This window comes from Ostrea edulis, chromosome 9, assembly GCF_947568905.1.
Source record: "Ostrea edulis chromosome 9, xbOstEdul1.1, whole genome shotgun sequence".
Lineage (NCBI taxonomy): Eukaryota > Metazoa > Mollusca > Bivalvia > Ostreida > Ostreidae > Ostrea > Ostrea edulis.
In genome coordinates, this window is record NC_079172.1 from 43,390,263 (window position 1) to 43,530,970 (window position 140,708).

The window sequence follows — 140,708 nt, forward strand, 5'->3', positions numbered from 1 at the left end:
GTAGTGACATGTTTGAGGTCTTACATGAATGTGGGTCACTAGGAGAAAACAATATACTAATCTTCAGACAAATTCATATATTTATTTGAAACAATTGTTGGTTCTGGATAAAGCTGTGACATTATCCTGTGATAAGGTCATTCGAACCTTTTAGTATAAATGAAATCTCCTTGGATCTTTTGGGGTAAGAGGAATGTCATTAGACTTTGACACATTATTGAATGATTTCCCCATTACACCTTTCAGAGTATGATGGTGGCGGATTTAGGGATGTAGTGGGAGGGGCAGCGACCCTATTTCAGAGTATGATGGTGGCGGATTTAGGTATGTAGAGGGAGGGGGCAGCGACCCTATTTCAGAGTATGACGGTGGTGGATTTAGGGATGTAGAGGAAGGGGGTAGCTCCCTCCCCCCTTTTCACCACAAATTTAGAAATAATGCGAGTAAAATTTCAGATTTAGCACCCAAAAGATTGAATATTTTGGCCAGTACTTGACTTTTACTTGTGCCCCCCCCACCCCCCCCCTCTTTTTCGGAAAATCACTGTATGATACTGATTATTAAAGGGAATGCTTGTTAATCAGACTGTGTCATATTGTATAACATCATTATACAGAACAAGAGGTACTGTGAGCAATGCTCACTAAGAATAACCCCCTCTTACCCCAATCTCCCCAAGGATGTTGTTAATATGTATAAATTACCTCTTTCCTGAGTGTAAAAAAGAAAGGGCATGACAAACCTTGGGTAGTCTCTTCGCTAGGAGTGTGCTTAACCTTTCACCTTTTGACCCCAAATTCAACAGGGAACATCTTCGTCCCATGGATAGTCCATATGTACGATATGGTGACTGTAGGTGGAAAGGATAATGCCTTAGAGCCCGGAAACCATATTGCTACTTCGATGTCCAGTGTGCTTGACCTTTTGATCCCAAAAGTGATAGGGAACTGTCTCCCTGATTTTACTGAGGGAGATCCGAGGGTCGATCGACCAGATGAAGAATAGCAAGCTACCTTCAAGAAGCCCTTCCCCTGACTATACTGTGGGGATCCGTGGGCGATCGACTCTAGGAAGAGGAGATGGACCCATCCACCGCCTTCTGGAGGACCTAACCATCCCCGGATCTTCAAGAAGACCCATCCCCGTTTCTAGGGGATCCGAAGGTTGACCACCATCGCCGCCTCGCCGCAAAAAACCAAGTGTAGCAGGGCCCCTACTGGGCAGTCTGCACTATAAATCTTCACCATCGTCGATAGGGAACATCTTCCTCCCATGGGTAGTCCATATGTATGATATGGTGACTGTAGGTGTAAATGATATCGCTTTAGAGCCCGGAAACCATATTGCTACTTCGATATCCAGTGCACTTGATCTTTGACCTTTTGACCCCAAAATCGATAGGGAATATCTTCGTCCCATGGGTAGTCCATATATGTTTGATATGGTGACTGTAGGTGGAAAGGATAATGCTTTAGAGCCCGGAAACCATTGCGTCTACAGACGGACGGACAACCCGAATCTAGTCTAGAATAAACAATTTCTGTGAAGTTCTCAATCTGAATAAAAACACTGCAGATAGTAAATACATTTTAATTACAATGACAACAATCATACAGAAATCAGACGATAATAATTACATAGCTTGTAACATTTATATCACTGATATCACAACCATTTAAATCTTCTGCATCTTAATTTCTTATAATTGGTTTCTACGTGTTTGTATGCGTGCGAGATGGTGACTTATGATGTGAATCATCATCCACACTTTCTACAAAAGTAAATACTGAGAATGTACAATTAGGGTCCTGGACCACACTTTACAAAAGAACTTAATTACGACTAAGACCAAAATCTTCTGCAATTTACTTTCTTCTTTATGTTGATTTTAAAATTGTGATTTTAATGTGTGAATAAGAATTTAGTCATGTAATTTTATATAAGTATAATCTCACAAAATTCATCAAGTTGACGAGTTTTTAGAATTATATAATATTTTTAGTCTTTTAAATCGTAAGTTCTTTTGTCAAACAGGGTCCTAGGTTAATCAGAGGTAGCTGCAATTATTCAGTTCAACTCTATACAGCTATTTATACCGGTAAATCATCTCACAACCCATGGACACCTACACTGAACGAATCTGCATTTTAGAAATTCACAATCTAATGTCGTACTGTAGAGAAAAATGAAAAATCTAAGCATTTGATTGAAAGACAAGCTGGGAATATATGGCAATGTACCCTGCCGAGAATAGATAGGATACAAAATGGCTTTGATGGATCTATCTATATATATATATATATATACATATACATATATATATATATATATATACACACAGTATAATTTGTCCAAACCGGCCTCTGAGTACTCGGCGATGATGTAGACGAAATTGACAATTTACCAACAGAAAATTGCGCGAATAATTCCCAGATTTTAAATTGTTTAATATAAATTGAAACTTTTTCAAATGAACACGACAATGAAACACTGACATTTATATTTTTACATTTTGAATTCTTTTGTGATATAATAAAACGTTAGCAATCATTACACACGTATGCATAGATAGTGAATACAAGGGAAGCAACTCTCATTCTTGTCAACATTCTGCACTCCGGACTCTGTGAAAACCGTCCAATTTCTTTGGAACCACACATAGCCGGTTTAGACAGATTATACTGTATATATATATAATTATGTATATGTATATATATATATATATATATAAAACCGCTTCATAAATTAAACACTACTTTTTTGCTCTGCAGTAGGACACATTCGTGATATGGATTCTTGGCAGGGTACACATGGACTCTCATTCCCTATTGAAATATATTTTTTCCCTTGCCTAATGGTTGAGGAGAATATATATAAACTCTAACAGGGAATACCCTGCCAAGAATCCATATAACTAAGAATATCATTTAGAAACTTGAAGTAAAAAGAATGGAATGTATTATGGAGGTAAAATTTTTTATCAACCTTTAAAACAGCTTTCCCCAGGTAAAGCAAGTCATGGGGCACAACCTTAACCCTAACCCACCTTCCTAACCCACATCCCTAACTTTAATCCACATCCTTACCCCTAACCCACACCCACAACCTTAACCCTAACCCACATCCCTAACCCTAACCCACATCCTTACCCCTAACCCACACCCACATCCCTAACCCTAACCCAATTCCTTACCACAACCCACATCCTTACCCCTAACCCACACCCACAACCTTAACCCTAACCCACATCCCTAACCACTAACCCACATCCTTACCCTTAACTCATACCCTTTACAGTTACATGGTAATTCGACCAAAATTTTTTTCTAACGGAAAGACTCATCTTTTAACAAGAAGTGGTTAAAGTTTCCCACAATGAAACTTCAGTAACTAGCTGGTCTTTATAAGATACTGCGAAATTCTTTATTGATTAGGTATAAAATTCTACATATATAGCTAAAATCGTAAAAACATGAATCCAAGCTTTCCTTTCAGCGTAAGAACACATACATGTAGATCTGGACTTTGTACAATGGATGTCAGAAGTTCACAATCTGTCCTGTTTTATAAGACTCGACTGCTTTGTCAATGATTTCAGAAACCAATAAGCACTCCTCTTTCCTAATGAGAGGCTCAACTTCACCTATAAAAACACAAGGTCGCCTTCATTATTTACAAAACAAACAGGTGTACACAGAAATTTTATAACTTCCATTCTTATTAGTGCTAAAGGGTTGGGGGGGGGGGGGGTTGGGGGGGCACTACAGCATGACAAGCTCCCGATAGTGATTATTTACTCATATGATCTTGTCTTTTCATCAGAGTCCAGGGCTCAGCTGTACAGAACCTTGTCAAATTGATCTAACAGTTAACTTGACTGAAGTTTGATGTTAGATCTCTGCACATACTTGTCACACTTACCAGTAAAACTAAGTTGAACTTCAGTTCATGTATCTCGAACATCAATATTTTGAATACCATGGATATGTCGAAGAGACTTGGAAATCCCACTTGTTCTCTAAGTATTTTACCCTCGATATCTCAAATCCTTGGGTATCTCCAAGTTTCTTCTTGGTCCCATCAAGTTTGAGATAACGATCGAGGTTTAACTGTACTTGAATGGATCAAAGGACCTACCAGGTCATTTTAATCAGATTGGTTCCAGCTAATGGTATGTAGTGAATGGCAACTGTGATAGTGCCAAATTAAGGAGGTATACTACATCATCATAATGGCCGACTTTAAATCATAAGTGAAAATATAAATGTCAGGGAATATTCCTTTCTAAAAAAAAAAAAAAATTGGCAGTGCCTAGCTGAGTTGCTCAGTAAGTTAATGTGTCAACTGCTGATTTGTCGATCATGGGTTCTAGTCCAGCAGGGGTTAAGATTTTCAGATCACTTTCAACTAAATCTGCATTTTTTAACTAAATAAAGTAAATTTGAAAGTTTTAAATTCTAAAATATCACTATACATATCCTCCACTTTCCATCCTCATCAAATTTCTCCGGTGTAGCATACCCCCTTAACTGTCAGTTAAATCTAATTAAAAATGGTGCTACTAGGTCTTGGTGTAGATAGCATCCCTGAAAGTGCCATTGTAATGATATCCAAAATAGTCTGTTTGTAATACAATACGAGACTCACCTGTGAGACAACTATAGAAATGTCTATTTGTAATACAATATGAGACTTACCTGTGAGACAGATATAGAAATGTCTATTTGTAATACAATACGAGACTCATCTGTGAGACAGCTATAGAAATGTCTATTTGTAATACAATATGAGACTCATCTGTGAGACAGCTATAGAAATGTCTATTTGTAATACAATATGAGACTCATCTGTGAGACAGCTATAGAAATGTCTATTTGTAATACAATATGAGACTCATCTGTGAGACAGCTATAGAAATGTCTATTTGTAATACAATATGAGACTTACCTGTGAGACAGATATAGAAATGTCTATTTGTAATACAATATGAGACTTACCTGTGAGACAGATATAGAAATGTCTATTTGTAATACAATATGAGACTCATCTGTGAGACAGCTATAGAAATGTCTATTTGTAATACAATATGAGACTTACCTGTGAGACAGATATAGAAATGTCTATTTGTAATACAATATGAGACTTACCTGTGAGACAGATATAGAAATGTCTATTTGTAATACAATATGAGACTTACCTGTGAGACAGATATAGAAATGTCTATTTGTAATACAATACGAGACTCATCTGTGAGACAGCTATAGAAATGTCTATTTGTAATACAATATGAGACTCATCTGTGAGACAGCTATAGAAATGTCTGTTTGTAATACAATATGAGACTCATCTGTGAGACAGATATAGAAATGTCTATTTGTAATACAATATGAGACTCATCTGTGAGACAGCTATAGAAATGTCTATTTGTAATACAATATGAGACTCATCTGTGAGACAGATATAGAAATGTCTATTTGTAATATAATATGAGACTTACCTGTGAGACAACTATAGAAATGGGAAACAGCAGTCGCAAAAGCTTTCTCGAACCTCTGAGGAAAAGAGTAGTGCAATGGGGGCATATTTGACCCTTGTAGGTAATCTACACAGAAAGAGGATCTCCTAGGGTTGTCAGCCACTGCCATACCTTTTGTCCCAAACAACTACAAAATAACATCAAAGTACTGAGAAGTGCTGCACTCATAGTCACATCACTTAACTGCATGTCCCAAACAACTACAAAAAAACATCAAAGTACTGAAAGTACTGAGAAGTGCTGCACTCATAGTCACATCACTTAGCTGCATGTCCCAAACAACTACAAAATAACATCAGAGTACTGAAAGTACTGAGAAGTGCTGCACTCATAGTCACATCACTTAGCTATGGAGCGCCAAATTAACATAAACTCAAATAATTGAAGATATCTTCAATTATTTGAAGATATCATCAATTCAATTATTGCTCTCTTTAATTGAATTAATGCGCGCATTAAATCAATTATTGCTCTCATCAAATGAATTAATGCGCGCTTCAATTCAATTATTGCTCTCATCAATTGAGTTAATACGCGCATCAATTGAATTAATGAGAGCAATAATTGATTTAATGCGCGCATTAATTCAATTATTGCTCTCTTCAATTCAATTGATGCGCGCATTAATTCAATTAATGAGAGCAATAATAGATTTGATGCGCGCATTAATTCAATTATTGCTCTCTTCAATTCATTTGATGAGAGCATCAATTTAGTAGAAATATTGCTCACAATAATTAATTTAGAGCTCGGTATAAATAATTTGATGATCTCTTTAATTCAATTGAAGATATCTTTAAATCATTTACAATGCTTTTGTATAAGGAATTAATGCGCGCATCAATTCTTTTAAAGAGAGCAACAATTCAATTAAAGATATCATTAATTCAATTGTGGATATGTTGAATTGAAGATATCTTTAATTATATAGTTGCTCTCTCTAAAAGAATTATTGCTCTCTTCAAATAAATTAAAGATATCATTAATTCAATTGAAGAGAGCAATAATTGAATTAATGCGCGCATTAAATCAATTATTGCTCTCATCAAATGAATTAATGCACGCATCAATTCAATTATTGCTCTCATCAATTGATTTAATGCGTGCATTATATCAATTATTGCTCTCTTCAATTGAATTGTAGCGCGCATCAATTCAATTGTTGATATCATTAATTCATTTGAAGAGATCATTAATTCAATTAAAGTGCGCTTCAAATCAGCTGAAGAATTAATGCTCTCATCAATTCAATTAATGCGCGCAATAATTCAAAATTGAAGATATCATTAATTATTTGAAGTGATCTTTAATTCAATTGTTGCGCGCATCAAATGAATTGATGATATCTTCAAATAATTGAAGATATCTTCAATTATTTGAGTTTATGTTAATTTGGCGCTCCATACTTAGCTGCATGTCCAAAACGACTACAAAATAACACAAGAGTAAGCCACATCACTTAGCTGAATTTTACAGAGTGCACTCTTGTGGTTTCTAAGATTTGAATATAATTTTCAAAACTGTGTGTTTGTGAGCTTGTGTGAATGCATATGTGTGTGTGTGTGTACATGTGTGGGTCCTAGTTTTAACTTGCTTCTTGACTATATGAGGATTTGACAAATTGTTCCCTAATGGGTTTTGAGAGGGAGATTTTACAACATTTTTTCTATAGATTTCCATGTTAAACGTTAAACATCATTTGTTGCCCTATCATGGTCCCAGGGATCATGGGAGCTTTCACGTCAGTTTTACTTTCCTGGTCTAGTACTTCTTGAGAAGAAATTTATAGCCCTGTATGGAAATATTGAAAAGGATCAACTTTAAATTTAGAATGTCTATAATATAAATAATATTAAAAAATTAGGTTTACCTATTTGGTATTTGTCATGCAAAAGGTTCACTAAATACTGAGAGACAATATCATCCTATTTCCAGAGTAGTTTGACCCTTGACCTTGTGACTTCAAAAGCAATAGGGGTCATCTACTCCTTAGGCAGAACCTGGGTACCAAGTTTGATGTTTATCATACAAAGGGTTCTCAAGATATTGAGCAGACAAGATCTTACTTTATATAATATGTATGTTCAGTCTGACCTTTCACCTTGTTGCCTCAAAATCCGGCCTAAAGACCATAAACTTTAAGTCTAAATTTCAAATCCAGCTAACTTTTGAAATAATTTTCATAAACAAATCAAATTTTCAGTAAATGTTTGCACTTGAATATTTTTATAAACCTGCAGTTTTTTTTAAAATAACTGTGCTAGATAAATCTTAAAATATAAGTACATATAATCAAAATTTTGACATAAGTCCATTCTAAGTCTATGGTCTTGGGGCCAGTTAGGGACCTCTACTTTTAGGGGGAGGGGAAATTAGTGACCTTTGACCTCAAAAACTAACTGGATATGTATCTACTCTTTAGGGGAAACTGGTATAGTCTTTCAAGCAAAGAATTCGTAAGAAATTGAGCACACAACACTTGGTTAAGCAACTGACCAACAGGTGTAAACCAATATGCCCCCTTTTTCGGGGGAGGGTGGGGGGCATAAAGAGTTTTCAAACATTCCACCCTATTTCTGATTATCTCCCTTTGGAAGATACATCTCAAACTTAAATCCCATTTCCCTGTGTATACTTTGTATAATATATTAGAATTGGCCTAGTAGTTCTGCAGAAGTTGAAAATATGAAAAGTGAAAAGAGCGATCACAAAAGATGAAATTTTTTTAAACAGAAACCTCAACAGATGGGATAAAATTGCATCTAAGGTTATTAGTTCCTTGTTCTAAATTCTAAAAAAGACTTCTTCAGTTCAATTTTTTAATGAAAATCCAACATATTGATATGAGGGCTTGTTAGAAAAATAAAAGAACGCTGGCCTTGCCTCTGCCCTGATGTCATAGCCATACACCGATTCCCGGAATACATCTATGGTTGCAATCATTCCATTCTTGAACTTAATGGAGATGACGCCAGCGTCTGGTTCCCGTATCTTCTGCAGCGTCTCGTCCCGGATATGAGTCATGACGTACACTGACTCTGGTTCAGAACAGGACGTTAACCAAACCATCATGTCGATATCATGAACCGCCATGTCAGATATCAAGTTACAGCCAGTGATATCTGAAAAACCATCATGTTGATATCATGAACTGCCATGTCAGAATCAGATTACAGCCAGTGATATCTGAAAAACTATCATGTCGATATCATGAACCGCCATATCAGATATCAAGTCACAGCAAGTGATATTTGAACAACAAAACACTAATTACCATCTTCATTCAAAATATGTTTTATATATTTATATTTACAAATATGTTTTTACCTGTGATATGTTTTATAAATGTAACTTTAGAATTGCTGTCATAAGGCAGTAATACCCACACGCAAGTGTTTGTCTATAAATAAAACTCTCAGTCATACTTGTGTTACTATAGGAAAGAAGCTGTTACTATAGGAAAGAAGCCGTTACTATAGGAAAGAAGCCACAATAGTTACCACATAACACATACTCTATATCATATATTATTGCATATGTCAAGGTGCATTGAGTATTCTGTTGGGCAAGTGCCCTGAGGTCAACCCATTTCATAATTGTTAAAATATATCTAAAATCAAAGGCCTGAAGATCCTAAGAGTCGACACACTATCATTGTCAACATTGGACTAGGTAATATTCAAGGAGGAAGATTGTAATCAAGAATGAAGAATGTTGTGTGTGTTCTTCTTTTGGCGGGATTTATAATTAAGTGCATTATGTCTGTTCTTCTTTTGGCGGGATTTACAATTAAGTGCATTATGTCTGTGTAATTAAGTGACTAAAGTCATAACCACTGCCAAAATATAAACTACTGATACAACATGGATGTAAACAGACATTGCTAATTCATGATTGTGCTAAACAGAGGTGCCAATGTAATTCATTTCAGTAAAAATAGCAAACAAAACATAAAATCAGAATTTGTGTGAAACTATAAAAAACCAAAATCACAAACATGTCATCAAAGACATTTAAGAAAGAATTTTGTGATGGGGCAAAACTCATGGGTGGCATAATCTGCAAGATATGTTTTTGTAAATCTTACAAAAGCAATTATAAGTTTATCCATCCCCCTCTTAATTTCATATTATAGAAATAAAAGTAAATGTGTACAATTGATAATATTTTATGCTGAATAGCAAGATATCTTAAAAGTTAAACAGATACTGTTGATTCCTAAATATATGCAAAAAATTTATTATTGCATAATTTCGGGAGAGGCATCACTCACAAAATAAAATTACTTACTTTTAATTTTCTGTTGCTAAAATACATGTAAGAACTCTTGATTATCAGACGACACGCAAATTCATGTTTACAGGATTTGATGTTTGTTTGTTTGTTTTTTGCTGTTTTCCGCCACACTCAACAATTTTTCAGTTATATGGTGGCGCCCAGTTTTTATTGGTGGAAGAGAAAACCCAAGTACAATGTATCTGGGAAGAGACCACCGACCTTTCGAAAGTAAACTGGGAATCTCTCTCACTTACTGGCATGAGCGGGATTAGAACCCGTGCCGACAGAGGTGAGAGGCCGTGTGATTTTGAGCGCGATGCTCTAACCACTCGGCCACGGAGGGTTAAATTTAGTATGTTGAAGGATTTGACGTATACGAGTCATTTCGCCATATTAAGTACTCGCGTAAAATAAGGAATCTACAGTCATTACAAAAACAAAAGCACAGCTGAAGATTTATGTCAATATGATTAAATTTTGATGTAAGGTTGATTTTGATTGTTTGTGACTACCCCCTTCCCCAAAAATTGATTTGGCAAAAGGGACTGCAATAGAAATCAATTATTATAACAAGATATATCTTAATCATATAGCTGTGCAAATCCCCTTAAATTAACCTTGTTCCACTGTAAGTTTTAGCAAATTTTGAATTATATTGGCACCTTTGCATTTTATTGTACATGAAATCTATCAATCATTTGGACAACAATAACAACATTATATTGCAACTGTTTTGTAATCTGCATTTTGATTGGCTAATGCACTGATGTTTGAAGCTATCAAACGAGCATTAACAAGACGAAAAGCTGTTCATTGTGACGTCATAACAGAATGACACGAAAACAGAATGTCAAACATAAAAAACTTTTTGCCGTATTTCATATAACAAAATGCAAACCTCAACAAAATAAGATGTAAACATCAAACAAAATAGGAATAACTATCTTTTCATTATTTGCAATTGTTAATGCTGATTTAAATTGGTAATGAATATCTGTTTTATCAGCTCCACTAAAGTGTCACCAGTAAAACTCAAGTTTTCAATCGTAAAGTCCGCATTAATGGTTGTAAATAACATGTGAGAATTTAAGATAGTTATATTCCCTAATTCATGGGTAAAAGATTTTGCTTCCTTTCATAGACAAACTAACAATTGAGGAAGAAAAAAACAAATAAATGAATTTCAAATTTCTTCATTAGACCTTCGCAAAGACTGACTGACCATAGTTTGATGATTTGAAACTGCTCACTGGTATCAGACAGGAATTCATAGGAAGGTTTAGGGTTGTCTGGTGATGCGAGTCTCAGTAGCTGTAAACTCCCCCCGATAATTACAGGTCATTGATAATTACTTTGTACATTGCAAATGATGATGAAAAATTAAGTGCTCACCGGTATTAGACAGAAATTCGTAGGACGGTTTAGGGTTGTCTCGGGACGTGAGTCTCAGTAACTGTAGCTCCCCCAGACTCCTGCTGAGCACCGTCTTCTTCAGTTCATCAAAAGCTGAATCAAATCTCCTGGAAAGTTGACAGTTACAATGAATGAATGATTGTAATCATACATTACTATAACAGACGAGATATTCATACCATTGCTGAATGAATGATTGTAATTATATGTTACTAATTAACTGGTGAGATATTCAATCCATTGAGCTGAATGAATGATTGTAATTAATATGTTCTTACAACAGGCAAGATATTCAATCCATTGCTAAATGAATGATTGTAATTATATGTTACTAATTAACAGACGAGATATTCAATCCATTGCTGAATGATTGATTGTAATTATATGTTACTAATTAACTGGTGAGATATTCGACCCATTGCTGAATGAATGATTGTAATTATACATTACTATAACAGGTGAGATATTCGACCCATTGCTTTTAGGAACCACAGGTACATGTAGCAATAATTGACAGTATGTGTATGCCAAAAGCTTTTTTTCCCTAACAAATAAAATAAAATGCTTCAATGCCTTATAAACTTACAGAAGTCAGTCACACAGGATAAGGGGAGCTCCACTTTTCACGAATGTGTTTTTTGGGGGGTAAATCTGGAAAATCTAGGAAGATTTGTCCAAAAGCATAGCTGCATCCCCCCTTTAATATAAGCAGTTAATTTTCTTTCTTTAATCGGAGTTTAGCAATTTTGTTGATAATCATTACCATTGTGACACTTCGTTGAAACAACTTTGGACATTGCAGTGTAGATCTTTATTAATATCATGTTAAAGAATATACCTAAAATTGAGAGTCTTGTTTAAACTTTTCATCAAATTAAGGTGGAAACAATCAATTTAGCTTTTTTTTTTTATATATATAACCGACCATAGATATTTACATTCCATTACAATTTTTTCCCCCGAGAAATTAAAAAATCTGGAGGCAATCATGTAGTGTGAACACGACACCATCGTGGTAAATCATAAACTGAATCTGTTCATATAAAAGCACCTTAAGTGGCCTTTACTTCATGTTGACAAAAAAATCTAGAAATTCTGTCGTTACAAGGGCAGGTACAGTAATTAATGTGCAAAATGTATTTGTATTGTTATTATTTCTCTATCACAGTGACATACCTGTCCGACAGGACAAGTGATTTAAATTCGCATCTAATTATACGAAATGATGTTTGTATGACAACACATGTCACTATAATATTAGTTATTTACTTCATATTTACCTACAAGGACATTTTCTTTCACATATTGCATGTAAACAGAAATGTACGTTAAATAGATCGAAGCATTGACTCTGAACTCTGACTTATATCGTGATATCACCAACTTATACATGTATAGATATAATAATTGCCATTAAAACTTCTAACCTAGCTAATCTAAGTGTTCTGTGCCATTTAGCAGTAATGTATGAGGTGCAGTTTTAATATTTTTGAGGTATTTTCTGATATCAAAAAAAGAATTATTGATATCAATAATTCCAATTCCTGATATCAAAAAATAATTCTTGATATCAAAAAATCATTTTCTGATATCAAGAATTCGAATTCCTGATATCAAAAATGATTTTCTGATATCAAAAAATCGAATTCTTGATATCAGAATATAAGGTTGATTTTCTGATATCATAAAATCGAATTCTTGATATCAAAAAAATCATTTTCTGATATCAAGAAATTGATTTTTGATATCAAAAATTGAATTTTTGATATCAAAAAAGAATTTGTATTTTTTGATATCAAAAAATCACAAAATCACATTTTTGATATCAAAAATTCAATTTCTTGATATCAATAAATAACTTGAACAGGCTTGCATTACCATGACAATTAAGGGACTTTGGTTTGTAAGTATAAACTATGTAAAGGATGAAGTCCGAAAACTGTTAATACATTCTGTGAGAGAAAGAACTGTTCCAGGCCTGAAGGGCCAAGGATAGTTTTTTCTCTCACAGAATGGACAATTTGAGGACTTTTATCTTACTTACAACATTTTGTCTATTGTTAACTTAATAAACCGTCCCACGGGTGATGTTTATGTGTTTTCTATTATCATGTGACATACGTGATTGTCTGGAGACTGAGTGGCATTTCCAAACACATCAACAAGAGGGTAATGACAGCTCACTTAATTTCTGACTACTTCCCAAGTAAACTTTCATCAGTGAAAATGTCCTAATTAATGGAGAAAGTTTATTTCTAACTCAATCACAATATAGATCCTGAGGAAAGCGTCAAGATATATGACATTTTGAGTGACATACTAGATATGGGGGGGGGGGGGGGGGGGGGGTAGCAGACCACAGCCAAAATTTGATCTAAATCTGGATGTGTACTCCGATATTTCTATATAATGGATGAATTAATTAGTGCCACTCTGAAGCTAGACAATTAGGATTCAGACAATGGCAAGTGTATGAAAAAGATGAAAAGTTGTGGTTCCTGTTCTAAAAATGATTCCGCTTGTAGTGAATCTAGTGAGATTAACAGCAGGAGATATGTCTTTCTCATTTAAATTTTGATCCAAAAAGTATGTTGTTGGATATATTTTCAAGCATTTCATGGATTGCATCTACCATGGCCTGAATTCATGTACAAATTGTGTGAAATTAAGGATGAAATGTTTTGTTTATTTTTAAAGAAAGCTTCTTGATGTGCATGTTGTGAAATTATCATGCATCAGGATATGTGTCATTTCGCATTGGATATGTCTCATCTCCAAAGATGATATTATATTTTTGAAAATTTCATGTACAAATGTTTGATATTTAAACATAAATGTGTATTAAATTGAAAATTTGCCGCATCATTACTGTTGACTTCCAGAAAAAATTGCGTTTTATGTACATATATTTTTCTTGCTTTCTTGCTTTCAACATTTAAAACCTGTACATTAAGTTACCTGTAATAGTACATTAATTTTCAACTGTCCGTTAGTTAAAAATCGACTTGTCAACTTCAATGTACGATTACAGGTGACTTAATGTACAGCTGTTTTTAAATATCCAATTTAGAACTATATAATGTACAAAAAACACAAAAGATTACATAACAAAATTGTTTTACATACAATGCTTTCGTATTTACTCACCCTCTACCATAACTTGTTAGTAATATTTTGTAACCTTTGAAAAGATGTCAGAAGAATGGCTCCGTTATTTTCCGCCGTGTCGTAGCAGGTCTTGATGTCTGTATAAGATTCCGCCGTTGGTTTTTCCACCATAACTGATTTCCCTGTAATCAAGCAGATAATCTTTGCAGAAAAATTCACTGATGGTTCGTAAAATATTGAGTGGATGAAATTTTCTCAAACCTTCCTTCAGGCTATCGCAAATAAGTTCAGCGTGTGTTGAAGTTGGGCTGAATATGAAAACAGCATCTAGTCTGAAAAGGACAGAACAAATACATATAGTAATTGGTTTGTCAGTTCACAAGTAATTTGTACTGATACATATTATTATACCCGGTAGTGCCATTTTAGTAAAAAAAAAAAGTTTTCTTGCATGCTGCAGTAGTATTTTTTTTTTTTATTATTATTTCCACCCTTACATTGATACATTTGGGAATATGAATTAAGAAACCAAACTGTAGTTTTCCAGAAATATCTTATTTTCAAAGGAAAAAAAGAAAGCTGAACAGTCTAGATTGTAAAAAAGAAATTTAAGTCAATCAGTCACTAAAGAATAAACCAAACCAAGGTTAGGGTCATATAGCTGCCAAACATGCATGTGACAAGATTAGGGTTAGAATGTGTCGGCTAGGGATAGTCGGCTGTGGTGTCACGTCCTTTAGTCGGCTGTGGTGTTGTCTCTTAGTCGGCTGTGGTGTTGTCTTTTAGTCGGCTGTGGTGTCACATCCTTTAGTCGGCTGTGGTGTCACGTCCTTTAGTCGACTGTGGTGTCACGTCTTTTAGTCGGCTGTGGTGTCACGCCCTTTAGTCGGCTGTGGTGTCACGTCCTTTAGTCGACTGTGGTGTCACGTCCTTTAGTCGGCTGTGGTGTCACGTCCTTTAGTCGACTGTGGTGTCACGTCCTTTAGTCGGTTGTGGTGTCACGCCCTTTAGTCGGCTGTGGTGTCACATCCTTTAGTCGACTGTGGTGTCACGTCCTTTAGTCGGCTGTGGTGTCACGTCCTTTAGTCGACTGTGGTGTCACGTCCTTTAGTCGGTTGTGGTGTCACGTCCTTTAGTCGACTGTGGTGTCACATCCTTTAGTCGGCTGTGGTGTTGTCTCTTAGTCGTCTGTGGTGTCACGTCCTTTAGTCGACTGTGGTGTCACGTCCTTTAGTCAACTGTGGTGTCACATCCTTTAGTCGACTGTGGTGTCACGTCTTCTAGTCGACTGTTGTGTCACATCCTTTAGTCGGCTGTGGTGTCACGTCCTTTAGTCACCTCAATTTTACTATGATAATTTTAATGCAGTCAGTGCATCAATAGCTTTTTCAAATTCACATATCTTCCTTTTTTATAACAACTAACAGTAATCATCTCCATTTTGCTTACATCATACTTTTTCATAATCTGTTAATTTCCAAAAACCTAATAGAACTATATATCATTAGATAACAACCTGCATGAATGGAAAAAATAGCATAATATTAACACAATTTTTATAGATTGGGAGTAGTAATTAACCTCTCTATCAACAATTTGTCACAAATTTCACTCCATGTTATGCCTTCAACTCGGATAAAGAACACGGTACCTTATAATACAGAAGATTTTGGTGAGAGCATGTTTTGTCCATTATTTCCTGACACATGATACGTGTCTATATATATCAAAGTTAATTGTTTCAAATTATACAATATGTACAATATGTTTCAATTTGATAGTAATATTCAAAAAACGTTTAGAAATTTACTGATTTAATTAACCATCTCCCACATTTAACAAAGTACATTGTATCATTATCATAACAGTCTGGATCAATTTTATACATCCTGACCTTATTCCTATAAAGTTGGACATGGAGTTAGTCTTTTGTTGAATGATCAAGGGCAGGCAACTCCGTACACGGAAGTCTAACATACAAACTCATGTCCATTGTGCCTTAATGTTTAACAGTGTAATACATGTAATAACCCCTTATCGGCTAATAGTCGTTTTCTGTCCATGGACTTGAAGAATGGTATATCCTGGAGGAAGAGGTCCTCTTGAACTTTCACAGTTTGCTGGTTGCTATCTTCAATGATCCAACTTATGTTGTATCTTCTGTCTCTTAGAACATTGGGAATGTGGACGGAGCTGGCAATCCGTCCCGCTCCGATGACACCGACATTGAGGCGATGTTTCTTGTTGTTGTTCTCCACTACAGTTGACAGTGAAAACTTTTGGCATTTCTGCTGGGGAAAAGTCAACATAAGTGAAATAAGAACTGGTGTATGTATTGAGGACATTGCACGTCAACATAAGTCACACATTACAAATATGTCATACCTGTGGATTTCTATGATAAAATACAGTCAAACCGAGTTATCTCAAACACAATGGTGCTGAGAACATTACCTCCAAGGGTTTGAAATGTTGAAGCAGAAATACACAACGAAAATGTAGTTGGGTCTTTCAACTCATTTCGAATTCGAATTTATATATCCATGGCATTCTAGATATCGATGTTCAACTGTAGTTTCTGTTTGAAATAGCATCGTATTTTAAGGGGAATCCCCCATTTGACAGTTTCCTTGACATAAAGAATAGCAGGTAATATTAGCACTCATTATTCAATCATTGTTGAAGATCCATTGTCTCTATCAGCTAGGTTCTAGAGTTCTACCAGTTTATTTGATCCCACCAGCTCTGCCAAACTCTCAATTTTGTATTCTTCGTGGTATTTCTGAAATTGATAATCATCTTCACTTCTTCATGAGAGTGTTCAGAGGTCAAGGTCAATGAAGTTAGATTGTAGACTTTGATGGAGTTCTTTGCTAGACCCCACCCCCATATGGTCCCTCCCAAAATGTACCTTAACCCCTTCAACCAGAAAACAAGTACATTTTTGACACATCAGGGAAGTTCTAGTACTAGCCTGAGTGACTAAGACTTTGACCTTGGAAACATGACCTTGATTAAACAACAAGATCAACACATACACTTTTTTCCATTGGGTCTTGGGTTGTCACTCCCCTCAAGAGAAGCAAAATCATAGCTCTAATACATTTTTTTTCAACAATTCTTCTGTGACCTTTAACTTTGTGACATGACCTTGATTTAAGATAAATAGGCCAACACAGCAGTAGCCTTATCGTTATGGCACTTGATTCAAAGCTGGGACTCCGGACATAACCTTGAATCAAGATTATGACATGGGCTACAAGCCTATAGGACAATTATGGCTACCAGATGCTAATGTTAAAATCAATCCAAAAGAGACTGTGACCCACACATCAATTCCATCGAAACATGCAGAGAAGGGCTGCAATATTTGTGGCCAACAGCTACCATGACTTACTCCCCTGAGACAATCTAACACTTAAAATGGAAGACCCTCTGGACTAGAGGAATAGCTACCTTGTCATGCTCCTGGACTATGAATTGTGTTCTAAGAATAGCTCAGCTCAGTGTAGAGGAGAAGACGATATTTAGAGGGCTACATATTATAATATTCATATACATTTCTTTAACCACATATTTCTCTTCAAAATCACAGGTGCAAGTGTAAAAGACTGGTTACCAGGTGGGTGTGCTGTAACCGTTCCTAAATCTAACGAAGTAAGTCAACGAAATTATAGAACGGTCACTTCTACTTCTAGGAAATATGCAGTGGAGTTATCTTTAATTAATTAAGTTGTGTCCTTTGTAACAAGTGGTGGATGTAGTGCTGGCGCATCAGACATGTCACCCACCCACCCTTTTTAAAAATAAAAATGTGAAGTAAATCAATTAATATTAAATATTTTCATCACAAATAAATTTATGTAGATTTGTCCAAAACAGTAAAGCTTAACAGATATCTCTTGTTTTGTCAGAACCTAGTAGCTTCAAAGGGCTATGCCTCCTCTGTGTCAGCTGTTTGTCGTGGACCCACTGCGAGATTCAACATAGCCTCCAGACTCCCAGCCCCCATCCACCGCTAGTAATCCAGTTACAGCTGTCTCAGACTGGAACTTGTCATAAATGTTTATATACTGTACGTTTAGATATGATAAAAAGGCCACACTAATATGTTTGGTCGTTACATGCGTACTGAGTAACCGTACCCTCGATAATCTAAAGTCGTTCAATCTTATCTTGCACTGTCCCGCTCTCAAGACGTCTTGTCCTAATCTATTTCGCATGTAGGTCACTTAAAACGAACCCACCTGATGAACACACTTGCACCCTGTATATTCCACAGATATAAATAAAAGGTGTAGGTTGGTTTTTTTTTCACCCGAGTGTAATAATAGCCCCTACATACCGGAGATTTAACACCGTCTCGGCGCTTGCATCACTTACCGGTGTGGTATTGCACGACAAACCCGACCTTCTGCACAGCTTTGATAATCGTCTTGATAGCATTTTTCGGTGTTGCAACCCCACGACCTGACAGCTTTCTTCTGGCACAGAGCGGTTTTGTGTTTACTTTACAACTGCGTACTATTTTTAACATATGACGTCAAAACTTCAGCTAGACATTCCCAGTCAATGGGATGGATGAATATTCATGATTTACCATACCTATACTGGTTTACCTAAATTCACAAAAACCCATTATAAAGAATTGCTGGATCGAGTAAATGTTCTACCAAACCCTTATCTCTTTACGGAAATATTCAGCTGTGAAGAAGAAACTTCAGACGTAAAATTTTGTGCCACTTTATGCCAGAAGTTTAGTAAATTTGAAAATTTCTCTGATGTCTTTTCACCTTGGTAACGCTACATCGTCCATTTTTTCATCCTGCGTTATTTTCATATCTTTAATTATATAATTGCTCTCTCTCTCTCTCTCTCTAAAATAAGACTAATAAGACTAGACCTATTATGAACCCAATTTAATTAGATCTAGTAAGAATTTAAACTGAATGTCTTTTTATATTCTTGTGACATATTATCATGGTTCTTTCTTATGGAGCGCCAAATTAACATAAACTCAATTATACGCGCATTAATTCAATTATTGCTCTCTTCGATTCAATGTGATGTGCGCATCAATTTATTTAATGAGAGTAATAATAGATTTGATACGCGTATTAATTCAATTATTGCTCTTCAATTCGACTGATGAAAGCATTAATTTCGTAGAAATATTGCTCGCAATAATTAATTTAGAGCTCGGTATAAATAATTTGATGATCTATTTAATTCATTTACGATGCCTTTGTATAAGGAATTAATGCGCGCATCAATTCTTTCAAAGAGAGCAACAATTCAATTAAAGAGATCATTAATTCAATTGTGGATATGTGGAATTGGAGATATCTTTAATTATATAATTGCTCTCTCTCTAAAAAGAATTATATTGCTCTCTTCATATGAATTAAAGATATCATTAATTCAATTGAAGAGAGCAATAATTGAATTAATGTGCGCATTACATTAATTATTGCTCCCATCAAATGAATTAATGCGCGCATCAATTCAATTATTGCTCTCTTCAATTGAATTGTAGCGCGCATCAATTCAATTGTTGATATCATTAATTCATTTGAAGAGATCATTAATTTAATTCTAAAAGCGTGTTTAATTAAAGCATGCATCAATTCAGCTGATCATTAATTATTTGAAGAGATCTTTAATTAAATTGTTGCGCGCATCAAATGAATTGATGATATCTTCAAATAATTGCAGATATCTGAACAATTATTTGAGTTTATGTTAATTTGGCGCTCCATATCCACATTCACTTACAACTTCCACTCTTCGCAGTATTTTTTAAAACAATTCGCCTATGCAAATCGGCTTGGCTGTGATATTTTTACTGGAAATGACATTCATGCCGGATTTTGCCGAGATTACCCATTCCCCCTCCATCAGCGCCCCCTTCATAGGTCATTTTTATTTGTACTGCACAAGAAAAATATTTATACTATAGGATATTCCAAAGAGAGCATAACCGAAAAATCCAATAAACAAAAATTCCGAATGAAGCATTTAGTCTTAATCTTCAAACATGATACATAGCCTCTAAAATACCCGGGTTCAGTAAATGTAACGAAGTCACGGGATCATCATGTACGTGTACCATTACAAAATTATACGTTCTAATTCTTGAACATTCGCCAACACGTCGGTCATACGGAATCTTGTACAAAATGTAGCTTGATCTAGTTATTTGTTCTGGTATTTCTTTCATCAGACGGTGAATCGTCCATATTAGGTTAAGTTATTTAAAGCGAAGTTGAAGGCACTCGACGTTTAAATATATATATATATATATATATATATATAACACTAATACAGAAAAGTGTCTTCCTATAAACAAAATATTCATAGTTTGTTTTTATAGGAGGATATTTTTTTTTTTTAAATTATAGATCTACATATTCAAATCGTCGACTGTCTGAGTCTTAGTGTACTCTTATCACGACTGCTACTAATTACTAGCTTCTGATTATTAGAGATTAGTAATTTGTAATTTCATTAGTGAGATATAATTGAATTATAAATTGGACAAGCACTTTCGTGAAGTAACGTCCTAGGGATTGTAGTTACCAGTTACATATATTTGTAAATGTCAGTAATTCCAAAGTAATTATTGCAAAACAAGGTTCATAGCCAAGATAATGACAACAATATATAGTCAAATCAAATGAAATAAATGCACTTGTTTTATTAGAAAAATTCTGTCATATAAAGATTTCCAATACCTTATTTGATAGTTGGTATAATTTTTGTAGGCCCTAAGCTTATTTTCTGATTGCGGGGTCATATGCACCAAACCTGTTATGGGTCATTACTGATAATAGATTGCACAAACCAAGAAACCAACATCGAATTTGGTTTGCTCATTATTATTATTATCAGACATAATTATGATTATTATTAGAACAAATTGTGAATATTATTATATGTAATCATGATAAGATATCATTATGATTGCAGACATGATTATTGTCAAACAGGATTATTGTCAAACAGGATTATGATTATTATTAGACATGATTATAATCATTATCAGTTATAAGTATTATCAGTCATGATTATTATTAGGCATTATTATGATAACTATTAGATATGATCATGATTATTATCAGACATAATTATAATTTGATATGATTATTATCAGATAGGATCATTTAAAAATATTCACAAAATTATGCTAATTTACATCTCCTTTTGGGACATTTTTGTTGTGATTTCAAATTTGCATGTTTTTTCCCCTGTAGTCTTGAACTTAAATTATCATCCAGATTATTTTAACAGTTAAACCTGGTACTACAGGAAGCACAGGCATCAATCTCACTTATAAAACGCTGAGTCCTTATATCATATAGGGGTAAAAAAAAAAAAAAAAAAATTAAAAAAAAAATTAAAAAAATTAAAAAAAATTCAAGCGAGGTTGGTGTCTTTGACGGGAAGAAGGAGAAATTCACTAGTTTCATCACATCCTATCACATGATGTCATCATCTATATTCGTTTAAGCTGTTAGCAACACATACCACGTTTGCTTGTCGTGGTGGTTAAGCATCCTATATAAGGGCTTCTTAGGAAGGGAATATAACGCGCGGTCGTTCTACGTTTTGAACTTGTGGCAGACGTACCCTTATTCAGAATTATTTTCAAGTAATAGCAGGTGGGCCGTATTGCAAACGTGCATGGTAATTTTCCACGCAAATGGTTCAAAATAACGTTATATTAAAAAAAAATTAATCAAAGAGGAGACTGCAACCCCATATTTACCATACTTTCTATTCATATGTTCCGTGTTAATTTTTCATTTCCGGGAAAATATTTCCGTATCTGATGATTTTAATCTTTAGCGACGTATAGGTATTTTCCGTATAGGAGAGACAGCAGGCTGAATAAGGTCGGTACGTTTCTGTTTCGGTTTGCTCTTATACTTGAATAACTTCACTGAATAATTTTGTAAGTGAGCCAAGGAATAGACACATCTAATCATCTAAGGTCGGACGATTATGTAAACGAAGAAAAAAGAAACGGGCACTGTGCTCTATCTGAAATTATGTAATGTCAGCCTAGTCAGGCTAGTGTTGTGAAATCGGTTGAATATAAAAATCGATTAATCGGCAGCATCGATTGACTCTAATTAACTGATGATCGGTCAATAACCGATTCAGTAACCATTTGTCTTGAATGGGTACCAAATCATATGTGTAGGCCTAGTATAATTTAAAAATGTGAAATGATAAGTCATGATCGTGTTTGAGGGCAGAGCAAAAAGTATTGGCATCCGTATCTATATCCATAACAAGTCAAAAGATATCCCAACATTGACACCTAACATGTGAGGACAGAGCTCTATCAAAGCAAATTTTCATAAGTTTTCTATATTTTCCTTTTAAACACACACACATACATATATATATATATATACATACGGTACATAGAATCACCGAAATTACCGCTAATCACCGAAATTACCAAAGAAATGACCGAAATTACCAATAAAGGGGCCGAAATTACCTCTATGTATGTTTATCTATATACTATCTATTCACACATCAAATTTCATGAAGATCGGTAACAATTTAAAGGAGTTATGGTCATTAAACCGATTAATGTGAAGCGTAAATTTATACGAGTTATTTCTCATGTTATATAAATCGTATTCATGGTATTGATTTATACAATGTGTGATAAATAGATAAAATAAAATATTTGTCCTGAATTTTATATTGCCATTTGGAACTTACTGGCTATTCATAGTTCGCTTACTGAGTACCTATCGGTAAAGGGAATTAACTCAGATTCACACGTCACAATAATCGGTTTTATGGAAACAATTCCTTCAAATCATTACTAATCTTCATGAAATTTGATGTGTGACTAGATGGTATATAGATGAACATATACTGAGGTAATTTCGGCCCCTTCATTGGTAATTTCGGTCATTTCTTTGGTAATTTCGGTGATTAGTGGTAATTTCGGTGATTCTATGCACCCATATATATATATTAAAAGAAATAGAATAAACAGTACACAAAGTTAAAAATTTAACGCAAGCGCTTTCATTTTATAATCCTCAGGCGTTACATTTTAAAATAGTTTTGAAATGGTTTGACGTCATAAAGGCGTCCTAACATTTCACGTACATAACGACGTCATAAACGAATGAAGGGAAAAGGATTTTACGTTAAGCATATTATGACGTCATAGATAATAACAGTAAACATATTTTACAGTAAGCTATTGAGAGCCGGTTTTAAAGTCTTAATAAAATGATGAAAATTTAAAAAGATTAAAGTAGGGGTCTAGTAGCGTGACGTCATGTCCGGATCGAACTCCAGTATTGGTTCACATACTATTATTATTGGGTGGATTTATACTGTTTTTACATTTACCTGGATGTTTTTTAATTTAGTAAAATGAATACAATAACACTCCATCACTTATATTTAAGTAGACTATGGATCCAATCTTCTTTCCATTTTTTGTCATCTAATTCACACATAAAACCAGAGGTACATATTTGTTTAATTGATATACAGGCCGGGGTATTACATGTTAAAATTATCTGTAAATTAAAAAAAATTCATGATATGCAATCATGCACTTGTGGAATTAAATAAAACAATTCTGCATTTGTTATATATTTGTTATCTTGTTATATATTTGTTATCTTCTGTTATGTGAAAATCATCTTCAAAATGGTTATTTTGGCCCAAAAATGTAAATATAAATTGAGATGCTGTGAAAATATTATGCTGAGAAAGGGCAGATTTTTTAAATGTATTTTAACAAGCATTCATATATGAACATAATATGTGAGTTTGAATGAAAAATCACAAGTCAAATTTTTAAAATATTCATATTAGTGGTGTTGCAGTGCCGTATTTTTGACTGCCGAGGGCCTGTATTGAGTTAAATTTTGTATCACCATTATTAAAAAACATGAAACTATGTTAAAATTTCACTTTTAATTATTTAGTTAAACATATTTATTTCATATTTGAGGAAAAAAATTGCAGCATCATACCTCAAACAAAATTTTATGGACATATTCTAGGACTTCTTCAATGAATTCTGATATTGCCGTTTGACAAATGGGGGTACACGTAATAAAAATACCATAATTTACTCATTATACTGACAACCCCCCATTTTTTTGTTTTTATCATACCCTGAAATGAACAATCTAAGTATCTAAACTCAAATTTTTGAGAAATCACAAGTAGGTCCAGGACTAGGGACCTACCTTAAGTTAAATTCATCTACATAACATGAAATATAAAAATTATTCATTTATGCCCCGTTTTCATTTGCAGTAACATCCCATTTTCATTTGCAGTAACTTTTGATAGATAAGGGAATTCAACAATATGCTGGTAGGCTTCACACTTAGATATATGTGAATGAATTCGTAGAGTACTGATTTCATGTTGTCCATTTGAACTCCATGCTAACTATATCACTGCCTTATTGTTAATAGTAAGCTTGTTAAAGTCCTAAACTAATGGATTTTATTCAAACCAAAATGCAAGTTTTTCTGAACCTGGAAAGAAAGTATAGTTTAGATGAAATTTGCGAAAAATTCTAGATATTTTGTTCTATGTTATTGTTTGGACATTAAAATTTGCACGAATTCAGATGAAAATATTCAAATTGTTTTTAAAATTTGTATTGAATTAGGAACAGAATAAATAATTGAATCGGTAACCATGATAACCATTTGTCGTGAATGGGTCTCAAATTTTATGTTCAGTAGCTTAGTTTTAAAATAGTGAAATAAGATTATCAGCATTACTATTGTAATAAATACTAAGTCTTATATTCAGTATTCATTGCATTAACGTTCAATTCTAAAAGGAAAATGCATGGATAACATTTACTAAATCTGGAAATGAGATCATTGACAAAATCAGTTCAACATTAGACTCTTTATTTGTCTTGTCAGTTAGACTAAATGGAAACATCAATAAGAAATGGTCTTCAAACTAAAATGTTTCCAAATGACTGATTTTGCTTTTTTGTTATGACCTTTGAACAATTGCTAACTTTCAGTTTCACTGTGGTTTTCCATTCCAACAGTCTTCAAACTAAAGTTTTTCTTAATCAAATCATGTATGCCAATTTTCAGAGTCATTTGTTGTCTATGAACAGTCATATATATTTAATGTTTGAATACAAAGGTATGTGTTTGTACAGTAGCTTTTTCTTTGGGAAGGGTCAAAGAGTTGTCTTTCTGTGACTTGTCATGCCAACAAACAGCTTTAAGATAGGATTTGCTGAGTTTTGTCTGTCGATGAAATAGATGCCTGTTATGTAGTGGTCAAAGTCCCAGCAGAGTTTTTGAAATCTGAATCTTAGACCTGAACATTTTGATGATTTCACTGTACAATGAAATGTGCCATCACTGTCCCCTCATCTGAACGTCACCTTACTTTTAAACATTCTGTTCTAGGATAGATAAAAGCCATGATAGATTAAAATAGAACATAAATTTGAAATGTAGGGATAAGGAATTAGTTTGTGGAAGTACATTTAGGTATCTTTGATGACCCAATTTCATAGCATTTCATCAGAACAAGATTAAAGTTAATCTATTATTTCTAATCCCTAATTCATAGCATTTCATCAGAACAAGACTAAATTTAATCTATTATTTTTTAATCTCAAATTTTCATCATAAAGAGACTAAGGTTAATCTATTATTTTCTAATTCTTAATTCATAGCATCTAATCAGAACAACACTAATGTTAATCTATTATTATTTATAATCCCAAATTTGAATTATTAATGGGTTAAGTTATTGGCCAATGAAGAGGGTTTATTTTTTTACGATCATAGTAAGGCTGATACAGAATAAACCTATCAGAGGTGGAAAATTAGAACTTCAGTTGACTGACACTTTAAGTAGGCTTTTATCTTAATATTCTAGAAGATGGTCTGATAAGAGTGGTGATAACCCCCCTGTAACAAAAGTAAACACAATCGTTATCTAATCCAGTGACCCAGCACTATTTTCAGTTCTTTGAGTTGGTAACTAACTGCATGTATATGAAACTGAAAATAACTGTGGATTGCAAAAAGGACGAAAAGCCTTATAAATGATGCAATAACAGTAAAACCATGCGTGTGTAACAATAGTTATTTCTGTATAGAAGTTATGCAACATTTGTTTCCTTACATGGTAAATAATGTATTGTTTTATCTCTGATAACAACACCCTCCCTTGTGAAATTGTGGTTATATGTATCAATTATAATTTGTAAAGCCAAAGGTGATGTGAAGGAATATGCGTTTATCTCATTCATAAACTAGCTGCTAATGTCACGATAACTTTATAATTTGTTTGTGAGTTGTAATGAGGTATTGGATCTTTGGAGAGCTTTAATTTTACATATTTACAGGACTACTTCAAAAAGGATTGGTTTTAATTTTAAAAATATAATTTTAGGAGAATTACCACTTACTAAAGACAACATGAAAATTAACTTTATTATTTTGTATACTAAACAGTATATTTTCAATACCTCATTACAAGGTAAAACACTAAACATTTTAGGTCTTTTGAACCATTTGAAAATAGAATACAGTATTGAAAGATGTATATCTATTTACAATTCCAATCAATTATCTTTTGAAAAATAATGGAATTTTTGAACCCACTGAATATTATATTTTTTATTGCATTTTTTGTATAAATTTATATTTTTTGATACTATTATAGCAACCTCAATAATTATTTTTTTGGTATAATTTCAGTTGATTTTGAAATGCATGAGTGGGGTATGAATGGTTGGTATGAGTGATTATATATCCATTGTTCATCTTACCTATAAAAGTATATAATATGATGCACTTAATTTCTATTTGTACAATGGACAATGCTAATTAAAAAAAATAATAAAATAAAAAAAAGTATGACAATGAGAAAAGTACATGCTTTCCTCTGTTAGAAAGATTTGTAATAAAAAAAGGTCCAAAGATATGTGGTTAAATGTGTGAAAGAAGAACACAACTCATAATTTTAGTTTTAACATTTCTGAAACAGCATAAAATCAGAATCAAATATTTGATTATTCAGCATTCTACCTTGATTTCTGTATAAATGCTAATCAATCTGAAATCTTATTCTTTGATCTGCTCATGTAGCAATTGAAGTATGTAAGCAGATGAAAGGATCTGATTTCAATCAGACTGAATGCTACATTGTAATAAAACAGTTGTCTACTCTGAATCACATTGAATTATATAGTTCTAAGTTATTTTTCTTTCTGCACTTCTATAGTCCCCTTGTGACACAAGTTTATTAAGAATTGTATTATTGACATAAGCATTGTGCATTTAGTCTCTAGATGCAAATTAAAGCAATTTTTCTGCAAGGATGCTAATTTTGATTTCAATCCTGATGCGACATGGCTTGAGAAAGTATGGATTAATTATTAAAGAACCACCTGACCAATTTCAACCAAACTTGGCACAAATCATCCTTAGGTAAAGGAGATTCAAGATTATTCAAATGAGGGGCAACACCTTTCTCTGAGGGGAAATAATAGCAAAATAGTAAAAATACACTGACAAAATTTAGAACCAAACTTGGCACAAATCATCCTTAGAGAAGGGGATTCAAGTTTGTTCAATTGAAGGGCCATGCCCTCTTCAAAGGGGAGATAATCACAAACATAGGGTGGAGTCATTGAAAATCTTCTTCTGAAGAACCACTGGGCCAGAAAAGTTTAAATTTATATGGCAGCTTTCTGACATAGTACAGATTCAAGTTTGATAAAATCATGGCCCCTGGGGTAGGTTTGGGCCACAATAAGGATTAAAGTTTTACATACAAATATATAGGGAAAATCTTTAAATATATGGGCCAAGGTGACTCAGGTGAGCAATATGGCCCATGGCCTCTTGTGTTTTGATTGTCACGTGAAGGTCTGAAGAATTCTGTTTGGGGTCATATGTGGATGAACTAATGATTTGTGACAATCAAAATAGAAAAGACCTAGTGAAGATTTTATTTTAATCGGACCGTTGCAGCTATTGACACAGGTGGAGACATGACACAGATTAATTCAGAGAGAGATAGAAGAAGGGATCAGAAATTTCTCACTCTGTACCTGAACCAGAGTAATGTGAAACATAGAAGAGGGGATCAGAAATTTCTCACTCTGTACCTGAACCAGAGTAATGTGAAACATATTTAAAGAATGACATTTTTTATCTTAGTAGACATCTGAATGTAACATGACAATGATGGAGGATAAGCCGGAATGACCCACACCAAGAACTACCACTAATAAAAACCCCAGAATGGTAACAGGATTTTCTCTGTGAGTGATGTGAGTACTATTGAATTATCATGAACATGATCAGAGAAAACTCTTAATTCGTAAAAATTGATTACACAATATCTGACTGGATTACTTACACATATGTATCATATTATAATTATATTATAGCGAAAATATTTTGTGGGGATGAATTGTTTTACTTCTGACTCTTCACGGAATGCATTGTACTGTAGATAAAAAAAAGAATATGTCAAAACCAAATGATCCACTGATCTCAGAGGAGGATCTAACGGGAAATCAACAGGTGGAGGAGGAAGATGAAGAAATCGAAGAGTATGTGAATTACATGATATACATGTATAGTTTCAGTTTTATGAATTTTTGTGGATCTGTCAAAATATTTAGTTTAGCTGATAGATTTTTATGGACTTTATGTTTTTCCATTATAAGCAAAATTTATGTTGATCATTTGATTTTATGGTCTTGAACAAACACACACACACAAAAATATTGGTTTAAAAATGATGAAACCACAGGAATTTACAATAGGCATGGTATATTAGTATTATACTTGTATGTATTTATGAGACCTTTCCTTTACATCGTCAATACATGTACTCATTTATTTATTGTCAGAGATATTCTGCATGATTGTGAAGTCCCTTTTTAAAATCAAGTATTACTCATTTTAATTCAAGAGAATTTGGAAAAGGAGATTAATTTAATTTGTAGTTTACATGGTTTTTGATGCATTAAATATATATCAATATGATACTAGCATAGTAAATATTTAAAAATATATATATAAATCTTGCTGGGCCAAGAGACAAGTCTGATCAGTTTTTGATGTGCACCTAGTATCTCAAGGTATTAAAATAAAAAGATTCTGTGATGGTGGACAAAGTGATGTTTTTTTAATTTCAGACTCATCGACGTGGAGTGCCAGGCCACATCCGGTCTGGATATCCATTATCCCAAGAGAAGGGCTAAATACAAATCGGCTATGAAGTCTTTGATTCCTATCAGACTCAAGAAATCGTAAGAATCATTCCTGTTTTTAATGGGGGCTTATACTTGAAATTTTATAATATAATAATAATAAGGCCTTTATTTATCATGCAGGATTACATATTTAGCAATAACACTAGTTTTCAATATGGTCCTGCATGCATATAACATACATACAGACAGATATTAGTAAAATAAACACAGATTAAGAAGTAGAGTACATATAAACGTAAGAAATAATCATGAATGTATATAAGTACAAAATGAAGCTTTAAAAGTATGGTGATGATCTCTAAGATAATTTCCTGAAACACACTACACTTGTTGAGTGTCTAATATATCTTCACTCGAGTCATTCCACATAGTGCTCCCTGAAATGCTGAAACATCTTCTATAATATTCAGTTTTTGCCCTGGGTACATGACTTTTCTATAGACAAAGTAATCTGATAGAGGCAACCAGTTGTGTAAACATGACACTAGATGGTGTTTAAAAATTTCTGATGTTAAGAATTGCCCTTGCATCTCATTTTTGCAATATAAAAAGCTTATTTACATTTTCAGCTTTTCTTGGATTGCTCCATATAGTGCAACAATATGTAAAATGTGAAAAATCATAGTATTAAAAATCTTCTACGGTGCATCATTTGACATAAGATATTTTATTCTTCTTAAAATGCCAATTCTCTTCGAAATCTTGTTCATAAGTGATTCTGTCTGACTTTTCCAGGACGAAGTTTCATCAATAATAACACCAAGTAATTTTGACTCCTGAACACATTTTATACTCTTAAAAGAAATATGCAAAAAAATGTAAGCAAATATCTCTGTAAATTCAGAACCTTTGCCCCCTGAATCTCCAGTAGGGCTTTGCCATAGACCTGAACACTTAGAGCCCTCCCTTTCAGATACGTGTATTAGATATTACCTCAACCTCCTCCAACTCAGAATCTTGGATCTGCTCATGCATAAATATGAAATGTATACAGCTTTATTAGGTAGAAATCAGGAAATGAAAATAACACGGATATACACTTTACATAATACAGTGAAACACGTTTATGATGAATAGGCTTAGAATAAATTTACGCTTATTGCAATGTGATATTTATTCTCCCATGAGAGAAAATAATGAAAATTATATTGGATATTATAACATATTTGGTTATAATGAACTGTTTTTTGCTGACCCTGGAGGTTTGCTATAACCATGTTTTACTGTATAATGAAGTTTGGTAATAACAAACTGTTTTTCACTGGCCCTGGAGGTTCGCAGTAACTGTGTTTTACTGTATAATGAAGTTCGTTTATAACGGATTGTTATTTGCAGGCCCTGGATGTTTGCTATAACCGTGTATTACTGTATTATAATGAAGTTTGGTTATAATGGACTATTATTTGCAGGCCTTGGAGGTTTGCTATAAGGCCAATTCAACTTAATTAGTAGATTATCATCCAGGGTCACCAAAAAGTGTGGGGCGGGTGGGAGGATTTTATTTTTATGCACCCCCCCCCCCCCCCTTTGAAAAAGAGGAGGCATATTGTTTTGCAACTGTCAGTCGGTCGGTCTGTAGACCATGTGTTGTCCGCTCAATATCTTGAGAACCATTCACTTGATGATAATGATATTTCATATGTGGGTTGGTTATGAGTAGAAGAGGACCCCTAGTGGTTTTCAGGTCAAAGGTCAAGGGTCAGTCTACTCTGGACATAGGAATATAATGTCCGCTCAATATCTTGAGAACCCTTTGCTTGAAAAACATCAAACTTAGCACACTGGTACATCCTAAGGAGTAGATGACCCCTATTGATTTTGAGGTCATATGGCCAAAGGTCAAGGGTCAAACTGGGCATAGGAATATACTGACCATTCAATGTCTAGAGAACCCTTTGCTTGACAGACATCAAACTTGGCACACCAGTTCATCTTCAGAAGAAAATGACCCCTATTGATTTTGAGGTCACATGGTCAAAGGTCAGGGGTCAAACTGGACATAGGAATATACTGTCCATTCAATATCTTGAGAACCCTCTGCTTGACAGACATCAAACTTGGTACACTGGTACAACTTCAGGAGAAGATGACTCCTATTGATTTTGAGGTCACATGGTCAAAGGTCAAGAGTCAAACAGGACATAACCCTTTTCAATTTTGCACCATGGGGGACATATGTGTTTTACAAACATCTCTTGTTTAATTTTGATTTTCTGGGGAAAATATTAAAGACAAACGAGTTTTTTTTTTCAACAGATGCGCATCATTTAACAGTTTAATGCCAGATGGATATCAATATATGCTATTTTCACATACGAATTCCAGGTTAAGTTTTAATTTCAAACAGAAATATACCTAACTTCTTCAACATTTACGCCTGTAAGAACGTGAGAAATTAAGAAAACCATATAGATCTATTAGACTATTTTCTTCACGTGGCTTTTTTCGTTGCTATACCGGAAATGTAAACAAGAAGTGTAAATACCGGAGTCGTACATGAAAATTTTCCAGGAATTGCAAGTTTCGCAAAATAAAAAAATTCGGGGCAGGTAAATTTTTGAGGGGCGGGCGGGGATGATAATCTATCAATTAAGTTGAATTGACTTAACCGTGTTTTACTGTATATGTTATCATTTCAATCTTGCAGCCCTAAGGATGAACTTCCCGAGGCAGCTGCTGGATTCTTCTCTCTTTTGACCTACGCATGGCTGACTCCAATCATGTGGAAAATCAACAGAAAAGGCACTGAATTTTTACAACACATGAGGTGTCCCGATGTCAACCGAGCAGAGGTTAATGCAGAAAGGTGGGGGGTTTGTGAATTATGGAAGAATACTGATATCAAATTTGTTCAAGTGTAGTAATGTTCTTATATGTAGGTAAATCTGGAACTTATTAGGCCCGGCCCGCATGAAATGTGGGAGTCCTATAGGAATCACTCTGTCTGTCAATCTATCTGTTCATCTGTCTGTCATCATTTTTGTAATGACTTTTCATCGTAACGTTTTAAAAGTTTTTGCATCAATAAGAGTAAGACACGTATAAAAGTTTGTACAGCAATTTTTGCCAACAAGAGAAATACGTCTATAAATTCTGAGGTCATATCGCTTTATCTCTATCTCTATATGGGTGTCCGCATCTATATTTATCATGACACAATTGCATATACTTTCAATTTGAGAGTAGTTTTCATCGTAACAATTAATTTAAATTTATGCAGAAGAAATTTAGCTTAAGAGAAAGACGTGTAATACTGTAGATTCCTAGATATAGGTGAGGAATTTATTATGCGTAATTTCGTGTCATAAAATTATATACAGTGAAACTTCTCCAAACCGGCCCCTCAGAAAACCGGTTCTCCTTGAATATCGGCCGATTTTCAAAGTCCTGGCAGAAATCTTAACATTTCCTTACAAAGAAAGTCTTACAAAACCGGCCACCCCTGAAAACCAGACATCGGCCACTTTTTAAAGTACATTTGTTAACAAACATGTAATTTACCCTTATAATACAGGCCACTTTTTGAAGACTGGAAAATTTTGGCCACAATGTGATCAAAATCGACCAGGTGTGCAAATTGACTGACCAACAGGCCAGGTGGGAAATTATCTACTGGAGGTGTAAAAAACACCAGTGGCCTCCCTAATTTCTATTGTTTACCTGTGCTATCATGGGTATTAAGTGACACTTGGCTAATCCAATCCACCCTTACAAATTCTGTACTAAGTGTAAAAAACAGTTAGGAACATATATTGAAGGAATGAGTATCAAACGCCATATTGTTGCACCATACTATCACATGGATATAAACTGTAGTTGATAAAGAACAAACCTATGACTGTTAATGATAATTATTAAATAATAAATTAATTTTCTTGGTTTCCATAGACTTAAAATTCCTAAGAAATATTCAAATGACAATTTTATATTTATTACTGTACTTTTTAAAAATGTCAAAACAAATTTGTTAATGATATAAACAATGAATGTAAACAGAGTGTTTATAGGTAAGAGGAATTCCAATAATAGGCTTCTGTGTTTTCTTTAAGTATCCTGTTATAGATATTCAGTTTAAAATTAGATGATTTCAGCAAGAATTTATAATTACATGTACCTACAGGTACAAACAGACTAATTTGATCTCTACCGATAATTTATCATAGATCACCAGAACAAAGTGAACAGTACCTACTTTAACAATATTGAGATAAAATGTCTCTAAATGCTAAATTCTCGGTAAACCGGCCATCCCTATAAACCGGCCATTTTTATCGGTCCGAGAGTTGGCCAGTTTAGAGAAGTTTCACTGTACTTTTATTTTTAGCTCACCTGAACCGAAGGTTCAAGTGAGCTATTCTGATCACATTTTGTCCGGCGTCCGTCTGTCTGTCCGTCCGTCTGTCTGTCTGTCTGTAAACTTTTCACATTTTTGACTTCTTCTCCAGAACCACTGGGCCAATTTCAACCTAACTTGGCCAAAAGCATCCTTGGGTGAAGGGCTTTCAAGTTTGTTCAAATGAAGGGCCATGTCCCTTTCAAAGGGGAGATAATCACAAAAATGCAAAAATAGGGTGGGATCATTTAAAAATCTTCTTCTCAAGAACCACTGGGCCAGAAGAGCTGAAATTTACCTGAAAGCTTCCTGACATATTGCAGATTCAAGTTTGTTCAAATCATGGGCCCCGGTGGTAGGATGGGGCCACAAGGGGGGATCAAAGTTTTACATACAAATATATAGGGAAAATCTTTAAAAATCTTCTTCTCAAGAACCACTGAGCCAGAAAAGCTGATTTTTACATGAAAACTTTCTGACATAGTGCAGATTCAAGTTTGTTCAAATCATGGCCCCCGGGGATAAGATGGGGCCCCAAGGGGGGGGGATCAAAGTTTTACACACAAATGTATAGGGAAAAACTTTAAAAATCTTCTTCTCAAGAACCACTAAGCCAGAAAAGCTGAGATTTACATGAAAGCTTCCTGACATAATGCAGATTCAAGTTTGTTCAAATCATGGGCCCCGGGTTGGATGGGGCCACAATAGGGGATCAAAGTTTTACATACAAATATATAGGAAAAATCTTTAAAAATCTTCTTCTCAAGAACCACTGAGTCAGAAAAGCTGATTTTTACATGAAAACTTCCTGACATAGTACAGATTCAAGTTTGTTCAAATCATGGCCCACCTGGGATAGGATGGGGCCCCAAGGGGGGATCAAAGTTTTACACACAAATATATAGGTAAAAACTTTAAAAATCTTCTTCTCAAGAACCACTAAGCCAGAAAAGCTGAGATTTACATGAAAGCTTCCTGACATAATGCAGATTCAAGTTTGTTCAAATCATGGGCTCCGGGGATTGAATGGGGCCACAATAGGGGATCAAAGTTTTACATACAAATATATAGGTAAAATCTTTTTCTCAATAACCACTGAGTCAGAAAAGCTGATATTTACAAGAAAACTTTCTGACATAGTGCAGATTCAAGTTTGTTCAAATCATGGTCCCCAGGGGGTAGGATGGGGCCACAAGTGGGGGGGGGGTCAAAGTTTTACATACAAATATAGAAAAAAGCTTTAAAAGAACCATTGGGCCAAAGAAGTTGACATTTACATGAAAGCTTTCTGACATAGTGTAGATTCAAGTTTGCAAAGGGTAGTTTGGGCCATAATAGGGACCAAGGTTTTACATGCAAATATATATGGAAAGTCTTCAGATATGGGCCAAGGTGACTAAGGTGAGCGATGTGGCCCATGGGCCTCTTGTTTGTTGTTAATATACATGTAAGAACTTTTGATTAACAGACCACACACGAATTCTTGTTCACACGATTTGACGTATACGAGTCATTTCGCCATATTAAGTACTTGCGTAAAATAAGGAATCTACAGTAATTAGGACCCCACATTAAAAATGTAGAAGTTTATAGGAAGTAAATTGTCTGTCAGGACTCTATCCGTGTCACAGTATCTTGAATACGCTACACACGGGTAATTATATCGCTGGGGTTCGAATTTACTACTGAAAAATACACTTCTTTTTAATGTGTCACATTTTCTTATCTATTTATATCGAAATGATAGTGAAGTAATATTTTACTTTAAAAAATGCTGTTATTTTATTTCTTATATATATGTACAGTATACATGTACAGTGTATGTACAGTTTTTATTTTATTTTTTTATATGTACAGTGCTTTAAAGTAATGTTTTATTATATTTAGCACTTTATAAATTGAAATTTTATTGATATTGGAAAATTTCTTAAGAGTGTACTAGACACTTAAAGCAAATAGATTTGATAATTCTACGTGACAATTTGAGCTGCATTGTAATGAAATGTTTACAGGTTGGAGCGTATATGGAGAGCAGAGTTGAAGGCCAAAGGCCCAGAGAAGGCATCTTTTGCCCGGGTGTTGTTGAGGGCAGGAAGGACCAGGATCATTCTTGGGGGGATGACCTTCATCATTTCAATGTCCTTCAGTTTTGCTGCTCCGGTACGATTTGTTTAAACATTAAATGTTCTATGGATATAATTACTAGACAATATAGACATTCAAATGATTTAGCTCTACACACTCAAAAAGACAGAACACGACAAAATGTGCAAACAAAGCAAAAGAAAAACACCGACAGCAAAACACAATAACTATTTCACATGAATCATCCAGTAGTCATTTATGTACTTGGTTCCATTTTACATATTGACTTTGATTTCGCATATTAGTTATTCACATGCGGTAGTGAATTCACATACCAGTTATTCACATGCAATAGTAATTTCACATACCAGTTATTCACATGCAGTAGTGATTTCACATATTAGTTGTTCATACACTAAAGATCTCGCATACAGGTGACTCTCAATAACTCCAAGTTCAAGGATCAAGATAAATCTGGAAATAAATGGTCTTACCATAATGGTTCAGATTTTACAGTAACCGGATTGTATATTGCATAGACTTGTCTATGTGTATTTACAACATCCTGGGATTGTTTTGACATGTCCTTCTTATTTTTTCAGTTATTGACTTGATTTTAACAACACAGCTTTATTTTGCATAATTAACGTTTTCTTTTTAAGAGTTTGAGATGTATTTATTTATTCATTTTTCATACATGTACATGTTCATGTTTACAAGATAAATTTCTCATAAATAGCAAAAAAGAAGAAAGTTTCACAGTCACTAACTTCATGAATCACAATTTCCAGTCACTTTACATAAAGCACAACTTTTTATAAATTTATACCAATATCTGAATTATTTTCCAATTTACTGTCTCATTGTCAAGTCAAAACAAATCGAAAATTTTATTTATAGTCAGATTATATAACAAAGACAAAGCACAGGTGTAAGGTTAAAACTCTCCACCCCAACAAGAAGCTCCTGCAATGTGTCACCTATGTAAACATCTAATTAACAGTCATACTAGCCCCACCCATTAACCTATATCCAGGTAAGGTGTCCAAGCGGAAATAATTATACACATGAGTGATGGTGTGCATACGCTACCACCACTTCGAGAGATAGAGAGTGAAAATCTGTTTTACGGGACTCAAATTTTACTTCAAGAGATCGAAAACTTCGAGAGATCAATAGTAAATCTGCTTAGTTATAAAGAAAAAAATATCAGGATCGTGATTTCACTTAGGGAAATCAAGAACTTGGAGAGGTTGAAGTTAGGTTTGTTAAGTTACCTTTATTTGATCAATAAAAAGGGTAAGTGCAAGAAATAGTGCTGCAATCTCTAAAATTGTTAATTCAGCTCGGTAGTTTGTTCCTGACAGGTCTTTGTACTGTGTAATTAGTAAAAATGTAACTAAGATTGTCATCTCAGTACAGTATTTTATTCCTGACAGGCCTTTGAACTGTGTAATTAGTAAAAATGTAACTAAGATTGTCATCTCAGTACAGTATTTTATTCCTGACAGGCCTTTGAACTGTGTAATTAGTAAAAATGTAACTAAGATTGTCATCTCAGTACAGTATTTTATTCCTGACAGGCCTTTGTACTGTGTAATTAGTAACTAAGATTGTCATCTCAGTACAGTATTTTATTCCTGACAGGCCTTTGAACTGTGTAATTAGTAAAAATGTAACTAAGATTGTCATCTCAGTACAGTATTTTATTCCTGACAGGCCTTTGTACTGTGTAATTAGTAAAAATGTAACTAAGATTGTCATCTCAATACAGTATTTTATTCCTGACAGGTCTTTGTACTGTGTAATTAGTAACTAAGATTGTCATCTCAGTGCAGTATTTTGTTCCTGACAGGCCTTTGTACTAAGGAGAATTCTGGATGACCTTTTGTCTGGTAACAGGGACCTGGGCTTTGGGATTGGCTTGGTAGTTCTCATGGCTGCCATGGAGTTTAGTCGATCCATGTTTTTTGCTCTTGGCTGGGTGACTAATTACACTACAGGTTGGTATCTTTTTTCTGCAACATTTTTCGTTACTTTTTTGAACAGGTTAGAAGATTGATTGAATGGTGTAGAGAGTTTCTTTAGTTGAGTAAACTCAAGGGGGACATGAAGTGTAAATTTCAGGGCTCCTGCACCCCTTGGGTTGGGGCAAAAATTTACTAATTTTCAAAGATCTTCTCCTCTACAAAAAACTAAATGCACAGTGATGTAGAGCAGGAAAGCCTCTACCAAAATTGTAAATTTCATGATCTTTGAGTAAGAGGCTCAAGTGAGCTTTTCTGATCAAAATTTGTCCATTGTCTGTCATCATTGGTGTAAACTTTTCACATTTTCATCTTCTTCTCCAGAACCACTGGGCCAATTTCAATCAAACTTGGCACAAAGCATCCTTGGGTGAAGGACTTTCAAATTGTACAAATGAAGGGCCATGCCCCCTTCAAAGGGGAGGTAATCACAAAAATGCAGAAATGGGTGGGTCATTTAAAAATCTTCTTAAGAACCATTATGTCAAAGGAGCTGAAATTTACATGAAAGCTTGCTGACATAGTGCAGATTCAAATTTGTTAAAATCATGACCCCTGGGGGTAGGATGGGATCACTATAGGGGATCAAAGTTTTACATACAAATATATAGGGAAAATCTTTAAGAATCTTCTTCTCAAGGAACACTGGCCCAAAAAAAAGCTGAAATTTACATTAAAGCTTTTTGACATAGTGCAAATTCAAGTTTGTAAAAATCATGGCCCCTGGGGGTAGAATGAGGCCACAATAGGGAATAAAAATTATACATACACTGTACAAATATATAGGGAGAAAATCTTTAAAAATCTTCTCAAGAATCATTGGGCTAGGAAAGTACAAATTTACAGAAAAACTGATATTTACATGAAAGCTTCCTAACATAGTTCAGATTCAAGTTTTTTAAAATCACGCCCCCGGTCTAGGATGGGACCAGAGTAGGGGATCAAAGTTTTACATTCAAATATATAGGAAAAACCTTTAAAAATCTTCTTCTGAAGAATCACTGGGCCAGAAAAGTCTACATTTACATGAAAGCTTCCTGACATAGTTCAGATTCAAGTTTGTTAAATTATGGCCCACAGGGGGGGGGGGGGGGGGGGGGGGGGGGTAGGTTGGGGCCACAATAGGGATCAAAGATTTACATGCGAATATATAGAGAAAATCTTTAGATATAGGCCAATTTAACTCAGGTGAGCGATGTGGCCCATGGGCCTCTTGTTCTCGGTCCCATCGAGTTCAATGTAACGAGATTTTACTGTTCATCAAAATTGCATGTATTAGTATGGTATCATGACCAAAAACATTTGATACAGATCAGTATTCTATAAATATGTATATTTATAAATGTTTAAATTCTTAAGATTTTAAGGAGGATTAATTGCTATACCAGAGAACTTTGATATGGATGAAAAATTGAGGATATATACAGCAATATTTTGAAGTTGAAAATTTTCAATTTGCTTTATTTATTTAAAAAAATGCAGTTTTAGTAGAAAGCAATCTGAAAAAATTTAAAACTCCTGCTGGACCACGATTTACAGTTTAGCAGTCAATGTGCTAACCCACTGAGCTACTTATCTAGGCAATTAAATCTGAAAGGACTAGACTACTATTGCTGAAATTGATATTTTCAAATATGAGTAAAAAGGAAGTCAGCCATTGTGACGATGTAGATTACTTCATTAAAGAAAAGATTTTATGAAGTAAAATCCATTATCTATATACTACAGTCAAACCTTGTTATCTCAAACTTGATGAGACTGAGAAAAAACTTAAGATATCCAAGGATTCGTGACATCAAGGGTAAGATACTTAAAGGACACATCTCATGTTTTCAAAGTATACAAAATTACATACATTTTGTCTTCTTTATGCTTATAGTAATTATTTCTAATAGTTCGTTCACCGAAATTTTGCGATAATTAACCACAATACAGACTTAAATCTAAGCCCTGATTTTAAAAAAGTCTAGTTAATAGGTAGGTAGTCACGTGGTACAGTGACATCACATGCGCCCTTCGGATTGTGAAAGTACTGTGAGATATTATTAAAATCTCAGCTTTTAGGGGCCTAATTTATTCACCATGGGCAACATTTAAATCGATGTTGACAAATTTCTTGAGTTTTATATGTTTTCACCACCAATGCATACAAATAGTGATGTAAATACCCAAATATAGCAAGGAAAGCCAGTATGAAATCGGCAATATTGCGAGTAAATAATGTTTATATTGGTCACTGTCTACAAACTGTTTGGTAATGTTATTCCTTTATACATCTGTAATTGGTGCTGTTTTTCTAAAATAAACAGTGCAATCATTATTTATTTTTGGATTAGACAAATTATAATACGTTACATTGTTGACAACTAGGCCCTAAGCCAAGCTACTGTCACAGGTGCATTTCGGAAAGAAAGAAAAAGAAAAAAACTCACACAAATCAATAAAAATAATCAAATTTAAAGTGGAAATCACAATATTTTATTTTGATAAAGCAATCTTATTATTATTTTTGAATTTTGATCAGCACATCATTAGGAAGTGGGAGCACAGCGTTATACTGACGCACTCTTGAAAGATTTTACGAGTTCAATGAGGAAATAATTTTATAATTCAATTCAAAGTTGGGAAATACAATATTCTATTACTTGTATAATTAAAAGTTCAGTTATTTTGTATCATTAAAATTTTTGTAAATCTACCAGTTGGTAGAAACTAAGAGCACAAGTTACATTGTATATGTTGTTACAAGGTGAGGGTCAGTTGATCCAAGTGTGTATTGGATTTGAAGACCAAAACAGAATGTATGCTGTAGGCCTACCAGTGCTTATAGCTTCGATATATCCATTTTCTCGCAGTTTATCAGGGTCTCTGTCCAAGCGGTTTTTGAAAAGGTGACTGGGTGTTTGTTTTTAAAATAAAGTTCTTGCTCCAACAAAAAAATTATCCACATCTTCTCGTACCTTCCTTCGAAAAATTGAAAAATACTTGGTCTAAATCCTTTCTATCGACAACTAGTACACCCGAGCACGGCACAAAACGTCTTAATGCAATATTATTTACAAGCCGTTAACGTGATAATTGGTTTTTTGTTGATTAAATCTAATCTGTTTATAAAATGGCTAATAGATGTTTTCAAACCCGAGGGCACATATGACGTCTCTCATAATGGCACATAAAATAGCGAATGTAAATATGCATATCGCAAGATTTGAATTTCATTGCTTTCAAATTAAAAAACTACGCAAAATTTTTCATTTAAAACACATTTAAAGTAATTTTAGACATAAAAAGATTTAATTTTGCTGAAAAAATGAAAAAGTTTAGAAACATGCGTTGTGTCCTTTAAAGAATAAGTTATTAGGACTTCCAATCACCTCGACATATCCATGGTATTCAGCATGTCAGTGTTTGAGATACTGAAGTTCAACTGTATATGTCTGCATGGTTTGATTTCTTACCAGACTGACATTGTGTTCACTACTGATCGAGACTGTTGTCTTCCAGCCAGATTGTGACATTATGTTCACTTCTGAACCAGTTGTTATCTTCCAGCCAGACTGTGACATTATGTTCACTTCTGAACCAGACTGTTGTCTTCCAGCCAGACTGTAATATTATGTTCACTTCTGAATCAGACTGTTGTCTTTGGGCCAGACTGACATTATGTTCACTACTGAACCAGTTGTTGTCTTCCAGCCAGACTGTGACATTATGTTCACTTCTGAACCAGACTGTTGTATTCCAGCCAGACTGTAATATTATGTTCACTTCTGAATCAGACTGTTGTCTTCGGGCCAGACTGTGACATTATGTTCACTACTGAACCAGACTGTTGTCTTCCAGCCAGACTGTGACATTATGTTCACTTCTGAACCAGACTGTTGTCTTCCAGCCAGACTGTAATATTATATTCACTTCTGAATCAGACTGTTGTCTTCGGGCCAGATTGTGACATTATGTTCACTACTGAACCAGACTGTTGTCTTCCAGCCAGACTGTGACATTAGGTTCACTACTGAACCAGTTGTTGTCTTCCAGCCAGACTGTGACATTATGTTCACTACTGAACCAGACTGTTGTCTTCCGGCCAGACTGTGAGGTTATGTTCACTACTGAACCAGTTGTTGTCTTCCAGCCAGACTGTGACATTATGTTCACTACTGAACCAGTTGTTGTCTTCCAGCCAGACTGTGACATTATGTTCACTTCTGAACCAGACTGTTGTCTTCCAGCCAGACTGTGACATTATGTTCACTACTGAACCAGACTGTTGTCTTCCAGCCAGACTGTGAGGTTATGTTCACTACTGAACCAGACTGTTGTCTTCCAACCAGACTGTGACATTGTGTACACTATTGAACCAGACTGTTGTCTTCCAACCAGACTGTGACAATGTGTTTACTACTGAACCAGAGTGTTGTCTTCCAGTCAGACTGACATTGTGTTCACTTCTGAACCAGACTGTTGTCTTCCAGCGAGATTGTGACATTGTGTTCACTACTAAACCAGCTGTTGTCTTCTGGTCAGACTGTGTGCAGTTTTAGTGTAAAAATTAGACCATGCATTGCTTTTGACCTACATTTTGTTAAATGTGATTTTTATTATCATATTTCACTTTTGGCTTGTTTGAAAATTATTTTTGCTTTCTGTGTCATTTTGTCCAGGTTTACGCATGAGGGGAGCTGTATTGAGCATGCTTTATGGCAAAATATTGCGGCTTCGTGGCTTAAAAGACAAAACTGTTGGTGAGGTATGTTGCCACTAATCATATCTTTTTCTGTAAATTTTTATGCACACATGCATGTATTCGTTTTGTTTCAGTTTACAAAGGGTTTGGTAGGAGTTAAAGGAGAATTAAATTTTGCATAAAATATGGGATTTCTTCTTAACTGTGCCCAAATTTTACGGTTGACATACAGACGGTGAAATGAGTGAGATACTGATAAAGCACGGATATTATTTTCTTTCTGCAGTGTTTTTTTTAACGTATTGTGTGTAGGATTTTTGTAAAATTTTATCAATCCTGGATACATGTATGTAAAAGATTTGATATATGAAAATATTCTGATAGCGAAATAAAAAAATGGTTCAATATGGTTGTGTTTATACAGCTTAACAAAATTCAACTTCTTATACATGTATTCTAATTGTCAAATATAATATTAATATTCGTGATGCTTATATTCCTGTATTTTTACTGTGAAATCATACAAGGTTTGGAAAATCTTATAGAGGCATATTATCTGTCAAGTAAGGACTACAAACTTTTTAATTCTGCTCCATAATGAGAATACTATAATATCTTTATGAAGTATACCTTCGGGTCGAAAAAAAATTGCAGCCTATATGAATTTAAAAAAATTACAGCCTATATGAATTATTTACTTCCATACAATAACATTTTGACCATTGTTCCTATATAAATAATAGAAATTATGTCAAAATGTCAACAAAAGTGTGTAGGGTGTATGAAGTTTTAATACGTCAGTGGTGATTTTTATGTAATGTTTAATCATTTTGGTAATAATTGACAGACATGAGTTTGGCAGTTAATAAGCCTTTAAGCATATTTGACTAGCTGTTCTAAAACTACAGGTGTGATAATATATCTATTATGCTTTCATGTAAAATATTCGAATCTGATTTAGTCAAGAAGTATCTGAAAAAACATTTAACCTCTGAGAATTGAGAGCACACGTTCCAGGGTGATAGTATCTAGCAATGGGTAACATTACTTGACAACAGGTGATATTATAAAAATTATCACATGCGTCAAATTTATGCGCGCACAGTTTGCTGTAGATTGATAGACGACGTCGTTTGAGTGTTTGTAATAAATGCAAATACCCGCATTGATATTTGAAATATCGCATGACAGTGATTAATAGAATGTCAACAGATGTAAGTCTTTCTGCTTTGCTGTTTATATATTAACATTCAGTATGATAAAACAAATATTGCATGTAGTTGAGGTAACATCGAAAATTTTCACCCCTCGAGAAACCATTGTCAACCTTGGCTACACCTCAGTTGACAATGGTTTTCACGGGGTGAAAATGTTACCCTCAACTACATGCATTATTTATATGATTTTCCATGCATTATTTGACATACAAAAATTATTGTGCAGTATTTGTACTTGTTTACACCTAAATATTGCATACTGGTTATTTACGTGTTGGAGAAATTTACACTAATTATGTGGTCACATATAAAGCATGTAAATTTCCCCCATGCTATAGCTATAAACATTTTATATGATATATATATATATTCAGTTACCGCATATTTTTCCCCATGTGTAATGTTGGACGTGGAAAAATGTGTACTTGACCACCGATATAAATAACCCCTTTTACAGTATGTTATATGGTAGATAGTGACTTGTGATACTGTTTCTCAGACTGTTTGTTCTGTTTCAGCTGGTGAACATCTGCAGCAATGACGGACAGAGACTTTATGAGGCCTTTGCCATCGGCCCACTCCTGATTGGTGGACCTGTTATTTTATTGTATGGAATAATATATACAGTATTCCTGATTGGACCGTGGGCTTTAGTGGGCAGTGCTACTTACCTTATGTTTTATCCTTTTATGGTAATTAGACTCCTTTTATGGTAATTAGAATGCTCTATTTTAGAAACAGTTATAGAATCCATTTCAAAATATGATAACTCTTGTTATGTAATGCTCTTTTTAAGAGAGTCATTTGATTTTAGGATTCATGTTGAAAAGGGAAATTCATTGCTTATCAGATTTTTGGAATCCATTAATAGGAACAGCTACATGATATTTTGATAGGTTTCACTTCCAATCTGTTGATTGATGTGCAAGATTACTTGTTTTTTACCATTTCAGAATTTTACCTTCAGTTGATTGTAATACTATGCATTTTTCAGGCATTTATTAGCAAACTGACAGCTCTTTTCAGAAGAAAAGGCATCGTCATCACTGATAAACGAGTGAGTGTTAACTGCATATATCTCATCAGTTTCTACAATCTATAACTTCTTCATATGAGTAAAATATTCTCGATTAGAATGTTAAACAGCATACAACCAATACACATGTAAACAACAACAAAAATTCATATTGGTACATATTTTTTTATTTTTTGTGTTTTATATGATATCCATGTATGCACATAATGTTAAGAAAAATGTTTTTTGCACATACTGTGTTATCCACACCCACTTCATTTAATGGGAATACAACTGTTCGTTCATTAATTAATAACTTTTAATAACTAAAGGGTGTCATGAATTGATTTTGTATTTTAAAGACATCTTTATTGGAATTGGTAATACTGTTCACAGCACATGATACATGATGTGTATATCGTTTGATTTCCATTTCCAGGTGAGGATGATGACAGAGTTATTGAATTGTATAAAGCTGATCAAGATGTATGCTTGGGAGAAATCATTTGCCAAAACTATAGCAGGTATGTCTGAATCGTAAAGATTCTTTATTTAGCGTATGTAACCTTCTGAGTCGTAAAGGTTCTTTATTTATTTAGTGTACGTAACCTTCAGCAGGGTTCGAAATTAACTCATGTCTGTAAGTCCGAGACTAGTAGAAAACGTATCGGACTAGTGAACTCTCTAAAGCACTAGTCCGTACAGACTAGTGAAAATCCGGAAATCAATTTTGAATTGGTAAAGATTTTAGCAAGATTTGTCTGAGTCTCTTAGATGTTTGAACTTATGGTTGATTACCTGCATGGTCAGGTGTTTGCCTGACTATGACAGTCTGATCTTCCAAACACATGGAGTGCGTTTGAGACCGCCGTTCTTCGAACGTGCTCACATTGTCAAATTCCTGCCGATTCCGAACGCCGAGTACACATCACGATAACGTGTTCTAGGTGCAAGAATTGCAAGTAGTGTGGTCTGAGAACATGCACGTTTGTATGCACATGTTCTCGAGCTCCTCATTCATTAATCCGAGATTCCTCTGACTCTTACCCCCGCTTTTATATTTGACATGTGCAGGGGAGAGTCAGAGCGGACTCCATATTGAAAAGTGGGAATTCAGCGACACCAGCTGGTGTCGCTGCTTTACCTACCTCTTACAACTTTATTTCGCGGACCCATCTTCCAAGACGCGAGGATTCAGTTATCGGAAGATTATTCTACAAATAGATCATGATTAATACGATGCTATCACCGTTTAAACGATGGAATTTTGTGTTTACATGTGCTGACGTCATGCGCAAAGAAATCAAATGGCGAGGCGGCGACCTAATTCAAGTGATGCTCTATTTGTCGGTGTTAGGGCCGTTTAAACGGCGATAGCATCGTATTAATCATGATCTATTTATAGATTTATCTTCCGTTAACTGAATTCTCACGTCTTGGAAGATAGATCCGCGAAATAAAGTTGTAAGAGGTAGGTAAAGCAGCGACACCAGCTGGTGTCGCTGAATTCCCACTTTTCAATATGGAGTCCGCTCTGACTCTCCCCCGCAGAAGTCACAAAATAAAAGCGGGGTTAAGAGTCAGAGGAATCTCGGATTACTCATTCATGACTCTAACACAGTAGTTCATAACACTATAGCTCATGACTTGGTCAATCGAGTGAATTTTATTGACTTTCTCGATAAAATTTCGAACTCCTGTGACTCTAAGGTCTGAACACCAAAACAACAGGAACGTCGATCTCGAACGCACTTATGGACGTTTATCAAAGGATTAACTCTGATGTTAATATTGTATGCTTTTGAAAATCTTGAATACGAAATAAAATATGGCGGTCTCTTTTTCTTCTGTAGGTGTCAGAAATCGAATTGTTTGCAACTGTGATGTGTTTAGTTTGATTAAAATGAAGATCATTTTTTGATATACTGGACGGACTAGTGAAATGCTTTGCGGACTAGTGAACATCAATAGTGACTAGTCCGTATGGACTAGTGCTTGAAAAAGTTAATTTCGAACCCTGTTCAGAGTCGTAAAGATTATTTATTTAGTGTGCGTAACCTTCAGAGTCGTAAAGATTCTTTATTTAGCATAACCTGCCTTAATCATCAGATGGTGGATATCAACAGCTCAGATATCTTATGTTTTACTGCTGAAGATTCCAGGATGACGGGAATCTTGACTGTATTTTACTGTGTATCGTGACAATTTGTCAGTGAGGTAAGACTGATGGCCTTCATATATGTATATTTTATGAAACCGCAGGAATCCGCAGTCAGGAGCGGGCAATCCTAGAGAAAGCAGCCTACGTGAACAGCATCAGTACCTCTGTGGCCCCGATGGTACCCGTGATGGCGTCCGTGTTTGTCATTACTGCTCACGTCATGACGGGAAATCCTCTCAATGCAGCACAGGTGTGACACACAAACACACAGACCTAAACATACATTCTTTCCAAATGGCTTCCTAGTGTGTAAATATTTTAAAGTTGTTTAAAACAATTGTTTTCATTTTCTGCAATTTCAAGCAAGGGTAAATATGATATATAGTTCTTGATGCATGTATATCCATATGTTGGTAGCCACTTTGCAAAGCAGGACATAGTTCACGGCATATTATTGTTAGTGTAAATGTTAAGCAACAGTCACAGCTTACTGGATAACCCCAACGGACGTCTAACGAATCAATCTGTTCGTCTCCGTTTCTTTGCATTTCTTGTCCTTTTCTCTCTCGGCCAAAGCGTTCCTTGTCTGGCGAAGTTCAGTCTATCCGCTGGAAAGTTTTGACCATGTTCAAAACTTGAAACGGACACCACCGGACTATGGAGTCCACGTAGCGTATAGTACCTATGCGTTTCTTGTCCAGTTCACGTCCATTAATGTCTGGTGGACATGAGACACAACCGGACTACTACCGGACATGCAGCGGGTCAACTAAAGATGAAATGGACAAGAACCGTATGTTTATGGATAAGAAATGCACAAAAATAGCAAATAACGGTTGTCAAATGGACATCCATGGGACTAGTACAAGTCCATTCATCTAACATTAAAAGAACGTTATATCAGTTTCTCATGCGTCCCACGTTCGTTTAACCCATTAATTGTCTGTTAATCAGACAGTAATGCCTTCGGGACTGTCTCCAGATTCAGACAGGATTTCTAACAACGAAACTCTTCCCCAGCATTATCAAAAGGGAGGAGATGGGGGTCGTGTAGCCTTTCTCCATGCCCTGCTTTTACCCTTCCCAACCTTCCTTTTGGAGGCATCATGGAAGTATGTCAGTGAGGGTGATAAGTCTGAAAAGATATATCCGCTTTTGATTATAGTCATTTTGTTAGTCACATGGCCGTTACAAGTCTGTTCGTCTAACGTAGAGAGAATGTTTTATCAGTTTCTTATGCACCCCATGTTCGTTTAACCCAGTACTTGTCTGTTATGCAGACAGTAATTTCCGTTAATCGACTGTTAATTGCCTGGTATGTGCCCTGCAATCATGCGTTTTTATGCATTTTATACGCTTCAGACACTGACCGCAGGAGCCCCGAGCAGCGGCGAGAACAACTTTCATCAACGGATAGCATTATTTTAACAATTATTTTTATTTGTGTGACGTCCGTTTGTCCTATCCGGTAAGGTGCGACTGCTATTTTATGCATCACGAAGTACATAAAGTTGAAACATCATCCTTTTCAATAATTTGGAGTTTGAATTATTAACAGAAATGCGACTGTTTTCAGGCATTTACTATGATTGCAGTGTTTAAGTTTTGACAGAAATGTGACAGTTTTCAGGTGTTTACTATGATAGCAGTATTTAATGTGACTGTTTTCAGGCATTCACTATGATAGCAGTGTTTAATGCAATGACAGAAATGTGACAGTTTTAAGGTGTTTACTATGATAGCAGTGTTTAATGCAATGACAGAAATGTGACTGTTTTCAGGCGTTCACTATGATAGCAGTGTTTAATGCAATGAGATTTTCTTTGGGAGTCATTCCTTATGCTGTGAAAGCTTTGGCCGATGTTTATGTGTCCACCAAGAGGTGCAAGGTAAAAACAGGACCAACAACTCAAATGAGCATCTCCTTTTCTTCTAACTATCTAAATGTCCGGGCACATAACACAACTTCGCTTCATTGCCTGTAGTTTTGCTCTTAAAGACATTTGAATTATCCATGAGTTGCATCGAATTAAATATTTAAAAGTCTTATAATTTTGAGTCTTATACATATATACCACAAATGTTAAATGTTTCGAAAGTTTTGTAAATCTAGTATTAAAATAAGATTAAAACGTTTTTAATTTTAAAAAAAGTTAGTGATGTTGATATGTGCCTTGAAATTTAAACTAGGTGGGCATTGGAGGCAAAGGAACCCAGGAACAGGAGCTTTTAGTTGTCTCAAAAAGCGTGAACTCGAGAGGTGTCTCCTTTCTATTTTAGGCATTTGTTTTGGTCTCGTTTCTATTTTAGGCATTTGTTTTGGTAGCTATTAACAACAAATTAAAACCTGCGCTGAACCACATGGCTCAGCTAGTCAAGCAATTGGCCGAAGTCCGAGTTTGTTCTGAGAGGTTTAAGGTACTACAGTCACTTTTATTAGATATCCTTAGGCTAATTCATTATTATCGAAAGTATCGAGTATCTGTTTTATCACAGAATTCACTGTTCTTACTGTAATCCTTGGTCCTCACCGTTTATTTGTGCAACCACATGTAAGCACATACTTATTGGAATTGCTTTAAACTGAACGTCAAATTATATCAGCTAAAATCCCCTGTTCTTAAACCCTTCCCCCTAATGAAATGCCTCACATCAGCCTCTCCCCAAACTCTACACTTACCAAATCTGAAAACATTAAGGGGAGTCAATATTTTGCTGCGAAAAATTGAACCTGGGGTCCATATATTATAGCCATAATATTATGAACCCTAGGTTCAATATTTTATAGTGGGTTCATTATTTCGCATTGAAAAAGTGAACTGGGGTTCAAAATATTATGCGATATATTGAACCCAGGTTCAATATTTTGCGGTATCAGAATATTATGCTACACCGATACTGTTTTTAAAAAACTGTTTTGCTTTTCTCTCCGACCCTCGACCCCTTTATTTTTTTTTATTGGAATAGCCTTCATGAAATTTATAGTGGGAGAAATGATTTGTCAATGACAGAAATAGACATGAAATATGTATAAAATCATATTTTTCTTGCTTTTATACTTGGACAGATTATATAATCATTTTAAAAAATCAATAATCCTCCTTATATCAACACCTGTTTTTAGCTCACCTGAGTGAAAGCTCAAGTGAGCTTTTCTTTTCGCCTGTTGTCCGCCGTCTGTCTGTCGGTCTATAAACTGTTAACAACCAAACTTGGCACAAAGCATCATTTGGTGAAGAGCTTTCATGTTTGTTCAAATGAAGGGCCATGTCCCCTTTAAAGGGGAGATAATCACAAAAATGCAAAAATAGGATTGGGTCATTTAAAAATCTTCATCTCAAAAATCACTGGGCCAGAAGAGCTGAAATATACATGAAAGTTTCCTGACAATGTGCAGATTCAAATTTGTTAAAACCATGACCTATGATATATGTTGGGGCCTCAATCAGGAATCAAAGTTTTACATACAAATATATAGGTAAAATCTTTGAAAATCTTCTCAAGAACCACTAGGCCAGGAAAGTACAAATTTACATGAAAGCTTCCTAATATAGTGCAGATTCAAGTTTGTTAAAATCATGGCCCCTGGGGGAAGGATGGGGTCACAATAGGAGATCAAAGTTTTACATGCAAATATATAGGGAAAGTCTTTAAAAATCTTTTCAAGAACCATTGGGCAAGAGAAGTTTACAGGTCACAATAGGGATCAAAGTTTTACATGTGAATATATAGGGAAAACCTTTAGATATGGGCTAAGGTGACTCAGGTGAGTGATGTAGCCCATGGGCCTCTTGCTTTCTTTATATCTTTTCGACGGCTAGAGGTTTTGATGAATGTTCCATTGAAGGGAAATGGGGTAGAAAAAAATCTTTAAAATAATATGATTAATTACCTGGTATATATTGTTTAACATCCCTCTCGAGAATTTTTCACTAATATGGAGACATCACCATTGCCTGTAAAGGGCTGCAAAATTTAGACCTATGCTCGACGCTTTTGACCTTTGAGCACAGAGGGTTCTTTATTATTGTGCCACACCTTCTGTGACACAAGGCCTCTGTTTTTGCGGTCTTATCCGAAGGACCACCCCATTTAGTTGCCTCTTACAACAAACAAGGGTTACTGAGGACCTATTCTAACCCGGATCCCCAGAGCACTAAGATAATATGAACCACTGTATCAATACATACTCTGCATCAAGGAAAAGTAATATGTTTAATATCGTACAGAATGAGCATCGGGATCGATCGTTTAATGTCCAAAGACCATAGGGGTCACTCCCACAAAAAGTATGAGCGAAAGACTTTCTTTTATTTTTGCTATTAGGATTTTTTGGTACCTTTCGTGCTTTCCTTTCTTTTATCGCCTTCTGTTGAGCACCTCACTGTGTCATCAGAGAATTTAAAAACAGATTTTCTAGTGCTTGCCAGTGCTTCATCTAAGTTTAATTTCATTTCTAATGCATTATTGAAAGTATTTATAGATATTTACTCACTGCTGAATGTTGCTTGTTAACCTTCCTATAGAAGTATTCGGATCACCTTTTTATGCTGTGAAAAGGCTGGAGCATTTATTGTTCCCCATTCCGTCCTTCTGTCATTAAGTTCCTGTAAAAGTGTTAATTATCTCTGCCACAAGTGCACATATTTAACTGAAATTTACTATACAGATGAATTATGAGAATATCCAGGTTAAGGTAGCTCATTACTCCAAAATTTTATTTAGTGGCTCATTAAAACACCAAATCACAGTGAAATTTGGAATTAAGAATATCTTATTTGCAAACAAAACACCCTTTTTATCATTCCAGAAAAAAATCACAAAAATCATATGATATAATTGAGAGCTTGTATTACTTTTTTGATGGTGAAATCATGCTTCATACGAGGTACTTAAAATAAAATTTTAATGTAATGAGCCACCTTAAGTTATTATTTGTTTAGATTTGAATAATGTTTGACAGAGTTGTATTGTATCCCTTGGATTTAGAAAAAATTCAAACAATTCAGTTTCCACTCATCATCTTAGTCATACATGGACGTTTCAAATTGAAAATCAGAATACAGATACATCCTGAGAATACACAGGTCAAGTTCATAATCGGTTCTGGTCCAAAAAAAAAAAATTAAAATGGCAGGGCTATTCCCCTTGGACTAAAAAATGTTCAAACAATTCACAGTTTCAGTCATACATGGAGATTTTGAATTGAAATTTGAAATATTGATATATTCATGAGAATATTTATTTCAAAACTGTTATCAGTGGGGACATTTGTGTCACCTGACACATTTAGTTGTAGTAGTAAAAACAATTCTAAGTATTTTAGATCTATAGATGCTTTATACAATTAAATTTGTGAGGTTGTAGAGTAATTCTTATGAATAATTTTGTACATAACACAGCAGTGAACATATTAAATGTTTGTCAAAGTTATGTCTCAATGATAAACCCAACAGGGTTAGAACTGCGAAAATGAATGATCACAAAGTGCTGTACAAGATGTTGTTCTGACTATGACAGAGTCTGTTAATGATGGAGGAGATCCAGCCTCACACATCCCAGATCAACAACCCTAAGTACGCTGTGGTGATAAAGAAGGCCAGCTTTTCTTGGGACCAGGAGGTGTCTGTAGTACAGGCGAATGGTCTGCTGGATGTCCAGATCACTGGTCAGTTTCATTATATATATACCTGGTACATCTTTAGTTTTGGTGCTTTCTTGAATATACACTTGTTTCATTGCCAGCTAAAGTCAGAGATCACTTTATCCATATGTTTTTTTTTCATATTGGTGGAGGTTTTCTTTTATAGTTAGTTAGGAAGAACAGAGAGGCTACAGATGATATATTCCATTTTATTGTATACAATGTAGCTAATAAATAGTCTATTATAAAATCTAGAGAATGTTAGGCCACATCATATCAATTCTCTGGTTCTAAGACACCGCCGCCCCCCAGAAAATCAACCGCTAACACGAGTTTATTGCTGCCCGGGAAAAAAATTGCCACCACCCATATTTGATCCGTCAAAATAAAATTCGTGTTTTGGTGCCAAAATCGTAAAACGCCTTGCTGAATAAGGCGTGCTGCTTAGTTGATGTAAACAATATGGCGACAGAAACAGTTCTTGTCAGCATTGAGATTATTTTTAACTCAAAACAGATTGTTCCATGGACAATTATACCGGTAGACTCGTCCTTGACAGTTGATACGGTTTACAAGAAACTTCTGGGCGGTGAATTTAAAGAAACTGAAACCGTGAAGGGACAAATTGATGAAAGCAAGGCCAAGTTGAAGTACGACGTTTTCATAGGTCGAAACAAAACGGCTGACAGCGATAAGGTTTTTTCAACATTTTATTTACAATTCATGACCATGCCAAACATTTACAGGAAGTAGTTTTTGGTATACTTGAATAAAATGATAAAAAACATACTATTTTGTATTCACTTTATTTGCATAAAGATCTACAATATAAAAGCATGACATACATATAAAACAAGACAAGAAACAGAATGAAAAGAAGCTATATGGTGTTGAATACCATTTGTAAAACTCTAACTTTCTTCACAACACCAAAAAAAAAAAAAACATGGACAAAAAATCCCTACCCATTTGTGACATGGAGATAAACTGAAAAACTAAACCCCCTACCTACCTACCCATTTTTTGAAAAACAGTTGTCTGAGAACCAGAGAATCGATTTGATGTGGCCTTAGCGTTCAATATCCTGAGAATTTATTGAACGCTAACTTTGCATTGGGTAAATTGTGTGCGCCCAAAACATTCCGAGTATGAGCGTTCAATATTGGCCGTACCGTAACAACGTAAACAAGCGAAAATGGCAGACGACGGTCCTTCGAATCTGACAGATCCAGTATTTGAACTTTATTTATTGCACTAAAAACAAGTATTCATTTTATTTACTTAAACAAAATGTTTTACTGTACATAAATTCTGATGTCCCCATTCACAAAATCAGTTTGCTTCATGCATCAATGACAGTTTTATTGAACAGTTATAAGAAATGCATGCTGATATTGCACTTTCACCTTAGATGCCAGTATTGATGAATTCTCGTCTATTTTGGGTGAAAAGGGATATAATTTAACAACTAAATGCTTTAGCTATCTAATAAAAGGGTTATTGAATTTATATTGGTGAATATTGGCAATCGTTAGCTGTCAAATTGCACTCACAAATTCGTGCATTTTCACAGCCAACTCGTGCCAATATTCACCAATATAAGTTCAATAACCCTATAATATACCATTATATAAACAATATTCATCACAGTATATTGTAGTACTCTCTAGCCATTAAAAATGCTTTGGTTCATAGAATTGTTTGTTATATTCATTACATAGAATTGTTTGTTATATTCATTACATAGAATTGTTTGTTATATATTCATTACATAGAATTGTTTGTTATATATTCATTACATAGAATTGTTTGTTATATTCATTACATAGAATTGTTTGTTATATATTCATTACATAGAATTGTTTGTTATATATTCATTTTATAGAATTGTTTGTTATATATTCATTACATAGAATTGTTTGTTATATTCATTACATAGAATTGTTTGTTATATTCATTACATAGAATTGTTTGTTATATATTCATTACATAGAATTGTTTGTTATATATTCATTACATAGAATTGTTTATATATTCATTACATAGAATTGTTTGTTTATATATTCATTACATAGAATTGTTTGTTATATATTCATTACATAGAATTGTTTGTTATATATTCATTACATAGAATTGTTTGTTATATATTCATTTTATAGAATTGTTTGTTATATTCATTACATAGAATTGTTTGTTATATTCATTACATAGAATTGTTTGTTATATATTCATTACATAGAATTGTTTGTTATATATTCATTTTATAGAATTGTTTGTTATATTCATTACATAGAATTGTTTGTTATATTCATTACATAGAATTGTTTGTTATATATTCATTACATAGAATTGTTTGTTATATTCATTACATAGAATTGTTTGTTATATATTCATTACATAGAATTGTTTGTTATATTCATTACATAGAATTGTTTGTTATATATTCATTACATAGAATTGTTTATTATATTCATTACATAGAATTGTTTGTTATATTCATTACATAGAATTGTTTGTTATATATTCATTACATAGAATTGTTTGTTATATTCATTACATAGAATTGTTTGTTATATTCATTACATAGAATTGTTTGTTATATATTCATTACATAGAATTGTTTGTTATATTCATTACATAGAATTGTTTGTTATATATTCATTACATAGAATTGTTTGTTATATTCATTTTATAGAATTGTTTGTTATATTCATTATAGTTGTGAATGGACAATCAAAAGGAAAGGACGGGGAGAGGGAACAGCTACATAAGAACACAGAGGAACAGGGATACGTGGCAGCTCCAACATTGAAAGACATCGATCTGGTGTTGGAAAAGGTAAGACTGATATACATCAATCTGGTGTTGGAAAAGGTAACTCTGAAAGACATCGATCTGGTGTTGGAAAAGGTAACTCTGAAAGACATCGATCTGGTGTTGGAAAAGGTAACTCTGAAAGACATCGATCTGGTGTTGGAAAAGGTAAGACTGATAGACATCGATCTGGTGTTGGAAAAGGTAACTCTGATAGACATCAATCTGGTGTTGGAAATGGTAAGACTGATAGACATCAATCTGGTGTTGGAAAAGGTGAGTTCAACTCTACTGGTGTAATTGAGATTAGGTCAGTTTGTCAGACATCAGTTTGTACATCTGAAAATCAATAAATCTTCTATCAGTTGAAATACATATACAAAGTTACAGTTTGTCAACCTGATATTGAAATATTTATATTTAATGTAATGTAACTTCAGCTTTGATTAAGGTGACTGGAGTCTTGTAGGGAGCTTGTTGTATTTGTGATGTGTTGTTAATGACATGATGATAATATTTAACAGGGCAAGCTGCTAGGAGTGTGTGGAAGTGTTGGATCTGGGAAAAGCTCCCTAATATCTGCCATCCTGGGAAGGGTGAGTCTCTTGTCTAATATCTGCCGTCCTCTAATCTAATATCTGCTGTCCTCTAATCTAATATCTGCTGTCTTTTAATCTAATATCTGCCATCCTCTAATCTAATATCTACTGTCCTCTAATATCTGCTGTCCTCTAATATAATACCTGCTGTCCTCTAATTTAATATATGGTGTCTTCTAATCTAATACCTGCTGTCCTCTAATTTAATACCTGCTGTCCTCTAATCTAATATCTGCCATCCTCTAATCTAATATCTGCCATCCTCTAATATAATATCTGCCATCCTTGGAAGAGTGAATCACTCATCTTGCTGTGCTGATTTCTTAAGTAAATGTTAGATTTTTAAAAGCATTCGTGACTGGAACCATGGTAGTATTTACCTGCTGTGTCCAAGGTGTACTTTGAATTTCTATTCTATATATTAAGTCAGATTTATGATGTGTGTTTTATAGTTTGTTTTATTTATAAGATGGTGAAAACTGCTGGTAAAGTAGCAGTAAGTGGGAATATAGCCTACGTCTCTCAACAGCCGTGGATTCTGAATGCCACCATCAGGGAGAACATCTTGTTCGGAGAGATGTACCATGAAGACAGGTGAGTCTGATGGAGGCAGTGAAAGATGGAAACAATGAGCTACAAAATATTAAAACTCTGTCATATTTCTTTTCTTCATTTCTTTGTTATAGATATAATGCAGCCATTGAAGCATGCTGTCTTCGAGAAGACTTGGAAACTTTTGTCTCAGGAGAAGATACAGAGGTATTTCCAAATGCAAAAATCTTCCATTTAAGGTATCCGATCCATAAAAGCATTTATTTTCACAAAAAGTCAATATCTGTAGCACGAAATCTTTTGTGAAAACAAAATGCTGAATTTTAGTGAGATAAAGATGGCAGAGAGAGTTGATGATGCCACATCTATTTATGGTGAATTAGATTTTTTTGTCAGAGTTATCTCCCCTTGTAGAAAAAAATTAAATGTTTTCATAATTTGTATGGTGACCATGGTAATAGGAATCTTTTCACCATGAGTTTTCTTTGGATTCCGAAATTATATTCTAATTGACTTTATATGTCAGAAATGTGTTTTTCTCATCGGGATTAATGTTAATCTCTATAACAGATATTTATTATATGTCTTGTCAATTTTTAAAATTCTTTTGGTCAATCACTGTGTATGTTAATTATCTTTCATTTGATACCAAATTTTGTATTACATAACAGTTAATTATTGGGAAAAAAATATGGGTTATGGATCGGATACCTTAATGTACCTTGTGCTTTTGTTTTATTAAAAGTTGCCAGTTTGATTAGAATGAATGGAGATTTCAGTTCTATTTTACATTATTTCATTCTTTTATGGCCCCCACAGTACATGTGCATCTAGCATACAATTTGTCTCTATCTTTATCCATTCCTTCGTGTACATGTTACAGTCAACACTCGGAGCTCTTTTGCAGTTTCCAGTAGCTCTTTCCTATTTGATTCTGTAGATTGGTGAGCGGGGTATAAATTTGAGTGGGGGACAGAAACAGCGTTTGGCCCTGGCCCGTGCCCTGTACGCCGATAAAGACATCTACCTAATGGATGACCCTCTGTCTGCGGTAGACATACATGTGGGGAGACATATCTTTACAGAGTGTCTTATCAAAGGACTGAAGAAGAAAACAGTCCTGTTTGTTACACATCAACTCCAGGTAAAGATTATCATTGAATCATCTCACATAATGTCTTTGTTAACTTAAGATATCTTTATTAGCATAAAGAAATATATAAAAAAGAATTATTGTCTTGCAAGACAATGATTATTTAATCACCAAAATTACATATTCATATGCCTGGAGGTTAAAAAGTGTTTGAAATAATAAAGTACTGGTGTTATAACTGAAATATATACTATAAAACAATTTTCATTGAATTCAATTTTTGGTGACAAAGTGACAGCTAATGCCCCTTTAACCATGCAGTATTTGAGATATTCTACCTCTGTAGTATGCTTGGAAGGGACAGATACCGGTATTGTTTTCCATTGTTTATGTTTTTCTGTCTTAAATACTTGAGTTCCTGTGACGGAATCATTGTCATTACGGATTTTGTTTTCCATTGTTTATGTTTTTCTGTTTTTAGTACCTGAGTTCCTGTGACGGAATCATTGTTATTACGGATTTTGTTTTCCATTGTTTATGTTTTTTTGTCTTAAATACTTGAGTTCCTGTGACGGAATCATTGTCATTACAGATTTTGTTTTCCATTGTTTATGTTTTTCTGTTTTTAGTGCCTGAGTTCCTGTGACAGAATCATTGTCATTACGGATTTTGTTTTCCATTGTTTATGTTTTTAGTACTTGAGTTCCTGTGACGGAATCATTGTCATTACGGATTTTGTTTTCCATTGTTTATGTTTTTAGTACTTGAGTTCCTGTGACGGAATCATTGTCATTACGGATTTTGTTTTCCATTGTTTATGTTTTTCTGGTTTTAGTGCCTGAGTTCCTGTGATGGAATCATTGTCATTACGGATTTTGTTTTCCATTGTTTATGTTTTTCTGGTTTTAGTACCTGAGTTCCTGTGATGGAATCATTGTCATTACGGATTTTGTTTTCCATTGTTTATGTTTTTAATACGCCCGTCTTAAGACGGGCCGTATTATGTTATGGCCTTCATGTCCGTCCGTCCGTCTGTTAGCTTTTTCTTGTCCGGCTCATAACTTAAATACTATAAGGCCTAGAATAATCAAACTTTGTCAGTTGATACATCTTGGGTAGAAGGTGTGTCGCACATTAAAACCAGGTCGCTGTGACTTTTAATTAAGAAGATATGGCCAAATATGGTAAAACCCTGTCCGGCTCATAACTTGAAAACTATTTGATCTAGAATCATGAAACTTGGTCATCTTATGCATCTTAGGTAGAAGGTGTGTCGCACTGTACTTTAAGGTCACTGTGACATTTAGTTGAAGTGATTTTTTGAAAAAAGTATGTTATACTTGGTACAATCCCTATTCATATAAGAGTTTTGTAGAAAACCTCATTCAAAAATGTTACATCAAGAAAACACATATTTTTTTTATGATATACTGTACAGCTTTTTTTTAGCCTATGTAATGTTTCCTTTGTTTCTAACAATAACATGAGAAATTCCACTTGTCCCATGGGAGTAGCATGCAAAGGGCATTTTGACAAGACTAATTAATGAGTTTTGTGTAGAGCATCTCTGATCAACATGATCAAGCAGGTGTTATCTTTATCTCTAGGGAATTGGGCAGAGAGATCTTAGCCTCTTAATTGCAGATATACCAGAAATTATTTGTGAAAGTGAATTTGTTTGTTGTGGTTAGTCTTTATTTTCAAAATTAATTTGACATTGTACTATATAATTTTTAATTTTTTTTCTCAGCAACCTATATGCAGAGTATCATTTCTCACTAAGACAACAAATGGTTGCAATATGTATAAAGGCCTATTTTAATGATTAGTATTTTGATGTTTTGTTATGGCTGTGGCATTGTTCAGAAAAAAGATATACAATGAACAAAGCTGCAGATTGGGCATTTGTGTAAATCTGAACAGATGAAATAGTATTGCAATAACCATATTAAAAAATGTTAATTCAAGAAACTACACATTCTTCATTATATACACTGTACTATACAGCAGTATATAACAAACAAATTATTTCTTTTGTGTCAGTAACAAGAGAAATTTCCCTTGTCCCATGGGTGTAATTATCAAGCAATTCAGGAGGCATTTTGCTAACAGAAAAATTGCATTCTGTCAAATTACAGATTAATTAATGAGTTTAGAAGATTTCTGTTACAGCAATCTGATCAAGGAGGTGCTATCTATATCTCTTGCAATCAGGAATTGGGCAGAGGAATCTGGCCTTCTAATTGATCTGTCAAATTTTAGAACAGTTCTAATTGGTAGCCATTACTTTGAAAGTTAATTTGGTATAAAGTTTAAGAATTAATATGATATTGTAAAATATATTTTTATTTTATATCTCAACAACAAGGTGCAGATTGTCATGTCTCACTAAGATGACAGTTTTACAGTCTAAGAATAAACATAATGACTAATGTTTGATGTTTTATTACGCTGTGCATTGTTCTTCATTCCTTAAAATACAATGAGCAAAGCTGCAGATGTGCATTTCTCAAGTCTAACACAACCAGTTGAGAAATATATGATGTATTATTTTTTTCTAATTAATAACTACACCATAGGAGATGCACCAGTGTTTGAAATAACCATTTTTAATCTATATTTATTTATATTGACATCATGCATATTTTACTTTTATACTTGAAGATTTGACAAAGGCAGATGCTGATATATGTATTTTTTGATATGTTGAATAAATCAACCTTTTTGAGTACTCCCATTTATTGTAAGTTGTTTGCTTGGATAAAGGGCTATCTTGCACTTTAATCATTTCATTGAAAACATTTGGGAAAATGTTTTTATATCCTTTTAAAAATCATTAAGCTTACATTATCAATATTTGAAGCAATGTCACATGAGGCCATAAAGTGGGTAAGATTCTTAAAGGAAGGTTGACATTTGGTTCCATGCATACCTATCTCTTCATGGTGATATGTTCATGTTAACAATATGTGACGGGCGTATCATGTGCCGTGGCGGTGCACTTTATTCTGGTTTTAGTGCCTGAGTTCCTGTGACAGAATCATTGTCATTACGGATTTTGTTTTCCATTGTTTATGTTTTTCTGTTTTTAGTACCTGAGTTCCTGTGATGGAATCATTGTCATTACGGATTTTGTTTTCCATTGTTTATGTTTTTCTGTCTTTAGTGCCTGAGTTCCTGTGACAGAATCATTGTCATTACGGATTTTGTTTTCCATTGTTTATGTTTTTCTGTCTTTAGTACTTGAGTTCCTGTGACGGAATCATTGTCATTACGGATTTTGTTTTTCTGTTTTTAGTACCTGAGTTCCTGTGATGGAATCATTGTTATTACGGATGGGGAGATTACGGAGAGGGGGAAACACGAAGAATTGATGCAGCAGGAGGGGGAATACGCCAGCCTCATCAACAGACACTATAAACAGCAGGAAGAAGAGGGGGAGGATCAAAAGGCTGATGGTAGGTGTCAAAAGTTAGATCCAGTTGGCAAGAAGTCATTACAGTATTCTCTATTTCACTTGATTATCAGTACGGTGAATAAGAGGGAATTTTTTAATTCAATTTCATAAGCACACCTATCCCATTGTACGGGTATTTGTAAAAGATTAAACCACCATCATATAAAAGGTGTAGATTTAAGGAAACAAACACTCATATAAAAACCATTCCAAGAAATACATCATTATTCAAACAATAAATGATGTACATTTCTTGTGCATTGATTGCTACCTTCATCACCAACGAAGAAAGACATTTTATTGTTTGTATTTTTATGCAATTCTTGAAACATAAACTAGACTTAAGTACTGAAATATCGTATTATTGACCATTTTGTTACTTAAACAGAACGGGCAATGCACCCTTTGACCTTGATGACGCTCTATATTTGGTAATGATTACGCAGACAGGTGGTACTAAAACAGCGGATTGGACTTGTTTGCAACAATCATGTGTCAATTTCAAAAGAAATATAAGAGAAAAGATTCAGTGCATGTAAATGTTAAAAACCATTCCAATACTCAAGAAATACATCATTATTATTAATTAATGGAATGTACACATTGTATATCATTGTTGGTATAATGAGTTTTTGCTTTAGAATTCTGTTATAAGTAGCCATTACTGAAATATGTAGAATCTGTCGGTGTCATCTACATGTTGTAAACCGTCCATCAGTTAAACTCTTTCCCGGGGTTTTTTCTACATTAAACAGCTTCCCCATGGTGAATATTTTCCCTTCAGAATTTATTTTCCCTTTGAAAATCTTCCTAATTCACCATGATCATCTAGGATTTTATGTAATCCTAGAGGGAAAATACACACACCCATCACTCATACAACACACATATAATTTAGTAATGTAAAACACAAGGATGCAATGAAAGTCATCATCATTTTATGTAAATTCATTTTTGTTCACATGTAATATAGAAATGATAAAAAAAATAAAGATGTCATTATCAATGATTGTGATTGTAGATCCGAGATCACCTGTGAGTTTGAGGGAAAACCCGCTCCTTCAGCACAGCAACAGCAACAATAACCGAAGCAGGACATTCTCTGCCAGATCCTGCGAGTCTGAGTTGTCCGGGACTTCTTACACAGACGTACCGCTATCGGGGAGGGAAAAACCAGGGATGGAAACACAAATGTCCGTCGTTAGCTCTACCCAGGAGGAAAGGACCAATAGTATGTATCGTTTAGTGAGGGCAGGGGCACTAGTTTATAGCTCTACCCAAGAGGAAAGGACCAATAGTATGTATCGTTTAGTGAGGGCAGGGGCACTAGTTTATAAGCTCTACCCAGGAGGAAAGGACCAGTAGTGTGTATCGTTTTGTGATGGCAGGGGCACTAGTTTATAGCTCTACCCAGGAGGAAAGGACCAGTAGTGTGTATCGTTTTGTGATGGCAGGGGCACTAGTTTATAGCTCTACCCAGGAGGAAAGGACCAGTAGTGTGTATCGTTTAGTGAGGGCAGGGACACTAGTTTATAGCTCTACCCAGGAGGAAAGGACCAGTAGTGTGTATTGTTTTGTGATGGCAGGGGCACTAGTTTATAGCTCTACCCAGGAGGAAAGGACCAGTAGTGTGTATTGTTTTGTGATGGCAGGGGCACTAGTTTATAGCTCTACCCAGGAGGAAAGGACCAATAGTATGTATCGTTTAGTGAGGGCATGGGGCATTGGTTAATTGTAAACATGGGTAATATAGATATTTCAAACCTCTTGCATGGGGATTATTTTTGTGGAAACAGAATAACTATGTATATCAGTGCTATATAAGAAGATATATTTTACATGGGGGTGGGGGTAAAAGATGACTAAATATCCCCATCCCGCCACGCATGAACATTGCCACAGTTACAACATTTCAGATGTTCTGCAACCAACCTATCCATCTGTAAATTTATTTTGGTTGCCTTTTCTCTCTCAGAAACTGCAAGTCTATTAGCATTACATATTCATATAATCATCAATAATCTGTGTTTTGATACTGTAAAATTCACAGAGTGATCTGACTTTCCGCATCACCACTCTGTGGTTTTGTGATTCTGTATCCTTACTGCAGTAACTTGATCTGAAGAGTTGGATCACGTCTCGTAGACAGGCGCGGATCATCAGATCACATACTTCACTGCTTCTGTTTACTTTCTGTTTAGGCTAAATAAAATCTTTAATTGTATATTGTTAATACACATATACTTTCTGTAAGTTCAGATTTCACTCAAATCCAAACTTCGATGGATTTTGAAAATTTCATAAGACTTTCTTCACGGTTTTTTCCCTACTCTGGTTGCAGATACTGATGTTTGTTTGTAGTCATCTGATTTTATTAGTGTGTTGTTTATTGTAAAGTTACAGATCAAATTTAAATATATTTTCAACAGGCTTACTTCAGTTGAGTTATGGTCCATGGATTTATACAAATTTTGACTACTGGGTGGGGATATTTTGTGTATATTGTTTAGTTTACTGGTATCCATTTGTTATTGACTACTGGGTGGGGATATTTTGTGTATATTGTTTAGTTTACTGGTATCCATTTGTTATTGACTACTGGGTGGGGATATTTTGTGTATATTGTTTAGTTTCCTGGTATGCATTTGTTATTGACTACTGGGTGGGGATATTTTGTGTATATTGTTTAGTTTCCTGGTATCCATTTGTTATTGACTACTGGGTGGGGATATTTTGTGTATATTGTTTAGTTTACTGGTATCCATTTGTTATTGACTACTGGGTGGGGATATTTTGTGTATATTGTTTAGTTTCCTGGTATGCATTTGTTATTGACTACTGGGTGGGGATATTTTGTATATATTGTTTAGTTTACTGGTATCCATTTGTTATTGACTACTGGGTGGGGATATTTTGTGTATATTGTTTAGTTTACTGGTATCCATTTGTTATTGACTACTGGGTGGGGATATTTTGTGTATATTGTTTAGTTTCCTGGTATGCATTTGTTATTGACTACTGGGTGGGGATATTTTGTGTATATTGTTTAGTTTCCTGGTATGCATTTGTTATTGACTACTGGGTGGGGATATTTTGTGTATATTGTTTAGTTTACTGGTATCCATTTGTTATTGACTGCTGGGTGGGGATATTTTGTGTATATTGTTTAGTTTCCTGGTATGCATTTGTTTGTTGAATGTGTGACACATACTGTATTAGTAGACATTTCTAGCAATAATGCCCGTATATTCCTAAATATACACAAGGATTTTATCATGTTATTTTGTGAGAAGCATCAATTGCAAAATAATATTACTCTCTTTTATTTATTTTTTTTTATTGCTAATACACATGTAAAAGCTCTTAATGAACACAAATCATGTTTTCACGATTGCTTTTTCGATATTTTAAAAGTACTTGCATACAATGTGGAATCCACAGTATGTTTTCTGCAGTCAAGTTCTTAATCCCACAGTTATTAAGAACAATTCAAATGAATTTGCCAGGTAATACAAACTAAAACTTTTCTCTAGGGTATTCTATTTTTATGTATTTAATTTCCCATGGAGCAATGCCAACATGTACTCCATATAAAACAATATGATTTCTGGATATTTCAGAGGGAAGGCTGGTCATAGCAGAAGAGACCAGTAAGGGGAAGGTGACCTTTCACACATACAGATGTTATATGAAGGCAGCTGGAGGGTTCATTGTCTGTGCGTTAGTTATGCTAGTCTACATCGTCAGTGTTGCTGTGTCAACAGGAACAAGTTGGTGGTTGTCATACTGGCTACAGCAGGGTGGAGGGGTGAGTTCTCAGTCTGTATAGTGAGACGGTAATAAAAATCGAGATCAACATTCAAAAAAATATATTCAACAAAGAAACACAACTCTTGCTATAGGTATCAAATTGACAGACAATCTGATCAAAAATTCGGTCCGACTTTTAAAAGGGTCAATGTCGAATTCCTAAAAAATTCTCAAATTAAAAAAAAAAAACCCAAAAAAACCCCCGAAAGACAAAAAAAATGTTTTTAAAAATATGCACAACTCTTGCTATGGGTATCAAGCTGATGGACAATATGATAAAAAAAATTCAGTCCGACTTATAAGAGGGTCAGACTCCATGTCAAATTCCTTTAAAGAACTCTCTGATAAAAGGGTTATTGACGTATATATGGGTTGACTTTTATGCTAGTATTGTGAATAGGGTTATTTTCGCCCCGTGTTATTTTCACCTTTCTACACTTGGGGACAGTTTTGCTCCATTTTAAATTCACTCAGACTTAGTTGTTCTAAAAGAGAGATATGAGAGAAAACAGTTTTGCCCACTCTTAAATTTGCCCAGTGACAACGAGGGTAGAAGGGACGAAAATAAAACGGGGGTGAATGTATTCCTGTATACAGTACCTATATTTGGAACATTTAATTCGTTCTATCCATTTTCTATGTTTTTATTAAACATGGAGAATGAAAATTCCATGTTTTTGTTAAACATGGAGAATGAAAATTCTGTTTTTATCAAACATGGAGAATGAAAATTCTATGGATTTATCAAACATGGAGAATGAAAATTCTATGGATTTATTAAACATGGAGAATGAAAATTCTATGTTTTTGTTTAGACATGGAGAATGAAAATTCTGTTTTTATCAAACATGGAGAATGAAAATTCTATGTTTTTATCAAACATGGAGAATGAAAATTCTATGTTTTTATCAAACATGGCAAATGAAAATTCTAGGATGTTTTTATTAAACATGGGGCACCTTGTTTTTAAGCATTTGTTTTTCCTGTGTTTTACAGTATAGGACATTATACGTCTCTCTGCTCATTGTCACAATCCAAAATTATGATAAATTTAGTGATACTTGTACTATATTATCTAGGTAAGTTGTATGATAAAAATTTGATGAGCAATTATATATGTATATTCTCTGTACACAGAATACCGCACAATATATATGACTGTGTATTTTCTCTGTACACAGAACACCACAGTTGATCTGGGAAACAATGTGACGGTGAAGAGCATGGATATACAGGAACACCCTGACATCAGGTTTTACGCTCTGGTCTACGGAATGGGGGTCATCGCCATGGTGATATTTACACTATTCCGAGCTCTCCTCTTCATGAAGGTATCAGCAGATTGAAAAAATCTCAAATTTACAATTTATTTTAGTATTTTTTAGGCAAGACATGTCTTTAACTTTTAATACATGCAGCTCTAACAACTTATCCTACTCATTTTTAGGTGACGCTTCATGCTTCTAGTAAACTGCATGACAAAAATTTCCTCAAAATTCTTAGATGTCCCATGTCATTTTTTGATTCTACTCCGATTGGAAGGATTGTCAATAGATTTTCCTTTGACATGGATGAAAGCAAGTAGTTTTTTTAAACCTTTATGTCTCGATTACAGTAAGATATTTTCTAGAGGAAGATTTGTGGTGATGTTGAATTATAATGTACTTGGATTCTCGTTTCAGTTGATGTTCGGTTACCCGGCAGTTCTGAAGTGTTCATCATGAATATCCTGATGATAATATTCGCTCTTATTAGTATAGCCTATGTCTCTCCATATTTCCTTATAGCCCTGTTGCCACTTGCCATAGCATTTTTTGGGATAAATTTTGTATTTACTTCTGGTGTTCGTGAATTAAAGAGGATGGATGCCAGAACCCGATCCCCTCTCATCAGCCATATCACTGCCACTGTGCAGGGCATCAATACAATCCATGCCTTTGGCAAATCAACAGAATTTATGGATAGGTAAGTGGACTGAACAGTACAGAAAGGAATAATTTTCAGAATTACATAAAATGTGATGTAATGGAACATTTGTACTTAGAAATTATAGTAGATTGAGTCAAACAATTTTGACTTAGTACATGGAGATATTAAAATTGTACTATTATCTATCCAAATTTTTATTGTAATCTATTAGTGTAAATCCTGGACGCACTATACCACGGGAGCTTACTCTGGTTTCCTCTGTACATAATATTCTGTTTTATAGATTCCACCAGCTGCTGGATTCGAACTCGGTGCCATTCTTCCTCTTCTCGGCCTCTAACCGCTGGCTGGCGATTCGCCTTGACCTTCTCTGTGTGATTGTGGTGGGAGTGGTCGGTCTTCTCGTGATAGTCACCAACATTCCGCCTGCTCTAGCTGGCATGGCCCTCGCATTCTCCGTCCAGGTGATGAGATATCATTTATCTGTTCCTACATATTTAATTAATAGTTCCACTCAAACATTGTCATTTGCCTCTCTGTTCCGTCATATCTAACTAATAGTTCCACTCAAACATGTCATTTACCTATCTGTTCCATCAGTAACTAATAGTTCCACTCAAACATGTCATTTGCCTTTCTGTAAAATGAAAAAAAATTTATTTCAGATGACAGGCTTGTTCCAGTTCACAGTAAGAATGGCGATTGAAACAGAGGCCAGGTTTACTTCTGTTGAACGACTTGCACAGTATGAAAAGGTATTGTATCAATAGGTCAGAATAAATAGAAATATCTAGCTTCTTAAATCCTCATTTTTTAGGAGAATCAAATGTATTTTAGTAAAATTGTCATTGGACATTATTGTTGTAGTTTTCTTCATTGGTTATATTTGGGAAAATCGGAGATGGAAGTGCCGATAACTTTTGGACATGTACTGTACATCAATGATGTACACAATTAAATTGTACAGCTTACTGCAGACATATTAGCTTTATATAGATGAGATCAAGTTTAGCTCATTTTAAAGCTGACTACCATGGTGGAATCATATGATATATATTAGTGCAATTTGGAAAATGGAACTGAAGTTTATAACATGTACATTGAAAGGCATATTAGCGTTGTTCATGAATTAGCAGAATAGAATTCTGTGAAAAATGTTTAGATAAGATTACTGCTAATATAAATAGAGTCACAACTGTTGCATTTATCACAACACATGCCTTTTTTTACATTCTGCAGTACTTTGATATTCTTGTAAATAAATTCTATCACAGGAAGCAGAATCAGAAGCCCCAAACGTCATCAAGAAAAGCCGTCCCCCTGATGATTGGCCACATGAGGGATCTCTAGTGTTTAAGAGTGTCAAACTCCGATACAGGGATAACCTACCTTTGGCTCTGAAGGGAGTGTCATTTGATGTTCTTCCACGAGAGAAGATCGGCATTGTGGGTCGGTCTGGATCAGGTATCACTCTCATCAACTGCGAACCAATTTCCATCTCTGTTAAATATCTGTGATCTTTATAAACAGACTGAGAGAGGTGGTCTTCCAGATTATCTTGATAACAGAATTGTGTATATCACATACTTGTTACAGCATTTATTTTTCTCCACAGGAAAATCCTCCTTGGGCGTGTCTCTGTTTCGTTTGGTTGAGTTAGAGTCTGGGTCCATTAAGATAGACAACCTTGACATTTCCACACTAGGATTACAAGATCTGAGGTCCAAGCTTTCCATTATTCCACAGGACCCAGTTCTTTTCATAGGCACCATAAGGTCTGCTTTATCTTAACAACACTATCGGAAGAATTTAAATTGTCTTTTCTTCAGAAGCTGGAGTGGACAGTAGTTGCTTGAATTTTTGCTTATTTTTATACTTTAACATATTGAACTTAAATTTTTAAATACTTTTATAAACCCGTTGAAGACGGGACGTATTATGGTATGGTGTCGTCCGTCTGTCTGTCTGGACCTTGTGGGCAGGATACAGACCAAACCATAAGCTCCAGGATTTTACAACTCAGTTCATTTGATCACCATGATGAGAGGAAGATGCCTATTGGTTTTCAAGATCAAAGGTCAAGGTCATAGTATCACTTAGTAGGAAACCTAGTAGGAAACCCTTGTGGGCAGGATACAAACCGAACCGTAAGCTCCAATATTACAACTTAGTATATTTGGTCACCATGATGAGAGGAAGATGCCTATTGTTTTTCAAGGTCAGAAGTCAAAGGTCAAGGTCGTAGTATTACTTAGTAGGAAAGCCTTGTAGGCAGGATACAAACCAAACCGTTAACTCCAGAATATTGCAACTTGGTATATTTGATCTTGATGAGAGGAAGATTCCTAATGTTTTTCAAGGTCAGAAGTCAAAGGTCAAGGTTGTAGTATTACTTAGTAGGAAAACCTTGTAGGCAGGATACAAACTGAACCATTAGCTCCAGGATATTGCAACTTGGTACATTTGATCACCATGATGAGAGAAAGATGCCTATTGTATTTCAAGGTTAGAGGTCAAAGGTCAAGGTTGTAGTAGCAGGATGCAGACCGATTCGTTGGGACAAGGTCCATCAAACTTGGTACACAGACATCTCATGCCAAGTGAAAATATTACATAGAGAGTACATGATTTTTCTTGTTTTTACTATGCAAAGAAAGTATGTCACACCCTGATGATTGCTGATACTACTTGAAGCCAAGTTCTACAAATCATGGTGTAAGGAAAACACCCAATATTAACTTTTCACAGGCATATTATGTACTGTTGATGGTACTCTTGTTATACTTTGATATATTGAACTTAAGTTTTACTTATTTTTATACTTTAGTATAATATTGAACTTAAATTTTAACTTATTTTTATAGTTTGATATGTTGAACTTAAATTTTTGCTTATCTTTTATACTTTATTATATTGAACTTAAATTTTTTTTTTACTTATTTTTAATGCTTTAATATTATGAAGTTAATAAAATATTTTAACTTCTTGATAACTGCTGTTCCAATTCTTCTCAAAGTTAGTATGCAGTATGTTTGGGACAAGGGGAACGTGAATTATACATTTCAGGACTCCTGCACCCCTGGGGCCTTAGGGGCAGAGCAAAAACTGCCAAAAATTGACCAATTTTCAAAAATCTTCTCTACATCTGCACATGTGTGAGAAAAAACTAAATGCATAGTGATGCAGAGCAGGTAGTCCTCTACCAAAATTGTAAATTTCATGATCCCCGGGGTAGGGGTTCTGACCCCAGAGTGGGGCCAAACCTAGTCATTATAGGGTTTATGTGTAAAACACTTAAATAACATCTTCTATAGTGCTATTGATACTAAATTGAAACTAAATGGATATTTTTAAAGAGCAGGTAGTCCTTTACCACAATTGTAATTTTGATGATCCCAGGGATATGGGTTTGGTTTCAGGGTGGTGCCAAAATTATTTTAATGATTTAAAGGACTTCTTTAAAGAGACACTACAGCTCATTTTGCGGAAAAATCATGAAATGACAATTTTCCTAGCGCTTTCTCAATTTTTGTTGCATTGTTGAAAGTATGAACTTTGCGAAAATAACACTTATCTAAAGTTAAAAATTATCGTTTTAACGTAAAAATTAATACTTTTTGATGGCCTATGCAAAAAATATCGAGTCTCCTCCTTTCAGTCTTCAGACGCATGCGCATAGACAGTAAACAGTGCAGCATGTCGTCCAGTGAGAGAAAGTGTAGTTGATAGATCTAAAATTTTGACAGATTCTGTGAGAAAAGAGGTGAAAATAGAATGAGATAAAACTCATACGTGAAATAAAATTTACCTTGGTATCAGTTTGACCGTTGGAAAACAAAGAGCTCGGAGAAACCCATGTAACTCAGTGGCGGATCTAGAATTTCCGAAGGGGGTGTGAAAGTCAAAGATTAGCCACAGTAATCGGCCATTCTGGTGCAAAATTTGGATTTTCATTCACAATCTGTGGCGTAAAAAGGGAGGGGGGATCCTGTCCCCCCCTCCCCCCTAAATCTGCCATTGAGACTAGCTGCGAAGACACTACTTTTAAAAGCAAGTGCTATTTTTATCTGAACACGACACGTGTTAGTTGTAAAAACATCGGTCAATGGGAACATGGAAGGATTTCTGTTGAAATAATGATTTATATAATTACTTATTTTAAGGAGCAGGGAATACTTTTATACTTGAAAGGTGAGTGTGGACCCCCTTGAAGGGAAATTTAAATAATTTCCTACACAACACCTTTGCTGTCATTCAAAACCACGTGATGTAAATAAGCATTCAAAAGTCCGAGTCAGAATGAAGAAACCTTTGAATTCCGAACGATCTTCAAAGCGCAGTTGAGGGTAAATTGATGCATCCCAATTGTTCAAAATTGTCAGTATCGATATGAATTTTATCATTTTATCAATGCATGTTTTAAAAAACACTTTATTAAAATGTGGAAAATGAGCTGTAGTGTCTCTTTAAGTTTGCTGATACTGTATAAAATCTAAAGGCATAGTTAGGAATAGCAGAAAAGGATGTAGAAAAAAATGAATTTCGCAACCCCAGGGTTTTGACTATAGGATGGGTCCAAATTAGTGATATCGTTTAATGTTAATACATATATTATATAAAGCCTTTCATCAGTGTATGCACTTTTGAGGGCATTGAAGTTTAAAGAACATATATTGTTTTATATTGTTGCTGAATATTAGAACTTAGCTTATATATTCAGCACAGGAAATTTTTTCTAGATTTCATTGCCCTTGGAACTAGTGATACTTTTAACTAGTATTCAGGTGACTGATAAGGCCTGTGGGCCTCTTGTTACTGTTAAGCATGTTTCAGATCCTCTGTCCTTTAATTTGTTGATTACATTGATATACTGTACACAGGCAGACTTGACATTTCCCATTGTAGGTACAACTTGGATCCTTTTGGTGAATATAACGATGCAGCATTGTGGTCAGCGATAGAAAAATGTCATATAAAAGAGACAGTGAGTATTCAGACATTGTCGGAAGGGGGGGGGGGTGGGGGCTTATTGTAGGGACATAAACATGATGAAATATTGTGTTTTCTAGACGGTGACCAATCTGAGAAATGACACCACTCATTACAGATACATGTATTGTTTACTTGTAATGATCTTCTTGAAGGAGTTTGTGGTGCAGATGAATATATTTAGATCATAGGAAGTTTACCTGTTATACAGTATAAATTTCACAAGGGACGGTGAGACATCTAATATACATCTTTCCTATTTTTCTTGAATTTATAGATTACTTCCCTTGAACATCAGCTAGATTCCCAGGTTATAGAGAATGGAGAGAATTTCTCTGTAGGAGAGAGGCAGCTAATTTGTCTGGCCAGAGCTCTATTACGGCACAGTAAAGTATGTTTGTCGTTTCTCTTACGGCTCAGTAAAGTATGTTTGTCATTTCTCTTACGACACAGTAAAGTATGTTTGTTGTTTGTTGTTTCTCTTACGACACAGTAAAATATGTTTGTTGTTTCTCTTACGACACAGTAAAGTATGTTTGTCATTTCTCTTACGACACAGTAAAGTATGTTTGTTGTTTCTCTTACGGCTCAGTAAAATATGTTTGTTGTTTCTCTTACGGCACAGTAAAGTATGTTTGTTGTTTCTATTACGACACAGTAAAGTATGTTTGTTGTTTGTTGTTTCTATTACGACTCTGTAAAGTATGTTTGTCGTTTCTCTTACGGCACAGTAAAGTATGTTTGTCGTTTCTCATACGGCTCAGTAAAATATGTTTGTTGTTTCTCTTACGGCACAGTAAAGTATGTTTGTCGTTTCTCTTACGGCACAGTAAAGTATGTTTGTTTCACTAATCCAGTGTAATCTGTTGTATCAGAAAATCTTTTGGAATTTTACATAAACATTATATATACAGTTGAAATTCGATATCTCAAATTCCGTGGCTATGTTGAAGTGAGTTTTAAGTCCCAACTATATTTTCTTTATTGTATTTTAACCTTGGTATCTCAAATTTTCTGATATCTCAAAGTTTTTTCTCGGTCCCCTCAGGTTCGAGATAATGCTTGACTGTGTTGGAATGAAATTGAGGGACATAAGTTACACAAGCACATCTGTTATTTTGTTTCTTTCATGTTTCTCAATGATGACCTTGTTTCATGATTTCAGATTTTGATGCTGGATGAAGCTACTGCTGCCATAGATACAGAGACGGATGCTTTGGTGCAGACGACAATCAAGGAGGCTTTTTCTGACTGCACAATGCTGATCATAGCTCACAGACTGAATACTGTGTTATCCTGCAGTCGTATCCTCGTAATGGAGGAAGGAAAGGTTTGTAATGTTATAGAGAGGAGACTAGCTAACATCAGTACATGTATGTGCTATCTACATAAACACTAGCTAGCATCAATATTGACATCAATATGTGCTACATAAACACTAGCTAACATCAATATGTGCTATCTTCATAAACACTAGCTAACATCAATATGTGATATCTTCATAAACACTAGCTAACATCAATATGTGCTACATAAACACTAGCTAACATCAGTATGTGCTATCTTCATAAACACTAGCTAACATCAATATGTGCTATCTTTATAAACACACATTTGAGTTGCCCAGTCTGATTCCATCCCTGATTTTGACATGAATGTTGGCTTTGAAGTCCTTCAAGGCAGGCCTGCCCCGAACAAGAATTATCGTGTTTGCCCGTCCAAACTGTCTTATTATTAGCAGGAAATGAAAGCCAGAAATTGTATATTCCTGCTTCGTGCTTATTGTTTCAGAGAACCGGTCTAATTCTTTAATACATGCATGTGACACCTATTGCAACAAGACATGTCAATTTTGAAAGTGATATTCAAATTAAAGACCCGTGACTTTCACATTTAAAGCTGACCGTCTGGTGGTGGAACAGTTACTACCTGTTTTAATGACATACCAGATCCAGATAATGGGATTTTTCTTTTGTTACCCCGACTTGATCCGTGTTACTGGAAATAAAATGTGCTTTATCTTGGAAAATATAATGGTATAACACGTATTTTTGAAATATTAAAACATTGTATGTGTTACTTAAATGAAGGGCTTGGGATTCTCGTTACAGGTGGTTGAATTTGACACGCCTGGGAAACTGATGTCTAATTCTAAATCCAAGTTCAAGATGATGCTAGACGCCACAGAAAACCACAAATTATGATCCAGAATGATTCTTAATTTACTGTGTATGCAATAGGCTTTGTTAACTGGGAAGTGTATACCTACATTTAATGTGAATTTAGTTTATTTTGATCTTGACTTTATGCTGAGCAGGTGATTCTAATCAATTCAGAAAATTAATGAATTATGTATAAATATTGATGTAATTCATATAAAAGTACTATACTTTTGCTACTAATGAGTAGGAATTTAAAGTAGATATAGTAATGATGCATTCAAGTACTTACACTGTATAAAGCTTTATTTTCACTGCAGTTTAATTTTCACTATCACTAGGTCAAACTATGAAAATCCGCAGTGAGTAGGAACTAGTCATAACATTTATATACATGTAGAATGGATTATAGAAACAGATTAGAATGGATTATAGAAACAGATTAGAATGGATTATAGAAATAGATTAAGGCAAGAATTCTTAAATTTAACCAAATGAATGATTACACTTGTGATGTGAATTGAATTAGACAATGTATGAGTGTTTGTGTTTGGTGTGCAGTCAGTGGATTAGATTATTGTTTTTCTCTTTATGTATAGATGTATGTGTCTCTGTATGTACAGTGTATTTTAACCGTTTGTAGAATTTCTATAAATGGCTTTTGTTGTGAGCAAGAAAATATCTTTATATGCTTTCCATAATGGGTTTTGTTTTTGGACGTGAGGAACTTGCGTTTAGTGAACTTGAAGAAACATTAAAATGCATGTATACTTTAAAGAAGTGAATGATAAATATTTATTACTTGGCTATAAACAAGTTATTCTATGTAGATTTGAGATATCCCGCTGTTTGATGTTTATTTTGTGTACTTGGCTATAAACAAGTTATTCTATGTAGATTTGAGATATCCCGCTGTTTGATGTTTATTTTGTGTACTTGGCTATAAACAAGTTATTCTATGTAGATTTGAGATATCCCGCTGTTTGATGTTTATTTTGTGTACTTGGCTATAAACAAGTTATTCTATGTAGATTTGAGATATCCTGCTGTTTGATGTTTATTTTGTGTACATTCAGGATATCCTGCTCTTTGATGGTTATTGGGTAACCCACGTACACTAATTTGACTGCAACTCCACTGTTAACATTTTGAACCAATTTGTATGCTTTATCGGCAATGATTGAAAGAGTATATTTTATACATGACAGAATTGTATTTAAGACGAGACCAAACATACTTATTTCTTTGAAGTGTTTTATATTATGTATATTTTTAAAGATTTTTTTAAAAAAATGTCCTCAAAGTATATGTACATGTATCAAGAATGAAATTTATTTTCATCTACTTACTTTTTGGTTGAATATGAGATTGCTTGTGATATGAATTTTTCATTTCCTGGAATAAACATCTCAACCTTAAGCACCCTTCCCACCCTGTGTGCTCCATTCTACCAGTACTTGTTGAAAACTATCAAAAGTTCCGTGTTTTTTAAATGACTTGATATTCTTATAGAACATGACTCTGACTTTGTCTTTAGAGCAATTAACATGATGTTTTCCTTTTTTTATATATTACAAGACATTTTAATATCTAAAATTCTCTCTCTCTCTCTCTCTCTCTCTCTCTCTCTCTCTCTCTGTCCATCTCTCACTCACTCTGTCTGTCTCTCTCCCTCTTATATTAAGCATTATATTTTCATTCTATACACAGAAACAAATCTAATGAATATGAAATCCATGACCAATAACCAGTATTTGACAGACTGTCGACATACATTGTGTCTTATTGTTAGTTTCATATGATCGACTAGAATTACATGGTAAACTTTTTTCTTTCTTTTAATTTAGAAGCACTTAGTAAAATTAAGACTCTAAACTAAATTGTGTTTTCTGTTTTATACTATACAATTACAGAGGACTTGCTTTTAAATCCCCCCCCCCCTCCCCGGTTATCCATATTCTATTATTAACATATCCTCATGCCAGTTCAATTGAATGTGATGTACGCAGGTATGAAATTCAAGTGGTCAGTTATCTTTAGAGATAGCATTGTACAAATTACACTTCTTTGTACTATGAAAGATTTACTTGAAGTGAGAAAAAACTCATGGAAATCATGTCAATTGTAAAAATGTTTTATATATATATTTATATATATACATATCGTGTATTGGCAATAAGTGAATGCATATTCAATGGTAGATGTTTTAAATGAATTTGTTTTGTTCAAAATGATGATTATTTGATGAATATTATATATGTAGTTCATCAGCCAAATCAGTTATGATCTTTACATTTCACAATAATGTTTTCAATATCATTTCATTAAGATAAAAAATTCTTGCAAGCATTTTTCATGCAAATGTGTAGATTGATATATTTATGAACATATTTGTTAATGATAATCACGTTACAGAACCTGCAATAACTACGCGTCATTGTACCATAAATTTTGTGCCATAAGGCGCATCGTGAATCTGTGCACTTATGAATTACTGTGTACCAGGAAAATTAACGGGAATCCTTTGTGGTCAAAGTTAAACTTGGCCTATTTAAGAAATTGGCATAATTCAAAAGTACATGGAGCAAGATAGTTCAAAATGGGGTCAATCATTTTTACATGTTAGAGTGAAATTCAATTGAAATATTTTTGTTTAAATTCTTGTATACATTATGAATTTGTTAATGCTGACTGTCACAAAATCAAATTGTTGTGTAGTTAAATTATTAATGTTCTTCCTTGAATTAGAATATTATATTTATTATTTGTTGATTATTTAGTTGATGTAAAATTATCATTGTAAATGGAGAATTTAATTATCATAATTATTATCTGTTGATTTCTTAGTTGATATAGAATTATCATTGTAAATGTACCATTACTTGTACAGTATTTGTCATTGGAAATTTCTCTTCACCTTAAATCATGAATATGACTTAGAATGATTTGTACCAATTTTTTGTATACCAACCATATCTTAATTTGTAGATGCAACAGAAATATTAATGCATCAATATACATATTAAAGGGACTGATTCACGATTTTCCCCAAAATTTTGTTTTTCACTTTAATGACCAAAGATTTTGCATAAAAATTAAGGTTATACATGATCTCAGAAGCTCATTATAGAGAGTTTGTTATTTGTTTTATAAACAAAGATTGCCGTATGTTATTGTTTACGAAATTTTAAAAAGAAATGGATATCGATCTAATTTTATTATATCTTTCACATTTCAAGCATTCTTTGGGTAGACTGTATCATCTAAAAGTTAAAATTTGTGACTGCGAAATTAAGATGCTTTATATTACAAAATTAATATTTCACTGGTTTGTTTGTATACATAAAAAGACTCAAGTCTTTGTTTACATAACACAGACTTAAGGCTATAATAATGCTATTATTCTTGCTTTCAGAAGGTCAAAAGTTTGGCTGTCAACATTAAATGAATTATGTTTAACATCAAAAATGCAAATATTTTTTTCAAAAATCGTGAACCAGTCCCTTTAGTGTGGACCTATGCAATAATTAATCTAATATTGATTGGAAGTAGAGTGGGTCCATATAGAAATCCTAGTACATTTAAACTATATGTAACAGCTTCAGTCAAACACAATTTTCTATGCACTATTTATTCTGTTGAAATTGAAATGTATTTTCCTTTTTTTAAAAAGATGCCATGGCAATCATTATTTTGTCATTTCACAACCATTGGTGCTTTCCCGTCAATCCTATACATTATATATATTTTTGCAATGAAGCAATTTGAGAAATGTTATCTGGGAAGAGTGTGGTAATGGTGTGTTGTGCGAGATCTTCGTTATTATGATCATTCATATTTCTTGTTGATTATTTGATGTATAGAGTCGGTAATTAATTAATTATTTTTAATAAACTTAATTCTTAGAGATCCATTATTTGTATTTCACTGCCTGTTAAGATTCCAAATCATGGAAAGATGATTTTTAACTGAGGCCCTGTCTATAGGGGGAGCTCTATAGTGCAAGTATATGCACATCCATCCATCGAGTTTTCCCCGACTTCTTTTTGGCTATCCCTGCAGCTATTGAATTGAAAATTTAGATACGAACCTATATAAATAGGTCGTTACAGATCAAGTTTGAATTTGGGCTTTCTTGATTTATTTTTTATACACCCATCTTTAGACTGAATGTATTGCAGTACATTTACGTCTGTACTTCCTTCTGTCCATTTGGGGTTTTCCGTTTCTATTTTCGTTTCTTTGTCATATCAAGCTGAAACTTGCTGTGTACATGTAGCTTCTTTGTGGGTCATTTTAGATTGTGTAATTGTAATCCATTTTGACCTCTCGCTGGAGTTTTGCCCCTTTATTTAAAATTTAGTGTTGCATGAAAAGTACATGATTTGCGTTTCTAACTCCTCCCACAGTTTTCAAGTCGGGATCTTCTAATTTTACTGTGTTTGTATGGGTATTGAAGATGTGCAGGTGGGAAGAATTTGGATTTTCTTCAATTTTTATACGCCAGTCTTTAGATGGGACGTATTATGGTACTGATGTCTGTCCGTCCGTCTGTCCATTCGGGGTTTTTTGTTTCTAATTTCATTTGTCTGTCACATATCAATCAAGCTGAAATTTGCTATGTAGCTTCTCTACATGTAGATCTTGTTGCTATTTTGATCCATTTGACCTCTCTTGCAGAAGTTTTGTCCCTTTATTTGAAAATTATTAATTATATGGAGGGGTACATAATTTGTCCAGCGAACTCCTCCCACGATTTTCAACCAAGGACCATCTTGTTAAACAGTGTTTGTATGGATATTGAAGATGTGCATGTGGCAAGGATTTTGATTTAAAATTTCTTTAATTTTTAAGAAAATTACAGGTTGTTGAACTTAGTCCTTTTTTAGGAAATATTCATATTATGCGAAGAAAGTATGTCACAGCCCGATGATGGCTGATACTACCTAAGCAAAGTTCTACAATTTACGGATTAAGAAAAAACACCCTATCATTTTCAGGGGCGTGTTATGTACCGTTTGCGGTATTCTTTGTTGAGAAAATAATAGGTTGAACTTAATTGAACAGTTTTGAGGAAGTATTACAAAGTGAGAACATGATTTGTTTATCTCCTCTCACGGTTTAGAAGCTATGGCATTTGTAAACAACTTGTTAATGAAGATGTGCATCTTGCAAGGATTTAAATGATTCCCAACAATTTCTAATTTTCATTGATGTTGAAAAAATCACAAGTTGTTGAAGTTAATCTATCATGGGGAGAACTATTTAAACACAGAGCTCTTGGTTTGTCTTTACCTCTTATTTAAGTTTTTAGTTACTTCACACAATGCAAAATAGAGCATGTCACAGCTTGGTGATTGTTGATAACTATTTCAAAGAAAGTTCTACACCACTTAATTAAGAAAAACACCCTAGAACTTGATGCATGGTTTAAAATAGTATCAGCCATCATCAAGCTGTGACTTGTTTTATTTGGTATTGCATCAAAGCTTGGACAGAAGTCAACGTCAAATACTCCTACAACCTATTCCCCACCCACTTCCCGAACTCTACAATTTGATGAAGTGCATATTTTAAAAAGTTTCTTCACAAAATCAAAGAAATGCTTCCTTGTTTTTGTCATAAATATAATACAACCTGTTAAAACTCAGCATAATAAAGAATTTTGAAATGTAAGCTTTACATAAGTGATGATTTGTAAGAAATATGTAATATAAGTGCACCTCTATTAAATTTCTAGATAACACAACAATGCGAGTTACTGGAGGTCAGTTTATTGAAACTGATACAGCAAACCAAAAGTAAATATTATTTAAAGAGCCTAATGGGACACAATGCTCACCCGAGTCACATTGCACGAGTAGGTGTGTAACACTGACCTTGTAGACACTCACATTGCATGAGTAGGTGTGTGACAATGACCTTGTAGACACTCACATTGCACGAGTAGGTGTGTAACAATGACCTTGTAGACACTCACATTGCACAAGTAGGTGTGTGACAATGACCTTGTAGACACTCACATTGCACAAGTAGGTGTGTAACAATGACCTTGTAGACACTCACATTGCACGAGTAGGTGTGTAACAATGACCTTGTAGACACTCACATTGAATGAGTAGGTGTGTAACACTGACCTTGTAAACACTCACATTCCACGAGTACAACACTGACCTTGTACACACTCACATTGCACGAGTAGGTGTGTAACAATGACCTTGTAGACACTCACATTGGATGAGTAGGTGTGTAACACTGACCTTGTAGACACTCTACAGGCCACGTCTTGTGCTCAATCAATTTTACATGATGCTTGGTTTTCAAGAAAGGGGAACCCTTTGAGTAGCAAAAGATCAAGGTCACTACTAAACATAGTGTAGTGGACACGGCAGGCAAAATGTTTTGCTCGATTGATCAGATACTTCAGATAACTTTGTTATCAAGAGGAAGAACCCTATTGATTTTGGGGTCAAAAGGTGAATGGTCAAGGCACTATGGAATGTTGTAGAAAAAGTTTGTAGACACTCTATGGGTCGCATTTTTGCTGGATTGATTTTAAACGTTACATGAAGCTTTGTTTTGAAATGAAGAACCCTATTGGTTTTGGTGCCAAGATCACTACAGGACTTCATAGAACAGGCTTGTAGAAACTCATTGCGAGGGAACATGCCCCACATTGTGACACTTTTGTTAGTTTGTTGCTTGAAAAAAAAAAGTTTCTCAAATGTACATTTCAATCTCAACTAAAGGCTCTCTAGCCCAGGGGCTCACAATTTCTATAAATCTGCACCCATGCTCCTAGACACAACAGAATTTAATGTAAAAATCTGAAGCCCTACAATGGCGGATAGTTCCAGCAGACCACAGTTTGAATCCATACTACTTAAGGACACCCATGTATTACTTTAACATGTTGTTGTCATGCTGATTTCGAGAAATTTTAATATTCCAACATCCTGAAGATCAGAGGCCATGTTGTTTTTGGTTCATCTGTCTCTTTGTCAAATTCACCAAAGCTGAATTTGGCCATATAGTATATATATTGGGCGAAGTTTTTTCAAGATCTACTTGGCTGCAGTGTCTCAGTGATATGCAATAAAATCCATGTTATATTCAGATTACAACATTGGGCCCTAATAAGGGTTTGGAATGAATATGAACATGCTGTGCTTGTAAAACAATATACCCCAATATATGACCAAATGTGACCCTACCCTGCCCAGGGAAGGGATCATGGTTTAAACAAATTGAATTGACAGTGTATGAGCCTTATGGTTTAAAATTTAAATTCCTTATTATCTCCCCTTGGAAGAGGGCACGACTCATCATTTGAATAAACTTGATTACCCCTCAGCTAAAGATGCTGCGCATAATTTTGTTAAACTTGGCTGAGTGGTTCTCGAGGAGCAATCAATGAGAATAATGACAATGGACAAAGTCTGATCAGAGTCCCCATATCAGGTGAGCTAAAAAGCATGCTCAATCTCAATGATTTTTGCTAATCACTGAAACTGTAAGTGAATTATCTTAAACACTTTCACATGGCAATTTATTCCTTTTTAAAAGAAATCAATTTTAGCAACAGAAGCACATGTAAAAGACAAAATAAACTATGAGATTCAAGCTTGGACTACGATAGAAATAAAATTCAAATGCACCAGAAATAAAGACTGGCAATAAAACAACACAAGAGGGACAAGCAATTACAAAGTCCTGAATCGCACAGCAAGGAAAGCCTGCAAACATTCATCCTGATCTAAAATATTATGCATAAATATTATAGATATATTTATTTTAATCTTTCACATACATGCTGCTCATTGAAAAGAAAAATATTATTGACAGAAAAGTTTGCACACTTTTTATGTGTATCTTAGTGTATTATACAGAATTATCTAATTAATATTTGACAAAAAAGTTTCCACACTTTTTTATGTATCTTACAGTAAAACACAGCATTATCTGCCTTTTGTGTTTTAACACTGCATTTATCTTTCATTAAAAAAGAACAAATAACAAAATGTCTGGTAAATATGTACGTGCTACTCAAACATTCAGGGATATCAAAATAAATATAAATGTATGTAACCTTTCATCCATAACTCACCCTACACTTAATCAGTGCTTGGACTACTGTTCAAATATTACATTTTTATATGTAAAATCAGCACATTCATAAACCGAGTTCACTCACTGCAGAACTCAACTGCAATATCTCTTAAATTGATAATTACATTAACAAGTAATTGTGGCTGCGTACATTTCAAATGACTAACCTAAAAGGTCGAACTTCACACGATCAAGCAGGTTACCATGATTTTTTTGTAACTACTGAGTATAAAATATTAGCTAAACAAAAGCACCAGTTTTAGAAATAAATTCATTGACACAAAACTGAACAGGAGCTCGGCTATTCAGGTTGGATGAAGAAGAGCTCCATAATAATGAGTGAGTGATCCTCGCATAATATAAATAATAATCTTAGTGTCGTGGAATGATATCTTCACATGGAGAATGATATATGTATCTGTATGTCTGATTTTGTGGCAAAAATATGACATAGAGAAAAAGGAGCTTTAAGCAATCTTGAAATCCATATAAAAATAATGACAGAGAAAAAAACCTGTAGTGAACACAAGTGACATCAATTTTTATAAATATAAAATAAATAGCTATAAGTTCTAGATCTAACAAACATGGGACTATCTACATGTACAAATGAGGAGTCTGATATGATGAATAACGGCGAGTGCTGAATCTAAGTTGAGGTTCTCTTAAGGACGAGAGCTGGTTGTGACATCTCGCCCGTTAACTCTGATGGAAAGCCGTTGATTGTGTTGACTATGCCGCTAGTTAAATTGAGAAACCTACAAAAATAAAACAAAGACCAACATACTAGAAAGGACTTAAAATATATGTATTTTGCACAAACATTCATGATCTTGCCTTGCAAGTTTTATTAGTGAGACCAAGCGAGGATTTTTAGTTTGTTTATTACTGCTTATACACTGATACATATTAATCATAAAATTTTATCTGTATCAGAAATCTTCCATCATGTGAATACACTTGTACATATTAATCAGAAAATATTTGTGTGTCAGGGATCTTCAATCAGTATATAGAATTGATGAAGGGCATAAAAACAGCCCTGAAAATGTCATACTGAAAATGGGTAAAGGATCCATAAATCATCAATATGCTTCACGTTGACTTGGTGTCTCTCATGACAAATTATTTTCTCATGGAGTTAAAAGAATAGTTTTGGATGATTGATATTATATTAAAAACATTTTGGATCATTGTAGCTGGGGTGATATAAATATCCATATATATGTTTATTTTGAAGTCACAAACTTTAAAAAGTACAGATGCCATTTACTCCCATAAATTAACTCAATGATTTAAATATTTGTTTAAAAAAAGTTAAATAATTAAATCTTGTGAATAAATGAAATTGGTATTAATTAGAAGATAAATGTAGAATGTAAATTAGAAGTGTAGAAACATTAAAATGCAATTGTTTCATTATTTTGTCTCAAGGAAATAGAAAGTATTTTATTCTAGGATGCCCATTTTGTCCACTGTTTTTTAAATTAGCATTGATATTTAGTCCAGAAAAGTGTTGATATCTAGTACAGAATAGTGTTGATATCTAGTACAGAAAAGTGTTGATATCTAGTACGGAATAGTGTTAATATTTAGCACAGAATAGTGTTGATATTTAGTACAGAATAGTGTTGATATTTAGTACAGAATACCGTTGATATTCAGTACAAAATAGCGTTGATATTTAGTACAGAATAGCATTGATATTTAGTACAGAATAGCGTTGATATTTAGTACAGGTACTGACCATTCCTTTTGTTCAGGGTACAGCTGTTTCACGCCCGGTTCTCTCTCTTGACTGAGTGCCGATTTAATGGACTTAAAGTTTTCCTCTATGCTTTGTTTGTAGGGATCTAACAAAGCATGTCCAACATTGGTTAAAGATTGCTGTAAGAAAACAAAGTACAGAATAAGGTACCGTGAAGTTCCTAAAATGAATATTGTAATTCTAGAATTTACAGATTCTTTAACAATGAAAACAATTAAATGTTAAGATGCACATTAAATTTTTTTTTCAAACTTTACAAACAAACTTTGTTTCCATAGTATGGATATAAAACACATTTAATAAAGACTAAAAGAGAATATACAACATTCACAATAACAAGAGGCCTATGGACCTTAACAGTCACCCGAGTATGCATATTTTTTGGTCTTTAGAAATCACTGTATTATCTGTGTGCCCTTTATACTTCTCCATTTTTATACTCTGTACTAGATATATATTAGTATGATCATCATACACAATTGATAATTTAGAATTCTTTTATCGGAGAGCAAGTTTTATCACATCATAGCAAAAGAAGATTTTCTTTTTGAGTTCTACAAGGGCAAATTAATTTTTACTGTTTTCAAAAAGGGCTCATATATGATCAACTATTAAAGCCCCATCCTGGGACCTAAACCCAGGGGATATAAATTTTACATTGCTTATTATAATTATACAGTTTTTCTACTTGATGTCTAGACATTTTTCTATTGCATTTTCTAAACATTATGCATATGACCAATCTAGCACCACCCTGGTTCCTGAACCCTGAGGTCATGAATTTTACAATTCTGGTATAGGACTCCATGCCATTATAAACATGCAAACATTTGCCTTCTTGACGTCCAGAGGTAAAGAAAAAGATTTTCTAAGATACAATGCATTTTCACTATATGACCAACTTAGCCCCACCCTGGGGCCTGAACCCAGGGGTACAGTTTTGGTAAAGGTCTCATTGTTAATTATAATCATGTTAATATTTTGTCTACTTGATGTCCAGGAGTAAAGAAAAAGATTTTTGAAGATTACATTAATTTTGATGGTTTTAACTACACCCCTCAGGCACTGAGGAGGCAGATTCCACAAAATTCACAATTTTTGTTCCCCTCGACCCATAGATGTTACGAAATTGGTTGAAATGGTTCAGAAGCTGTAATTGTCCAAAGGTGTATGACCAACGCACAACAAACCATAACAGACAGAAACAGATAACAATAGGTCCCCCGAATGACTGCTTATCTTGCAACATTTGGCCAAAATATTGGTGACTTAAATAAAACTGACCAATAATGTTTTATCTGTACTAAACGATTGGCCGTCTGTGTTAACAGATTACTTACATACAATCTCTGTGTGTTTTATCAGTACTAAATGATTGGCCGTCTCTGTTAACAGATTACTTAGATACAATCTCTGTGTGTTTTATCCGTACTAAACGATTGGCCGTCTCTGTTAACAGATTACTTACAAACAATCTCTGTGTGTTTTATCCGTACTAAATGATTGGCCGTCTGTGTTAACAGATTACTTACATACAGTATTGCCATTTGATGAGCTATGTATTTGTGGTCGGACAAATTACACAAATCTGAGTTGATCTGACGAGACAAGGCCGAGAGATTCTGGAGACTGGAGAGATCAGCATAATAATTGTCCAATCCTTCTGTACGTTGATTTAGGTTAAAGTGACCTGGATTTTCTAAATATGCTGCTGCCCGAGGAAAAAGCAAGTCAAATTTCCTCATCACAATATATTGCTGCAAAAGATAAATAAATATATAAAAAAAAGAACACAATCAAAACTGAGTACCTAAAATGAAATTTTTGATAAGTTTCCAGTGTAACTTCACTGGTGATATGCTTTAACTATTACGAATGAAACTTATATTTTCAGTACATGTAAATCTTATATTCCTGTCCTGTATCTATTTACATGCATGCTGTATCATTATCATGCACGAGTATACGTACAAGTAATGCAAACATAATTTACATTGTATCAGACTTTTTTAAAAATTTCATTCCGAGTCTTAATTAAAGTTACAGACTTTGAGTCATTTGTTCAGTTTTGTAATCTTGTGTTTAGTTGGCTGGATCTCAGCATTAGAGCCATTTGTTCAGTTTTGTAATCTTGTGTTTGGTTGGCTGGATCTCAGCATTAGAGCCATTTGTTCAGTTTTGTAATCTTGTGTTTGGTTTTCTGGATCTCAGCATTAGAGTCATTTGTTCAGTTTTGTAATCTTGTGTTTGGTTGGCTGGATCTCAGCATTAGAATCATTTGTCCAGTTTTGTGAGTCCTACCTGTAAACTTGTGTTTGGTTGACTGGATCTCAGCATTAGCTGTTGCATTCTGTCACATACCATGGAGGCTGAAACACAGAAACACAATATAAAAGACTGTGTCCTTCATTAGAATTTATACAAATGCATCTATCATAATAAACATCGTTGGTAACACACTAGGTCTTGCTATCTCTAAGAGACGGAGAGACTGTGGACTACTGATGATGCACAATAAGATATAATGAACAAGCATTCTGAGAGTATTGCATGGCAATACATAGTCCCCCTACTGGTTGCAAAAATCACTGTACCACAACAATATTCAAAGTTCATTATGTAGGTTATGGTAAAAGGGAAAATTGGGGAACCAGGATAGGAATGGTTGGAAATCAACTACTATTTGAGTAGAGGCTAAACCAGAAAAAAAGACAAATCTATAATTAGGTTTAGGTCTTTAACCAAGTCAATAAACTGTGACATGTAGATGATCATGAATAATTTAACTATATTGTAGTATTACTATGCTAGAAGTTTTAATGAGTGTAGTATTCTTAATTCTTATCTACAGAGATAAGAAACTTGGATGTAAACTAACAATTCATGCTATTTTTCTACGTCCAAGGGCCATAACTTAATGGAAAATCAACGGACCAAGATGAAATTCAAACTTGATCTGTAACTTGTGATGGCAAAGCAAAGTACCAAATATCAAATGAATATCTGTAAGCACAACCAAAAAAAGTCCGGAAAACTGATAATTCATGCTATTTTTCTAAGTCCAAGGGCCAAAACGAAGAGAAAAATCAACGGATCGAGACGAAGTTCGAACTTGATCTGTAAATTGTTATCGCAAAACGACATACCAAATATAAGATAAATATCTGCAAGAACAGAGAAAAAAGTGCGGAAAACTGGACTGACGGACAGATGGACGAAGCGTAAACCTAAAGTCCCTCGACTTCATTGGCTATAAACAAAAACATACACTTTCCAAAAGCACTCAGCCTATCTATAACAAGTACTGCTAGAAAGTCCCGTCTATCACAAGTACTGCTAGAAAGTCCTGTCTATAACAAGTACTACTAGAAAGTCCTGTCTATCACAAGTACTACTAAAAAGTCCTGTCTATCACAAGCACTGCTAGAAAGTCCTGTCTATCACAAGTACTACTAGAAAGTCCTGTCTATCACAAGTACTACTAGAAAGTCCTGTCTATCACCAAGTACTACTAGAAAGTCCTGTCTATCACAAGTACTACTATAAAATCCTGTCTATCACCAAGTACTACTAGAAAGTCCTGTCTATCACAAGTACTACTATAAAATCCTGTCTATCACCAAGTACTACTAGAAAGTCCCGTCTATCACAAGTACTACTAGAAAGTCCCGTCACAATGATAATACCAACTAAAGAGTATAACCCTCTCTATTATTGCTCAAATGTCATAAGTTTAGGAGGTTCAAGGTCAATGTCAAATTCTCAAGGTCATCACATTTGAAAGCCATGAAAAGGCCATGTAACAAAGATTATGCTCCTTACATATCAATGCCCTCTTGCTAATATTCACCATAGCTAGGTGTACCATTTTTCTGTGTGAAAACTGCCACTCTATTTGCATATGAGCATAAAAAGTCTGGGGATTTCATCTCAGCTAACTTCAATTTAAAGAAGAAATAAAATTGCCCAATAATTCCCAGAGTTTTATATCCATGGACTTGACTGAAAAAGTGAATCTGTAGATTTTAAATCCCGAGGATAAAAGAAAATTTACAGCATATTAAATAGTTAACCAATGTCAATGCCCCCAACAGATAGGTGGAAACAATTATGGTACGCTCACTCCATCTTTGATTTAAGTGCTTAAAATAAACATCAAGTGCATATTTCTAAACAAAAAAAAAACAAAAAAAAAACACCTTAATTTATGAATACATGTATTAATTTCCCAGTTTTAGTTTATTCAAGCAGTGAATGACAGAATGTAGGAATGTCCATACTTCACTGAGTTTTTGCCTCTAGCTAACACACCTTTATTTGTAAAATCGCTGCTTACTCTGCCGTGTTCTATCTTCTCTAGCTTGTGCTGAAAATTGAGAGAAATAAACATTGATGAACAAAATCTGAATACATATAAAATCAGTGTTATCAACCATAAATAGGTTTAGTCACTATTATCAACAATACATAGATTTAAGGCAGTGGTATCATCAAATACATAGGTTTAGGACAATGTTATCAACAATACATAGGTTTAGGGCAGTGTTATCAACAATACATAGGTTTAGGGCAGTGTTATCAACAATACATAGGTTTAGTCACTATTATCAACAATACATAAGTTTATGCACTATTATCAACAATATATAGGTTTATGCACTATTATCAACAATATATAGGTTTATGCACTATTATCAACAATATATAGGTTTATGCACTATTATCAACAATATATAGATTTATGCACTATTATCAACAATATATAGGTTTATGCACTATTATCAACAATATATAGATTTATGCACTATTATCAACAATATATAGGTTTATGCACTATTATCAACAATATATAGATTTGGGACACTGTTATCAACAATACACAGGTTTAGGGTAGTGTTATCAACAATATATAGGTTTAGGGCACTGTTATCCACAATGCATAGGTTTAGTCGGTTAAAAAGCTCTACAGAGCTTGTGTTTGACATGTTGAATGTATATAGTGCCGACTTTAAATAAAATTTACTTTACTTTACTTTAGTCACTGTTATCAACAATACATAGATTTGAGGCAGTGGTATCATTAAATACATAGGTTTAGGACAGTGTTATCAACAATACATATGTTTAAGGCACTGTTATCAACAATACATAGATTTATGGTAGTGCTATCAAGATTACATAGGTTTAGTCACTGTTATCAACAATATATAGGTTTAGGGTAGTGTTATCAACAATGTATACTAGGTTTAAGGGTAGTATTATCAACAATACATAAGATTAGGGTAGTGTTATCAACAATACATAGGTTTAGGGTAGTGTTATCAACAATACATAGGTTTAGGTAATGTTATCAACAATGTATAGGTTTAAGGGTAGTATTATCAACAATACATAGGATTAGGGTAGTGTTATCAACAATACATAGGTTTAGGGCAGCGTTATCAACAATGCATAGGTTTTGATTTTCATACTTGTGTACCTCACATGTGCATTAATGAACTAAATTGTACACATCTAGTCTCATATTTGTTCTGCTTCAATGATTATGCAAATTACCACATGCTTCCAAGATCAGGGTTTGACACTAAGGCACGTCCGACCGACTGAGTCTACTAAATGATAGGTCCGGTCGGGTAAAATGTCGATTTACTAGTCCGACTGGTCGTGTTGAAAAAATAACAAGAAACTTTACTTTAAACCATAAGATATTTTATTCTTAACTAAAAAGAATAACTGTAGAGTTTGCGAGCAATTTTGAACCGCATGATGACACAATCTCTATTTTTAGTTCTAATAATTAAGTCGCGGTCGGAAGTGGTGTTTTACGACATCTACTCGATGTTAATGTGTGTAAAGTTATGTTTTAGATGAATTTATTTTCATTTTTTTTAAAAACCTAGTTTATTTGAATCAAATATAAGAAAGTATTTATCAAATTAATTGTAAAATGCCATTTTTTGGTGTTGACATATGTGCGGGAATGTCTCTATATTCAAATACGACTTCTCATCCTCAAGGAAAGATGTCCCAAGAGAAAAAAGTAAAAGGTTGGGAAGAAACCAAGCAAGACTTATGAAATAGAGATAAAAAACGGTTGAGGCCATTTTATTTTCAATTGACTAGAGAATTTCCATGCCGAGTAGAATTTAAAGAAACAGAAAATGTGTTTGAAAATGAAAGCGTTAAATTGAATGACGAGACTAAAGCTCTATTTTGAGACAATTAAGTATGTTTTAGTTTATGCAAACTCAATGTTTGTCATTTGAATTAAGTACATTTAAATATGGAGAAACTATTAGTTTCTGGAAAGTTGGTCGGGGCAAGTGGATGTAAGGTCAGGTCTAGCAAAAATCATTTGAAGTAGCCCGACTGGTCTAGTGCTAAAAAAAGTAAATATCAAACCCTGAAGATGTTTGCATCCTCCCCAATTCAAACAGGGTAGATATTTATTTTTCATATCTATATTTTAAAATCTAACTTATAAGATAAGGTTTCTTTGAAAAGTAATTTTTGTGTGTCACAGGTTTTTTTTGGGTTTTTTTTTTGCATGTGTTATTTTTTATTGACCATGAAAGAGAACAGGTAAATGTTTACATACAATTTCTTAAGTTGCATCTAGCATCAATTCCTAAATCTTGCGATTACTTTAAATGACCTTATTGAATTCATGTTTATTTCACACAGAGAGAGAGCAAGTGGGAGAGAGAGAGAGAGAGAGAGAGAGAGAGAAAGAGGTTATTGACCCTTCACCTTACCTGTGATAGCTCCTTCTGACATATTATGTCTAACTGTGAACACAGCGACATCAGCTCTACATCAATGTCCAGGGTCTGAGTGGTGCTGCCCAGCAGTGGCTCATGAAGTCGGACATCAACTGAAACAAACAAGCAGTAACCCGTGAAGGACAATCTGATTAAAATAAGATCCTATGACATGCTCACAATCGTTACACTAGAATCAATCCTAGAGTAGCGATCTACATGAGCGGATCATAGGATCTGATTTTAATCAGATTGCCATGAAGGCGGACATCAACTGAAACAAACAAGCAGTGACCCGTGAAGTCAGACATCAACTGAAACAAACAAGTGGTGACCCGTGAAGTCAGACATCAACTGAAACAAAAACTTCATGACCAAGATCATAATTTTGTACGAAATTTGTAGTTTTCACTCCCAATTACCTCATAAATGTTGCTCAACAAATCTGGTAAAAATTAACTTGATAGAGTACATGTCTAAGAAAATAAATTTAATAACAACAATTGATGATAGACCAGTGAAAGCGAAATGTCGTCGGACCGACAGACATGTCCGGTAATTTGACTCTCGGTCCGCTAAACTTCGTTGTATTTCCAGTCTGAATGTCCGGTGACTTTCCGGCAACGGTTTCGGAAACTATGTTTCGACTTCCAGTTTCGTTTATATATTAAAAATAATACTACTTTTTTCGGTCTGGTAAAATGTGATTCGGTCCGGTAATGTTCCTGTGTTTATCAGACCGAATGTCCTGTAAAAGATTTCAACATTTCGCGATCACTGATAGACAAAAAAAAATTTAGTAGAGGTCACTCAGATAATGCAATCATTATGCAGGTAACCTAAAATATTTAGGGAAACACCAAAAATAAAGACTGCATTCATCTAACATTTATGTTTTGATTGAAGTAAAATAGCATTATGTGAAGATAAGTTGAAGATTGTAAGTTGTCTTCAATACGCAAGTTCCGAGTTAAACAAAAATTATTTCCCTTTGTCGAACTCTTTCGCATTTTATGACGTATGGTGGGTACACAATGTATACATTATATCGTAGACTGGCATTGTACATAACGATTACATACGATTAATGTAATAAAAGCGTAACTTTTGTTTATATCAATCACTGGTATGTATATTCTGGCCATATCAAGCATAATCTGTTTGAATAAGATCATCAAATTGTCTATTAAATCATTATTCGTTTCCTCTTCTACATGAGTGACGCTTTTATCAAAGAAAGATGGCAATTAACAGTATTTGTTTGAGCCATTTTGTTATCCAATACTCATAAACTCACTTTCCCCTGAGATAGGATGGTCTCAGAAACTCTGGATATCATCTTTTAAGAAATAATACAACGATAGTAATTAGCAAATGTACCCACTTTCATCATATTTTACGTCATAATTTACGGAAGAGTTCGACAAAGGGAAATAACTCTTGGGGAACTCGGAACTTCCGTATTGAGGATGAGTTTTTCCCCTATATATTTTGCTTTACAATTTTACTAAAACAAAAGTTAATTGCATTTCACCTATTTACTCGTGTCCTTTGGCACCACTGCTAGTTTTTTCAGATTTGAAAATTGCATTTCAAAGTTTTCATTGTGACATCATAATAGATTACGAATGACACAAAAACAAGCATAAATATTTTGTGCTGTATTTTACATCACAAACAAGGAAAAGTCACTGAAATAAGACTAAATCATGCAGAAAAATCTACTAGAATGGGAATAACTATATCATCGTTTGCTTCCATTAATGCTGACTTAACAGTCGCAAACATCAGTTTTACTGGCTTCGCTAATGTGTCGCTGGTAAAACTCAGTTTGCAAACATTACATATATAACAGGACGGGAGAAAATGTAATGGACCAGACCGGGATTCGAACCCAGGCCCCCTGAATCTCTGGTAAGGTGCTCTACCAACTGAGCTATCTGGCTAATGGTGATCTAACCTGGCTGACCACTACATTCCCCCTCTTTAAATTGTCTTCACACTTAATAGACATCAACCCAGGATCTTAATCCCCTGGCAGGTATTTTCACCTGTCAGTTCAAGAGCTGGTATACCACACCAAATGTAACAGGAAGGGAGAAAATGCAACAGACCAGACCAGGATTCGAACCCGGGCCCCCTGAATTCACTAGTCAGGTAAGTGCTCTACCAAATGAGCTAACTGGCCATCACTACATCATCGGTCGATCTAATCTGGCTGACCGTTACACATATCTGCATTAACAGTCGTAAATATCAAATGATAAGATATACATTCCCTTAATATAAGATATATAGAACGTTGTGAAGTTTTTTTGCGAGATACAACCACGGGGCCTTGCTCTGCAACAGATTTGAAAATAACCAGATGATGTTTATTTATTTTTTACAACACTGGTGCATTACACGCCGGATCCATGAGGCAAGGTCTGGTGTGCTGGACTTTGGAAAACAGGTGCTTGGTCATAACATATGAATACACATCTAACCTTACACATATGTTATGAGCCAAGCACCTGTGCTTTGAAAAAGCAGCTAGCAGACGGCGTAATAGTTGCTTACACGAAAAGTACGTCAGTGACAGTGGTGTCACTCTGTCAATAAACAGAAGTGGGTTTTAATTGTTATTCTGCTATATGTTACCTTTGAAAGACGGGTCATACAACAAAGGAATAACCAGAGGTTCTGTGGAAGCAACACTCATCGTGGAGAATCAATGAAAATGAATTTCCTGTTTTTCGATCCCGATTCAATTTGATTTGGTGTGTAGCGGTTAGCCGGGTTCGATCGCCGGTGGCCAGATAGCTCAGTTGGTATAGCACCTGACTAGAGATTCTGGGAGCCAGGTTCGAATCCCAGTCTGGTCCGTTCCATTTTCTCCCTTCCTGTTACATTTGGTGCCGTAGACCAGCCCCTGGAACCGACAGGTGAAAATGCCTGCCAGGGGATAAAGATCCTGGGTTGATGTCTTCAGGTGTGAAGACATTTAAGGAGGGAGGAATGTTGCGGTCAGCCGGGTTCGATCGCCGGTGGCCAGATAGCTCAGTTGGTAGAGCACCTGACTAGAGATTCAGGGGTCCCGGGTTCGAATCCCGGTCTGGTCCGTTGCATTTTCTCCCTTCCTGTTACAGGTGATTTACTTTAGTTACATCTTCTACGGAGGACGGTGAACAAAAAGGATAAACAACTCAGTCTTCTGCAGAAGAGAGCTGATAAAATAAAGAGCTCTTCATCTTCTACAGAGGAGAACTAATAAAAATAAAGAGCTTTTCGTCTTCTACAGAGGAGAACTAATAAAAACAAAGAGCTCTTCATTTTCTATAGAGGAGAACTAATAAAAATAAAGAGCTCTTCATCTTCTACAGAGGAGAACTAATAAAAATAAAGAGCTTTTCGTCTTCTACAGAGGAGAACTAATAAAAACAAAGAGCTCTTCATTTTCTATAGAGGAGAACTAATAAAAATAAAGAGCTCTTCATCTTCTACAGAGGAGAACTAATAAAAATAAAGAGCTCTTCGTCTTCTACAGAGAACTAATAAAAATAAAGAGCTCTTCGTCTTCTACAGAGGAGAACTAATAAAAATAAAGAGCTCTTCGTCTTCTACAGAGGAGAACTAATAAAAATAAAGAGCTCTTCATCTTCTACAGAGGAGAACTAATAAAAACAAAGAGCTCTTCGTCTTCTATAGAGGAGAACTAATAAAAATAAAGAGCTGTTCGTCTTCAGAAGTTCTACAAGAATATTAAGCCCTTCATCTTCTACAGAGGAACCAATGAAAAAAGTCCTTCATCTTCATCAAAGGAGAACCAATAAAGATTTTTTTCATATCATATAAAGGAGGGCCATTAGAGATACAGAGCAATTTATCTTCTACAAAGAAGGATAATAGAAATCTTCTACAGGGGACACAGATCGAGATCGAAGGACCAATGGAAATAAAGAGCTCTTTAAATAAATTTTACAGATTTTACCAATTAAAATACATATTTCTTTATCTTCTACAAAGGATTGATGACCAATAAAAATAAAAGAGCTCTGTCTTTTACAGAAAGGGACCAATAAAGATAAAGTGCTTTCTATCTAAAATTAAAAGAGATTTATGATAAAAACTTTTTATCAACTTCTATGGAGGACCAATAAAATAAGGAGCTCTTCATCTTCAAAAGAGACGGAGCAATAGAAATAAAGAGCTCTTCGTCTTCTAAAGAGACAGACCAACAAAATAATAATAAAGAGCACTTTATCTTCTAAAGAGACAGACCAATGAGAATAAAGAGTTCATCTTCAAAGGAGACCGACCAATGAAACAAGTAGCTTTTCCATCTTCTACTTGTAAAGCAAAACCTATGAAAATAAAGAGTTCTTTTATGGAGGAATATGACCAATAAAAATAAATACAAACACATTCCACTTTTTTCACATTTTAAAGAGGAAGGCCAACAAAGTAATGAGCTTTGCATTTTGTGAATAGAAGGACCAATAAAATTAAACCTCTTCATTCCATACACTCAGAAAAGGACCGATAAAATTAAACATCTTCATTCTATATACAGAGAAGGACCAATAAAATTAAACCTCTTCATTCTATACACTCAGAGAAGGACCGATAAAATTAAACCTCTTCATTCTATACAGAGAAAGACCAATAAAATTAAACCTCTTCATTCTATACAGAGAAGGACTATAAAATTAAACCTCTTCATTCTATAAAGAGAAGGGCCAATAAAATTAAACCTCTTCATTCTATACAAAGAAGGACTATAAAAGTAAACCTCTTCATTCTATACAGAGAAGGACCAACAAAAAGATCGGTGGAGAAAGAAATGAAAGATAACAACTGGAGTTGGGGACAGGTCCAGAAATGGGCGAAAGACAGACCAACATGAAAGTCTCTGGTGACGGCCTTATGTGCTGACCAGCACGAAGAGGACTAAGTAAGCTAAGTCTTCATTCTATACAGAGAAGGACCAATAAAATTAAACCTCTTCATTCTATACAGAGAAAGACCAATAAAATTAATCCTCTTCATTCTATACAGAGAAGGACTATGAAAATAAACCTCTTCATTCTATACAGAAAAGGGCCAATAAAAATAAACCTCTTAATTCTATACAGAAAAGGACCAATAAAATTAAACCTCTTCATTCTATACAGAGAAGGGCCAATGAAAATAAACCTCTTCATTCTATACACTCAAAGAAGGATCAATAAAATTAAATTTCTTCATTTTATACAGAGAAGGACCAATAAAATTAAACCTCTTCATTCTATACAGAGAAAGACCAATAAAATTAAACCTCTTCATTCTATAAAGAGAAGGACCAATAGAATTAAACCTCTTCATTCTATACAGAGAACTACAATGAAAATAAACCTCTTAATTCTATACAGAAAAGGACCAATAAAATTAAACCTCTTCATTCTATACAGAGAAGGGCCAATGAAAATAAACCTCTTCATTCTATACACTCAAAGAAGGATCAATAAAATTAAATTTCTTCATTTTATACAGAGAAGGACCAATAAAATTAAACCTCTTCATTCTATACAGAGAAAGACCAATAAAATTAAACCTCTTCATTCTATACAGAGAAGGACTATGAAAATAAACCTCTCCATTCTATACAGAAAAGGGCCAATAAAAATAAACTTCTTCATTCTATGCAGAGCAGAACTATAAAAATAAACCTCTTCATTCTATGCAGAGAAGGATGAATAAAAATAAACCTTTTCATCCTATACAGAGGACTATGAAAATAAACCTCTTCATTCTATACAGAAAAGGGCCAATAAAAATAAACCTCTTCATTCTATAGAGAGAAGAACCAATAAAAATAAACCTCTTCATCTTCTGATATCCACTCCACTCTTCATATTGCAAATAACATTTTTGTTTATACTCTGTAATTGAATATGTATTCTGCTGATGAACCGTAAGGCTTAAAGCCAACAAACATTACAATAATAGTATATAATAGTTTCCTTCACTTTTGTAAAAACGTAGATCTGCGTATACTGTGAAACGGTCCATGGTAAGCAAGAAGAACCAAGAGCACCATGTTGTAAGGCCTTATAATTATAAGACTGAATGAACTTAACAGATAAACGAAGTTTTTAATTAAAAAGTGGTATAGGATTTAAAAAAAAAGAAGAAAAAAAAAAAAGTTAGGTATTTAAAAAGATTGGGGTTAAAGTACAGCGATCAGAAAAGGGAAGAGAGATTGAAACCAATATTTAGAATATTATTATTATATATTATTTCAAGATATCTTGCACAGTGGTCGTAGTGATAATTTAAAATTGTAATTTAAAAGTTTAATTTATGCAACGTTTGAATGAAATGACTATAAAATTTAAAACATAAGATAATGATACGGAATACACGTATAGTAACAGTATCATTGTATCATATTTATCAAATCATTTATCAATAGTTTTGCAAACTTGTACAAAAAAGTAACATACTTTTTGACATAAAAATCTAAATGAAAATTTAGTATTGTTTCAATTCAAACCGAAATAAAACTAATTTGCAACTTTAATTCAAAATATGTCGCATTTTCTTTAACCATAAAGTTGTAAATAATAAAAAAAAAACCCAAAACCCAAAAAACACTTCATGAATGGGACACCATTTGAGGGGTACGTGAAAGAGTTTTAATATTGTTATGAACTTAAATGTATATGAAATTGGCCATGGTCCACTTAGCTCTAACTATGAGGTCGTATGATATGTAAATGCACATCGAAGTAATTTTTTTTAACCAAGTGTTAATGTTTGGAGAGTAATTAACTCCCCGACTTTCCGTGTATACATGAAGTTCACGTATATCTGCAGGAAAGAAAAACCTGCACTTTGCACGATTTCATTTCTTCCTCCAAACAGTAGCGACGGACAAACTCTGAACCTTGGCGAGCTCATTGTCTTGTCTCAACAGTAGCGACAGATACAGACGAACAGACTGCATGAACTTGACGAGCTCATGCGACGGTACAGATTAATACAAGCTTGACATAGAAGGGACACTCGAAAAATAAAATAATTAAACGACCACCTTAAAACAATTTGACCATATTGTAAGTTTAATTGATGTTTAAATAATTAAATCAACATATTAGAAGTGTGGCTCTGTTTATCGATTTGCTGAATTATCAGGGCATTGTCGTGATGCAATGAAGTGTGCGGGAAGCATTTAAATCGATACCTTGTTAATATCCGTGTATACCTGTGGGATACGATCAATGCAAATTGTGGAGAGAAAAAACATGTCTATACTCATTTAATCGATCTATAGACGTTCGTGCGCATGGTTAGAGGAAGTCCATCTGAAAACAAAACAAAATGGCTATTTTCTGTGCTGAGACAGGGGAAATCTACACTAGTATTATGTAGCACCACCGTGTGCATGCTGACTAACATTGATTTACGGACTTATATTGCCGCCACACTGGAACCTGTAGACACCAACTTTTTGGATTGCTTATTTCTGGTGAATTTAAAATGAATATATACCCCTCCAGACCGTTTGTGTGTTTCTGAACACTGCGACAAAGTGGGGAATATTTTTTAAAAGAGTATTACTGTGCTAGGAGTTCATTAAAATGGAACATTCCTTTCAAAATCTCTCCCTCAATTCGCCGAGGAAAACCCGCGATCCAGGGGGAGGGGTTCCTCATATAAACCCCGGGGGGAGGGCACGATATGACACTGTGGTCGATTCTATACCACACAGGGAAGATATATCGGGATATTATCACTCCAAACGGGAGTCCAAGGAAGAAAAAACGCCAAAGTACACATACTACCCTATAACAAATGTGTGGCAAAAAGAGAAGTCCAGATTGTTGGATATTCCGCTAGAAAAATATATAAACTGTGCCGATATGAAACAATTTAGTCAAACTTCCCCGCCAAAACAAACTCTCACGGTCCGCGGGGATGGCAACTGCTTTTTTCGCGCCATCAGTGCAGTGGTGTCTGGTTCGGAAGCGGAACATATGACGGTTCGGACGGCGGTCACCAAACATGTTAGCGACCACCCGGATATGTATAGAACATTTCTCCTGAGTAGAGGTGGAATGACTAAATACATTTCAAGTATGAAAAGGTCACGAGAGTGGGCGACAGACACGGAGATCATGGCAACGGCTACTCTGCTGAGGACCGTTATAATGGTGTACTCTCCCATTCAATTTGGCGGGAAAACAGAATATCATTGGCAGACGTTTAAACCCTTAGACAACACAGAAATGACGCACCCTGTGATATATCTATCAAATAAAAACGAACATTTTGACCCAGTATTAGATGTAGAAACAGAGGACACATTACACACCAAACCGAAATCGCTGCAGTACTGAGACGACGATGATGGGCAGTTTTCTGTGATACCAAAAATTGTGATTAGCTGATCTTCCTGCTCGTTTTCAATTTGCTTTAGCTTGTGATGACTCTATGGGGTGCAGTTTTACAATTCACACTGAGTTCTGAAGTCAATGCATTATCAAATACAACGTCTAGTAGGCAATACTGGGAAGTTTAGGTAATACTGGCCAGTTGGAGTTTGTTGAAGGTACATGTATATACGGCTGTATTCATTTGCTTGTCAAAAAAGAAAGAAAGATGAAAATTTCCAGGGGGAGGGGGGGAGGCAAGTTCAACAATGGTCTAGCCAAAATCATATACAGCTGTATTCATTTGCATGTCAAAATAAAGAATGATCAACATTGTTCAAAAAAGGGTATCGAGGCCTCATGGTTCTACGTGCCCGTGCATGGAAATATATTGAATTAAATTATAAAATTTTAAAACTATACTAGTACTTTTATCACAGATATTTTGGTCATGTTACAAAGCACATACTCAAGGCTGATAGTTTCAAAAACTACGCATTATTCAAGATGCAAATTAGCAATATTACATCACACTGCACCTTACCAATTATCACATTCTTGTTAGTGGACACATTTCTGATAACGGCATACAAAAATTGTAAAATAAAATTGACTGATTTAGAGGTTAAAAATCAGTGCTTCAAAATTTGACCCTTAAAAGTTGACTTCAAACATAATATGTGTCATTGTGCAAATTCCTGATTGTTTTGCATGTGCTGGTGAACTTGATTTTGACATGTAAGGTATAAACATATTATATAATAAGCTGAACTGTAGCCCTAGAAAAAATATGCATGCCATAGACATTAGAGATTTTGTTCATTAATGGTTGTCACTTCACCAACACATCAATTAATGATTGAAAATTGTTTATTTAAAAAAAAAACCCAATGTGGTATAGACTTCTGGTCATCACCTTCAGTTTAATCTTACCTTGCTGGTCTTTATGATCAGCAGTGATTATCGAGAAATTACATGTAAATAATTAATTTTTTTTTTATCACATTAGTTATAGTAGAAAAGTTGTTACAACAGTTTAAATAAGCTTTATAATGGACTATTTCACATGTGATAATGATGTGCTGGATATTTTTGTGGCTGCATCAAGTCTGCTTCTGTTGTTGAAAATGAATAAAATATGTTTTCTTTGAATGCAATCTTTCAATTTTCTTTGTTGAATGATTCTTGGTCATTTTCACTTGGCTGTACATGTACCAGAGTTCACCAACTAAGAGACAGAGCTCACTGAGTAAGAGACAGAGCTCACTGAGTAAGAGACAGAGCTCACCGAGTAAAAGACAGAGCTCACCGAGTAAGAGCTCACCAAGTAAGAGACAAAGCTCACCGAGTAAGAGACAGAACTCACCAAGTAAGAGACAGCTCACTGAGTAAGAGACAAAGCTCAGTGAGTATGAGACAGGGCTCAGCGAGTAAGAGACCAAGCTCATCGAGTAAGAGACAGCTCACTGAGTAAGAGACGGCTCACTGAGTAAGAGACAAAGCTCACTGAGTAAGAGACAGGGCTCAATAAGTAAGAGACGGCTCTCTGAGTAAGAAAGAGCAGACATTTCTGACTGAGTAAGAGACAGCAGATATTTCTGAAATTTATCTCTGTAACAGTTACAGTTGATTGTTAACGAATGGTATAAATTCTAATACACCTGAAAGAGACTCTTTTCACAAGTGTAAAGGATCCCATCTCAGTAATATTTGAAAGATTAAAATACAAAATGAAATTAAAAAAAATACATAAACCCAAATATCCATACATTGTAAATATATATTCTCAGTAATAAACAATCACGTAACATAAACAATTAACAAAATAACTAATTAGTCTTGAGATCACGTATACACTGTATCACCATTCTCATGCAATATTTTCAAAATCAAAATAAGTACAAAAGGCAAATGATTGGTTCCACTACTACCCTAAAAATCATCAATAAACTGATACAAAATATTAACCTTCATCATATATAGTCATCTAATGGTCCAATAAAAATACTATATTCATAGAAATATGAAATCAATTATCAAATGGCGGCAGTCCGAACATCTCCGGCTTGAACTCCTCCAGAGAGTCGAGCACTAATGTGGCCATATGTTGGTGCGTCTGTTTGTTGATTTCTTTGAGGGGTATCCACACACACTGCATGCCTGCTGCATGGGCAGCCTCCACTCCATTTGGAGCATCCTCAAACACCAGCACCTGGTACAAAGATACCAAAGACAAACAGAGACTTATATATTTGTTTTACTTTATCTTTAATTTTCTGATTATGCTACATACAGCTCTAAAATATTCAAGGTTTGAAGAATCAAAATCTACTGTTAAATCAATTATCTTATATCACATGCTCTCATTCAATTTTAGACCACTCTTTTAATGACTTATTCTGACATCTTTCCATGAAGTGTGTTGGCTAAATGAATGAACAGATTCAAACCATTCCTAACCCTGGTTTTGTGCTTGCTGCAAGTGATGCAGGTAAAGAAATCACACATTTTAGTAAGTAAATCTGTTTCTATGGATTTCACATAAAGGGCTGAATTACTGATGTGAAATTACTACTTCCTCTAACCTTGCTGGGGTGGGGGTTGTCGGGGAACCTTTGAGCAGCCAGTAGGAAGCAGTCGGGAGCTGGTTTGCCATGTTTACATTCAGGATCATCTCCACTGAGAACACTGTGATGGAACAAGGAAAACAAGTCCTTGTGGCTGGACGTCTTTAACTGGAAACTCTGTGTATGGGAGCCGGTGGCTGTGGCAATAGGGATACCATGGTTACGTAAATGTTTGACTAAACGCTCTGCTCCTGTGCACAAATACAGAAGTTGTACATGTACATGTATGTATATTTGTGCTTTACTGAGCAGTTTAGAAGATGTTCTAAAAATGCCAAAACTTGAAAACTCTCAAGACAGATTCACACATTTCCCCCCAGTTATATCACTTCTACATGAATATATAAGGGAAGAAATTATCTACTGAAGATCATACATGTAATATTCTAATCTATCCTTCCGACCCATTCACATTTTACATATACTACTCAAAATTTGATAAGGATCATAGATATTTTTCTGTTTAAAAAATTAATAACTGCATAACTGGCAATATTGTGTCCAAGTGAAATAAAAAACATCTTCAACAAACTTGCACGTGCATTTCATGCCATGGGAAATGCGTTTCTCATCACAGTTTATGGTTTTGCTACCATTGCACGATTTTCACTCAGGCATCGGTGTCTGATTCTTTCTAAAATTTCAAACTCACTTGAGTGTTTACACTACGTTTATCAACACAATGCCCCCTCAACGTGTAAGGCGTCGCCTGACGACAGAACAACTGGGCAGATGTATTGGAATGCTTGACGCTGGCTATTCACAACGTGGCGTTGCAAATGCACTAAACGTCAGCCAGAGCGTTGCAAATGGCCTGGAACAGACAGCAAACTTTTAGTACAGCAGCACACCGACATGGGGGTGGTCGTCAAGGGTCGACAACCCAACGCCAAGACCATTTTTTGGCTCTTCAGGCACGACGCCATCCCTTCTGGACAGCAACCAGCCTAGGTAACGACCTCCTGAACGCCTCGGGGGTGAATGTGTCCACTCAGACGATACGGAATCGGCTGCACAATGCAGGTCTCAACTCCAGAAGGGCATGTGTTCGAGTCCCTCTGACTGTTCGACACCGGCGAGAGTGATTGGACTGGGCTGAAGATCATGTCACTTGGACACAGAACGATTGGGTTCAAGTTCTGTTCACCGATGAGTCCAGGTATTGTTTGGACTTTACAGACAGGAGGCATCGAGTGTGGCGACGACAACGTGAACGTTTCCATGATGCAAACATCAGTGAACATGACCGTTATGGTGGTGGTTCCATCATGGTCTGGGGTGGAATCAGCAGGGATGGAAGAACAGATCTTCATGTCCTGGAGAGAGGAACAATGATGGGGGTGTGGTACCGGGATGAGATCCTCGATGTTTACGTCAGACCCTACGCTGGTGCTGTTGGCCCCGAGTTCATCCTGATGGATGATAACGCCCGTCCTCATCGCGCCAGGGTGGTGGAGCAGTACCTTCAGCAGGAGACAATTGTCCGTATGGACTGGCCAGCGCGCTCGACGGACTTGAACCCGATTGAGCATGTATGGAACATGCTGCAGGTTGCCCTTTCACGCCATAGAGCACAACCCACGACTTTGGCAGAGCTCGGAAACGCCCTCGTGGAAGAGTGGAACAACCTTCCCATTGGAAACATCCGGGTGCTTATTGACAGCATGGCTCGACGTTGTCAAGCCGTCATTGATGCAAGGGGAGGCCATACCCGGTATTGACACTTCATCGAATAAGTGTAATGATGGACTATCCCCCAAAACTGTGTAATTCTTTCTCTGGTTTGCTGTTAACTTTTTGTAATGAAATGCCTTTTGGTGTTGTTATCAGATTTCAAGCATTCCGTATTGATAAAAGTTCATGCCGTTCATGAATTTTCATTCATAACCTGAGTAAACACTTTTCTGAGTCAAATTTATGTCTTTTGTTATGTTAGTGGTAAATTACACACATATAACCTAGTGATCCTTATCAAATTTTGAGTAGTATATTTTGGACAGAGATTGACAAAGTGTCTAATCTGATAACAGATTGATAGTGGTGACAGTGAGTAGAGATTGAGTTGTTACAGACAGTGGAGACAATGTGTAGAGATTGAGTTGTTACAGACTGACAGTGGTGACAGTGTGTAGAGATTGAGTTGTTACAGATTGGTAGTGGAGACAATGTGTAGAGATTGAGTTGTTACAGATTGACAGTGGAGACAATGTGTAGAGATTGAGTTGTTACAGATTGACAGTGGTGACAATGTGTAGAAATTGAGTTGTTACAGATTGACAGTGGTGATAATGTGTAGAGATTGAGTTGTTACAGATTGACAGTGGAGACAATGTGTAGAGATTGAGTTGTTACAGATTGACAGTGGTGACAGTGTGTAGAGATTGAGTTGTTACAGATTGACAGTGGTGACAATGTGTAGAGATTGAGTTGTTACAGATTGACAGTGGTGACAATGTGTAGAGATTGAGTTGTTTTAGATTGACAGTGGTGACAATGTGTAGAGATTGAGTTGTTACAGATTGACAGTGGAGACAATGTGTAGAGATTGAGTTGTTACAGACTGACAGTGGTGACAGTGTGTAGAGATTGAGTTGTTACAGATTGACAGTGGAGACAGTGTGTAGATATTGAGTTGTTACAGATTGACAGTGGTGATAATGTGTAGAGATTGAGTTGTTACAGATTGACAGTGGAGACAATGTGTAGAGATTGAGTTGTTACAGATTGACAGTGGTGACAGTGTGTAGAGATTGAGTTGTTACAGATTGACAGTGGAGACAATGTGTAGAGATTGAGTTGTTACAGATTGGTAGTGGAGACAATGTGTAGAGATTGAGTTGTTACAGATTGACAGTGGAGACAGTGTGTAGAGATTGAGTTGTTACAGATTGACAGTGGTGATAATGTGTAGAGATTGTGTTGTTACAGATTGACAGTGGAGATAATGTGTAGAGATTGAGTTGTTACAGACTGATAGTGGTGACAATGTATAGAGATTGTGTTGTTACAGATTGACAGTGGAGACAATGTGTAGAGATTGTGTTGTTACAGATTGACAGTGGAGACAGTGTGTAGAGATTGAGTTGTTACAGATTGACAGTGGTGACAGTGTGTAGAGGTCGAGTTGTTACAGACTGACAGTGGAGACAATGTATAGAGGTTGAGTTGTTTCATTACCTGGCAATAAATTGACAGTGGGGAACAATTTCTCCTGTTGCTCATGAGCCATTTGTAGATACTGGTCAACAGTCAATGGTAAATCTAAGGTGTCTGTAATACAAATTTTTTGCTAGTTAAAAGAATTATTTGTTTCTCTTTACAATGAATTCCTTGATTGAAACTAATATTTTCATGGTAAGTACTAAATTTAACATTTGTTACTAAATTTCATGGGGACTCAATATTCATGGACTTTGAGGGTATCCCAGGAATTTCAACAACAATAAAATACACTATTCATATACAGTATATAATGTTTCAACAGACAGAATTAACCATGTCCACGAAATCCCAAAGGAACTGTAAAATCTGGAGAATCCATGAAAATTGGCCCCCATGAATTCTAATGAATTATCAGCACGATCTTCTAGAAGTCTGGAAACTCGTCATTTTCTACTATCGGTAATTTTATCCTGTTAGTATACTGATAATCATTCAATAAAAAAAATAGATATAGACTCTCGGAATCAGCTTTAGTCACGCACCGATAACAATTTTTGCTGCTTCTGGTTCTTTCCTGCCCATCTGTTTGACTTTGATGTCCATTGTAAACGTCTTCCCATACTGCCCCACAATATTTTGTACAATGACGGTGTACATACGTTCTGTGTCTGTTAAAGAGAAACTCTCAAATAAAATGATCAGTCAGTTTGATAGAAACAAGATGTACTGTGAGCAATGCTCACTAAGAATACCCCCCGCTTACCCCAATCTCCCAAAGGGTGTTGTTAATAGGTATAAATTTTTTTTTTTTTTTTTTTTTGTTTTTTTATTTCACTCAATCGACATACATTTGCACAAAAGTAGATACAAAAGAATATGAATATATTTAAGCGTACATATATATATTATAATGTTCATTTTCTTTTTATGAGAGAGAGAGAGAGAGAGAGAGAGAGAGAGAGAGAGAGAGGAGGGAGTCAATTGACTAATGGAGACCATTTTTCCCAGTTATAACTATCCAGGTTGATTTGATACAATTGTTTCCAATCATTTATAAGGGCTTTAAGTGTTAGCTGATTTTTTTGACATCTATTCCTATATATATATTTTTTTATTATTATAAGTAATGCATTGTATGACCTTAAATGTTTTTGTTTTGTATCACCAAATATAAAAGTTTTGACATCAAATTCTATTTTAATCTCCTTTGAATTGCAATATCTGATAAATTCTGATAATAATTGTTGTACTTTTGGACAATCCCAAAGTAAATGGTAAATTGTTTCGTCTTCCCTATCACAAAAGGTACATAGTTTAGAATCTACTCTACCTAATTTGTACATATAGCTATTAGTAGTTAAAATGTGGTGGTTAACTCTGTATTGAAACCATAATAATTTAGAATCCAATGTAGTCAAGAATGGCAGGTAAAAGATTGCCTTCCATTGGTTATCAGAGGTAATGAAATATCTACTCCATTTCTTTTTTCCTGTGGGTATAGCATCTGATTTATTGAGAGTATCATGCATAGGTTTCGACCCTTTCTTTGTTAAAACAAATAGTTTGATATTCAAGGGAATAAGGGGTTTTTGCACAGATGCTTTATTTGTAAAGTTATACTTTTTCATATCTGTGGCTACTACTTGTGTTATACCCATATATGTTAAAAAATTCATTTGTAAGTTAAATCTGTCTTTAAATATTTTAAAATTTATAATTTCTCCTTTTTCGTCAAGTAGATCATGTACATTTTTTATTCCTTTATCATACCATGTTTTATAGAAGATGGACTGACTTTCTATCTTGAACTTATGATTATTCCATAAAGGTTGGCTCATATAGTCCTCCCAAGATTTAATGACAACTTTTTCTTGAATTTCCTTAAAAGCCACCATGACATCTTTCCAAAAGTCATTTTTTACATTTTCAACTATCTGTAAGATATAGTCTGAACCTGTATTTATTAATTTGTCCAAGTTTACATTATTTCTAAGGAGACTTTTCCATTTTGAGTTGTCCTCCATAACCAATCTCCTTATCCAAGTCGACTTTAGTCCTTTGATATAACAATCTAGATCAACCATTTTTAGTCCCCCATATGCATACTTTTGTGTGGCAACTTTTCTTTTAATTTTATCAGATTTTGAATTCCAGACAAATTCAAATAAAATAGTATTAAGTTCTTTTATGAAAGCATTCTTTGGGTTTGGTAAGGCAATAAATAAATGATTTAGTTGTGAAATTAGGAGTGATTTCACTAGAGTTATTTTCCCAATTGGAGTCAACTTTCGTTTACTCCACTGGTCAATAATTGACTTAATCTTCACAAGTTTTTTGTCATAGTTCAATTTCAAAATTTTATTTAAATCCACATCATAATGGATTCCTAGTAGTTTAAATCGAGTTGTCCATTTGAAATTCATATCAGAACATAATCTTTCATCTGAATATTTTTTACTTCCTATCCAAACAATCTGAGTTTTATCTCGGTTTATTTTGAGACCAGATAATTTATAAAATTCATCAAGTTCTTTCAAGGTTTCTCTCAATGAAACCTCCGATCCGTCAAGGAAAATGGATGTATCATCTGCGTACTGTGACATTAGATATTCTGTGTTATTGATTAGAATTCCCTTTATACTTCTGTTATTTTTAATTTTTATAGCCAAAATTTCAGCGCATAATAAGAATATGTAAGGTGATAGTGGGTCCCCTTGCCTACAACCACGTCCTAGTTTAAAGAAATTAGATAAAAAGCCTGCTTGTGTCACACATGAAACCGCATTATAGTGAAATGTTGTAATCCAACTACAGAAATAAGGTCCAAAATTAAAGTATTGCAAAGTATCATTTATAAATTTCCAAGAAACAGAATCAAAGGCTTTTTCAAAATCTATCATAACTAACACTCCAGGAATATGATTTGTTTCTGTATGATTCATTAGATCATATATTAATCTACTGTTTTCTCCTATGTACCTTCCAGGTATGAAACCTGTTTGATCATTACTAATAATTTTACTAAGCACAGTTTTTATTCTTCTTGCTATACAGCCTGACCCAATTTTATATGTAACATTGAGAAGAGAAATTGGTCTCCAGTTGTTTAGAGAGAATTTTGATTTTCCCTCTTTGGGTATGCAAGTTATAATTCCTTGTTTTTGTGTTGATGATAATTCTCCTTGGTCAAATCCATAATTTAATGATCGCACGACAAAAAATCCAATTTTTTTCCAGAAAATTTTAAAGAATTCAGCTGTGAAGCCATCACTACCAGGGCTTTTGTTATTTGACATATCCTTTAAGATTATAGATGCTTCTTTGTGAGTAATATATCCTTCTATTGATTTTTTCTCTCCATCAGATAGCTTAGGAACACTAAAATCCTTTAATATTTCAGATATTTTACCATCTGCTTTTTCATTTATATTTCTATTACTCGAATATAAGTTTCTATAAAAATTTTCCACCTCCATCAAAATGTCTTCTTGTTTGATTATTTCTCTTTGTACATCATTTTCTACAATTATTACTTTTGGAATGATTTTATTTGTAAAATGGCGATTCTCTAGGTTGAGAAAATAATTAGATGGCTTTTCTCCTTCATTTATCCACTTAGCCCGGGAACGTACCATACAACCATTGACCTTATGATTTCGTATATTTTCAAGATCTTTTTTCTTTTCATTTATAGTTTCAATATTTCATTCAAAATCCCTTTCCAATTCTTCTAGTTGATCTTGTAAATCCTTTTCTTTTTTTGATCTTTGCTTTTTGATGTGACTTGCATATGAAATTGTTTTTGATCTGATTTCCATCAATAGGGTCTCTAAAAATAGTTGTTCATTAATTATAAACTGTATGTCTGCTGCAGGAATGTCTAAAACTGACTCTCTTTCATATACGGGAACTGCGTATTGTTGTTTTATTTGATCAATATGATTATTAATACATTTAATATACTCAATGTCTTTTAAAAGTGAGTTATTAAACTTCCATAGTCCCTTCCCATGTTTGAAATTATTTAATTTAAGTGATACATACACTGGAGAATGATCTGATCTATAGCTTGTCATAATGTCACTGCTTTTAACTTCCTTTAGGAGGGAAGCAGATATAAGAAAGAAATCTAGGCGAGCTTGTTTCATAGGATTAGGTTTTCTCCAAGTGAACCTATTTACATTTGGATGGAATTCTCTATATATATCAACTAAATTTAAAGATAGCATTTGTTCTAGAACAGCTTCCCTTGCCTTGGGGTTATTAACATGTAAATAATTGAAATAATCTTTGGTAGTATCTAGTACCAGATTAAAATCCCCAACAATAATAATTTCCTCGTTGTTTAATTTTGTAATAGTATCTCCTAATTTCTGATAGAAGTCAGGAGAGTCATCATTTGGTCCATATATACATATCAAACTTATTTTCTTATTTTCTAATGAAATGCTAAGTGCAAGTAAATTACCAGTATTATCTGAAATAGGCTGTTCATGAATTTGGTACTCAAAATTATTATTAAATAGAATGGCAACCCCTCTTGAGTTTGAAGTAAAAGAATTGAATCGAGCTTCATAGCCCCACTCATTTCTTATTTCTTGTTCCATTTCAATTGTAAAATGTGTGTCTATTAAACATAAAATGCTGCAATGCTGTTGGCGATAGTATTGGAAAATGTCTTTCCGTTTCTTATGGTCATTTAATCCTTGACAGTTCACAGAGATAATTTTAATTTCAGCCATGTATCTGTTTGTTTGTTATATAGATTTCAGCAAAACACGGACTGACAAAATACTGGCCCCCATTGAAAAGTTTGAAACGTAAAGGAAAGGAGAAAGAGAGAGAGAGAGAAATGAGAAGAAAATAATAATCATGTATGAAAAGAGTTGAAGATGTTGATTCATTATATTATAACCGAGTAATTTAGTCGGAAAGAGTGCTATTGTCCAAACCTAGTACATATAATATATATACATTTGTCGTCGTCGTCTTGTATACCGGAAGTTGTAATATTGAAGGAAATTATCAAAACCAAAATTGACACAATTACAAATTCCGGAAAACAATATTAGAATAGGATGATCGCGATACAAAGCTATATAGACCCATCATATGCAGATTAATATAGACATACTATAGCATAACTATACACACCACTTGCAAATAGTACCTTGATAATAGTAATTAGTAATATTGAGTTTTTATAATTCACATTTCTAAATATAACTTGCAAGTAATGTACACTGATATAATACAATATATATACATATATAACCCGCAGTAGCCACTCCTAGAGTACAGTGTTGGCCACTTCACACACATGGTCCTCCATGATTCGGAAGCGGTCCGGACCAATATGATTTGGGCCACACCAGCGCGTTATAACTACACCCAGATTTTCAATTTTGTTTGTTTTCATATATGTCATAAGGCGCCTCCCTGCTCCATGCTCGCCATCATCCCAGTAACTTTCGTGAATTTTCCCTGAAGAATCTACAAACCTGTAGATTAGGATTCGATGATCGGCTGCGGCTGAGTAGGGGTCTACACAAACTTTTTTGTATAAGTTTTGAACTTCTATTATTGAAGCAACCTTCGCTCCGGTGGCGAATATTTCAGAACCCTTAAGTTTGGTTGGTTCAGTTGTAGTGTCTGAGATATCCAGGTTTTCTATTTCATCGGGTGTAATTTGTAGAGTATCCGATGTTTCTATCTTTTGTACTGGATCAATATATGCGTCTCCGTTTGGCAAAGTTACTCGCCCCCGTTCCACTCTCGCCTTGATTTTATTTTCGCGCAGAGAGTCAGAAATATCATACAGTCTTTTACGTTCTTCCCGAATTGCAGGGGGGTCTTGCGATGTTATATAGAAAGGAAGCCTGATTTTTTCTAGCTTTTTCGCTTTTTGCGCTTTCAGTATTTCATCTTTTTTGCTTCGATCCACCAATTTTGCTGTTATTGTGACGGGTCTAGAATTGTAAGTACCCTTGGCGCTATTTCTGTGAATGCGAACAAAGGAAACTTGTACCCCTAAAGATTCCTTTATCAGTTTGGGAATAGCATCTGATAGGAGTTCACCAGGTGTATATTCAAAGTTGTGGATCAGAATATTATCTCGCATTGAACGGGAACGTAATTCATTAAGTTCCTTGTCTTGGTGTGCAATTTTTCTATCCAGTTTAATCACTGAGGCCCTTAATAAATCGACTTCGCTTCGAAGTTGGGCATTCTCCTGACGTATAAAATATATATCGTCGTAATTGCTCTCCGATTGTTCTGCCACGTATTTGAGTGATTTCACAAATCCCGATTCCTCATCATGGATTAAAGATTTCATTTGGGCAATGTCATTTGATAACGAATCGTAGTTGGATAGTTTGTTCCTTAAACTATCAATGGTGTTTTGTAATTCTTGAATTCTACAGTTCATATCTTTGTTAACACTAACCTGATTTGCGGAACACTGCTCAGTCTTTCTAAAACTTGTCTGACCACTCTTTTGTTGTTGATTCAACGGCATTTTTACTGCATCAAACACATTCAAAAATCTTCAAAAAAACACTATCCAAGTTCGTGAATTATATGGGTTGCAGAGAAGCAGCAATCACCTATTAAAAAGCTTCAAAAATAGCTCTTTCCGACCAAATTTTCGGGAGTCGAGTTTTACGTGGTCATTCCTCAGGTAGGTCACGCGATTTATAATAGGTATAAATTACCTCTTTCCGGAGTGTAAAAATATGGTATGCATTTGTAGAAGAAAATGGAAGATATAGTCCGAACACAAATCCATGGCATAAACCTATAATTTTGACCTTGAGATCAAAGGTCAAGGTCATAAAGAGGTCATGAATGTACATGACACATAGTCTCATGGTGACACACCCATGTCTTATGGTATGACTATGTCAAAACCCTATAATCAATTTTGACCTTGAGGTCAAAGTTCAAGGTCATATACAGGCCATGAAGGTACTCGACACATCGTCTCATGGTGATACACTCATGTGTCAAATATGATATGCCTATGTCAAAGAACAAAGAAGTCATGGCCCGGACATGAATCCATTGTAAAAACCTTTAATTTTGACCTTGAGGTCAAGGTCATATGGGGGTCATGAAGGTACATGACACATCGTCTCCTGGTGATACACTCATGTGTCAATTATGTTATGCCTATGTCAAAGAACAAAGAAGTTATGACCCAGACACGAATCCTATGTAAAAAACCTTTAATTTTGACCTTGAGGTCAAGGGTCAAGGTCATATGGAGGTCATGAAGGTACATGACACATCGTCTCATGGTGATACACTCATGTGTCAAATATGGTATGCCTATGTCAAAGAACAAAGAAGTTATGGCCCGGACACGAATCCATTGTAAAAAACCTTTAATTTTGACCTTGAGGTCAAGGTCATATAGAGGTCATGAAGGTACTTGTCACATCGTCTCATGGTGATCTACCTGTGTGCCAAATATGGTATGCCTAAGTCAAAGAACAAAGAAGTTATGGCCCGGACATGAATCTGCACGGACAGACAGAGTGATTCCTATATACCCCCCAGAACTTCGTTCGGGGGGTATAATAATTTACCAGACAGAAGTTTTCTACCTTTGAGTGTTTTACTTTGTAGTATGCTGTAATGTTTCAAATATTAATGATAATACCCAGTTCCATAAATCACTTCACCAAGGATAGGCCCACAAGTCTCATCCGTCACCCAAGTATTAGTTAATAGTATCACTAGCCTGCAAGTCAAACTCGTCACCTCAGTATTAGTTAAAAGTATTACTAGCCCCAACATGCCCAAGAGCTACAACATATTAATAACATTCCTATTTTGCATATCTGAACGGAATTCTAATATTCAGCAGCAGTATAAATCAAGATGTGTTCTTAAAATACAAATGCCCCTGAAAGTGCCCATACCGTCTGGTAAAATATTTTTCATAATATCAAAATCAACTAGTAAGTCTTTCAAATGATAAAGACAATAATCACTATAAGTTTATTCCAACCTGGAATCAAACCCCTACCCCTGGGATCATGAACATTAACATTTTTTGTAAAAGGCTACTTGCTCCTTCTAAAAATCCATAATTTCAATTAATAGGGCTGAAATGATACGCCCCCTTCGCGATAAGATACGTATTGCAATACTTATGCATGTAACGATTTAATATTTTTGATAGGATACATTCTTAATTAGAAGAAATCAATAAATCAATAATTCTCAACAATTTTTTTTTTTTTACCAAGATTCACATTCACAATTTTAAAAGTAAAATACTTCCAACAGCCGAATGGTATAAAGGTGTCTGTTGGCATGGTAGTTTAAACTGATTAAGATTGTACAAACTCGAGGCTAACGTTATCGAATGCCATTGTCCCTTGTGCAATTGTATTCAACCGAAGATCGAGGCAGTGAATTGAACTTTGAAATGAGCTTTTATATCAAACAGTATCTATATTTTGATGAATTGTGAAGCATGTAAATCTTATTTCCTTAATCAAACATGTAATCACTCCTCGATTAACGAGATTGTACCCAATCGTAACTACTCGGCTATTTCCGTAACTGCAAATGAACCTTGTATGTGGATCGACGCCATCAGAGGATATTGCCATGTGTACACAAATGTAACTATGACGTCACAGTCGTACGTTACAATATGAAACATAAGCTTTCAAATGCATATCATATATATCTAAGGTATTCTACCACTTTCAATTTCCACTGATAGCGAGCGAAGCTCACATCGCGACAACCTCGCTCCAATGATTACACATATGAATCACATGATTTGCTCTTCATCACCTGAAAAAAGATCTCGAGTATTACCCATAATGCTTCTGGAAAAATGTCGCCGTCACTGCAGTATACTTCATTGACAAGTCCGTAATTAAAATAATTAGATTGTTTAGATAGTACTATAAACGTTTTTGAATTCCAGACAAGGTTTCTCATAGCTTCAAACGTTTTGTTTTTGCTTGATTCGAGAGAAGAAGAAAAACATTGCAGCTAATATGACGTCACAATGTAACTGTTTACATCCACCGCATTATATTCCCCGCGTTAAATGAAGAGACGGATAAAATGCCTGTAAGTCGTGTGGTAAGATGTTAATGGGCTTCGTTCGTCTCAACGGTCACACCGTACAAAATATTATGTTTATGTATTAGCCTGAATAAGACGTTAATGATACCGAAACTGAATCTGTGGTGAAAATCTAAACACTACATTACACAAGGATTCAGTTCTGGCCTTCTAACCTCATCCACAGGCGTGCTTCCAGCGAAGAAATGCATCGATTTGATGCAATTCTTGCGCCGATCCACATCCGAGTCTCCTTACCAGTTACGGAAAAGGACGACCAGTCGACGTGATTCGATTGGATTGTACCATGTGTCCCATGTTTGTAAATTTGCTCAACATTGACATTGAATATAACATCACAATTTACTGTTTGTATCAATTGCATCATATTTCCTGCATTCAACAAATAGGCGGCCGGATCAACTTCAGGATATTTTTGTCTTGTTATGGACACAGGCACCTGTGATCGGTGGGGAAATAATATATTTTGGATAAATTATTGGTTCTCTGTATAAAAATAATTTCTTTCTAGAAGGGGTAATGGTATGTACATAAGATTATTGAAGCTATCCACACTTCAGGTGCCTATGGTTGTGGATATAGATAGTATTAATGTCAATACTCTTGCTTCGCCCTCAATCACGGTCACTCCGTAAGACATATCATAGAGGGCGAAGGACTGTGAGCTCCCTCCCTATAGGTAACACGTATATACATGTTTAAAAGGAAAATATAGAAAACTAGTGAAAAATTAAACCATACTTATGGAACTTGAAAATTTTGGTCCCAAATGGCGTCGATTCGAATATTAGCACGTGGACATGTATTTCTTCATTTTGAATCTCTTATACCCATGTTCACGTCATTCTGAGATGTTACATAAAATCCGTAAAAGCATGTAAATCTTATTTTCTTAATCATATATAATCACTATACTTGATTAACGCGAATTGTACAACGTTTCCTGTTTGTGTAATTGCTGACGCGGAATATGATGTCACAATGTACTGTTTACATCAGTTGCATAGCGTTTCCCGCGTTCAATGAATAGGCGGATCGAAAATGTCTAACGTTAGAATACTTTGATTGAGCATTGTCCTCGTTAGGTGCTAATATTTCGGGATATTTTTTTTTTTTTGTCCTGTTATGCAGAGTTCCCGAAACTAGTAAAAAATCTGTAGGACAATTGTCCGGTAAATATTCAAAATTTACCGGACAATTGTGAAATTTACCGGACATTGTTGTTTTAAATAAAAAGAGATAAAATTAACATAGATCGGACTAATAATTTATTTCTATTTCCATTTCATGCACAGTTTGTTCAATTGCTCTGTCATTAAAGTCTTCTGTCTGTTCGTTGTCAGAGTCACAGTCCGTCTCGTAGTCACAGTCATCTGCAGTCTCAGGGTCCGATTCAGCAACTGTTGTATTCCTAGGTTCCTCATCCTGTGTCACTTCCTGAATCATAATGTCTTCGTCTTGTTGTTCGCTGTTCTTGTTGCAAGTAGATCTAGCGTAGGTCAATCTTCTTGGCTGCTTACTTGATGTCTACAAAATATGTTCATTATCATATATATATACGTGATTAAAATCCAAACTACCGAATAAAACAAAAATTAAACTATTACAATACATGTTATAATTACCATCCATTTATTAATTGCTTCTGTTGGATCAAAGTTCAAAATATCAGTCGACTCCAGCTGAATAACCATGCAATCATCAAGGTGCTTGTTACTCAAACGCTGTCTCCTGTTTGTCTTGGTCATTTTCATCTGGTTGAAGGAGGCCTCATTGACAACAGAAGTGGCAGGGAGTGTACGCAGTAAGTCCATAACAGTTAGAATGTCCTGGATGCCCATGTCAGAAAAGCAATTCCAAACATGTGTCCACTTAACAGTGTTCAGCTTATTTCCATATCTTAAAACCAGACAGAAAGCAATTTCCACAGAAATAATAAACTTTTGGCATTGTTATATACAAAGTTTAAAATATAAATGTTGTTACTTGTGTTGTAATATAGGTATTGTGTAATACGTACTTTTTTTGCAAAACATCATATATCCATCATAGACCAGCCATTTCCAATCATCTAGCCATTTCTTGTGGAATTTTCTTTCCCTCTTACTTCCTTTATCCCCATCATTGTCTTTCTGACCGTCTTTTTCTTTTCTTTTAGTACATGTGGCACCCGAATTCCACTTTATCGGCCACATGCCCAATGTTGGTCAACTCCAATAGGAAATTGTGGTACGTGTGTAAAAAAAGAACCCGCGAATTTATCCGGATTAAAAAAATAAAACTACGCGTTTGTTTGGCTTTTCCCTCCACTTTTAATTAATAGTTATTTTTTGTAACTAATAAAATGACTATTACATTTAGTTATATTTGTTCAGATGTTTTTAAATTTCAAAATAGTCCATAAAATCTGCCGGACATTTTGACCGATAAAATTTGGATTTTGCCGGCCCCATTCAAAATTTATCGGGGATGCCCGATGGACCGGCGCGTTTCGGGAACTCTGTGTTATGGATCTAGATACTAATGCCAATATTTTTTGCTTCGCCCTCAAACACGGTCACGTCATAAGACATATTACATCGCAAACAGTGCAAGATCAACATAGCCATACCTATTAAAACTCCATCGACGTCAAAAACGACGTGTGTGACCGGTGTAATGGGCGCAGACATTTTCGAAGACTGGGATGTCGATCCCGAGGTAATTATTTGATAATTATTCTTTTCTTTTTTTTCTTGCATTTTTACATAACTGCAATGAAAAAATATTTTTTTGTATAAAGGTTGACTTTACAGAATTCATCTAATATATACACTTTTTAATATGTTTGGATTAAACGAGACATAATTTAAAAAAATCGGGTTCGGCATCCATCTCTTCTACTTTCATTTTGTCATTAAGATGAACAATTTCTCTCACGGTCATGCACATGACTGCAGTGCCCACTCTTCTGGTGCTCCATCAGTCCATCAAACCATGGATGAGATGGAATTTGAGAGAGGTATATGGTCATACGCCTTGTCTGGAGATTATGCGGAAGTACGTAAACGATTAGATAAAGGGGAGAACGTAAACATAAAGGACAGCTCTGGATACACCGCACTGGTAAATACGCTGTTTGACATTTCTGGTGTTCATTTTGCTTTGACACTCTCCTTATCCGTTATTCTTACCAGGTGTCATATGGATCTTTTTAAGTGCAGAACTGTAGCTCTTTGGGGGGGGGGGGGGGGGGGGATGAGATCGATTAATAAGAAAACCTATGACTTACTGTACAAATTTCCCTGTACTTTGACATAGCCTCAAAATTTTATTTCAAAAAAATTATTTTCCGCCTACACCTGTGATTGTAGTAGTTAGCCGGGTTCAATCGCCATTGGCCAGATAGCTCAGTTGGTAGAAAACCTTCAACAGGTTGGGAACACTTCCCCTATAGCGAGATATTCTCGCTAAAACGCGATTATCCCTCTCTAGCGAGAATAAATATATCGCGTACAACAGAGAAAAACACCCGCGGAGTACATCTTTTTGTGATTCGATTCACGTGAAAAGAAGAAAAATTGCTAAAATGTTTGATACTTCTGCAAATATACGAATCAAAACAAAAACACTCATGATGTGTATTGGATTTTAGACTGCTTCCCTAGTCTTACCCAGCAACTTTGATATGCAATTTCATTACTATGTTGTCAATTTCATAGAAACAATTCGCATCATGTTGAGTGCGTATCGCACTTATTCAGCGTTGCACGGGATTTGCCATTATTGTCAATAAAGACGCCAAAACTCCTGTTTATGGTAATGTTTATTTCTCGCTAAAGAGGGATAATCGCGTTTTAGCGAGAATATCTCGCTATAGGGGAAGTGTTCCCAACCTGTTCCAAGATTTAGATCGAGGGCCAGGGTTCAAATCCCTGGAGTCTGGTCCATTGCATTTTCTCCCTTTCCGGTTACTTGACAAAACATCTGCAAACATTTATCAATGCAGTAATGCTCCATTGGAAGTTATCTAAGAAAATTCATGGCTTCAATAAAGTTCTACTGGTTAATTGGCTGAGTGACTAAACTTTTTTATTCTTGTACTCTGTGTAAGCATGTAGTTTTATTATAAATACAGGTACTTTTTAGTGTATGCTCATTGCTACCATGTGTATATTTCTATACTATCAGATTAAAATACAGATCTGAGTGCGGTATTTGAGAGATCTGTATTTTAATCCGATTGATTTATATTTGATAACTCAGGTATCTTGTGCATGTTTATATGCATTGTTGCAAACCATGGGGTATTGTTTCATTCTATTTCACAATTGTGAAATAGAATGAAACAATAACCTGTGGTTTGCGACGATGGTTTATATGGTGGTTTTAATCGTCATGTATTTTAATTTCCAAAAGGGGCTATAACTCTGATATCATTATGTCTATATAAAGCTACTTGTATGTTGTCTGTGTGATGTGTGGTCAGTTTTTGATTTCAGCATTATGCCAGTAGAAATAATCACCTAAGTATCTGTGAACTGCTACTAAAATCTGGGGCAGATGTGAATTGTGTTACCAAATCAGGAGTTACTCCCCTTCATAGAGCTGCATATAGGGGAAACACAGAGATTGTACAATTATTATTACGGGGAGGGGCAAGTCCATCTGCACAGGATTGTGACGGAAAAACTGCACTTCATAAGGTACTCCATGTTTTATCTGTGAAGTTTTTGTATTATAACTTTTATGGTGTTCATAATTCTAAGACCATTTAAAATCAGTTCCATAGTCAAACCACAAGAATAGCTTTTATTCGAAATATAGATTTAAATAACAAAATTCACTACACACTTAGGTATAAGTTTATATAGTCCATTTCTAGTTTGATGATCAAGAGAATGGTCCACCTTAAAACTTTAATTTTCTGAAACCAATATATTCATTTTTTTTTTACAGGCAGTGGAAATGGAGAGAAGTGACATAATAGATCTGCTTGTTGAAAAGGTTCCAGAGTGTTTACTCATAAAAGACAACAAAGGACAGTGTCCCGTGTCATATGTGAAGGACCAGAATAGTCAAATGTACAACAGACTAAAGCCCCAGAATCCCTTTTGAAATCGACCACCTTCCCAAGTGCAACAAACTATTAAAGGTCCAAGAATCATTTCCCCTTCTACAACAGACCAAGGCCTCAGAATCCCAGTTGAAATTGACCATCTTCCCTCGCAACAGACCAAAGTTTCAGGCTCTCAGCATACCTGTTGAAATCTACCATTTCCTCTGTACAACAGACTAAGGTCCACGAGTCCCTACTGAAATTGACCATTTCCACATTTCAATAGAACACAACATCATGTTAGTTAAGATCTCAACAAAATGTAGAACAAGTTCTAGAGGGAGTAATAACATTTACACACCAGAAGCAAAATAAGTGAGATCAAAAGATCGACCTTAATTGTAATTCAATAGATGCCCGGGTACATGCTTGTTACAGTGTGGTTTAGTGGACATATCATTATGAAACAATGAACTTTGTTTTAAATACGAAATTTCCTATTAAAATCTTAATACGGTAGAAAATTATACAGAAATAAAACAATGCATTGGTCCATTTATAAAACCAGGTTAACGCGGTTTATGCATGTATAAAAACAATAACAAAAAAAGACAACTTTTGTCTGCTTTTTATTGAAAAAGGAAAGACTCATACAAAATAAAACTGTCTTAAGGTATATCGATCCTCATGTGATGTCATAAGTTAATTTTATTCACAGGATAAAATAAAAAATCAGATATAAAACTATTGATAATGAAAAAGTTAATATTTTCCATTATTTATGAAAAAAAAATGTCAAGGGCAATAACTACTATGCTGGTATTTCCTCTACTGTATGTCTAATATGCTATGGTTTTCCTAATATTCACAATTGATTTGTACATATTTATAAATTACAATATTGCAGGTTTTTTTTACTGTTGACATTAAAAACATGTCATGCAAACAAGTTTTTATCTATTTTTATTCTGTTTTACAAAACTGTGTTATTTTCTGATGTTGACTTATACTTCTGTTTTTGTTGGTCTACCATCTTAAAAACGGTGGCAACATACACATTTTCTTCGGTCATTAATTAAATTATACTATATTGAGTGGAAATTAATAGTTTTTCCACTTTCAACCATTAATATTTTTAAGTCACATGAAGATGGAGCTACCTTAATATCTGTACAGAATTCAACACAATTATTGCATTGCGTAAAATGATATGTATGCATGTAAAATATATAGAACATTACGACACAACCTCGCACTTGCTAAAAGTATGCTTACAGTGCTCCCTCCATATATTGCCCCTGTTATAATGCCACCCCTGCTCAAGTCTGCATTATATAGAGGGAGCACTGTACATTCATTATTGTGTATAATATAATAATAATGGTATCCTTCATCTTAAAAAAACAACATTACATTGATACATCAAAGTGTAATAATAATATAAAAAGATACAGCCCAGAGGTCCAAGATTTAAACTGTCAAAGAGAAAAATTACATACTGTACTCCTGTTTTTCTGAATTTTAATTTATAGGGAAAAAAAAATTAATTTCAGTATACTGGACATAGAAATAATATATATATTCATGCACTACAGGATAAGTGTTTTGATTTCTATGAAAAGGAATTTTAATGTTCAATGGGAGAGTATTTTAGGTAACCAACAAAAAAAAAAAAATAATACTTAGTTTCAAAAGCTTTCTGCAATTTATATATACATATCAGTGCCCTAATTAGAAGTAAGAATCAGCAAATAAATAATTCTAAGAATCTATTCTTGCACTGTGAAACGCATCATCAGAACCCACAAGGTTTCTCTCCATTCCACTTGCATTAACGGAGAGAAAACCCGTGGACTCCAGCGATATGTGAAACACGGACTCCTACGATATGTGAAACACATTTTTACTGGGACTGTACTTTATTAGGGTAGATATTATAGAATAGACTTGTTATTGAGGATTAATGGTATTGCAATAAATCATATTACATCAATGAGTGTATACCAGAGAAAGGTCAAGTGCAAAAAAAAAAAAGAATCTTTCAAAGACATGATAAAAAAATCTTGATTATACATGTAAATGTACACAGATTTACATAAAAGACGAAGTACATACCCACTGATAATAAATTAGTAAGAAATGGTTTTTATGTTATTATAAAAGGTCTATGATATTATAAAGAATGTAACAAATTTACTGTTTACAGATGAATATATGGTTCAAGTGTTAAAAAACATATTGAGAGTAGTTGTATGGTCACAAAATTAATCTAGTTTGTGGTAAATGCATGTAAACATTCAAAGTTTGAAAAAATCCATATCCTATTCATATACAAATTATCAGAACCTATTTTAGAGATAAAGGACGGTTATTGATGAGTTTCTTTAATTAATAAAATATACAGAATATATATGCTACTTGAAAACACAACAAACAAGGTTTTTAACATGTTAAGATGCTGCAATTGAATTTTGGATGGAAATGAAGCTAGATTTGATTTTAAATTAAAAATGGAGGGATTCAGACATCTGCTAGGATCATCAGCTCAAACTGAAATCATCTCGGTTCTGCAGAAACGTTTTAACAGAATGTACAGCAGCATGAAAAGGGTGAAGTCTTTTCGGTCATTGATGGAAAATTCATCATGCACCAGTATTATCCAAGTATGAATATTACAGACAATGCTAATATACTACACAACCAGTCAAAATACTGGTACTCAATCTCAGAAACCAACAAGTCCAAATATTGTATTGAACCATCACAAATGTGCCAAAAAAGTGATATGATTAATGATTGCCCAAAACTTAAGAAACATTACATGTTCATATGTTTTGAATCTTGCGCAAAATTTGCAACAGATTAAATCACGGAATGTATCTTGTGTTAATAATCACAAGCAACATATTGTACATCAGCATCACAACACAATGATTATCAAATAAAATGATTATGTATATGATATGTTTTGTAGATCAAATGGCACATTTCACACCAATAAAAAAACAAATGAAACCGTACCGAAGAAACCCGACAAGAAGAGTTTACCTTAAAAATAATTATGCACTCTTACAAACATAACAAAAGTTAACCTTACAAATAATTATACTCTTACAAACCTAACAAAAGTTAACCTTTATACAAATAATTATACTTTTACAAACCTAACAAAAGTTAACCTTTATACAAATAATTATACTTTTACAAACCTAACAAAAGTTAACCTTACAAATAATTATACACTCTTACAAACCTTACAAAAGTTAACCTTACAAATAATTATACACTCTTACAAACATAACAAAAGTTAACCATACAAATAATGCACTCCAAATCCAACAAAAATTAACCTTACAAATAATTATGCACTCTTACAAACATATCAAGGTATACCTCACAACTGGCATTCATAGAAGTTGAATTACTGTATAACAGGTATTTTCTGTGGCTAGAAATTTGTGCGATCTGATCCCTAAAAGGTAACAAAATCTATTGTGTTTCCAATTTCTGCAGTAGATTATAATGTCTATCTATACCTATTTGTATCGATATATGTAATTTTTGCGGAATTTTTATTGTCTGAAAACACTGGACAACCACAGAAATGCCTGTTACACGGACGTTCTGACTTTAATAAGGTACAGTAAATCCTTTATACGGACGTTCTGACTTTAATAAGGTACAGTAAATCCTTTATACGGACGTTCTGACTCGAATAAGGTACAGTAAATCCCTGTTATACGCACGTTCCGACTTTAATAAGGTACAGAAAATTCCTGTTATAAGGTAGTTCTGACTTTAATAAGGTACAGTAAAATCTGTTTAATCCTCCACCTGTGTACTCCATTTCACTATGAATTCCGACCCTGCTGTCATTCCCAATTCTCTTTCTCCCTCATGTTCTTTACACTATGTAATCCGACATTCTGTGTAATCCGACCTCCTGTCCAATCCAATATCAAAAGAATCTTCCAGAGCATGTCGGATTAGAAAGGGTTCACCCACATCCGGAAGTTTATTGAAAGTTGACACAAGGTGTAAATTTATAAGCATAGAAGTTTCTTTCAAAACACAATGTTTTCTAATAAGTTACACAGCAAATCACATCATGTGATTTAGTTCACAAATATTTCACATCAGTGGGAAAAATCAGATGCAAGAATATGTTGTAAATGTGCTTACATATGCACATTACCCTCTTTGACATTAAACTTGGGTGCTGAATTTTTGAAATTTTTGTAGTTGGCTGCTACATGTCGTATATAACCTTTCCGCACTCCCCAAACAACTAGTCCCACAAAAATGCCTATCCCAATGATAACGAGTAACGCGGACAGTCCAACGGTGAGCCCAATCTGTAGGGACTGGTCCTTCTCTTTAGTTAGAGGGGGGGATACTGCAATATATAAAATATACATTCTGATTATAATAATTTTGATGTATTTTTACAGTCAGGCTTCATTTACCTCCTATTGTATGCAAACATTTCTAGACACTTCAGCTACTGGATATTTCCTGGTACCCTATACTTTGCATATTCATTTCTTGCGCGCTCTTCTACATCAGGACATTTCATTTGCCTTGAACTAATGTATCCAGATTGAAGCATTTTAATGTGTGAAATGTCAATCTTTGTTAGATTCTGTAATCCCATTTGCCGCTAGTTTATGAGTATGATGTACATGTATATACACACAGCCAGACTTATATACAAACAAATGATATCAGGTGATACACTGTGTATCCATGGAAAGGTTAGAAATTTGTTTTTGAATTTTTTCCCCAAATGCTCCAATAATACACGATCATTTTGACTTTAGTTTGGCCCTGGCATTTGTGAAATAATATTTCTACAATGTTTATTACAAGCCCATGTAGAGAGCAGAGAACTCATTAGAAACTTTCTTTTCAATGATATTCATTGAGAAAGCCAAAGGGAGATTCAACAGGGTGTGTGTATAGGCATATTATGTTATAATACATCATACAAAGAAATATGAAAACAAATAGAGTACATCACTAGGGTACCTGTATGTAAAATGTCTGTCTGATTACATCACTAGGGTACCTGTATGTAATATGTCTGAGTACATCACTAGGGTACCTGTATGTAATATGTCTGTCTGAGTACATCACTAGGGTACCTGTATGTAATATGTCTGAGTACATCACTAGGGTACCTGTATGTAATATGTCTGAGTACATCACTAGGGTACCTGTATGTAATATATCTGTCTGAGTACATCACTAGGGTACCTGTATGTAATATGTCTGTCTGATTACATCACTAGGGTACCTGTATGTAATATGTCTAAGTACATCACTAGGGTACCTGTATGTAATATGTCTAAGTACATCACTAGGGTACCTGTATGTAATATGTCTGTCTGATTACATCACTAGGGTACCTGTATGTAATATGTCTGTCTGATTACATCACTAGGGTACCTGTATGTAATATGTCTGTCTGATTACATCACTAGGGTACCTGTATGTAATATGTCTGTCTGAGTACATCACTAGGGTACCTGTATGTAATATGTCTGTCTGAGTACATCACTAGGGTACCTATATGTAATATGTCTGATTACATCACTAGGGTACCTGTATGTAATATATCTGTCTGAGTACATCACTAGGGTACCTGTATGTAATATGTCTGTCTGAGTACATCACTAGGGTACCTGTATGTAATATATCTGTCTGAGTACATCACTAGGGTACCTGTATGTAATATATCTGTTTGATTACATCACTAGGGTACCTGTATGTAATATGTCTGTCTGAGTACATCACTAGGGTACCTGTATGTAATATGTCTGTCTGAGTACATCACTAGGGTACCTGTATGTAATATGTCTGTCTGAGTACATCACTAGGGTACCTGTATGTAATATGTCTGTCTGAGTACATCACTAGGGTACCTGTATGTAATATGTCTGATTACATCACTAGGGTACCTGTATGTAATATGTCTGTCTGAGTACATCACTAGGGTACCTGTATGTAATATGTCTGTCTGAGTACATCACTAGGGTACCTGTATGTAATATGTCTGTCTGAGTACATCACTAGGGTACCTGTATGTAATATATCTGTCTGAGTACATCACTAGGGTACCTGTATGTAATATATCTGTCTGATTACATCACTAGGGTACCTGTATGTTATATATCTGTCTGAGTACATCACTAGGGTACCTATATGTAATATGTCTGATTACATCACTAGGGTATCTGTATGTAATATGCCTGTCTGGAACTAAATGAGCATGATGCATATCTATGTTTCAATGCTTGAACAGAAGCAGTAACACGTAAATTGCAATTCAAAACCTTCTGTACTTCTAAGTCGTGACACAACTCCCCTCAATATGCATAATCTGCAAGGTCAAGTTTGATGATCCTCTAAGCTTCACAATGTGAAAGATATGATCCAGACGCAATTTGTATATGTTTTACCATAGAATTCCAAAAAGTTTGCAACAAACCTTTCCTCCTAACATGCATTAACTGACCAAGTTCGATGGCGCAAAGACATGATTTGAGTAATTCCAGAATGAGGCCATAGTGACTTGCCGTAAATATGCATCAACTGACTAAGTTTGATAGTCCCAAGCCTCGCAGTGTGAGTTATGACCTGGACATGAGAAAGCTTTACAGACAAGTGGATGTAAATGGGAAAGGTTATACATGTATCATGACATGGCCAATCAAAAGACAAGACACTTTGTGATAGCTTATACATATATCATGACATGGCCAATCAATAGACAAGACACTTTGTGATGGCTTATACATGTACCGTGACACAGCCAATCAAAAGACAAGACACTTTGTGATGGCATATACATGTATCATGACACCGTCAATCAAAAGACAAGACACTTTGTGATAGCTTATACATGTATCATGACACCGCCAATCAAAAGACAAGACACTTTGTGATAGCTTATACATGTATCATGACATGGCCAATCAAAAGACAAGACACTTTGTGATAGTTTATACATGTATCATGGCATGGTCAATCAAAAGACAAGACACTTTGTGATAGCTTATCCATGTACCATGATGGCTTATACATGTACCATGACATGGCCAATCAAAAGACAAGACACTTTGTGATAGCTTATACATGTACCGTGACATGGCCAATCAAAAGACAAGACACTTTGTGATAGCTTATACATGTACCATGACATGGCCAATCAAAAGACAAGACACTCTGTTATAGTTTAACAAGAGGCCCATGGACCACATCGCTCACCTGAGTCACCTTAGTCCATATCAGAAGATTTTCCATATCTATTTGCATGTAAAACCGTAGTCCCTATTATGGCCCCAAACCTACCCCTGGAGGCCATGGTTTTTGCAAACTTGAATCTACACTATGTCAGAAAGCTTTCATGTAAATGTGAACTTCTTTGGCCCAATGGTTCTTGAGAAGAAGATTTTTAAAGATTTTCCCTATATATTTGTATGTAAAACTTTGATCCCCTATTGTGGCCCCATCCTACTCCAGGGGGGCATGATTTTAACAAACCTGAATCTGCACTATATCAGAAAGCTTTCATATAAATCTCAGCTTTTCTGGCTTAGTGGTTCTGGGAAGAAGATTTTTAAAGATTTTTCCTATATATTTGTATGTAAAACTGTGATCCCCTATTGTGGCCCCATCCGACCCCAGGGGGCCATGATCTTAACAATTTATAATCTGCACTATATCAGGAAGCTTTCATATAAACCTCAGCTTTTCTGACTCAGTGGTTCTTGAGAAGAAGATTTTAAAAGATTTTTCCTATAAATTTGTATGTAAAACTTTGATGCCCCCCTTGAGGCCCCATCCAATCCCCGGGGTCCATGATTTTAACAAACTTGAATCTGCACTATATCAAAAAAAAAAAAAACCCGAAAAAAAAAACCCAAACAACAAAAAAAAACAAACTTTGACCCCCTATTGTGGCCCCATCCGATCCCCGGGGGCCATGATTTTAACAATTTAGAATCTGTACTATATCAGGAAGCTTTCATATAAATCTCAGCTTTTCTGGCTCAGTGGTTCTTGGGAAGAAGATTTTTAAAGATTTTTCCTATATATTTGTATGTAAAACTTTGACCCCCCCTATTGTGGCCCCATCCGACCCCCGGGGGCCATGATTTTAAAAATTTAGAATCTGTACTATATCAGGAAGCTTTCATATAAATCTCAGCTTTTCTGGCTCAGTGGTTCTTGAGAAGAAGATTTTTAAAGATTTTCCCTATATATTTGTATGTAAAACTTTGATCCCCTATTGTGGCCCCATCCGACCCCCGAAGGCCATGATTTTAACAATTTAGAATCTGCATTATATAAGGAAGCTTTCATATAAATCTCAGCTTTTCTGGCTCAGTGGTTCTTTAGAAGAAGATTTTTAAAGATTTTCCCTATACATTTGTATGTAAAACTTTGATCCCCTATTGTGGCCCCATCCGACCCCTGGGGGCCATGATTTTAACAATTTAAAATCTGCATTATATAAGAAAGCTTTCATATAAATCTCAGCTTTTCTGGCTCAGTGGTTCTTGAGAAGAAGATTTTTAAAGATTTTCCCTATATATTTGTATGTAAAACTTTGATCCCCTATTGTGGCCCCATCTGACCCCGAGGGGCCATGATTTTAACAATTTAGAATCTGCACTACCTAATAATTAAAGCTTATCTATAAATTTCATCTTTTCTGGCCCAGTGGTTCTTGAGAAGAAGATTTTTTAATGACCCTACCCTATTTTTACCTTTTCTTGATTATCTCCCCTTGGAAGATGGCCTGGCCCTTTATTTTAACAATTTAGAATTCCCTTTACCTAAGGATGTTTTGTGCCAACTTTGATTGAAATTGGCCCAGTGGTTGTTGAGAAGAAGTTGAAAATGTGAAAAGTTTACGGATGGACGGACAGACGGACGGACAGACGGACGGACAGATGGACGGACGGACGGACGGACGCCGGAATATGGGTGATCAGAAAAGCTCACTTGAGCTTTCAGCTCAGGTGAGCTAAAAATGTACCGTGACATGGCCAATCAAAAGACAAGACACTTTGTGATAGCTTATACATGTACCATGACATGGCCAATCAAAAGACAAGACACTTTGTGAGAGCTTATACGTGTACCATGATGACATGGCCAATCAAAAGACAAGACACTCTGTGATAGTTTAAAAATGTACCGTGACATGGCCAATCAAAAGACAAGACACTTTGTGATGGCATATACATGTATCATGACACCGCCAATCAAAAGACAAGACACTTTGTGATAGCTTATACATGTACCATGACACGACCAATCAAAAGACAAGACACTTTGTGATAGCTTATACATGTACCATGACATGGCCAATCAATAGACATGACAATTTGTGATAGCTTATACATGTATCATGACATGGCCAATCAAAAGACATGACACTTTGTGATAGCTTATACATGTATCATGACACAGCCAATCAAAAGACAAGACACTTTGTGATAGCTTATACATGTATCATGATACAGCCAATCAAAAGACAAGACACTTTGTGAGAGCTTATACATGTACCATGACATGGCCAATCAAAAGACAAGACACTTTGTGAGAGCTTATACATGTACCATGACATGGCCAATCAATAGACATGAGATATCAAAGGATTACTTCATGATAGAGAACCCTCAGAATGCATGATTTTACTTCTTATCTTAGAAAAAATTTCTGGAGGAGCACACCAGTATCGTGGATACAACCATATACATGCCCAGTCATGGTGTACAACAAGCAAGCATATTACTACTATCTTTATGACTCGTACTAAAACATGTATACCTTCTAATGTTGTGAGAGTGAAATTACTAAAATAAATTATTAATTGGTTTTGTAATATGGGCGTGATAATTCCAGAAACATGCCTACCTTCTAGTGTTGTGAGAGTGAAATTACTAAATAAGTTCTTGATTGGTTTCGTAATATGGGCGTGATAATTCCATCCGGTGGTCGATTGGACAAGTTTTCCGGTGATTTCGAATTCTCCGTTTGGTGGGATACGATTACTAGTAGCCATGTAAACTGTAGCCTTGCTGAACTGAATGGTGAAATTTGGTGCATTCAGAAGATGTCCTCCTACAAAATCCAATGTACATATATATGATTTAAATAAAATAAGCATGCATCCCTTACATCTGCAACTCTTATTCATACAGTGAAGCCCCAGTAAATATATAAGTCTGATTCCAACTGAATGGCAATTTGTTTTGTAAATACAAAATAATGGCCAAAAGTTTTATATCAGTAATTCAGAGAAATAACTGCCACATGGACACGATTTGAGGATGAAAATTTTCTATTTTCATTTTACCATTTTTAATGTTTACAATGCTTAACTACAGGATTTCTATTGGTCACAACAGGCTTGTGGAAAACCACTTACCAATGTGAGTAATATTTGCTGTGGGCAATTAGATATTAAAAATCACCTCGTCCACATGGCGACAGAATTTTCTCCCTGAACATTTTAGGATGTGCTTTCCTTTTCAATAAAACATTATAATAACTTAGATTATTTGTGTCATGTACCGAGCAGATGCTAAGCTAAGCACAGGTTACGTCAAGTATATATGACTTAGACTAGTTGCGTATAAACAATGTAGTCATTTATTGAAAGGATTTCAAAACCCAGAAGAGAAATACTAACAGAGACCATTACTTCCATGTTATTCTACATTATGCATTCATAAAGAACAGGTCTTTTCAACATGTTCAAGTGGGAATGGCACCCAAATGCAAGGTCTTCTAGACAGTACCATATAATCATGATGCTTTGTTGGGTATTTAATGTGAGTTATCAATTATAAATCTGTGGAAGAATTTTCTATAATTTGACCTTGAAAAATGTGTGACACTGTGCTTTTACAAGATATACACATGTATATACAGTATATATATATATATATATATATATATATATATATACCTTCTAACTCTATGCTTGTGTCGGGGTCTGTAAAGCCAGCATACACCGTCCCCAACCCTTCTTTCTCCACATGGTAAATGCTCATGCTGCACTTATACTTCTGTGTGCCGTAGTAATAGTATCCGTGCCACCTTTGATTTTCCGCAAACACATCTTTCCAGGAGGATCCTAGATCAACACAAAATCATATCAAGGGGGAGTTGTACATGTATTTGTTTTTATTTCCTGTGAGTGAAACTGGAATGGGTTATAAGCTTCCTCTGTCAATCTTATCCTCAAGCTTGAAGCTTGTTTTATAATATACATTTTTAGTGAAATTTACAGATAAACTTTGACATTCTTAATGGCTGATCCACTTTTACCTTCTGCATAAGATTTGTTTTTCCAGAATTCTATGTGAGATATTCATATGCACCTGTGGAGCTGTCTATTGAAGAACACACATTTTCTTTATCATTTACTCACTATTGAAAGAGTAATAAGAGTAATAACTCAATATTTCATTTCTTTCACAACTAGAAATCTGAATGACACATTCTGATCAACATTCAAGCCGACGTTTAATAACCTGCTGAAGTCAGGCATAAAATAAATGACATCACAATAGCTTTTTCCACAAACTGGCAGTAACTTTTACGAAAGCCGGAAAGGCATATTTCCCTAGGTATACAGTAATTTTGAAGAGATGTACAGCAGTTGTCTACTGTGGGACTCAGTGGAGGAGGGGGATTATCAGGGCATACTGAAGAGTTTTTGAAGGAAAAAACTCTTGAGTTGTTTAAAAAACAAATTCTGTAGACACAAATCACTTCCTGCAGTATCCAGTTTCACTTTCTTTGACAATTGATATAGGGCAACATTTCGAATCAAGAGAGGAATTGAGCCAGGAGAAAAGTGACAAATATAAGCAATGAATTTTTACCCAAGGCCAATTAAAATTAGTAGATTATGATCCCTGCCTGTCCCTCAAAAAAGGGCCCACCCCGATTGTTTTAATTTTTGCAAATTTACAATTTCAAACAAACTTGCTTCCCATTGACATGAGTGAGTGATTAGAGTCACAGAAAGTTGGTTTTATATCTTCTACCAAGAATTCTTTGACTATCAACTTAATTAACACTTTGTGTGATGCCTTTGTCATTAATTTTTTTCTCTCGGGAAATGAAAATTAAAAAATAAAATCCTCCCACCCGCCCCATATTTTTTTGTGACCCCGGATGATAATCTACTAATTAAGTTGAATTGGCCTAATCCATGTGAATGATTAGGGGAAATCAATTCCATAAAAATAATGTTGATTATTACAGCAGTAAAACATTGTCAAAACCAGCTTACCTTGGGCCTGTGGAAGAATGTTGATTAAACAGAGAAGTGCTGTCACAGTGCCCCACATCTTTCAGTGTCTAAATTTCTTTCAATGTTGTAATTACCAATTATTGACAGATATCAAATCTGAAAAACAGAGGAGGAAATTGTTAAATTCTGTCATCAATATACATATATTAAACAAACAAGCAGAGTTATGAAGTAATATAAGACTGAAACGATACGCCCCTTTCACGATACGATAGGTATTGCAATAATTATGCCACAATTCAATATTTTCATTACGATACATTTTATACAAGAAACCAATTATAACTTAGAAACTTTTTTGAAGAAAAATGAAATTATGAAGATTCAGTCATAATTTTAAAACCAAAATGTCTCCAAACTGCCAAACAGTAAGATGCCTGTTGGTTCTGTAGATTAAACTGATTAAGTTAATTATTTTTTTCGTCAGACTTGAAGCTGACATAATCAGTCTGACCGTTATTGGATGCCATTATTAAATTGAACTGTGTTGCTATTTTGGTGAATCATTTCAGCCCGAAAGTAACAGTCGAATTACTAGTTGTAATGAAAAGAAATGAATAAGACAAACTGCTATTCTATCTATCTCCCAAAATTGCAATTGACAGATGCACTTTGGTTTAAAAATTAAGGGCATTTTGTGCAAGAATCCCTATGCAACTGTTTCTAATTTCAATCTCACAATTATACAGCAGACCACTAACCCTAACAATTAAGGGTAAGGGTTAGTGTAAGCATATACATGTAGAAATGATTATACATGCACAATCCAGTCATGTTGTTTCCAACTTTGATTATTTTTTGTGATATAAGTTGGGAAATGGATGAGGAAAAGTAAATATTTTGTAATTCATATTGAATAACTTTGACCACTATAACCCATACCATGAGGGATGCCTGGCATTGACTTATAATCTCTCTTTATCAAATATACAATTCATGTATGTACATTATTCAATAATGGAAAGATTTTCTACTCAGTGCCAAAATTTTAACCGATATTTTAAAAATTCAAAATATATGGGAAATCAACTTAATTCAGAAAGCACAACTTACAAACACTCTTGACTTTTTATATTATTTAAAATAAAATAAAATTTTCAGTATTTTTTTTTCCAGGTGCATATTCTACAAGAGTTTCCAAATATATCAAATCACCTTTGTTTTGTTTCTTAATAATCTTTATTATTGCTCTTTTAAATTTAATTTTTCTCCTTTTAATGTGTAACTGGTTGTTATATCCAAACTGTTACTATGTGTGTTTGTTTATATATTCATTGATCTACATAAATTTTACTTAATGCTTCTCAATAATGGACATGGTGCTTCAAGACTCTCCCTTCATAATGCAAGTCTCTGAAATCACATAACACGGAAAAAGCGAAAATGCTTTGTAACTCACTCCAGAGATCTTGGGCCGTACGTATTAAATTATCACCGTAAATATTTTTTGCATGAATCAAATTTGAAAACAATACAATGGTTGGATAACTTATAAACAGTTCTTTCATACATATATTTCTGAAAATTTAAATCAAACGGTTTTGAAAAATATGAACAAAAGAACCTTTAACACGACTCGTAATTGGCGACTTCACTGTACTGGGGAAATACTTTTAATACTAAGCAATGACCTTACAGGTGGTATGCAACTTGAACCCATGCATTGAATACAAGGAGGAATATATAAATATTTTTTCTTACCTCGCACTCTGTCCCTTAGTATTAATTGCATTGTATAAGGCCCTATGATTGTCAATATCAATATACCTCATTATACTATATTATAACATGTATATATATTGTATTTAGGAAGAACCTCAATTGTATTTAGTTTACATGAGACTACGCAATATTTTCACATTCCTGAATGACTTTGTGAAAATCATTAATTTATAAAAAAAAAAAAAAAAAAAAATGTATCTGACATTAAAATGAACCAGCATCACCAGATCAAATGATCCGACACCTGCGTTTGGTGTGGATGAGTGATGTCAGATGACTGTAAGTGCATCATCCTAATCTACTAGAACAACTTTATTTCATTTACCATATGATATTATGCAATGGATACAAGGTCAATACGCTGCATCTTTCAACTGAAATAAAACTCTGCAAATCGTGGTCTCATCAACAGTTTTCGCCTGTTAACAACTGGTTAATATTCGGACAGGAAAGTGCGGAAGTAAACAATGCAATATGGCCTAAACAATATTCACCGCGTTCCTATAACTTTCTATAACTTGAAGAAAAAAATAATTCGTTAGGTTTATCATGCCTATATTCTTATTATTTTTGTGTTGATTCAGTTATATTTTGATGAATAATTAATTTGATTTTAACTTCCTCCCTTATTTTTTTTTTTCTGCAGTGAATATCATGTGATGCAAGTATGTGTTGACAGTTTTGCGTCACTTTTGTTAGACAGTTCTGTTTTCTTTCACTTGAAAACGTTTAGTCATGTCTAAGGCACCGACGAAAATGAAGAAAAAGGTAATTGTCTGTTTCTGTCTATACATCGATTCCTTAACGATATTGTAAATGTATCTGTGATTTGGTCGTAGATGGTCCGAATTATCTCTGGTGAAGTTCTGAAGATTTATACTCGTGCACATCTAATTTTAGACGTAAAAATTGAACATTACATTTAGCAGTGAATACAATTGTGATAGCCAGTCTCTGTTTTACAGAGAGAGAGAGAGAGAGAGAGAGAGAGAGAGAGAGAAAGAGAGAGATAATTTGTTTATTTAAAAATTGCTTAAGACTTTAACTTAATTATGATAGGAACTTGGGTTCAGGATTCCTCAAGTCAGATGTCCAGGACTTTTCACAAAATGCGCATCATTGTTTACTTGCATGTAGTTAGAATAATCTAACTGTGTCTCGGGACAGGCCCTTACCACAGTTAGAATGCCTCCCATATACCCATAATGTAGCAGAAAATTAAAGAATTGCTCCAAACCGATTTTAAAATCACCAAAGAATATTAACGCATAAATATGAAGCTAAATTTGAATACAACTAACCTCATTGATAATTCTGAAGTCCTTAACATTGTAAAAATATGTAAAATAATATTGTAAACTGAACACTCTGAAATGTCACTTCTCGATTCAAATTGATTGCCATTTTATTTGACACTATTATCGGAACACCCTACTGTTTTTCAAAACGAATGCTCAATGAAGAACCGCCCACTTCCATATATGGGAAACTGTGAAACTTACCTTTTGCACAGAGCTTGAAGATAAAGAGTACAATGTGAAGTGGACACAGAAATACCATGAAAAAATGAATAGCGAACAGGCAGAAATAATTTCTGTAGTGCTAAAGGGAAAAGATATGTGTTTTCCAATGCAATCTGGTTAATTTTCTTCATTCGGGCCTAATGAAAGCAATTTTCATCAAAAGAAGAATATAAAACCTTCATATTAATTTGATCTGATGCTGCAATGTTGACTTATCTTAACTTTATATATTTATTAATTTCCAATGTTTATTGAAAGCTGTAAGTTAATTTCCCTGTAAAATAACGGCTTAGTAAAGACCGTAGTACATTTTTCATAAAAGGCCATATCTCCATATTTGGGAGCTGTTTGCTTACGCAATGACAAGTTCCGGTAAAATGGAAGCTGTACACAGCAAAACTCTTAGGTTTTAGTTCTCTTTCTATGCTAATTAAAGTGGAATTAATGGCAAGTTAGTTGTGAAGGTAACATTTTTGGTTGTATATTAATGATATGTGACATGATTATACCGAAACATGCATTTAGTGCATTTTTTATTTTGCTACACTGCGGGTATATGGAACGCATTCTATCATTAAACCGAATCCGTAGGACATTATCACTTTATTGATAGAACACTCTATTTAACTTGCATGCACATGGATACAGGCCATCAGATTTGCTGAAGAGATTTAAATCAATTGGTACATCACTCCACTTTTTCCGGGGAACAAACGTTTAGGCCTAGTGATATGTTCCAATTGTATGATGAGAGTGCAATTCCTCGCTTACAGTTGCTCCATTTTGTATTAGATGAGACTGTGCCAGTCACTCACACAAAGACATAGGTCTGAATAGGTCACTATATGTAATATACCAAATGATACAGTGTTCGAAATTGGTTTAAAACTTGGTATAGACCACAGGTCTATGCCAAAACAAGATGACATAGAGGTCATAGACCTCGAATTGGCATAGACCGCAACATTGAAAAAAATAACACAAATTTAAAACATTCCTATTTACTTCTAATGTACTTAGAAAGCATCATTTTTCTTTCCATTTCCATAACAATGTCCTCCTTTCCTCATAACGTTTATCAGACGTCGACTTTTGGGATTAAACTCTTTTTCTTTAAATCTAAATAATCGGCATAGACAATTTGGTTTATCCCAATTAAAATTGGCATAGACCGTTGTCATTTGACATAGACTCGGTTTATGGTTAATTTCGAACACTGATGAAAATGAGATTAGGGTGTTAGGTGTTTGATTAGAAGACCATAGATTTAGAAATCCCAGATAGTAAGATACATTCAGAGTGCATACTGTAGTACAACTAGCATTTAACACTGTTTTTGTAGTCTAAATGTCAACTGAACATGGTCACCACTTGGGAATGGTATGAATACTTTTATACATACATGTATGATATACAGATCAAAATAGTCACTGTATGTATAATGATTGCCATTTCTGAGAATATGAATTAAATGTAACTGTTAACTAATTTACTTGAAAGGTGCTTTTGATGGGTAAGAGTGGATCTGGAAAAACCAGTATGCGATCCATTATTTTCGCCAACTATATTGCAAGAGACACCCGCAGACTGGGAGCAACGAGTAAGTCCATTTTTATGCAGCTCAAATCTTTGATCAGAGTTTGATATTTTGTAACATTTATTCCGTGCTCTTTGACTTATTTTCACATTCTGTTCGTCAATGCTTACTCTGGCTTATTTTCACATTTTCGTCTGTTCGACAATGCTTACTCTTTTGCAAAACTACTGATTCAGAATCATTTATAACCAAACCTGATACATTAACACTTCTTGGTAAAGGCCAAAGGGAGATGCAAATCTGATTCTAACATGTATAAGCTGTCACTGCATGTTTTTAATACATATACGCAAGTTTCAAGATAGGAGTTCTCCTGTGTAGGAGGTACATTTAGTAGGGATTTGAGTGCCTAAGTGGAACAGAATGAACCTACAGTCAGTGAGGAAGACGATAATATGTATTAAAAGCGGCTTCTCTTTAAATGTGTAAAATGTAGGAAATACAAAATACTATCGAAAGAATGTTTTACTAAAGTAGAAACATAAAAACAATATCATATTTGAAAGTAAAATTCTGGATATGATTAATAACCTACGATCAACGAAATTACGTGATATAACAAGAATTCCAAGTATTTATAATTACTCCCTGAATACAAATTTTCATTTACTTAGTTTGTGTATCAGTTGAATTCAGGTGATGAAACAGCATATGAGAAATATACTGAGTACATTTACTTATATGCAGTGATGAATATTCGTCCCACTCCCGCATGTAAACAAGTTGTTTCGTGCCTTACTCTGTACGAGAGTTCTTCAAAGGGAAATAACTTGAACATATCTCGAAACGGGCAGATTATCAAACAAGCATGTACCTTTGTTGTAATCATATCCTTTCAGTTACAAGTGAAATAAGTAAATTTGACTGAATAAGCACTACTTGTGTTGCAGATTTATATGATATGTTTTTTATAGTGCCATACAAACTTGCACTGCAAAGCCCTAGGACTATTTTGAACACATTTATTTCATCATATTTGTTTAGAAATTATTTTTATGTTACCTATTTGCTTCATGCCTTGTGACCCATAAAGCATCAACAAAGTAATATAATAGAAGTAAACATTTTGAAAATGAATGAAATGTACACTTCTAGAATTAATTATACATGTAAATAGAAAATGATAGATATGTAATAATAAAAAAAGGTATTTGATAGAATATTGTGAAATGATCTGACACGTGGGCATATTTTCTGTTATTATACTTTCATGTAAAATACTCGAATCTGATTGGTCGAGAAGCATTTGAAAAAACATATTGTTACCCTCTGAGAACAGAAAGCACGCGCCCCAGGGTGATAATATCTAGCAACGGGTAACAGTACTTAACAACGGGTGATATTATAAAAAATCATCACATGTGTCAAATTTATGCGCATACGGTTCGCCGTAGATTGTTAGACGACGTCATTTGAGCGTTTGTAATAAACGGGAATACCCGCATCGATATACGAAATATCGCATGACAATGATTGATCAAATGTCAACAGACGTAAGTTTTTCTGCTTTCCTGTTTACATAACATTCAGTATAATAAAACAAATATTGCATGTAGTTGAGGGTAACATTGAAATTTTCACCCCTCGAGAAACCATTGTCAACCTCGGCTATGCCTCAGTTGACAATGGTTTTCTCGGGGTGAAAATTTTCAATGTTACCCTCAACTACATGCAATATTTATATATTATTATACCCCCCGCAACTGGGGTATACTGGAATCGGGTTGTCCGTCTGTCCGTCCGTCCGTCTGTAGACGCAATGGTTTCTGGGCTCTAAAGCATTATCCTTTCCACCTACCGTCACCATATCCTATATATGGACTACCCATGGGATGAAGATGTTCCCTATCGATTTTGGGGTCAAAAGGTCAAAGGTCAAGTGCACTGGACATCGAAGTAGCAATATGGTTTCCGGGCTCTAAAGCGTTATCCTTTCCACCTACAGTCACCATATCATACATATGGACTACCCATGGGATGAAGATGTTCCCTATCGATTTTGGGGTCAAAAGGTCAAAGGTCACATGCACTGGACATCGAAGTAGCAATATGGTTTCCATTTAAATTCTTTAACGGCTTTTTTCATCGCATGGAGATGCTGTGTTCCTAGATAATCCATTTCTCCCTACAAACGAGAATACCCAAGGTTTGTCATGCCATTTGTTTTTTACACTCAGAAAAGAGGTAGTTTATACCTATTACCAACACCCTTTGGGAGATTGGGGTAAGCGGGGGGTATTCTTAGTGAGCATTGCTCACAGTACCTCTTGTTCAGTTAGTATAATTATTAATGATCTCTGACAGGTGGGCATATTTCCTGTTAATCAGTCAATATAATTGTTTTGTTATTACATTAAACTTTGTTGGTAAAAGAATTCATGACATAATTGACAAAATATCAATACACTTCGGAACTCTGGACTACATTGACAATTCTCTTTGCAGTTGATGTGGAACATTCACATGTGCGCTTTCTTGGAAATCTAGTCCTAAATCTCTGGGATTGTGGAGGGTAAGCTAATTCTATAACTGTCAGTTAGAAGGAATAAGTGCTGAAGTTCTTTCACAATGGCCGAATTGTGTGTGATGGATGTTTGCCGTATTAATTAAGGATAGAAAATTTACTTGTGATTTCATGAGATGCATGTACTAGCGTCTGTTTAATTTGAGTGTTACATGTACTTTGACCAAATTTTTTATCATTAATTGTAGCATGAATGGTTGAAATTAACACATTCAACCTGATTTTGTTAGTGGATGAAAATTTCAACTATTTCATGCTGCAAGTGATTAAAACTTTAAACACCTAGAACTAGCAAAAGTAATTCTAAATCTGCCAGGACCAATCTCAGCAATCAAATGATATGTATATACATGCATTTAATCTGGACATAAATTGTCACCAGTTTATAACTGTTGTGTGGTTTTTATAATAATCATAACTTTGATTGATGAATTATTATGCCAAATACAGTTGAACTTCAGTATCTCGAATAACATGGATATGTCGAAGTGATTCAGAAGTTCCAGCTACTTAATATTCTTGATAAGTATTTTACCCTCAATATCACGAATCCTCTGATATAAAGTTTTTTTTAGTCCCATAGAGTTTGAGATAATGAGGTTTGACTGTATATAATAATAATGTGTTACTGAAGAATGGACATACAGAGGAAATAAATACTCCGAGGTAAATTATATTTGAATGTTATTATGTAGGAGGAAATGTACATGTATTTGGGGAAACATGAATTCCTTTTTCTTCAATGTTTGAAAGAACATGCATCACTTGTTCAGAGCAACACTGCATAGTTTTATCATATTTTACAGGACGAAAATATTACCAGTTACCACAATTAAAACAGACTGTTTATTTTTAAAAACAATGCTTTCTTTGTTGTTTCATCATGTAAAGCAGGTTATATATGCAAAAAAAAAAATTGTAATGATTGCTACCTTCATCACCTGATGAAACAACAAAGAAAGACATTTTATTGTTTATATTTGTATCTTTATGGATGTTTTAAATATATAAACTAGACCTATTCTGTATGTTAAACAGAACAACCAATGCAACCTTTGTAATGATGACACTATATTTGGTAATGATTACGCAGACAGGTGGTACTAAAAAAAACTGGATCGAACTAGTTTGCAACAAACATGCATTCATTGTATGATGAAAGTAATGTCAATTTCAAAAGAAATAGAGGAGAAAAGATTCATTGAAAGTAAATATTTAGTATTTCATGTTACAGGTGTATACATGTAGTCATGTTCATTAATACAGTGGATGAAATATTAAGTTATGAAGAGTTTAAATGCTACATTGTACTTCCCATAAAAAGTACCTTTCAACTTATTTATTTCTCCATTTTATTTACAGGCAAGAAGCCTTCATGGAGAACTATTTTGCCAGCCAGAGAGACAACATTTTCCGAAATGTTGAGGTCCTAATTTACGTGTTTGATGTTGAGAGCCGTGAGCTGGAAAAGGATATGCATTACTATCAATCCTGTCTGGAGGCCATTTTACAGAACTCGCCCGACGCCAAGGTCTTCTGTCTGGTCCATAAAATGGACCTCGTGCAGGACGATCAGAGGGATATGGTTAGAATCCTTGTAATCTTTTTGGAGTAGTTGCTAGATTTGAAGTATTGTATAAAGGCTTAGTTTTGTATTTAGTTCAGTTTCATATTTTCACTGGGTCACATCATGAAATCAAGTTGCACTGAATACAATCAAGCAATAGAATTTATATAGAATAGAAGACTGAAGCAAGGAACCATTAAATAATCCTCACTGCGCAATGGTCATAAGCGCCGAGCATAGGCCTAAATTTGTAGCCCTT

At 34.7% G+C, this 140,708-nt stretch overlaps 7 protein-coding genes and 1 long non-coding RNA gene across 11 annotated transcripts in view; 5 read left to right on the forward strand and 3 right to left on the reverse strand.

Annotated features, from left to right (window-relative positions):
• Positions 1-1,574: 1,574 nt before the first annotated feature.
• Positions 1,575-18,875, reverse strand: LOC125658940 (uncharacterized oxidoreductase YrbE-like). 2 transcript variants are annotated; one of them, XM_056149313.1, is made up of 8 exons: positions 18,719-18,875; positions 16,367-16,623; positions 14,597-14,667; positions 14,409-14,517; positions 11,207-11,334; positions 8,420-8,658; positions 5,498-5,663; positions 1,575-3,643 (listed from the first exon to the last, which is right to left on the reverse strand). In XM_056149313.1, exons 1-8 carry the CDS (start codon positions 18,779-18,781, stop codon positions 3,540-3,542), a joined length of 1,137 nt encoding a protein of 378 aa, XP_056005288.1. In that variant the 5' UTR covers positions 18,782-18,875; the 3' UTR covers positions 1,575-3,539. The 2 variants fall into 2 exon arrangements, with proteins under 2 accessions (XP_056005288.1, XP_056005287.1); XM_056149312.1 differs by having other exon boundaries at positions 16,367-16,626; positions 18,719-18,872.
• Positions 18,876-21,885: 3,010 nt separating this feature from the next.
• Positions 21,886-78,102, forward strand: LOC125657783 (ATP-binding cassette sub-family C member 5-like). 2 transcript variants are annotated; one of them, XM_056149315.1, is made up of 34 exons: positions 21,886-21,996; positions 22,184-22,230; positions 28,558-28,670; positions 28,856-28,955; positions 29,547-29,660; positions 32,272-32,430; positions 35,970-36,117; positions 37,898-38,045; positions 42,734-42,819; positions 44,492-44,665; positions 44,968-45,030; positions 45,428-45,512; positions 47,251-47,399; positions 48,931-49,038; positions 52,670-52,817; positions 55,513-55,631; positions 56,132-56,203; positions 56,676-56,800; positions 56,893-56,965; positions 57,699-57,902; positions 61,150-61,309; positions 62,330-62,539; positions 64,929-65,116; positions 66,300-66,449; positions 66,566-66,695; positions 66,801-67,083; positions 67,331-67,511; positions 67,713-67,802; positions 68,322-68,511; positions 68,663-68,822; positions 71,953-72,031; positions 72,314-72,427; positions 73,202-73,366; positions 74,148-78,102. In XM_056149315.1, exons 4-34 carry the CDS (start codon positions 28,870-28,872, stop codon positions 74,238-74,240), a joined length of 4,254 nt encoding a protein of 1,417 aa, XP_056005290.1. In that variant the 5' UTR covers positions 21,886-21,996; positions 22,184-22,230; positions 28,558-28,670; positions 28,856-28,869; the 3' UTR covers positions 74,241-78,102. The 2 variants fall into 2 exon arrangements, with proteins under 2 accessions (XP_056005290.1, XP_056005289.1); XM_056149314.1 differs by lacking the exon at positions 21,886-21,996 and having other exon boundaries at positions 22,177-22,230.
• Positions 78,103-81,727: 3,625 nt separating this feature from the next.
• Positions 81,728-93,615, reverse strand: LOC125657784 (uncharacterized). Its single transcript, XM_048888553.2, has 7 exons — positions 93,477-93,615; positions 90,828-90,946; positions 88,384-88,438; positions 86,374-86,441; positions 85,605-85,829; positions 84,052-84,191; positions 81,728-83,062 (listed from the first exon to the last, which is right to left on the reverse strand). Exons 1-7 carry the CDS (start codon positions 93,535-93,537, stop codon positions 82,954-82,956), a joined length of 777 nt encoding a protein of 258 aa, XP_048744510.1. The 5' UTR covers positions 93,538-93,615; the 3' UTR covers positions 81,728-82,953.
• Positions 93,616-98,437: 4,822 nt separating this feature from the next.
• On the forward strand, positions 98,438-99,196 carry LOC125658480 (uncharacterized). The gene has a single exon (XM_048889754.2). The coding sequence runs from the start codon at positions 98,438-98,440 to the stop codon at positions 99,194-99,196; it is 759 nt and encodes a 252-aa protein (XP_048745711.2).
• Positions 99,197-100,989: 1,793 nt separating this feature from the next.
• On the reverse strand, positions 100,990-133,727 carry LOC125659300 (pseudouridine-5'-phosphatase-like). Of its 2 annotated transcripts, none has more exons than XM_048890924.2 (8): positions 133,564-133,727; positions 131,496-131,612; positions 130,161-130,328; positions 129,104-129,310; positions 105,561-105,686; positions 105,034-105,126; positions 101,815-102,047; positions 100,990-101,441 (listed from the first exon to the last, which is right to left on the reverse strand). In XM_048890924.2, exons 2-8 carry the CDS (start codon positions 131,551-131,553, stop codon positions 101,259-101,261), a joined length of 1,068 nt encoding a protein of 355 aa, XP_048746881.1. In that variant the 5' UTR covers positions 131,554-131,612; positions 133,564-133,727; the 3' UTR covers positions 100,990-101,258. The 2 variants fall into 2 exon arrangements, with proteins under 2 accessions (XP_048746881.1, XP_056005291.1); XM_056149316.1 differs by lacking the exon at positions 133,564-133,727 and adding an exon at positions 133,218-133,425.
• On the forward strand, positions 116,393-120,122 carry LOC125659302 (ankyrin repeat domain-containing protein 39-like). Its single transcript, XM_048890926.2, has 4 exons — positions 116,393-116,835; positions 117,037-117,240; positions 118,617-118,820; positions 119,074-120,122. Exons 1-4 carry the CDS (start codon positions 116,794-116,796, stop codon positions 119,230-119,232), a joined length of 609 nt encoding a protein of 202 aa, XP_048746883.1. The 5' UTR covers positions 116,393-116,793; the 3' UTR covers positions 119,233-120,122.
• Positions 122,717-122,925, forward strand: LOC130050169 (uncharacterized). The gene is made up of 2 exons (XR_008798575.1): positions 122,717-122,811; positions 122,853-122,925. It is a non-coding gene; the product is annotated as an uncharacterized LOC130050169 (long non-coding RNA).
• Positions 133,728-133,862: 135 nt separating the features above from the next.
• LOC125659301 (ras-related GTP-binding protein A) overlaps positions 133,863-140,708 on the forward strand; it is a 13,426-nt gene continuing 6,580 nt past the window's right edge. The window contains exons 1-4 of the mRNA XM_048890925.2: positions 133,863-134,006; positions 136,262-136,361; positions 138,804-138,870; positions 140,245-140,467. Coding sequence (XP_048746882.1) covers positions 133,974-134,006; positions 136,262-136,361; positions 138,804-138,870; positions 140,245-140,467 — 423 coding nt within the window. The 5' untranslated portion in view covers positions 133,863-133,973. The remainder of the gene's footprint in view (positions 134,007-136,261; positions 136,362-138,803; positions 138,871-140,244; positions 140,468-140,708) is intronic.

Bases quoted from the DNA above. Each gene is read 5' to 3' on its own strand.
- LOC125658940 (XM_056149312.1), bottom strand. From the start codon at position 18,781: ATGCTATCAAGACGATTATCAAAGCTGTGCAGAAGGTCGGGTTTGTCG. The intron at 8,659-11,206 runs GTGAGCACTTAA...ATGGTTTTTCAG, and splicing joins CGAATTTCTGTCTAATACCG to ATATCACTGGCTGTAACTTG. The intron at 5,664-8,419 runs GCAAGGCCAGCG...GTTATTTTGTAG, and splicing joins GCTATGACATCAGGGCAGAG to TTGTTTGGGACAAAAGGTAT.
- LOC125657783 (XM_056149315.1), top strand. From the start codon at position 28,870: ATGTCAAAACCAAATGATCCACTGATCTCAGAGGAGGATCTAACGGGA. The intron at 45,513-47,250 runs GTATGTCTGAAT...ATGAAACCGCAG, and splicing joins ATTTGCCAAAACTATAGCAG to GAATCCGCAGTCAGGAGCGG. The intron at 56,966-57,698 runs GTATTTCCAAAT...TTGATTCTGTAG, and splicing joins TCTCAGGAGAAGATACAGAG to ATTGGTGAGCGGGGTATAAA.
- LOC125657784 (XM_048888553.2), bottom strand. From the start codon at position 93,537: ATGAGTGTTGCTTCCACAGAACCTCTGGTTATTCCTTTGTTGTATGAC. The intron at 84,192-85,604 runs GTAAGTAATCTG...GTTTTCTTACAG, and splicing joins ATCAAATGGCAATACTGTAT to CAATCTTTAACCAATGTTGG. The intron at 83,063-84,051 runs GTCAGTACCTGT...TTATTTTTGTAG, and splicing joins TACCCTGAACAAAAGGAATG to GTTTCTCAATTTAACTAGCG.
- LOC125658480 (XM_048889754.2), top strand. From the start codon at position 98,438: ATGGAACATTCCTTTCAAAATCTCTCCCTCAATTCGCCGAGGAAAACC.
- LOC125659302 (XM_048890926.2), top strand. From the start codon at position 116,794: ATGGGCGCAGACATTTTCGAAGACTGGGATGTCGATCCCGAG. The intron at 116,836-117,036 runs GTAATTATTTGA...TTTGTCATTAAG, and splicing joins ACTGGGATGTCGATCCCGAG to ATGAACAATTTCTCTCACGG. The intron at 117,241-118,616 runs GTAAATACGCTG...TTTTGATTTCAG, and splicing joins GCTCTGGATACACCGCACTG to CATTATGCCAGTAGAAATAA.
- LOC125659300 (XM_048890924.2), bottom strand. From the start codon at position 131,553: ATGTGGGGCACTGTGACAGCACTTCTCTGTTTAATCAACATTCTTCCA. The intron at 105,687-129,103 runs GTAGGCATGTTT...TCTCTTTAACAG, and splicing joins CACTCTCACAACACTAGAAG to ACACAGAACGTATGTACACC. The intron at 105,127-105,560 runs GTGCGTGACTAA...TTTGTATTACAG, and splicing joins AGCAGCAAAAATTGTTATCG to ACACCTTAGATTTACCATTG.